This window comes from Biomphalaria glabrata, chromosome 6, assembly GCF_947242115.1.
Source record: "Biomphalaria glabrata chromosome 6, xgBioGlab47.1, whole genome shotgun sequence".
Lineage (NCBI taxonomy): Eukaryota > Metazoa > Mollusca > Gastropoda > Planorbidae > Biomphalaria > Biomphalaria glabrata.
In genome coordinates this window covers 38,196,513-38,331,512 of record NC_074716.1, presented here as the reverse complement: position 1 = coordinate 38,331,512, position 135,000 = coordinate 38,196,513, and the positions used below count along the sequence as shown (strand labels likewise).

Sequence of the window (135,000 nt, the reverse complement as noted above, 5' to 3'; positions counted from 1 at the left end):
CTGTACTGTTATTGTTACAGCGCTTGAGACGGATGAGCCCGTTAGCGTGATGAGTATACGGTATAGATATAGTCTACCCTTACGGCTAAGGGCCCCGCACTGCTAGGACCGCCCCTGCCTTCAGCTTCCCTTGTCCTTCTATTCCTTCTATCACTCAGCCAGCACGTGCTTCCTTTTTCATTTCTTATCTCTCTCTTATGTTTTCTCTTCTCCTTTTTTCTAATACACCTTCTCTCCTAATCCCTCTTTCTGTCTTGTTTTCCCGGTATGTCTCACTCTCTTATTCATTGCTCTCCCTTCCCCTAGGCCTTGCTCTTCTTTCCCTGTCACTCTCTCTATTATATACACTTTTTAAAAAATTCTCTTTCACTCCATTTTCTCTTTCCCCCTCTTTTTTTTTCTTCCGTTTCTCTTGCCTCCCTTGGTATGTGTGTTCTTAGGGAAGTATTTGAAACAACACAAACATTATCAAGGTAAACATTATCAAGGTAAACATTATCAAGGTAAACATTATCAAGGTAAACATTATCAAGGTAAACATTATCAAGGTAAACATTATCAAGGTAAACATTATCAAGGTAAACATTATCAAGGTAAATATAATCAAGGTAAATATAATCAAGGTAAACATTATCAAGATAAACATTATAAAGGTAAACATTATCAAAGTAAACATTACAACTCTTAAAAGTTGGAGAAACTGACTAAATGGCATAGGTAAAAATTAATATTGATTAGAATGCCATATGGCAATGATCTTACCGTGAGTGTGACTACAAATATCTTCAGTGATTAAAAAAAAAACGCGTATAGTAATTTGAATTAAGAAGTAAAATAATTGTATTGAAGGGTTTTGACATTCTTGAAGGCGGCCGCTGCGTTCAATTTTTACTCATTACATATTCACGCTAAAATCTAATTTAAAACTGCGACTTGGAATGAACCAATATTTTGATGTATGTGACAGGTGTAGTTGTACTAAATCGTACGAGAAGAAAACTAACTTTTGATTGTTCTTGTTTTAAAAGTGATATACACGTTTCTGAATACAAAAAGGCAATTTTTTGTTTATCGAACAAGTCACTCATACAGAACAACAAACGTATGGGCTTCATATATAGACGATACGAAGAGAAGGCGATAGTGTCTTTTTCTTTTTTAACGGAGACTTTTGGAGGTTTAAAAGTGACAGACAACATACGGGTGTACGTGCAGACAGCAAAAGAACAATCGCGGCTTAACTCGTACAGAGGAAGGCAATACCTGCAATTACTAGAGATAAATGACCTTATAATAGATACAGTGGAGATATAACTAATAATTTTTTGTTTTGTAATGAATCGGATTGATTGATATCTTATGTTGATTGTTAACAGACCTGACCACATAAATATCTAGGCTTTAAATAACAACACAAGAATACCTTTCAAAAGTCTATCTTTGTCAAATGTATGTAGTGTGTATGCGTATGTGATTGTATACATGTATTGTGTGTGTTTGTAAACATGTATGCATTTGTAAGTTTCAATGTTTTATATATAGGGCCGCACTCAAAGGTGGCCCTAGCAGTGTGCAGGGCCCTGGGCGAATGTCATATGCGGGGCCCTGAGCTAAGGGTAGACAATATATATATATATATATATATATATATATATTGTACCACATTACGCTAACGGGATTGTCTGCCTCTAATGCTGCAGGCCATACTTTTGTTACAAAACATACTGCCGTACTTAAGTACTGGTCTTTTAACTACACAAACTCTACACCACAACTCCTGGATCTGATACGTCCCCAAAACACTAAGTAGAAAGACATCAGCGTGTAGTCAAGGAGAACGGGACAGAACTCTAATAAGTCTGTAATCTCGTTTTGAATCCTATTTCCGAGGTAATGGTCGAGAGCCGAGTCTAAAACCTGACCGTTGTTCTGTGCTCTCTGTTCTCCTACGAAGTGCGCTTTTTTTTTTTTAAAGGTACTGAACAATCGCTACAGGTCTTTCTAAGACTGCGCGCGAATGCAGTTTTTCTTTTGTAATTTGTTCTAGCATCAAGTTATCCATTGCCAGTGGCGTAGCATCCATGGCGCGAAGGGGTTCAATGAACCAGGGCCCACGACCATTTAGGGGCCCACACCCGATGGTGAAACAACCATGGTGCCAGGGCCCATAATCTCTACCTTAGGGCCTCCAAGAAATATTTAAAAGTTACATACAATTTCTTGACTTATATGGGTTTCATATCTCAAATAGCTTGAGACCTCCTTAACTCTAAATACTGCATGATGCACAGAGACGGCCTTAGCAGTGCGCGGGGCCCTGGGAGAATGTCATATGAGGGGCCCTGAGCTCATGAGCTGTAAGGGGCGACTATATTTATATCGAACCGCGTCACGCTTACGGGATCTGATACGCCCATAATACGTTATGTAAAAGATATGTGTTCTTTGTTGCTAATATCAAGCGTGCAGTTAAGGATGACTGGAAAATATGCCATCAGGCCTTTGAGCTCGTTTTGAATCCTATATCCGAGGTACTGGTCGTGAGCCTCGGTCTTCTTTATTCGCCCAAGATGTTCTTGCATCATGTTACATGGTTGAGTCGAATTTGTTAAGCAGCTCAACCAAGCCTAAAAACTGATCGTTGTTTGGAGCATAATGTTACTCTGTTCTCCCACGAACTGCGCTGTTTTTTTATTTTTTTAATTTTTATTTGGTAAGGTCCTGAAGGATTACTCAAATACTCGCTAAGACTGCGTGTCAATGCAGTTTTTCTTTTCTAATTGTTCTTGCATCAAGGCATCCATTGCGCTAGGACAGTCTCAGAGCTTAATCCAACCACGCTGACGCATACTTCAAAGTATGGATGGCTGCAGGGCCGTGCTGTATGCGCGCTGGACTGTTGTTCAGTCGTCTCGATGGTCCCGGACTAATGTAACCTTAACCCTAACCGATGGTCCCGGACTAATGTAACCTTAACTCTAACCGATGGTCACGGACTAATGTAACCTTAACTCTAACCGATGGTCCCGGACTAATATAACCTTAACCCTAACCGATGGTCCCGGGTTCATACCTTGTCTGCTGCCCCCCTCCCGGTCGTCCTGTTGGAGATTTAGACTAGTAAGTAGATTAACTTCAACTCTGAAGGAGCATCTGAAACATTTAAAATATTTTACAAACATTTTAACGTTATTTTTTTGCTGAATTTTATTATCAAGATGTTTCCAGTCGCAGCAGCTTTCGTTTGCTCATTGGCCTCCAGTAGATATCGTGCCAAACAACTTACTAGGAAAAGAAAAAAAACAACAACTTTAGTCTTTGGTACAAGAACAACGTGTACGATAGGAGTCCATTGACTTTCGCAGATCCGACTTTTAAATTATAGACTGAAACACAGGTTTTCACATGGCCAACCGATGTATATGCACACTGCACAGTGGCCTGTTGGGAAAAAATAAATACTTCATCATCAAACTTTCTGGATGTTGATTGGCCAAAATACCTCTACGAGCGAGGTCACACAATACAAAACAAGGAATCTTTCTCACACAACCTAGTCCCTTTTTCTTGTCTATGGCGGACTAAAGTAACAGTATATTTACTGTATACGAACCGATTCTTTTTATACTGTCAAGCGACATAACAGTACTGTATGACTCTTTATTTACGAAACATACGACTTTGATTGGTTGCTTCCGGCTACGTAAACCGTTAAACAGTAATATCTGATTAGAATGTACAGTTTGTAAAATGTTGTCGTTACGGACAATGAAATGTCATTGGTATCATAAAGATGACAGGAAATAGTGAGTAACAGGTCGTAGTCTATGAGAACTGGTCTGGTCTTCGAACCTATCGGTGACAAGGGAATATCCTATCGCGGGGCCCCCTATAGGCGCGGGGCCTGGGGCGGTTGCCCAACTTGCCACCCTCTAAGGCCGCTGCTGGATGGACTAAATAGGCCCTGACATTAGTACATTCCGGCCTATAAATCCTTTACAAGATACGTAGAGTTAAATCATTGATTGTTCAACGTTTTTTAAATGGAACATGTCTGTTGTACACGGTAAAGTCTGTACAATCTTTTATTAAAGTGAATCCGAGGACCCTACGATAATATAAAAATCCTTTATAGCAGGGGTGGGCAAATGCGGCCCGGCGGAGTGTTTTATGCGGCCCGCCGACACCTACAGAAATCAGGTGTGCCCACAGTATATACAGATTAAAAAGCAAATATATTAAAAATAATATCTATATAAATCATTGAAACTGTCTCATTATAAAAAGTTTCAAGTAAACGAAGATTATGCTAATTGGTTAACTTCAATTCACTCAATACAACAATACAAGACAATCTCTGATCAGTATTTATTCAATGCTATGAAGAACTGTGTTGAATGTGGGTATGCTTGAAACAAGATGGCAATATATTTACTGATGGAGGTCGATCTTTGATAAGGAAAAATAGTTTGTTTTTTGTTTTTATATACAAAATATATCCCAACCATAAACTCTAAACAGGAAAGTTTGCAACAAAGCTGCATAAAATTTCAAGTATATCATTATTAATGATGAAGTAGTAATTAACCTTATTAGAGCTAGGGGGTGTTAATCACAGGTATTTCTTATTAATTAACAAAATGATCCAATGTATCCGCTATCTTAGCATGGGCAAGGCAAATGAGGACAATAAAAAATCCCAGTCACAAGGATAACAACTAGTAAGCTAGTTCTACAGTTCTGGAACATTATGCACGAGTGTAAAGAGCAAAATACTGCACATTAAGTGCAACTGTATATTTGTCAGAATATTTTAATGTAAAATGAAAACAGCAATTTGAAAAATAAAATTGTCAAATTAGTTTAAAAAATTGCTAACTCTTGCTGTAATTCCTCAACGTGGAGTGTGAAAAAAAAAAAAGAAACGTGATTATAATACAGTGTAAATATGAATTAAAGACATTCTATACAGTTAGCTAGAGTATCTCTCTAAGTTGTATATACATATGCGGTCCGCCATTCCCAATTTTTTTTTTAATGCGGCCCTCGATACAAAAAGGTTGCCCACCCCTGCTTTATAGTAATTACTATCATTAGAAGCGGTCCATAAGCAGCGGCCCCACAGTTCCATATGATGCCGGCCCACCAAGCCCAAAAGGTACGTTTCGCCAGTATCTATTTATGCTGATATTTTCTTCTATTTTGTAATGGTAAGTGACAAAGTTTATGCTTACATTTCGCTTCATAGATCTAACGGCCTAAGAGTGTAAAATGAACAAACAAACAAAAAGGTAGAGCCCCGCAAGGAAATTGTAAAGTGCAATAAGAACTACACAACAACAAACAACGGACAGACCATGGGAAGGAAGTTATAAGGCTGATAAGAAAAACACACACAAACAAACAAACAGAGTGAACCTTTTAACTAAAACTTAAGTGTCTCCGGTTTCTATTCCACCGACCCCACCCTCTCCCCAACGACACACTCACAGAACCACCTCAAAGATACTCCCCTGCTACTATCACAACTCTCTGAACCGGGATTGAATGTCAGCGCCAGGGGTCGCAGGGTACAACCAGTATGACGCCAGGCAGACGCAAGACTAGTGTCGATGTTTAAAACAGCAGTACGTAACTGTCTGTCAAGTACGACGTGACCTCATGACATCAGGACGTAACACACAAACTGACGTGAGGGAGGAGGGGGGGGGAGGGCGATGGGTATATCTATGTTCACATCAGGGCATTAAGGACGATCTGCACTGAGTCTTGTAATTGTTCCTTGATATATTCATTTTAACAGAACGTAATTCTTAATGGACATCATGATTACATATGACTGAGTATGAAAAAATTGTTTTAAAGTTTTGATTAGACCCAGATCCCATGGAGTATAATTCAATTCAAATCACAAAAAGAACTTGAACATTTTTAAACATTGACTTATACAATATTCTCGTTCATCCCTTCAATCTGTCCATCCAGTCTTCATTACATCTGCACATCCTATTCTTTAATCACTCAATTCATTTCTAAACCAAACCTTCTTTACATACATTTATAGATGTCTGCAGTATCCCACCCAATCTAGCCATTCCATAATTCACACCATCCATTCATTTATCCCAATTTTTTTGTCTATTCCCCGCATTTCCTTTCCCTACCCCATGTGTCACACCTCTTCGATTCATCCACTATATAGCCACATAACATCCACCAACTAGCCACATAACATCCACCAAATAGCCACATAACATCCACTAAATAGCCACATAACATCCACCAAATAGTCACATAACATCCACCAAATAGCCACATAACATCCACCAAATAGCCACATAACATCCACCAAATAGCCACATAACATCCACTAAATAGCCACATAACATCCACCAAATAGCCACATTTCACCAAAGAGCCACATAACATCCACTAAATAGCCACATAACATCCACCAAATAGCCACATAACATCCACTAAATAGCCACATCACATCCACCAAATAGCCACATAACATCCACTAAATAGCCACATAACATCCACCAACTAGCCACATAACATCCACCAAATAGCCACATAACATCCACTAAATAGCCACATAACATCCACCAAATAGTCACATAACATCCACCAAATAGCCACATAACATCCACCAAATAGCCACATAACATCCACCAAATAGCCACATAACATCCACTAAATAGCCACATAACATCCACCAAATAGCCACATTTCACCAAAGAGCCACATAACATCCACTAAATAGCCACATAACATCCACCAAATAGCCACATAACATCCACCAAATAGCCACATAACATCCACTAAATAGCCACATAACATCCACCAAATAGCCACATAACATCCATAAAATAGCCACATAACATCCACCAAATAGCCACATAACATCCACCATATAGCCACATAACATCCACCAAATAGCCACATAACATCCACCAAATAGCCACATAACATCCACCAAATAGCCTCATAACATCCACCAAATAGCCTCATAACATCCACTAAATAGCCACATAACATCCACCAAATAGCCTCATAACATCCACTAAATAGCCACATAACATCCACCAAATAGCCACATAACATCCACCAAATAGCCATAACATCCACCAATTAGCCACATAACATCCACCAAATAGCCACATAACATCCACCAAATAGCCACATAACATCCACCAAATAGCCATATAACATCCACCAAATAGCCATATAACACCAACTAAATAGCCACATAACATCCACCAAATAGCCACATAACATCCACCAAATAGTCACATAACATCCACCAAATAGCCACATAACATCCACCAAATAGCCACATAACATCCACCAAATAGCCACATAACATCCACCAAATAGCTACATAACATCCACCAAATAGCCACATAACATCCACTAAATAGCCACATAACATCCACCAAATAGCCACATAACATCCACCAAATAGCCACATAACATCCACCAAATAGCCACATAACATTCACCAAATAGCCACATAACATCCACTAAATAGCCACATAACATCCACCAAATAGCCTCATAACATCCACTAAATAGCCACATAACATCCACCAAATAGCCACATAACATCCACCAAATAGCCATAACATCCACCAATTAGCCACATAACATCCACCAAATAGCCACATAACATCCACCAAATAGCCACAACAGTCACCAAATAGCCACATAACATTCACTAAATAGCCACATAACATCCACCAACTAGCCACATAACATCCACCAAATAGTCACATAACATCCACCAAATAGCCACATAACATCCACCAAATAGCCACATAACATCCACCAAATAGCCACATAACATCCACCAAATAGTCACATAACATCCACCAAATAGCCACATAACATCCACCAAATAGCCATATAACATCCACCAAATAGCCACATAACATCCACCAAATAGCCACATAACATCCATCAAATAGCCACATAACATCCACCAAATAGTCACATAACATCCACCAAATAGCCACATAACATCCACCAAATAGCCACATAACATCCACCAAATAGTCACATAACATCCACCAAATAGCCACATAACATCCACCAAATAGCCACATAACATCCACCAAATAGCCACATAACATCCACCAAATAGTCACATAACATCCACCAAATAGCCACATAACATCCACCAAATAGCCACATAACATCCACTAAATAGCCACATAACATCCACCAAATAGCCACATAACATCCATCAAATAGCCACATAACATCCACCAAATAGTCACATAACATCCACCAAATAGCCACATAACATCCACCAAATAGCCACATAACATCCACCAAATAGTCACATAACATCCACCAAATAGCCACATAACATCCACCAAATAGCCACATAACATCCACCAAATAGCCACATAACATCCACCAAATAGCCACATAACATCCACCAAATAGCCACATAACATTCACCAAATAGCCACATAACATCCACCAAATAGCCACATAACATCCACCAAATAGTCACATAACATCCACCAAATAGCCACATAACATCCACCAAATAGCCACATAACATCCACCAAATAGCCACATAACATCCACCAAATAGCCTCATAACATTAAACAATTATCGTCCGCCATTTTCAGAGGCGTGGTGGCGGAGTTGTAAAGCTCTTGACTTCCAGACAACTAGCTCAAAGGTATTTCATTTTAGATGTTTATGAAAATTAAAAAAAAAAAAAAAGGCTCCCCGGCGGGGAATCGAATCCCGGTCTCCCGCGTGAGAGGCGGGGATACTTACCACTATACTACCGAGGACACATTGAAATTGTAAAGTTATTTTGAGTCAACAAATCATTTCAACATCATTGTACTTGTAAAGCCAATACATTGTGTACAAACCGGTATAAACTGTACATAACATATATATATATATACACTTTCTTCTCACTCTTTCCTTGTCATCTCTCTCACTCTCTTGTGACTTTCTTTCACTCCATCTTTCACTCTCTTTCCCTCTCTCTTGTTTTCTTTTTAAATAAAAACATTTAAAAATAAAAAAAATATATAAAAAAATCTTATATTAAGTGTTTAAATCAGTTTTTCATTATCTTATCTTATATAATACAGACTTTATTTCAAAAAGAAGATGATTACGTCCTACGCGTCATGCATTTAGTCATGCATATTAACCAATGACTTAAACTCTGCCAAGTCACTGGTTTTCCAGGGTCCCTGGTTCGAATCCTGGTGAGGACTTATTTATTTTTTCGGGATCTTATTGGCGCTTCTGAATCTACCCAGTTCTAATGGGTACCTGACATTAGTTGGGTAAAAGTAAAGCAGGTTGATCGTAGTGCTGGCCACATGACACCCTCCTTAACCGTGGGCCTAGAGAACCCAATGGCTGCTAAAATGTTCAGAGTGTTCTGTGGTCAACACAAACATTCACGCTTGTTCAAGAAATGATGCAATAGATTTGAACTCAATAGGCGGGCCTTAAGGACAGGAATCACGAGAGAAAAAAAATGGCGTCAGAATAAAAAGAAAGCCAGAGAGTATATTACGATGACGTAGTCTATGATTTTAATGGTTTAGTATCTTGTTTGAAATTGTTCTCAAGAGGCTTGTATCGTGTAACTATCGTTCTTTTGGAGGCTTCTCAGCTGTGTGGACAGCAGGGAATAGCTAATGTCCAGTCATTTATCACTATGAGATGTATTAATTCCTTCTGTTGCTGAAGGAGGTGAATAAGATTGTAAAAATGTAAGTCTAAGTGTACCCGAACCATGCATTTGTTTGGTCTTACCAAGAGCAATCGTTATATATAGCTCATTGCCAAGTCACAGGTCTGTACTACGTGGCAACGAGCTATTGGTCTAAACTGCCCACAGGTAGTGACGTTGCAGGTCTGTGTTGAGGCCTTCTGTAACGGATGGTCTCGGTTTGACGCGTTGAGTTCATAACTGCAATCTTTAGTATCGTTAGAAGAACTTAAGGAACTACGCTCCAGATTTGAGTAAAAAGTGTTGTTGTTTTTTTCTCGAAAGACAGACCGATGAAACACTTGATCAATTTCTTTGTTAGACTTCCCTATATCTCTTGATCAAATAGTCCGCTTCTTGTTTCACCGCGCATGGATATCAACACGTAGACTGACCTCGACACGTTCAACAAAATACATCCGCGCACAGTTCATGGAGCCTTGCTCCCCCCAGACACTTTGTGAGGATGTAAAAAACGTGTTCGAGCCTTCACCCGTCCCGTTCCATCCTTAGACTCTCTCGATACTAAATACTTCCATTTCTGTAGTTTGACTTCAAGTATTACTGTCTCCATTATTTCTTTTCAAGTTAATTTTAAAAACATGTAAAATAGAATGTTCAATTGTTCATTTTATTGCCATTAGAATTGAGTTTCATGTCAAGTGATCTCACTGGGAGTAACACCCCCCCCCCACCGAGGCTCCTCCCCTTCCCCTCTCTCTCTTATTATAAAAACACAGGTATTTGTCATTCCTTTGCCTCCCTTTAGAAGAAATCTAGTTGTGTTCTAAGACTATTTGAAGCTTTTCTAGCAGAGGTTTTGTAATGTGTCCACATTATTTGTTTAAAAAAAAGTTTGTCTTTAGAATAAGAATATAAAAAGATCTGGCGGGTCGTTGGGCTGGCTACACTCTCTTTGTTAATCCCATAATCTTCCCCAACTTCTATCATTCTTTCCACGGACATTGTCTAGCATGACTTACCTCAGTTAAAGGTTTTGTCTCAGGATTAGTTCAAGAGTTTTGATTTGTGTTGACACTTGTACTCGAAAGTTGGAGCCTTCTCAAGGTTTCAATATAGGACAAATAAAAAAAAGTAAATAACTGATGTCCCTGAGCTACTAGGACTTACTAGTCAGAGAAGGAGAGAGAATGAGAAAGAAAGAGAGAGAGAAAGAGAATAAGAAATAAGAGAGAGAGAAATGATATATATATATATATATATATATATATATATATATATATATATATATATATAGAGAGAGAGAGAGAGAGAGAGAGAGAGAGAGAATAGAGCCTGAATGAGAGAGAGATAGAGAGAAAAAGAGAGAAAGAAAGAAAGAAAGAGAGAGAAAAGAGAGTGTGAAAAAAAAGAGAGGAGGAGAGATAGAGAGAAAAAGAGAGAGGAAAGAAAGAGAGAGACATGAGAAGATCCGAGTTATGGGAATTGAAATAAAATGCTAGGGATAACAGGAACTGGGTCTCCAGACATGATCTCTACAAAACGCAAACCTTACAATCAAAACCCAGAGCCGAACTCAAGTTCAGATTTAAAAATAAAAAAATCTGAGGGAGAATTCTCAATTCTAAACCTATGCTTGTAGTAGTATATTGAAGCACTTCTTAGGAATTCTGATTGTAGTTTGCTGTTATGATATAGATGGGGCATCTCAACCAAACAGGCCAAGGCCTTACGGCATAAAAAAGCTCCTTATATAATCCGATATATTTCTATTGTATAAACCCCAACACTATATTAACCTACTCGTCAATGTTTGGTTTAGGGCTACACCAAACTGTATAGGGATAACACAGTTCAGAACACAGAGACATAATGTAAAGATTCCCGGTCCGTAGTGAGTTTTACAAAGCTTATACTAACTCATTCCGTTTGTCTGTCCGGGTGTAATCTCTTACGAGTTATTTCTCCCACTTCCCATTCTCGGATCAAGCTGAAACTGTACAATTATTCAATAACTGGATCACATAAGTGAGTTAACCACATCGCACTGAGCATGCTACAAGCGCTAATTAAAAACAATTAATAAAAATATTTCCAATCGCACACATTATTATTGTTGGTTAAAAATTCATGACAATAATAGTTGCTATTTCACTCTTAATATTGTAATAACTGAAGTGAGGCAACTCAACGAGGCACATATATTTTTATTTACACGACATCACAAGTTCACAAAACATCATCTTTCTTAGGCACAGTCTTTTCACTTCGGCTCTCAACTTGGGCGGAAATCGTTCTCCCTTCTCTTCCTAATGTTGACATCCTTTTTAGTCTAGTTTATCACAGTGCGTACCTTCTATCTTAGATGTCGGTGCGCATGGCGGAGTTATAACATTGCCCCCTTCTTAGAGCTTTTCATCCCGAAAAGAAACACTGCAGTGGAGCTTTGACAGTTCAGGTGGAGGTCGATCGGTGGGAACCACAGACGTTAGGGTGTCTGTTGCCCACAAAGCCATCTGCACAGTTTCCCGTGGTCGTCGCTTCCTCTTCTTCCAGTTGGCCAGTCTACGCTTGAGGCGATATCGTGGTCGTCGCTTCCTCTTCTTCCAGTTGGCCAGTCTACGCTTGAGACAATGTCGTGGTCGCTGCTTCGACCTCATGAAGATAGTCGCTGATGCCAGCCAGCTGACACATGGAGAGTTAGTGGAAGTCAGGGTTGCCAGCCACGTAACACAAATGGATGTTGTGGCGATCACCGTAGATTCCAGGGTAGTTGTTCTAAGACGGACTTTTCCATGGACGTGTCGCGACACAGTTGTAGGCCCACAGCTAGCCATGGTTTCAACCACATAGTCTTTCTCAGCTTCATCTGTAAGGTATGCCCATGAAGCATCCTTGTAATGTTCATCCACCACTACATCAGGTTTCGTTGGGATTAATTCACCACCGTTCAAGTCACTCTCACTGATGTGGGCAGAAGTACACATTTCTGTCAAGTTCAGATCTTGTAGCTGGGTTTCTTGGCATGGGCACTGTCCCCTCAGGACGCCGCATATACAGTTCATGTCAATCTCCCTGATGCAGTTGCCAACTATGGAGTTCTCTCTTATGCCGCTGCCAAAGTCTAATTCGTTGTTTCTGCCTCGGCAACTGTTGGGGCCTGTATTCACCCGACGACATCCAAGGCAAGGAATCAGAAACGGTCTTGAGGCTTTCATAGTTTGAGTTCTCATCAAAGGTACTGACAGATAAACAGAGGTCTTTAAGTTCCACAGCAGCCAGCTTGGACGCAGACCCAACGTTGTCTTGATCTGTCCGGCCCGTTGCAGGTATACCAGGAACAAAAGTTTCAGGCTCATAACAGACTTCTCTAGTTTCTTCATTTGTTTCTTTTCTTTCAATTCTGTATATCCCATTGAGATCGCCGCAGCAATCGTTGTCACGTTTCACGTCATGAAAGTCATCCCCGCCAGACTTGCCCACAACACAGTCACAGACAGCGCTCCAATCCCCAGCGCCTCCATCACCACTGTTTGTGCAGCCACAGTCCTGACCAGGCAACTGCTCCTTCCCTAACGAGTTTATTCCTCCTTTTGCTTGCGACACAATTTTATCACTTTGGTCTATTCGGCTTTCCACTTGTAATGAAAGCCTACCTCCTCTCGTTGAGTTGCCTATGATCCCACTTCTGACACCAATTGTAATAACTTAAGTGAGGCAACTAAACGAGGCACATATATCTTTATTTACACGACATCACAAGTTCATAAAACATCATCTTTCTTAGGCACAGTCTTTTCACTTCTGCTCTCAACTTGGGAGGAAATCGTTCTCCTCTCTTCCTAATGTTGACATCCTTTTTAGTCTAGTTTATCACAGTGCGTACCTTCTATCTTAGATGTCGGTGCTCATGACGGAGTTATAACTATATAAACTTTGTTTTTCAAAAAGTATTTTTGTATATTACTTGTTAAACATCTGTCTTGTTAAACAATAAAGTAATTGACTGCTTTAATACAAAGCTAATACAGCTCACCTTGTCTGTCTGATACAGCTCACCTAGTCTGTCTGATACAGATCACCTTGTCTGTCTGATACAGCTCACCTAGTCTGTCTGATATAGCTCACTTTGTCTGTCTGATACAGCTCACTTTGTCTGTCTGATACAGCTCACCTAGTCTGTCTGATACAGATCACCTTGTCTGTCTGATACAGCTCACTTTGTCTGTCTGATACAGCTCACTTTGTCTGTCTGATACAGCTCACCTTGTCTGTCTGATACAGCTCACCTTGTCTGTCTGATACAGCTCACTTTGTCTGTCTGATACAGCTCACCTTGTCTGTCTGATACAGCTCACCTTGTTTTCTGTCTGATACAACTCACCTTGTCTGTCTGATACAGCTCACCTTGTTGTCTGTCTGATACAGCTCACCTTGTTTGTCTGATACAGCTCACCTTGTCTGTCTGATACAGCTCACCATGTTGTCTGTCAGATACAACTCACCTTGTCTGTCTGATACAGCTCACCTTGTCTGTCTGTATGATATAGCTCACCTTGTTGTCTGTCTGATAAAGCTCACCTTGTCTGTCTGTATGATACAGCGCACCTTGTTGTCTGTCTGATACAGCTCACCTTGTTTATCTGATACAGCTCACCTTGTCTGTCTGATACAGCTCACCTTGTCTGTTTGTATGATACAACTCACCTTGTTGTCTGTCTGATACAGCTCACCTTGTCTATCTGATACAGCTCACCTTATCTGTATGTATGATACAGCTCACATTGTTGTCTGTCTGATACAGCTCACCTTGTCTGTCTGATACAGCTTACCTTGTCTGTTTGTATAATACAGCTCACCTTGTCTGTCTGATACAACTCACCTTGTCTATCTGATACAGCTCACCTTGTCTGTCTGTATGATACAGCTCACCTTGTTGTCTGTCTGATACAGCTCACCTTGTCTGTCTGATACAGCTCACCTTGTCTGTTTGTATGATACAGCTCACCTTGTTGTCTGTCTGATACAGCTCACCTTGTCTGTCTGATACAGCTCACCTTTTCTGTCTGATACAGCTCACCTTGTCTGTCTGATACAGCTCACCTTGTCTGTTTGTATGATACAGCTCACCTTGTTGTCTGTCTGATACAGCTCACCTTGTTTTCTGTCTGATACAGCTCACCTTGTCTGTCTGATACAGCTCACCTTGTTTTCTGTCTGATACAGCTCACCTTGTCTGTCTGATACAGCTCACCTTGTTGTCTGTCTGATACAGCTCACCTTGTTTGTCTGATACAGCTCACCTTGTCTGTCTGATACAGCTCACCATGTTGTCTGTCAGATACAACTCACCTTGTTGTCTGTCTGATACAGCTCACCTTGTTGTCTGTCTGATACAGCTCACCTTGTCTATCTGATACAACTCACCTTGTCTGTCTGATACAGCTCACCTTGTCTGTCTGATACAGCTCACCTTGTCTGTCTGATACAGCTCACCTTGTCTGTCTGATACAGCTCACCTTGTCTGTCTGATACAGCTCACCTTGTCTGTCTGATACAGCTCACCTTGTCTGTCTGATACAGCTCACCTTGTCTGTCTGATACAACTCACCTTGTCTGTCTGATACAGCTCACCTTGTCTGTCTGATACAGATCACCTTGTCTGTCTGATACAGCTCACCTTGTCTGTCTGATACAGCTCACCTTGTCTGTCTGATACAGCTCACCTTGTCTGTCTGATACAGCTCACCTTGTCTGTCTGATACAGCTGACCTTGTCTGTCTGATACAGCTCACCTTGTCTGTCTGATACAACTCACCTTGTCTGTCTGATACAGCTCACCTTGTCTGTCTGATACAGATCACCTTGTCTGTCTGATACAGCTCACCTTATCTATCTGATACAGCTCACCTTGTCTGTCTGATACAGCTCACCTTGTCTGTCTGATACAACTCAACTTGTCTGTCTGATACAGCTCACCTTGTTGTCTATCTGATACAGCTCACCTTGTCTGTCTGATACAGCTTACCTTGTCTGTCTGATACAGCTCACCTTGTCTGTCTGATACAGCTCACCTTGTCTGTCTGATACAACTCACCTTGTCTGTCTGATACAGCTCACCTTGTCTGTCTGTATGATACAGCTCACATTGTTGTCTATCTGATACAGCTCACCTTGTCTGTCTGATACAGCTCACCTTGTTGTCTATCTGATACAACTCACATTGTCTGTTTGTATGATACAGCTCACATTGTTGTGTCTGATACAGCTCACCTTGTCTGTTTGTATGATACAGCTCATCTTGTCTGTCTGATACAACTCATCTTGTCTGTCTGATACAGCTCACCTTGTCTGTCTGATACAACTCACCTTGTCTGTCTGATACAGCTCACCTTGTTGTCTATCTGATACAGCTCACCTTGTCTGTCTGATACAGCTTACCTTGTCTGTCTGATACAGCTCACCTTGTCTGTCTGTATGATACAGCTAACCTTGTCTGTCTGATACAGCTCACCTTGTCTGTTTGTATGATACAGCTCACCTTGTTGTCTGATACAGCTCACCTTGTCTGTCTGATACAGCTCAACTTGTCTGTTTGTATGATACAGCTCACCTTGTCTGTCTGTATGATACAGCTAACCTTGTTTGTCTGATACAGCTCACCTTGTCTGTCTGATACAGCTCACCTTGTCTGTTTGTATGATACAGCTCACCTTGTTGTCTGTCTGATACAGCTCACCTTGTCTATCTGATACAGCTCACCTTATCTGTATGTATGATACAGCTCACATTGTTGTCTGTCTGATACAGCTCACCTTGTCTGTCTGATACAGCTTACCTTGTCTGTTTGTATGATACAGCTCACCTTGTCTGTCTGATACAACTCACCTTGTCTATCTGATACAGCTCACCTTGTCTGTCTGTATGATACAGCTCACCTTGTTGTCTGTCTGATACAGCTCACCTTGTCTGTCTGATACAGCTCACCTTGTCTGTTTGTATGATACAGCTCACCTTGTTGTCTGTCTGATACAGCTCACCTTGTCTGTCTGATACAGCTAACCTTGTTTGTCTGATACAGCTCACCTTGTCTGTCTGATACAGCTCACCTTGTCTGTTTGTATGATACAGCTCACCTTGTTGTCTGTCTGATACAGCTCACCTTGTCTATCTGATACAGCTCACCTTATCTGTATGTATGATACAGCTCACATTGTTGTCTGTCTGATACAGCTCACCTTGTCTGTCTGATACAGCTCACCTTGTCTGTTTGTATGATACAGCTCACCTTGTTGTCTGTCTGATACAGCTCACCTTGTCTATCTGATACAGCTCACCTTATCTGTATGTATGATACAGCTCACATTGTTGTCTGTCTGATACAGCTCACCTTGTCTGTCTGATACAGCTTACCTTGTCTGTTTGTATGATACAGCTCACCTTGTCTGTCTGATACAACTCACCTTGTCTATCTGATACAGCTCACCTTGTCTGTCTGTATGATACAGCTCACCTTGTTGTCTGTCTGATACAGCTCACCTTGTCTGTCTGATACAGCTCACCTTGTCTGTTTGTATGATACAGCTCACCTTGTTGTCTGTCTGATACAGCTCACCTTGTCTGTCTGATACAGCTAACCTTGTTTGTCTGATACAGCTCACCTTGTCTGTCTGATACAGCTCACCTTGTCTGTTTGTATGATACAGCTCACCTTGTTGTCTGTCTGATACAGCTCACCTTGTCTATCTGATACAGCTCACCTTATCTGTATGTATGATACAGCTCACATTGTTGTCTGTCTGATACAGCTCACCTTGTCTGTCTGATACAGCTTACCTTGTCTGTTTGTATGATACAGCTCACCTTGTCTGTCTGATACAACTCACCTTGTCTATCTGATACAGCTCACCTTGTCTGTCTGTATGATACAGCTCACCTTGTTGTCTGTCTGATACAGCTCACCTTGTCTGTCTGATACAGCTCACCTTGTCTGTTTGTATGATACAGCTCACCTTGTTGTCTGTCTGATACAGCTCACCTTGTCTGTCTGATACAACTCACCTTGTCTGTCTGATACAGCTCACCTTGTCTGTCTGATACAGCTCACCTTGTCTGTTTGTATGATACAGCTCACCTTGTTGTCTGTCTGATACAGCTCACCTTGTCTGTCTGATACAGCTCACCTTGTCTGTCTGATACAGCTCACCTTGTTTTCTGTCTGATACAGCTCACCTTGTCTGTCTGATACAGCTCACCTTGTTTTCTGTCTGATACAGCTCACCTTGTTGTCTGTCTGATACAGCTCACCTTGTTTGTCTGATACAGCTCACCTTGTCTGTCTGATACAGCTCACCATGTTGTCTGTCAGATACAGCTCACCTTGTTGTCTGTCTGATACAGCTCACCTTGTTGTCTGTCTGATACAGCTCAACTTGTCTGTCTGATACAACTCACCTTGTCTGTCTGATACAGCTCACCTTGTCTGTCTGATACAGCTCACCTTGTCTGTCTGATACAGCTCACCTTGTCTGTCTGATACAACTCACCTTGTCTGTCTGATACAGCTCACCTTGTCTGTCTGATACAGCTCACCTTGTCTGTCTGATACAGCTCACCTTGTCTGTCTGATACAACTCACCTTGTCTGTCTGATACAGCTCACCTTGTCTGTCTGATACAGCTCACCTTGTCTGTCTGATACAACTCACCTTGTCTGTCTGATACAGCTCACCTTGTCTGTCTGATACAGCTCACCTTGTCTGTCTGATACAGCTCACCTTGTCTGTCTGATACAACTCACCTTGTCTGTCTGATACAGCTCACCTTGTCTGTCTGATACAGATCACCTTGTCTGTCTGATACAGCTCACCTTATCTATCTGATACAGCTCACCTTGTCTGTCTGATACAGCTCACCTTGTCTGTCTGATACAACTCACCTTGTCTGTCTGATACAGCTCACCTTGTTGTCTATCTGATACAGCTTACCTTGTCTGTCTGATACAGCTTACCTTGTCTGTCTGATACAGCTCACCTTGTCTGTCTGATACAGCTCACCTTGTTGTCTGTCTTATACAGCTCACCTTGTCTATCTGATACAGCTCACCTTGTCTGTCTGTATGATACAGCTCACATTGTTGTCTGTCTGATACAGCTCACCTTGTCTGTCTGATACAGCTCACCTTGTCTGTCTGATACAGCTCACCTTGTTGTCTATCTGATACAACTCACATTGTCTGTTTGTATGATACAGCTCACATTGTTGTGTCTGATACAGCTCACCTTGTCTATTTGTATGATACAGCTCACCTTGTCTGTCTGATACAACTCACCTTGTCTGTCTGATACAGCTCACCTTGTCTGTCTGATACAACTCACCTTGTCTGTCTGATACAGCTTACCTTGTTGTCTATCTGATACAGCTCACCTTGTCTGTCTGATACAGCTTACCTTGTCTGTCTGATACAGCTCACCTTGTCTGTCTGATACAGCTCACCTTGTTTTCTGTCTGATACAGCTCACCTTGTCTGTCTGATACAGCTTACCTTGTCTGTCTGATACAGCTCACCTTGTCTGTCTGATACAGCTCACCTTGTTTTCTGTCTAATACAGCTCACCTTGTCTGTCTGATACAGCTCACCTTGTTGTCTGTCTGATACAGCTCACTTTGTTTGTCTGATACAGCTCACCTTGTCTGTCTGATACAGCTCACCATGTTGTCTGTCAGATACAACTCACCTTGTTGTCTGTCTGATACAGCTCACCTTGTTGTCTGTCTGATAAAGCTCAACTTGTCTGTCTGATACAACTCACCTTGTCTGTCTGATACAGCTCACCTTGTCTGTCTGATACAGCTCACCTTGTCTGTCTGATACAGCTCACCTTGTCTGTCTGATACAACTCACCTTGTCTGTCTGATACAGCTCACCTTGTCTGTCTGATACAGCTCACCTTGTCTGTCTGATACAGCTCACCTTGTCTGTCTGATACAACTCACCTTGTCTGTCTGATACAGCTCACCTTGTCTGTCTGATACAGCTCACCTTGTCTGTCTGATACAACTCACCTTGTCTGTCTGATACAGCTCACCTTGTCTGTCTGATACAGCTCACCTTGTCTGTCTGATACAGCTCACCTTGTCTGTCTGATACAACTCACCTTGTCTGTCTGATACAGCTCACCTTGTCTGTCTGATACAGATCACCTTGTCTGTCTGATACAGCTCACCTTATTTATCTGATACAGCTCACCTTGTCTGTCTGATACAGCTCACCTTGTCTGTCTGATACAACTCACCTTGTCTGTCTGATACAGCTCACCTTGTCTGTCTGATACAACTCACCTTGTCTGTCTGATACAGCTCACCTTGTTGTCTATCTGATACAGCTCACCTTGTCTGTCTGATACAGCTTACCTTGTCTGTCTGATACAGCTCACCTTGTCTGTCTGATACAGCTCACCTTGTCTGTCTGTATGATACAGCTCACATTGTTGTCTGTCTGATACAGCTCACCTTGTCTGTCTGATACAGCTCACCTTGTTGTCTATCTGATACAACTCACATTGTCTGTTTGTATGATACAGCTCACATTGTTGTGTCTGATACAGCTCACCTTGTCTGTTTGTATGATACAGCTCACCTTGTCTGTCTGATACAACTCACCTTGTCTGTCTGATACAGCTCACCTTGTCTGTCTGATACAACTCACCTTGTCTGTCTGATACAGCTCACCTTGTTGTCTATCTGATACAGCTCACCTTGTCTGTCTGATACAGCTTACCTTGTCTGTCTGATACAGCTCACCTTGTCTGTCTGATACAGCTCACCTTGTTGTCTGTCAGATACAACTCACCTTGTTGTCTGTCTGATACAGCTCACCTTGTTGTCTGTCTGATACAGCTCAACTTGTCTGTCTGATACAACTCACCTTGTCTGTCTGATACAGCTCACCTTGTCTGTCTGATACAACTCACCTTGTCTGTCTGATACAGCTCACCTTGTTGTCTATCTGATACAGCTCACCTTGTCTGTCTGATACAGCTTACCTTGTCTGTCTGATACAGCTCACCTTGTCTGTCTGATACAGCTCACCTTGTTGTCTGTCTGATACAGCTCACCTTGTCTGTCTGTATGATACAGCTCACATTGTTGTCTGTCTGATACAGCTCACCTTGTCTGTCTGATACAGCTCACCTTGTTGTCTATCTGATACAACTCACATTGTCTGTTTGTATGATACAGCTCACATTGTTGTGTCTGATACAGCTCACCTTGTCTGTTTGTATGATACAGCTCACCTTGTCTGTCTGATACAACTCACCTTGTCTGTCTGATACAGCGCACCTTGTCTGTCTGATACAACTCACCTTGTCTGTCTGATACAGCTCACCTTGTTGTCTATCTGATACAGCTCACCTTGTCTGTCTGATACAGCTTACCTTGTCTGTCTGATACAGCTCACCTTGTCTGTCTGATACAGCTCACCTTGTTTTCTGTCTGATACAGCTCACCCCTTCTGTCTGATACAGCTTACCTTGTCTGTCTGATACAGCTCACCTTGTCTGTCTGATACAGCTCACCTTGTTTTCTGTCTGATACAGCTCACCTTGTCTGTCTGATACAGCTCACCTTGTTGTCTGTCTAATACAGCTCACCTTGTTTGTCTGATACAGCTCACCTTGTCTGTCTGATACAGCTCACCATGTTGTCTGTCAGATACAACTCAACTTGTTGTCTGTCTGATACAGCTCACCTTGTTGTCTGTCTGATACAGCTCAACTTGTCTGTCTGATACAACTCACCTTGTCTGTCTGATACAGCTCACCTTGTCTGTCTGATACAGCTCACCTTGTCTGTCTGATACAGCTCACCTTGTCTGTCTGATACAACTCACCTTGTCTGTCTGATACAGCTCACCTTGTCTGTCTGATACAGCTCACCTTGTCTGTCTGATACAGCTCACCTTGTCTGTCTGATACAACTCACCTTGTCTGTCTGATACAGCTCACCTTGTCTGTCTGATACAGCTCACCTTGTCTGTCTGATACAACTCACCTTGTCTGTCTGATACAGCTCACCTTGTCTGTCTGATACAGCTCACCTTGTCTGTCTGATACAGCTCACCTTGTCTGTCTGATACAACTCACCTTGTCTGTCTGATACAGCTCACCTTGTCTGTCTGATACAGATCACCTTGTCTGTCTGATACAGCTCACCTTATCTATCTGATACAGCTCACCTTGTCTGTCTGATACAGCTCACCTTGTCTGTCTGATACAACTCACCTTGTCTGTCTGATACAGCTCACCTTGTCTGTCTGATACAGCTCACCTTGTCTGTCTGATACAACTCACCTTGTCTGTCTGATACAGCTCACCTTGTCTGTCTGATACAGCTCACCTTGTCTGTCTGATACAACTCACCTTGTCTGTCTGATACAGCTCACCTTGTCTGTCTGATACAGCTCACCTTGTCTGTCTGATACAGCTCACCTTGTCTGTCTGATACAACTCACCTTGTCTGTCTGATACAGCTCACCTTGTCTGTCTGATACAGATCACCTTGTCTGTCTGATACAGCTCACCTTATTTATCTGATACAGCTCACCTTGTCTGTCTGATACAGCTCACCTTGTCTGTCTGATACAACTCACCTTGTCTGTCTGATACAGCTCACCTTGTCTGTCTGATACAACTCACCTTGTCTGTCTGATACAGCTCACCTTGTTGTCTATCTGATACAGCTCACCTTGTCTGTCTGATACAGCTTACATGGCTGTCTGATACAGCTCACCTTGTCTGTCTGATACAGCTCACCTTGTCTGTCTGTATGATACAGCTCACATTGTTGTCTGTCTGATACAGCTCACCTTGTCTGTCTGATACAGCTCACCTTGTTGTCTATCTGATACAACTCACATTGTCTGTTTGTATGATACAGCTCACATTGTTGTGTCTGATACAGCTCACCTTGTCTGTTTGTATGATACAGCTCACCTTGTCTGTCTGATACAACTCACCTTGTCTGTCTGATACAGCTCACCTTGTCTGTCTGATACAACTCACCTTGTCTGTCTGATACAGCTCACCTTGTTGTCTATCTGATACAGCTCACCTTGTCTGTCTGATACAGCTTACCTTGTCTGTCTGATACAGCTCACCTTGTCTGTCTGATACAGCTCACTTTGTTGTCTGTCAGATACAACTCACCTTGTTGTCTGTCTGATACAGCTCACCTTGTTGTCTGTCTGATACAGCTCAACTTGTCTGTCTGATACAACTCACCTTGTCTGTCTGATACAGCTCACCTTGTCTGTCTGATACAACTCACCTTGTCTGTCTGATACAGCTCACCTTGTTGTCTATCTGATACAGCTCACCTTGTCTGTCTGATACAGCTTACCTTGTCTGTCTGATACAGCTCACCTTGTCTGTCTGATACAGCTCACCTTGTCTGTCTGATACAATTCACTTTGTCTGTCTGATACAGCTCACCTTGTTGTTTGTCTGATACAGCTCACCTTGTCTATCTGATACAGCTCACCTTGTCTGTCTGTATGATACAGCTCACATTGTTGTCTGTCTGATACAGCTCACCTTGTCTGTCTGATACAGCTCACCTTGTTGTCTATCTGATACAACTCACCTTGTCTGTTTGTATGATACAGCTCACATTGTTGTCTGTCTGATACAGCTCACCTTGTCTGTTTGTATGATACAGCTCACTTTGTCTGTCTGATACAACTCACCTTGTCTGTCTGATACAGCTCACCTTGTCTGTCTGATACAACTCACCTTGTCTGTCTGATACAGCTCACCTTGTCTATCTGATACAGCTAACCTTGTCTGTCTGATACAACTCACCTTGTCTGTCTGATACAGCTCACCTTGTCTGTCTGATACAACTCACCTTGTCTGTCTGATACAGCTCACCTTGTTGTCTGTCTGATACAGCTCACCTTGTCTGTATGATACAGCTCACCTTGTTGTCTGTCTGATACAGCTCACCTTGTCTGTCTGATACAGCTCACCTTGTTGTCTGTCTGATACAGCTCACCTTGTTGTCTGTCTGATACAGCTCACCTTGTCAGTCTGATACAGCTCACCTTGTCTGTCTGATACAGCTTACCTTGTCTGTCTGATACAGCTCACCTTGTTGTGTGTCTGAAACAAACATTGCACACGTTATTTATCCCGCTTCCCATTCTCAGATCAAGTTGAAACTTTGCACAATTATTCATCGCCGATGACAACACACGAATCAATGTAAAAATTAACCAATTAGTAAATTACTTAGTGGCGATTAATAAATTAATTTTGTTTCATATCGAAAAAGGAACTAAATCTTACAATATTTACAGATACACCGCAGTAATTTTTTTTTTACTTTGTATTTTAGCTTTTTTTAAAAGTATTTTTTTATTTTATTTTTTCTGTATTTCTGTGCTTAGAATAAAAGCCATCAATTTTATTTCAAAAGTTTAAATGTCCAGGTATCATTAAACTCTCCCCCCCCCCCACTCCGGGCAATATTTACCTTCTGCTCAGGTCAATGACCCAGAAACTTTAATCCCCTCCCCCTTCCAACGTTTATTCGTATTACTTCACTTCTTCATTTTGTAGATGTCACGGTCACCCCGACCTGACCTCTTTCTTATCCTCTCTTTCTCTCCCAGCACATCACATTCTCATCCCTAACTCTCTCCTTGCCTCTTATCAAATCTGTCACCCTCCCTCTGTCTATCCTGACTCCCTTCCTACTCTCTCTTTCTAGTTTCTTTCTTTCCCTAACTACCACTCTCAGTCAATCTTTCCTTCTTTCTTTCTTTCTATGCCTTTTCTCTTACTCCCTTTAATCTCTTTTTACTTACTCCCTCTCTCTCTCTCTCTCTCTCTCTCAACAATAAAACAGTAGCTTAGGAGTTCCTTTACATCTTTGTTTATAATGATTTGAAAAACAACTTTGTTTTGATTGAATTCTTACTACAATCACCTGAACTTTTTTTTTTGTCTAATGCCTTGTTTCACTTACACACAGACTTTATTGTCTAGTTTGATCAACATTAAATCTCAAGCTCCACCCAGACTTCTAGATGACATTTATTTTTTGGAAATTGAAGTCCATGATTGACAAGCAGCTAGGATCGTGTTTCTTTCGGTGTAGTTCTGCTTGCAATGAAGGAAAGTGATTCACTTGGAATGTAGAAGAGGGACATTGTTGTGAATACAGGAATGAGGCTCATCTTGGAGTGCATGACTATTTCTCTACTCTGAGAATGTTGCTTGGGCCCTAAGTCTATTGGAGTGCATGACTATTTCTCTAATGTGAGAATGTTGCTTGGGCCCAGAGTCTAAGCTAAGGTAAAGAGGTTTATGAACATTTTGATATTCCTTCACCGCAGTGTTGTTACCTGAAGCTCATCCAAAGGAGTTACGATGCTTTAAATAGTTCCCTCACAAAAGTGAATGCCTAGTAACGAATGTGACGAGATTGTAGTCTGCTGACACTGTATGGCGACATGAGAAATTAAACAACAAATATTTGTGCAAGTTTGAGAACCGAGTAGCAGGGAAAAGAATGGCAGGCTAAAAGAAAGTCACGATAATTGAAATGAGAAACAGCAGACGGAGATAGGTGGAGCTAATAAAGACACGTGAATGTTGATCAACATCCGGTCGAATAAAAACCTTCGTTACATTTCTATAGTTCTAGTGAATCTCAAATCTCAACAAATTGTCTTATAATTTTCAAATCTTTTTTTCTTTCGAAATTTCAATAAAGTTTGAGATGTATTGTAATCGTGTAAATCTTTAAGCTGTCAGTGATGGTGATTGGTTGGACGCTTCATTTCCAAACCGAATAACCCACTTGAATACCGATGTTTTTCTAAAAAAATATTTTAACAAAAAGGAAAAACAGTTGGTAGCTCTAGGTTTGCAAGGAACAGAACTATATGAGGTAGATCTAGGTGTGCAAGGAACAGAACTATGTGAGGTAGCTCTAGGTGTGCAAGGAACAGAACTATGCGAGGTAGCTCTAGGTGTGCACGAAACAGAACTATGCGAGGTAGCTCTAGGTGTGCACGGAACAGAACTATGTGAGGTAGTTCTAGGTTTGCAAGGATCAGAACTATGTGAGGTAGATCTAAGTGTGCAAGGAACAGAACTATGTGAGGTAGATCTAGGTGTGCAAGGAACAAAACTATGTGAGGTAGATCTAGGTGTGCAAGGAACAGAACTATGCGAGGTAGATCTAGGTGTGACTATTACACTATAACCCTCTAGAAACCTAACTGGAAATAACTAAGTGAATGTCAATTCAGTCAAAGGCATGATGGCTAGATTTAGATCTAATCTAGATTTTTAAAACTAGATCTAATTTTTTTTTACACAATATCTAGATTTTTTAAACTAGATCTGAATTTATATTCTAATTAAAATCGTTGTAGAGTCTAGATCTAGAATTTCTAGGTCTAGTTTAGACTGATATAGACGGAACTGGAACAGACACAAAATAGAGCAGTGAGATTCATAACAAACGAATATTCACATTTGACTAGAGTAACACCTTTAGTAAAATCACTAAATTTAGAAAGCCTTCAGGACAGAAGGCTCAAAAGTAAAGTAGCAATCATACATAAAACACTGAACCATAATCTTCAAATACAAAAACAAAATTTAATAAAATACTCTGAAAGACACAAAGATAAAGGCACATTCCTCATCCCATATGCTAGGACAAATTTGTACAAATACTCCTTCTTCCCTAGTGCTATTAGAGCATGGAATGGGTTGCCTGAGCTAGCCAGGAAAACCAGTGACTTGGCAGAATTTAAGTCATTGGTTAATATGCATGACTAAATGCATGACGCGTAGGACGTAATCATCTTCTTTTTTGAAGTAACGTCTGTATTATATAAGATAAGAAATCAAGATGTAGAATTTCAATTTCTAGTTTTAAAGTGTAGATTTTATATCCAAACGTCTAGATCAATATTGCAATGTTATAATATACTAAAATAAATCTACTATTTATAAATTTAATGTTGCATTCAGTCTATTGATAGATTATCTAGGATTTTTTTGGGGCATAAATCTAATATAAATTATATCTAAATTATTCCAAATTTACATTACAGATCTAGAAGATATAGATCTTACGAATGCTTAGTTTAGTTTATGTAGAGCTAAATCCTTATTCTAGTTCCGTTTAAATAGCTCTGTTGATAATTGTGCTGAGCATGGGCGTAGCCAGGGGGGGGGTTGGGAATCGGAATTTAGTGATTGATTTTTTGCTTTGGCGGGGGGTTTGAGTTTAAACCCCCCGCCAGGGGGGTCTGAGGCTAAAAAATACATCTTCAGTGTAAGAAAAAAAGCAAATTACGTACTCAAAATGCTATGAGCGTTGCCAAAAGGGGTTTTGAGTTTAAACCCCCATTCAGAGGGGTTTGATGTTAAAAATACCCCTTCAATATAAAAAAAAAGCAAATTACACGCTAAAATTATTTGAGCGTAGCCAATCCAATCGGGGGTTTTGAGTTTATACCCCTCTTCTACAGATGGCTTTTTTTTAAAGTTTCAAACCCCTCCAGATGGTTTTGAGTTTAAGATCCCCCTACAGAGCATTTTGAGGTGGAAAACCCCCAACAGATTATTTTGACGATAAAACTCTCTTTTCGATATAAAATCTAAAGCAAACTACAGTCACTTAATTCCAAGAGCGTATTCAAGAGAGGTTACACATTTTAACCAGTGGCAGGGCTCCATTAATAAACAGTGAATAGTCATCTGCCGAAATTGAAAAACACTAAATGTGGCTCAACAAAGATGGCTAAGACATATTTTAGGAGTCAGTTATAGAGATCAAGTCTAAATCAAGGAAATCCTATGCCGAACTGGGAGTCGACCCCTTAGTAAGATTGTGAGAGAGCGACGCATGAGGTTTGCGGGACATGTTCTCCGACAAAATGAATTACGCATAAGAAGAATTGTAATGACGCCACTCATTCATGGAGGTCCTCATGGCAGAAGGGAAGAGGCTTCAGACATTACCAGTGACAGATTTTTATGGAAACAGCTTGACGGCAAATGCGCCGAACGGCGCGCGAGCATCTAAGTCACTAAGAATAGCACATTAGGATTTTAAAATATAAATTTTCAATAGCAGGAAAATGCACTGTAGATACCTCAGAATATGCATATTGTTGGCTTTCAATATCAGAAATAGTGCTTGGCGGCGGGGCTTCGCCCCGCGCTGAGGGAGCTCCTAGCGCTCCCCCAGACCCCATTGCTAGTAATGGCGGGGAATTTACAATTTTTCCACTAACTCATGGAAGAACCTATTCTAGGGTACATTAATCGCCTTCCGAAAGAATGAAGGGTCAGAATGTAATAAAGATTATGTAGGCACACACACATAAATACATATTAAAAAAAAAATTCGCGGGGGGGGGGGAAGAAAAAAAATCCACCACCCCCAAAACCCCCCCGAAAAAAAATCTCATCGAAGTACAAGCGCGATATATCTGTTATTTTCTTTTTTTGTTGTTCAATTACAAATGAATGCTGAAAGATGATCTCAAGTCTGACATAGCATGAACATTGCCAGGATTTGTATTAGAATTCAAACCCTTCCCATCAGAAACGAAATCTCCCCTGCGGAGGGGGGGGGGTCAGAATTTAGTGACTGATTTTTTGCTTTGCTTTTGTCTATTTTAGGTGAGATTTAATACTAAACCATCAATTGCCCCAGCAAAGCCAAGGGGGTTTTGAGTTTGAAACCCCCTACCAGGGGTTTTTGCAGTTAAATCCCCCTCTTATATAAAAGAAAAAAAATGCAAACGACAATCCCCAAATTCCAAGAGCACAATTAAGGAAGATTTTGATTTTAAAACCCCCTCCAAAATTTACGATAAACCCCCTCTTCAATATAAAAAAGCAAATTACACACTCAAAATGCTATGAGCATAGCCAAATGGGTTTTGAATTTAAACCCCCCTTCAGCGGGGTTTGAAGCTAAAAAATACATCTTCAATATAAAAATATAAGCAAATAAGCACTCAAAATGCTATGAGCGTTGCCAAAGGGGTTTTAAGTTTAAACCCCCTTTCAGAGGTGTTTGATGCTAAAATACCTCTTCAGTATAAAAAAAAGCAAATTACACACTAAAATTATTTGAGCGTAGCCAAGCCTATGGGGGGTTTTGAGTTTAAACCCCTCTCCTCCAGATGGCTTTTTTAAAAGCTTAAAACCCCTCCACAAGGTTTAAAATCCCCCTTACAGAGCGTTTTGAGGCGGAAAACCTTCAATATTATTCTAAATCAAACTACAGTCACCAAATTCTATAACCCTATTTAAATGGGGTTTAGAATTTAAAAAACAAAAAATAACTCAGAGGTTTTTTAGTTTAAAACCCCCAACAGATTATTTTGACGAAAAAAATTCCCTTTTCGATATAAAATCTAAAGCAAACTACAGTCACCTAATTCCAAGATCGTAGTCATGAGAGGTTACACATTTCTACCAGTGGCGGGGCTCCATTAATAAAGTGCTGTGAATAGTCAGCTGCCAAAATTGAAAAACATTAAATGTGGCTCAACATAGACAGATTTTAGGAGTCAGTTATAGAGATTGGGTCTCAATCAGGAAATCCTATGCCAAACTGGGAGTTGACCCCTTAGTAAGATTGTGAGAGAACGACGCATGAGGTTTGCGGGACATGTTCTCCGACAAAATGAATTACTTATAATAAGAGTTGCGATAACATCCTAGTACAACTTGGCGCCACACATTCATAGAGGTCCTCAGAGCAGGTGGGAAGAGGCTTCAGACATTACCTGTGACAGATTTTTGTGGAAACAGCTTGCCGGTAAATGCGCCGAACGGCGCGGGAAGGTAGTAAGAATAGCACATAAGGTTTTTGAAATAAAACTTTTAAATACCAGGAAAATGCAGTGTAAATACCTCAGAAAATGCATTTTGTTCGCTTTCAATACCAGAAATAGTGATTGGCTCCGCCCCGCGCTGTTGAAGCTCCTAGCGCTCCCCTAGACGCCTTTGCTGACAATGGCGGGGAGTCTACAATTTTTCAACAAACTCTAGGAAGAATAAACGTTTTCCGAAAGAATGAAGGGTCAGAATGTAATAAAGATTAATCATGTACACACACACATACATACATATAAATATATTTTTTTTTTGCGGGAGGGCGGAGAAAAATCGACCCCCCCGAAAAAATTCTGGCTACGCCCATGTGACATATTGTACATATCCGGTGGATGCCATGCCGTAATGTGCGCTTTATCAATAATAGGCTATTAGTTGGTAAGAAGTTTGTTATTAAATTAAGAGCAATGCCTGGTCGTGCGGTAAGCGTGCTGGACTGATTATCTCGACGGTCCCGGGTTGTTTGTTTGTTGTACATGTTTCGGATGTTCCTTCAGAGTTGAAGATAGTTTACTTCCTAGTCCAAACCTCCCGCAGGACGACAGGGGATGGGAACGGGAAGAATTTGAACCAGGGACCATCGATAAATCCGAACGACAGTCCAGCGCGCAAACAGCACATTTTTTTTATAACGGCAAATTAATCTTTGAATCATTATTACTTTTGACCATCAAAATTAAATTACTTTTTGAATATTCCTTGCAAATAGGCGGATTCGACAGAGGGCTGCCTCTTTGTAATCTCGTTACCAATTGTTTTCGTTTAGCGCTAATTCATGCTTTTAGCTTTCTCAATACGCTAAGTCTAAACACTTTGCCAGCGAATCGCTTACGAAAATAGAATGTTCTATAGTAATCTATTGTTAGCTTCAAACTTTAAAGCAGCGACCTTCAAAGTGTAAAGTGGGCTAATTCAATTTATACCAGCACATAAGCCAAGTATAATTTGTTTACCTTGTTCGATATCGATATTTTTTTAAAAATTGATTCCGTTATTGTCAGGTAAAAGAAATAGACATTGAAAAACTGTCAAACGCCTTTTGAACTCAAGGGAACTAAGAATTTTATTACAAAGCTTGAATTGACTCATTCTGTCTGTCTGTCTGGTACACTTTTTGTACACGTTATTTCTCCCATATCCAATCTCAGGTCAATTTGAAATTTCGCACAATTGTTTCTTGTACCTAAAAGCAAAGAATTAGTTAATTATTTTTTTTTGTAATTAATGCTTTTATTTGTAATCGAATAAGGGAAAGAAATTGTGCTTGACACATGTGGTGGTATACTTTGTGTAGAGCATTAGGTCGTCGCTAACAATTTTGATACTAACAAAAGACAGCTATGAAACGATCTATTTCCTTAAGCACTTCGCTGGTACAGTGGTTAGTGTATTGTCTGTAGCATGCATAAGCCCTCAAGTTAAAATTAAAGTCGTAAAACTTTTTTATATAAATACATTTTAAAAGTGATCACGATCACCTTTACACAGATACACAGGATCATAACGCATTGAGAAATCTACACGCATGAAATTGCGCTGAACAAAAATAATTGGTAAAAAAAATTGAATCACACAGATTTATTATTGTTAGTCTAGATCTAGAACAAATTTAATTAAATGACTGATTCAGACTAATTGATACAATTACACCTTATAGAAGCATTGTTAAAAAAATGTAAAATTTCTTTTTGTATTTTTCTAATGACTGTGGCTGGGAGTGGTGGTGGCTGAGTTGTACAACTCTTGGCTTCCTAACCGAGAGCCAATTTTAAGATAAGGGATCTTTAGTACGCCTCTGATTCCACCCAACTCTTAAGGGTACCTGACATTACTTGGAGAAAGTAAAGGCGGCTATGCTGGTTAGATGACTTATTTGTATGTTCCTTGCACCACTATATCTACCAACTGAATTACTGTTTAATGACACCTTCGTGAACCGTCGGCCACAGTTGGCCTTTTAGATCGAAAGGGGAACTTTATTCTTTTCTTAATGCTGAGTATTAGTAATGTCTCTTTGCATATGTCCGCCCCACAAACAAAGCTAAGATAAAATCTAAAATAAAAAAACAAGACTATAAAAGTTTAGTTTACTCTATTATTTGAACATAAAAAGAAGTGCATTTTTACAGAAACATAAATAATTTGATTCTTATTTTATAATAGCAAACATTTTAGTAGAACGAAAGGCGTTTTATACTGCGCAACCACCCAGAACTAAAAGACTAACCAGGAAGTGCATAACCACCAAGATCTAAAAGTACACCCACCAGAAAGTGCATAACCACATGATATAAAAGTACACCCACCAGAAAGTGCATAACCACATGATCTAAAAGTACACCCACCAGAAAGTGCATAACCACCAGGATCTAAAAGTACACCCACCAGAAAGTGCATAACCACATGATCTAAAAGTACACCCACCAGAAAGTGCATAACCACCAGGATCTAAAAGTACACCCACCAGAAAGTGCATAACCACATGATCTAAAAGTACACCCACCAGGATGTTCACGAAATCAAAACAATGTATTGTGGGTAAATTTTGGGTCATCGTTTTGGTCAAACGTAGGTCACACGAGCAGACACCCACGTGACTATACAGCCCCGATTTGATTGGACAACTTTCGGGCATGCGCTGAAATGTTGATGCGGTCATAAAAGTTCGCTTGAGCTTCTGTGTTTAAAAGAAACGGAGATTGTGAGTTCGTGTGTGAGTGAGAGTCAAAGAAAGGCGAAAGGCTCGGTGGGTGGTATCGCTTGGTGCGGCAGCTAAAACCTATATCTTTGTTTATCAACAGAGAATAAAACCCAGCCAGGGGCAGAGACAGAAGTAGGGCGAGAGAGGAGAGTGCATCAGGAACTGAAGCTCACCCCCCCCCCCAAGAAAACAAAAAGTTGAACCTTTGTTCCTACTAGAGAATTTGACAACAAAACAAAACAATACTCTTCAGGTCTAGGTCTCGGCCTCTTTTGAGAAACGCCTAAATATTGGTCACTGTATTCCTTTCATACCTTGCAACAACATATATTGCTTAGTTGTTACTTCGGGTTCGTGATAAATGTGTGGTTCTGTGCACTGTAGAATGAGAAGTTTGAGTTGTAGGTAATATGACAACAAAGATGAAATGTACTAAGTAAGACAACATTCCTTGAAACAATGAACTTGATAGTCCAGCCATAAGCTCGTAGAAATACAGTGTCAATAATTAAATTTGGCATTAAGCATGTTACTACAGTTCCATAGTCCAAACAATCTAGTAGTAAATATCCAGTACTTGATAACAACAAACTTCACTAGAAATATACGCCAAACAATCTAGTAGTAAATATCCAGTACTTGATAACAACAAACTTCACTAGAAATATACGCCAAACAATCTAGTAGTAAATATCCAGTACTTGATAACAACAAACTTCACTAGAAATATACGCCAAACAATCTAGTAGTAAATATCCAGTACTTGATAACAACAAACTTCACTAGAAATATACGCCAAACAATCTAGTAGTAAATATCCAGTACTTGATAACAACAAACTTCACTAGAAATATACGCCAAACAATCTAGTAGTAAATATCCAGTACTTGATAACAACAAACTTCACTAGAAATATACGCCAAACAATCTAGTAGTAAATATCCAGTACTTGATAACAACAAACTTCACTAGAAATATACGCCAAACAATCTAGTAGTAAATATCCAGTACTTGATAACAACAAACTTCACTAGAAATATACGCCAAACAATCTAGTAGTAAATATCCAGTACTTGATAACAACAAACTTCACTAGAAATATACGCCAAACAATCTAGTAGTAAATATCCAGTACTTGATAACAACAAACTTCACTAGAAATATACGCCAAACAATCTAGTAGTAAATATCCAGTACTTGATAACAACAAACTTCACTAGAAATATACGCCAAACAATCTAGTAGTAAATATCCAGTACTTGATAACAACAAACTTCACTAGAAATATAGTCCAAACAATCTAGTAGTAAATATCCAGTACTTGATAACAACAAACTTCACTAGAAACATAGTCCAAACAATCTAGTAGTAAATATCCAGTACTTGATAACAACAAACTTCACTAGAAATATAGTCCAAACAATCTAGTAGTAAATATCCAGTACTTGATAACAACAAACTTCACTAGAAACATAGTCCAAACAATCTAGTAGTAAATATCCAGTACTTGATAACAACAAACTTCACTAGAAATATAGTCCAAACAATCTAGTAGTAAATATCCAGTACTTGATAACAACAAACTTCACTAGAAATATAGTCCAAACAATCTAGTAGTAAATATCCAGTACTTGATAACAACAAACTTCACTAGAAACATAGTCCAAACAATCTAGTAGTAAATATCCAGTACTTGATAACAACAAACTTCACTAGAAATATACGCCAAACAATCTAGTAGTAAATATCCAGTACTTGATAACAACAAACTTCACTAGAAATATACGCCAAACAATCTAGTAGTAAATATCCAGTACTTGATAACAACAAACTTCACTAGAAATATACGCCAAACAATCTAGTAGTAAATATCCAGTACTTGATAACAACAAACTTCACTAGAAATATACGCCAAACAATCTAGTAGTAAATATCCAGTACTTGATAACAACAAACTTCACTAGAAATATACGCCAAACAATCTAGTAGTAAATATCCAGTACTTGATAACAACAAACTTCACTAGAAATATACGCCAAACAATCTAGTAGTAAATATCCAGTACTTGATAACAACAAACTTCACTAGAAATATACGCCAAACAATCTAGTAGTAAATATCCAGTACTTGATAACAACAAACTTCACTAGAAATATACGCCAAACAATCTAGTAGTAAATATCCAGTACTTGATAACAACAAACTTCACTAGAAATATACGCCAAACAATCTAGTAGTAAATATCCAGTACTTGATAACAACAAACTTCACTAGAAATATACGCCAAACAATCTAGTAGTAAATATCCAGTACTTGATAACAACAAACTTCACTAGAAATATACGCCAAACAATCTAGTAGTAAATATCCAGTACTTGATAACAACAAACTTCACTAGAAATATACGCCAAACAATCTAGTAGTAAATATCCAGTACTTGATAACAACAAACTTCACTAGAAATATACGCCAAACAATCTAGTAGTAAGTATCCAGTACTTGATAACAACAAACTTCACTAGAAATATAGTCCAAACAATCTAGTAGTAAATATCCAGTACTTGATAACAACAAACTTCACTAGAAACATAGTCCAAACAATCTAGTAGTAAATATCCAGTACTTGATAACAACAAACTTCACTAGAAATATAGTCCAAACAATCTAGTAGTAAATATCCAGTACTTGATAACAACAAACTTCACTAGAAACATAGTCCAAACAATCTAGTAGTAAATATCCAGTACTTGATAACAACAAACTTCACTAGAAATATAGTCCAAACAATCTAGTAGTAAATATCCAGTACTTGATAACAACAAACTTCACTAGAAATATAGTCCAAACAATCTAGTAGTAAATATCCAGTACTTGATAACAACAAACTTCACTAGAAACATAGTCCAAACAATCTAGTAGTAAATATCCAGTACTTGATAACAACAAACTTCACTAGAAATATACGCCAAACAATCTAGTAGTAAATATCCAGTACTTGATAACAACAAACTTCACTAGAAATATACGCCAAACAATCTAGTAGTAAATATCCAGTACTTGATAACAACAAACTTCACTAGAAATATAGTCCAAACAATCTAGTAGTAAATATCCAGTACTTGATAACAACAAACTTCACTAGAAACATAGTCCAAACAATCTAGTAGTAAATATCCAGTACTTGATAACAACAAACTTCACTAGAAATATAGTCCAAACAATCTAGTAGTAAATATCCAGTACTTGATAACAACAAACTTCACTAGAAATATACGCCCTTCCCTTCTCAGGACTAAATTACACCTCTCTCCAATATCGCGCTATCTCCCCTAGAGATTTTCCTTGTGCATTCAGTACGACATTGGTAGGAGCTATAACATGTCACATTGAGGTCCAAGCGAGGCTAGGACAGACCTTGCGATCTAAGGCTCATCTATTTCTATGGTCATCGTTTAGCCAGGTTGATATGTGGCCTGTCAGAGGTGGCTGGACTAAGAATGCCGGGGTTCCAAATGCCAGTCTTCACCTGGATTCGAACTCGAGAGTCATCTGTTCGGAAGCCAGACATTTTATTAATTCAACCACCATGACCATGCCTAGTATTTAAATTTAACGCAAACTCAGATATATAGACTTGTGTTTGTACCTATTACGCAAGTGCAAAGAAGGATTTAGTCTTTTTCTGTAACTGGATTAAAAATAGCTCCATCTCACTCAACCACACTCATCTCCAAACACACACTCACATTGGTCTTGAATTAAATAATATGTGCTTTAATAATTTTTTTTTTAAATCAACTTTCAAAATATCAATGTGCAAATCAATCATTAAATAAGCCCTTGGGTGCAGTGGAAGAAAGTACATCATTAGTACAGTGAAATGTGTACAGCAACCAACTATATAAAACGAACTTTAAAATGGCGGCAGTCCTATTGTTGACTGATCTATGTGATGTCACCTCTTTAATTAAAATCACACAAAGCGTTTAATCACTGAAAAGAATGTAAGGCAAGAGATGCAACATAGGGACAAGGTTCTTACATTTCTAGCACTAAGAATAAATAACAGAAATCTACAATATAGCAAAATCACTTTCATGACAGTGAAGTGACAGAAAAAGTGATGTATCTCTACAACTACATCGTATCTGTAAGTAGAGTAGAATGTGATCGTTGTCCATTCATATTTATCTAAACTATTTCAACTAAGAATCTGTAGCTTGTCACGGATCTCAGAATGCTGTTTTTTTTTTATTTTTATATCTCACTCCTTTGCATAAAAAATATTAATGTATGTATGAATGTATGTCTCTACGGCGTACTCGACAGAGCCAAATAAAACACCAACGTTACATTGAGCATTAAAACAATAGACAGTGCATTTTGTTACCACATAAAGGGAGGTTGCTGTGAATTATCTGTAAGTGAATACATGATTGCTGTTGGGCTGGATGCTGGTGTACAATATATTTGAAAGTAATGACCTGGACGAGATGAGCTAATTGCCATCACTCAATTTCCTAACCTCCAACATTGTGTAGTCTTATAGCTGCTAGCCATGCTTTCAGCTATAACTTGACGTTAAATAAGAGTGGGGGGGGCATAGAGATACAGCGAGATAGAGAGCAAGACAAATTGGAAGAGAGCGCGACATAAAGAAATAAAAAGAAGAGACATTAACACAAGTGTCAAGACAGAAGACATAAGTGAATGAGAGTGAAGAAAAGAGATAGATAGGACAACAAAAGAGATGGTGAGAGTTGAAAAAGAGAGAGAGAGAGAGAAAGATATATTAGTGATTGATTGTGAGAAGGAAAAAGAAAGACATGAAAGAGAAACAGAGAAATGAGAGAGTCAGGCAGGAGAAAGGAGATATATAAAATAAAGATTAAAAATTAAAGATAAAGAGAACTGATAGAGAGAAGAGAACTGATGGAGAGAAGATAATTGATGGAGAGATGAGAACTGATGGAGAGAAGATAATTGATGGAGAGATGAGAAATGATGGAGAGAAGAGAACTGATGGAGAGAACTGATGGAGAGAAGAGAACTGATGGAGAGAAGAGAATTGATGGAGAGAAGAGAACTGATGGAGAGAAGAGAATTGAAAGTTGAATTGAAAGAAAGACAAAGTGATACAGAGAGATATGGAGACCATGAAGTGATAGTTGAAAGGATGAACATGTTAGAGATGGAAAGAGAACATACAAATGGAAGTTAGGAAGAGATGCACTCTGGGAAAAGAGAAAGACAATGCGAGAAAAATCAATAGAGAAATAGAAAAGGGTGAGTGTCGGGAGCAGGGGCGGTCTTATGCCGAAGTGGGCTACGCACTTTCATAGGCCACGCGCTAAATCTATGTGTATATTATTAAATTAAACTATTATAACTTATAACAGATTTTTCGCGGCCTCTTGTCGATTTAACAGGAGGTCCTGGAAATCTCCTGAAATTGCAAAATATACGAAAAATTCCTGGAAATATCCGGAAATTATTACAATCTTTTGAAAACGCATACAAATCTCCTGAACTATATGGACGAAAATTGTCATTTTGGGGTGTCATTTAATATGGAAAACGCCTATCATACGCGCGATAAAAAAAACGGCATTATGCAATACCCGCAATTGTGGAATCTAGTGAAAGAAGCTTCTCGCGCCTCAAACTAATGAAGAATTACCCTAGATCAATAATTCTCGTAGATAGATTGAAACACTTGGTAATTGAGTGTGATCTGTGTAGGAAATATATGATATACTGTATGACTTCGCTACACGCAAGGCTCGTAAAGTAATTCTGTACGTAGTAAAGAATGAACAAGGTTACAAAAGACAGTTTGTGTGGAAACACAAACTCAAAATCGGCCCCCGAAGTAAAATGTTTTACATAATTCGGATAATCCTTCAGAGTTGAAAATAGTTTACTTCCTAGTCCAAACCTCCCGCAGGACGACGGGGGATGGGAGCAGGCAGGGTTTGAACCTTCGATCGTCGATAAATCCAAACGACAGTCCAGCGCGCAAAACGCAAGACCAGTGGTCCACCCAGGTAGGCTTCAATATTTTCAGAAAGAACATCCGAATGAAATTATAACTAAGACAAATGAGAGATAAGAATGGAGAAAGAAGGTTAACAGATCTTGTGTAGTGCCCCAACCGTCAGGCAGATCAAAGGATACGTGAAAGTGAATGCAAAGTTAGATGTGAACCTGGCTTAACTAGTTTGTGGTCTATAGGGCAGATGATGTAAAGTTCATCTGTTTTTGTGGCCTACGGTTAACGAGGGTGTCATGTAGCCAGCACAACGACCAACCGGCCTTTGCTTTTCCCCAACTAATGTCAGCAGGTACCCATTAGAGCTGGGTAGACTCAGAAGTTAAAAATCCCAGTCTTCACCAGGATTCGAACCCGGGACCCTCGGTTCGAACTAAATAAGTTAATTGTTTTGAAAAGGCTCAATCTCATATTCGAATCCTCAAAAAAAAAAAAAAAGTCCGCTATATAGAAAAATTTTTACGAAAATGATGTTTATAAGATTACTATTTGTCTTAAATTAGGTCTAACACGTAATGCATACTAATTAGCTTTTTCTTATAAAAAACTGCTTGCATAATTGATTTTAAAAATTAGAATTTTCGCTTTCGGGAAAAAAAAAGTAGCCGTTGCATCAGAACTTTGAATGGTCTAAAATATTGTGAAGTCGGATTTTCAATATCTCTTCTAGTTTACGAGATCTAAACGGGACGGACGGACAGACGGACAGACGGACAGACATTTCGCACAAAACTAATAGCGTCTTTTCCCCTTTCGGGGGCCGCTAATAAAATGCAAAGACAAATTTATTTTCTAATACAAACTCTTAATTTTCACTTATTATCCGCTTCTCGACCCAAACTTGGACCCACGAAATCCTTTTCTCATAGGGCTCTACAATGGTTAAGTCCGGTTCTGCTATTTAGTTACGGATGAATATCACTCCCCCCCCCCTCTTTTTTTCCGCCTCTTAAATTACCTAGGATAACTCCCTCCGTCCGAGTTGCAAAACTCTTGGGCGTGCTCTGTCGCCTTGATAGTTACAACAGTGTAGATTACTCCCCCTTCCCTTTTTAATGTGAGGTGGAAATTTTAAAAAAGGGTGATATTTCTTGGCTGCAACGGTCCGGCCCTGCTATTTTGTGACTACGTGTTCTCCCCCCCCCCCTTGTTTTCTCGTGGACTATCCGCAGAAATAAAAGAGTGATCTTTCCTTTACTTCTTGTTTAAACTGTTGAGGGAAGAAGAGAATTATATATATATAAGGGCTCATGGAAATCTCCTGAAAAATAGACACAATTTTCATATTGGGGTGTCATTCCATTACTTGAGGTCAACAATTCAAGAAGATAGATTGAACAATTTGGCAATACTTGCTATTGTTTTGAGCGTGATCTATGCAGGAAACAGAATGTTGATGCTATACTGTATGACTTCGCTACACACAAGGCTCGTAAAGTTAATTTGACCGTGATATTGTACTTAGTAAAGAATGAATAAAATGCAAAGACGAATTTATTTTCTAATAAAAAATTCTTAATTTTCACTTGCACCCCGTACAATCCGTTTCGCATAGGGCCCCGCAATTGTTAGGACCGGCCCTGGTCGGGAGGAATGGAAGATCGACTGTGACATGGTGCTGAGAGTAGAGTACTCAGGTTAAAACCAGACCATTCTAGACACAAGTTTCCTCTCCCCTAACTTCACTCTAAACGTTGTGTTCATACAATAAGAATATGTTCAGAGGAAGACTAGGATGGGGAGGGGGGGGTGATAGCAAGGGAAGTAACTCTTAAACAATACACAAACGTTTATTTTTAACTTTATTGCAAGAGAATCCCCCATTGAGGTTATCAGGTAAGGCACAACATGGCCTGAGGCCTGGGTACGATCATGTCATTGGTGACTCATTAGGACAGACAAGTGTTAGGTCATGGAGTCCTTTGTATTCTTTTTTAAACTTCGACATTTTCAAATTTCATCTTTTACGTGCTAGTGTGTCTTTGTTGTTTGAGCGTGTGTCTGTGTGTTTGTGGATGTGTTTGTGTAATATCAGCATAATCTGCTAGTGGCCACCAAATAGTACTGCAATGACTGTTTGTTATTTGGTCCAGTAATAATCAAAATGAGTGAATTCGCACTGCAGAATGTTTATCAACAATCAGAATAGCAAATAATAAGGTTACCAAGACAGTTTGTGTGGAGACACAAACTCAAAATCGGCCCCCCGAAGTGTTCCACACAGGCAGGTAAAAAGGCAGGTTTCAATACTTTCAGAAAGAACATTAGAATGGAATTCTATCAAAGATAAATGACAGAGAAGAATGGAGTAAGAAGGTTGAAAGATCTTGTGTGGTGCCCCAGCGGTCCATTGACCAAAGGATAGGTGAAAGTTAATGTGAAGTTAGATGTGAATCTGGCCTTACTAATGTCTTAAAATGATTATATAATTCCTCTAATTGTTTTGTAAAGGGACAATCTCTTATTCCTAAAAAAATGTTTTTGGCAAACTGGCAAACAATTTAAAACCCTTTTTATAAATGTGTTAAAAATATGGTGAATGCTACTCTCCCTTACTAAAAAGCCTCCAGTGTTTGTTACTATTGTTAGTCAATAGTTGTAGAAGTGGTGTATTTTTATGAAAAAACTGCTTGCATAACTGATTGAAAAAATTAAGATTTTTCGAATTCAGAAAAGAGAAACGTAACCGTTGCATCAGAACTTTGAAGGGTCTAAGTAATTATGATGTCGGATTTTCACTATCTTTTCTAGTTTACGAGATCTAAACGGGGGCCGCTAAAAAACAAACAACAAAACAAAACAAGGTGTTTAAGGCGTGGGTCTGTCATAATCATTTCATCACATTCAAAATCACAACACAAAGATATTTACCACAGTATCCTAAGATTTACCAATATGGATATGCCTGCTCTTGTGGTATGCGCTTTGGACTGTCGTCTAGATAGTTTCGGGTTCGAAACCTGCACATTTGCTGGGATGTAATAAATTTCAATTTTAAAGGATCATTCAAAACATATAAAACAAAACGATGTCTTGATGACGTTCGTTCTATAAATTTGGCAGACGTAAGGATCACTTCCTGTTTTTGTTGAGCTTGTCAAGGGTTGTCTGGAAGAGATGTCTGCAAGCAGGACCTCAAGAGTTCTGCTATTGGACAGCTTGGAGACAGACTCTCCGTGCTGCTACAACACTTGCAGAGAGCTAAAGGTCTGACGTCGCCTTAGACTTTTTAGGGCTTTTATAAGGAAAGAGCTACACATTTACATGCCACATCTCAATACTGTAAGATTTATTTCCCTTTTCTATAAAAACAAAAATTAATTAATTACCACTGATTTTTTTTTTTTAATTGATACATGCTTAGTTAGGTACAGCGAGTGCAAAGTTTCAACTTGATCTGAGAAAGGGAAGTGCCAGAAATAACGTGTACTAAGTCTGAGCACTGACGGAATGATTGGATAGAAGCTTTGTACAAAGGAGGGAAGACCACCAACGTGATAGTCCTTGTCGTTCACCAGGAGTGGGGTCATATTTGTTGCTCTAGAATCGATTTGATTAAGGATAGAGAGTCTGCTCCGAGTCAAGGGAAAGAAATAAACACCAACATTTGGGTGCATCCATTGTCTTTCGAGAACCGAGTGTTCTCTCTCTCTCTCTTTTCTCCTCTTTTTCTATCCCTCTCTCCTTCTATCTCTCTCTTTCTCTCTCTCTCTTTGTTTCTCCCATCACATCTCTTGCTCTCCTATCCTCTCTTTCTCCTCCTCCGCAAACACACATATATTGGCCAAGCCCAGAGGCGGCCTTAAGGGGTTGGCGAGTGGGGAAACCGCCACTGACCCCGCGCCTGAGGGGGTTTGTTAGCAGATAGCAGAAATTATTATTATCTGGTTCGTTGATTTTTCATGCAAATGTTTTTGACTCATAGTTATGTTGATTAAAACCACTGAATCAGTACTAGAGGACACACTCTTACAAGCAAAACCTTTACCTGCAGAACAATTACAATAGAGTAACAGCCAACAGTACAGTAATAAGCCATATAGCAATAAGGGCGGTAGGGCCCATTAGTGTGATGTGGTGCGCAATATATAGTCTAAGCTTACGACTCACGAAAAGTGCTGTGGCTGAGCGGTAAAGTACTTGGCTACTGAACTGGGGTTCCCGTGTTCTAATCCTGGTGAAAACTGAGATTTTTAATGTCAGGATCTTTGGGTAAAAGTAAAGCCGCTTTATCGTTGTGCTGGCCACATGACACTCTCGTTTACCATGGGCCACAGAAAATGATGCCCTATGGTCTGAAAGGGGAGCTTTACTTTTACGACTCACTGGCCCGCATTTGACATCTCGGACCCCGAGTACTGCTAAGGCCGCATCTGGGACCCAAGCCTACGTATGTTCTCAGAACGAGGCTGATATGTACGACATCAAGTCCTGACAGCCAATGAACCTCCTTCACCAATCGTAAATAAACAACATTTAACCACGTGATTCTCTAGTTCTTCTATACAAATTACGTAATACACACAGGCTGTCACGTGACAGTTTTTTTTTCTTTGTTTTATCAATAATATCACGTGACTAAATGTTGTTTGTTTACGATTGGTGAATGAGGTCCATTGTTTCGAAAGAGAGCAGCGGCACAATTAGGACCAACATTTATTTGATTCCTAGTTCACCTCTTGCGACACTTTAAGGACCACACTCTCTGACATTGACAATAAAAAGTTGTTTTTTGTTCGTTGAACTCAGCGAGATTTCACCTAACAGTGAGAACACAGCATGAGACTTCTTTTTTTTTAATTCTCAACTCCACAGGAAGCTGCTGAGATATAAGGTGTCAGTTTTAACAGCTGAAATTTTATAATTCAACTATTTAACGTCGTGGAAAAAGAAAGCCTGAAAACATGATTTATGATCTGCATGGGGTGCCATACTTTTTTTTTTTTTGAGGTAGTATAAGTGGTTCGAAGCCGGTTTAGAGAATTTGGTCTTTTTTTTTTTAAACTAAACTTATATCGACTCTTGTCTTTCTGGGTGGAGAGGCGGCCTTAACGCCCCCCACCTCCCACTCGTCACATCCTAAGACCGCCTCTGTTGGGTAGAATCTTGTATAAATTATTTCTCCCCTTTCCCATTCTCGGTTCCAGTTGACGCTAAGGGAAGATAAACCTTGTGTAGACACTCGGGTAGTTTGCTAAACATTTGAAACTATAGACTTTTTTAGACCAAAAATATTCCATTTTTCTAAAGTACTTGCATGACTCAGACATTCTAAAATAGATTTTAAAAAAGCAGCAAGGAAACCTTCTGCCAGATACCTAAGGCAGACATACTACCCACTGTTCTAGTGAGGTGCCTAGGACAATAGAAAAATGTATAGTTATTTATTGCTTGTTTACTTTAAAGCGGCGACCTATTCAGCTCATACCACCACTTCAGTCAAGTACAATATCTTTCCCTTGTTCGAGATACCAAACAAAATAATTACCATTAGCTAATTAAGTAATCGATTGATTTTTTTAAAATTGATTCTTGTGTTGTCAGGTAAAAGAAATAATTGTGCAAAATTTCAGCTTAAACCGAGATGTCGGAGACCTAACGTGTACAAACTTTTGACCAGACAGACAGACAGACAGAGTGAGTTGATAAAAGCGTTGTAAAAATATTTCCGATCGCACAAACTTAGTATGAATTACATGATTGACTTAAAATAATTTATGCAAGTTCAATCGATATTAAATTCATATTACATCTTTTTTAAATTATTTGTGTATATTTTACTTTTTTTTTCAAGGCCCAAAAAAAAAGTATGTTCTATTTTCTTAGTACTTTTATAACGGTATGTTTCAGTACTAGATCTACTTACGTAAAAAAGACGTTAGCACTAATGTTAAAAATAGTAGTAGGCCCTTTTTTGTGGCTACATGACTAGGAGAGTATGCATTTCTATAAGATCGATTCAAAACGTTCTTTTAAAGAAGTCTTGTCAATACGTCTTTGCTAATGCATTTCTAGAGTCTTTCTTGCGTCCAAACACTGAAACTACTTCCAAGTGAAGTATCGCTTCCGTTTTGAAGGGCACAAACCAGGCCCGCCCTGCTGAACACGAGGAAACTGATTACAAAGGTACATGTTCTGTCGTCTTGAATATCTCTCAAACTTAGGTAGAGGCCCACCCCATCCCTTCTTAATTAGTCTTTTTTTTTTTTTTTGACCTCCGCTCTTCTTACAAGGAGACAATGTGTGCTTGCAGACTTCATAAGATTTCATTTCTGTAGCTGCCGAATGAAGGAAAATACTCAAACTCAAATCTCGCTGGGGTAGTTTACAGCCCTTCCCCAGACTCCATATCTGGTCTGAACGTAAATTGTGTTTTATCCATTGAGGCATCACTAGTTTAAGGTGTGAGAAATACTGTCCTAAAAGTCTCCATCTATCTGCTCCAGTCTACTAAGTCTCTCAAACAATGGGATCAGTGAAACTGGACAGAAAGTTTTTAAAAAAGGTCCTCAAATTGTTGAAAAGTTTTTTGTTACTTGGGTAAAAAGTTGATTCCGTCTTAGTCTCCCTCAGGAAGGGGAGAGCATCTGGCAGGGTTCAAACTCAGGACCATTGGGACGACAATCCGAAGCGCATAGCACACAAACAATGTCTCCTCTCTTAACGTATACAAATAGTCTAGATAGCTCTAGGCCACAGACTTATAGTAGACTACACTGGACATGGAAATCTCTAACATTAAATAAAAATGTCGTGAAAAAAAAATTTCAACAAAAAAAAAAAAAAAAAAATATATAGGTCTGTGATCTGATCAATATCGGATACGAGTTTGTTTCCGTTCTCCAGTCTAGGTATAATATATATAGGTCTGTGCTATTGACCTATCTCTTAAACCAGATTTGTTCAGAATTGGTTTTGAATTAAAAAAAAAAACACACACAAAATCAAACAATGTTATACAGTCAATACACATATTTCCATGGACTCCATGTCAAGTGTTAAAATACTTTTGTAAATCTGTCCAAAGGCTATGGGAAGCGTCTAGTGTGGTAGCTTAACTCTTTCTCTCCTAATTGACGAAACCATCGTTGATTTGGCCTCATTAAATTCATTCTTGATTTATAAACACTAATTTATGTTAAATAAAAAAAAAGAACATGCATTCCCTTTTAACTCTAGACCAAATAAAAAAGTGAACAACTTATGAGCAAAATGAATAATTCCATTGGTTCATGGAAAACAATTACGGAGAGAAAGAGTTAACTTGTTGCCACCGCTGGCTAACATCTGTGAAAGGGGAGCAATTTTGTAAGTCTCTCTTGCCAGTACATAGCCTCTCCACAGCAAGTCCTATGCAGTACCTTCTCGTGGTGACTGATAAATACTGAGGCTGCGAAGCAAGGGTCTAGGAGGAGGTTAGGCCTCAAGATGTGAGGCAGTTATGGCCCGTCGGCGCGCGGACATGCCCTGCTGCCCACAGACCAAACCCCTAGTTATAGGTCAATAGCCGCACTGTGTGTGTCACTGTAAGGTCTAAGGCTAAGGGAGTAAACCCTAACAAAAAATCCGGTCCTGAAGAAGTTGCAAAGGGAAAAGATCGTCTCTCGAGACGTAAACTGTCAGACTTGTGTAAGAGCGCTGCTCCGTTCTATATTTTGAGACGCACCCACTCAGAGGCTATAAAATGAGGGCGGACACGGACAAAAAGAATGGGGGGTGGGAGGTTTTGAGTGACAAAATGCGGTTACATGAAGTGTCTAGGAAATACACAATTTGTACGCTGTTAATGGACCGTGCACAAAATATGATGTTTAAATAGGAAAGAGGGGGTGCTGGGGGAGGACTGGGTGAAGGAAAGTTAGATTAAGTGTCTCCTTACCAAACCCGTGTCGGGCAGACTTATGACACGTGACTGCTTTGCGGTTTGGCCTGCTTGCCGGGGCCGTCCAGAACTCCGGCCCACTTTTTTTCCCGCCAAAAAGAGAAACATGTCAAAACTTGTTGTACTATCTCTTTAATTGTGTATGTGTGGCTCTGTATATGTGTGTGTGTTTACATGTATGCGTGAGAAAGACTGACAGAACCGTGCGTGTGTGAGAGACTGACAATACGTGTGTGTGTGTGTGTGTCGATGGAGAGCTTGTTTAGAAAGCTGCTGTCCTAGTTGATGAACTAATGCTCTTGTCTCTGCCTCCAAGTGTTATGACGCCAGGGAATGTTCTGGCACTGGCTTGTTTTGACTGTCTCATGTCTAACACCCCCCACCCTTACGTTTTTTGTTTGTTTGTTGGGGAACGGAACTTAATTGTTTGTTGGGGAACGGAACTTAATTGTTTGTTCTGAAGGTGATGACTTTAAGTGTGTGTGTAAGTAGGTGTGTGTGTGGGTGTGTGTGTAGGTACGTGTAATGTGTGGAGCGTGGATTTAAAATGGTTAATGTTTATGAACTGCTCAAGAGCATTGAATACTTGTGGACATAGACTGCTGTCCAGATCTTCCTAATGGACCTCATTCACCAATCGTAAACAAACAACATTTAGCCACGTGGCGCTCTATATCTTCTATATAATTTACGATCTCATGTTTAATTCATGATGGTTGTCACGTGACAGTTTTTTCCATTGTTTAATCAATAAGATCACGTGACTAAATGTTGTTTGTTTACGATTGGTGAATGAGGTCCATTATGGATCACCATGAAATCTGATTGTCGTCCGAAATACATAGAGCTCTGTGAAATCACAATGTCCTATATGTTGCATATACTTAAAAAGAAAAAAAGTCAAATATTTATCATTAAAAATACATAACAAGGTTACAAAGACAGTTTGTTTGGAGACACAAACTCAAAATCGGCCCCCGAAAGGGTCCACCTAGGCAGGTAAAAAGGCAGGTTTCAATATTTTCAGAAAGAATATCAGAATGATATTCTATCAAAGACAAATGACAGAGAAGAATGGAGTAAGAAGATTGAGGGATCTTGTGTGGTGCCCCAGTGGTCCACAGACCAAAGGATAGGTGAAAGTGAATGTGAAGTTAGATGTGAACCTGGCCTAATTAATGTCTTATAATGAATAAATAATTGCTATAATTGTTTTGTAAAGGGACAATCTCTTATTCCTCAAGAAAAAAACATTTCCTTAATTCCTTTATTTCATTGTTCTATTGAGGTGTACCACGCCTGCACTTCACGCGATAATATGAAATACTACTTATTAATTGTTGTTTTAAATTATGTCCAATTTATATGCATACTAAATAGATTTTTTCTCTTTAAAAAAGTAAAAATTTTTTTTTGTGTGTAAATGTAGTAGTTAATATAACAGAACTTACTTAACTTAGCAATACAAATGTAAAAAAAAAAAAAAAAAATTTGACCAAAATTCTAAAAGCTTTTGCATAAATGTGTAAAAAATATAGTAAATATATATCTCCCCTACTAAGGAGCCTCCCATGTTTGTTACTATTAATAGTGAATAGTTGTAAAAGTGGTTTATTTTTATGAAAAAACTGCTTATATAAGTGATTTTAAAAAATAGATTTTTAGCTTTCAGAGAAAAAAATAGCCGTTGCACCAGAACTTTGAAGGGTCTAAAATATTATGATGTCGGATTTTCACTATCTTTTCTAGTTTAGGAGATCTAAACGTGACGGACGGACAGATGGACAGACATTCCACACAAAACTAATAGCGTCTTTTCCCCTTTCGGGGGCCGCTAAAAAATCATAAATCAAAGCAACAAAATTTAGTAAAATTAGTGAAACCGCTAGCTTTTCAATAGTTGTTCTTTAGCTGTAGCTCATCTCTAACTGTCACATAGCTGTTCGCTCTTTAAATGTAGCTCGTCACTAGCTGTCACCTATCTGTTCTTCAGGTGTTATCTAGCTTTTAAATAGCTAGTATCTAGCATTTCTCTAGCTTTTATCTTAAGTGCTGAAACAAATTATGAATAAACATGTCAAGAAACATTTAATAATAGCAGCACTAAGTAACCATGGTTACTGAGAGAACATTGGGAAGAAAATATAGATCAGCTGTGTGGGGGACTGGAACCACAGACCTTTCAAATCGATCCCGTCGCCAAGAAGCCATCAGGTACCAGTTAAACTTCAATATAGTAGATATCTAGCTGTTACAGCCTTGATTTGTGACTGATTTTGTTGTGTAGATGTTATCTAGCAGTTATATATGTTATCTAATTTTTTTGCTGTTACCTAGCTGTTACCAAGCTGTTATATTGCTGTTATATTGCTGTTATATTGCTGTTATATTGCTGTTTTATTGCTGTTACTTAGCTTTAAGCACTTGTTCTCTCAACATTAACTCTCTTTTTGGTTTCATATTTTAAAGCTGTTCTGTAGCTGTTCTGTAGCTGTTCTGTAGCTGTTCTGTAGTTGTCAAGCAGTTTCAATCTAGTTGTTTTGTAGCTGAATGGATATATTTGTTTAATTGTCATATTTTATAATGCAATTATTGAAATATTCGCTACAATGAATTATTTAGTTGACTACTTGTCATTCAGATTGAAGCATTAAGAGTGTCAGAGGAAACCATCAAGGATCGCTGAAGTTTATCAGATACAGATGTCAATGGACTTGCACAGGGCACAAGAGGACATAATGTTGTCAAAGAATCAACGGTGGTACCACCAACAACCTCCGTTTCTTCGACATGGATGACTACATAGATAAGGAAATGAACCCGAAGTGTTCCACAGAGCTAATTAATCGTGAACTTTCAGCTGACCTCTGAGTGACTGCTGGATGACAGAGCCATGTCAAAGTATCAAGTAAGTGAGCTGACCTAACGAAATCTCCCTCATCACCTACAGAACTGGAGGTATCATTAACTGGGCAATATTGAGTCATTCATTGGTGAAAGATGTCTGGAGTGATGACAGGCCGTTGAGTTCAACGTGTGACATGATTTGTTGGCACATCCGTTTAGTGGGGAGCTAAGTGCAATGAAACTACTGACTGACGATACATTTCTGTTTTAAAACCGATGACTGGGTTAGTGAATTAAATAACTGACTTTAATAAATTATTTTCTTCCTGACTAAAGCTCCATCCAAGGAAAATTTCTTTTATATTGCATCAACTACAACAAACAGAATAAAAAAAAAACGACTAAGCTTAAACTTTGTATATGGCAGTATCAATGAATACCATCAACTACTTAATGCATTCAATATCCTCTCGAATACAATGTTGTTAACCTTTGGCTTCGAACACAATGTCTACCTTCCTGTTCAATGGTTAAGTTAACAGTTACAGAGTGTTTAGTTACACTGTCAATTTAGACAGATGATACGAGCATTTACGAAAATTATCCTGAAACTATCACACTATCAAGGAAACTATCATAAGTATACACGAAAACTATCAAGAGTATGAATATGGACTATCATGAGTATCTATGTGAACTATCATGAGTATCCATGGAAACTGTCATAAGGATCCACGGAAACTATCATGAGTATCCACGGAAACTATCATAAGTATCCACGGAAACTATCATAAGTATCCACGGAAACTATCATGAGTATCCACGAAAACTATCATGAGTATCCATGGAAACTGTCATAAGGATCCATGGAAACTGTCATAAGGATCCACGGAAACTATCATGAGTATCCATGGAAACTATCATGAGTATCCATGGAAACTATCAGGAGTATCCATGGAAACTATCAGGAGTATCCATGGTAACTATCAATTCTAAACTTAACCCTTAAGTAGACCTTCATGTCAATATAGTTGTACCTCTAACACAGAAGAGATGCAGCGAATCCCTGTCGTATGCCTTGCAAGTATGTTTTAATTATTGGACAATTCTATACAATACTTTAAAGAAGATACATTACTCAACAGCTGGGGCATTTTATCAATATTTTGTTTTCTTAGTTTGTTGTTAATGTTTCTAAATTTAGATGAATATACACACCAGAAATACACACACATGTTTTATTGACACATATTATTTCCCCATTTCTTTCTGTCCTGGAAACTCAACAACGAAAAAAATGTGAAGAATCTTGTCCAGAGTGGCTGCAGCTGACAGCAGACAGATGAGTTCATAAGTTATAAGCGTTGGTCAGTTTATTGGTCAGTTTATTCAAACTAAAAAATAGTTGGCTCAGTCTATTTTGTCCAAAGTTATTGATTGGGAGGTGATCAGGTCACTCCATTAGTATGATTTCGGTGCAAATTATGAGTTGGGACTAGGGACACTGAAAACAAAAACTACCCACTTAATTCTTGATCAACTAAATAACCTAATGCGCATTAAAAGAGTGATGTAAAGCTCACATTTTTCTATTGAAGGGTGTCATGTGACCAGCACAAGGATTAATCCTCATCCTTTCCCAAACGCATGTCCAGTAGCCATTAGAGTTTGTTGGACTCAGTGACGTCCTTAAAATCCCTAAATTAAAAATACTCGTCTCACCTAGATTGGAACTCGAGACCACTCATTTAGGAAATTAATCGCTTGCCACTTGGCCACAACGCCTACAAGACTGAAAAAGCCAAAACACAAATAGACCAGAGGGGCAGGGGCGTTGCTAGGAATTTTCCATCATTTGGTGGTCCGAGGGGCTTGACCACTTTGTGGGCCCCTGCATTATGCGCGGTATTTAATATTTAATGTAAAAATACTCATTTGGGGGCCCACTTCAAGTGGGGGCCGGGGGGATTTTAAATTTCTCCCACCCTCCCCCACCCTAGCTACGCCATTGCAGAGGGGCGTTTAATGGAAGAAAAAAATGGGGGAGGGGTGTCAAAATGACAAGTTTTATACTTGAGACTCCCCAACTGGTGAGTACAACGGAAGACAAGTGAACTCTGTTTAGTGAGAAGTCAACATTCACCACAATGGAAGTAGTCTTATTTAAGTAGTGTCCTTGACTTATTAACATACTTTTGAGGTACAATACAAAACTTGGATCGGAAGTTAAAGACAGAGACAAACACAAAACATGTCCGACATGACTGGTTAACTGTTGTGTTCACGTTGTTCCTATGTCATGTTTGTTGGTGCAGCCATGGCGCTAAGACCTGCATTTCATGTTACCAATTACGACATTGCAACAAACAAGAACACGGGCCCGACTGTCGTCCAAAAACTTGTGTGCCTTGTGTCAGCAGTAGAGAGAGTTACACAGCAACTTTGTGCTAACAACTGTCAGATCAGGTTTAGGGATCATACTATTAGGACGTTCAAAGCAACAGGGAATACAAAATGTTTACTTTTTTTAAGAGAAAAAATCTATTTTGTATATAAGTTGGACATAATTTAAAACAGCAATTATTAAGTAGCTGTTAATTGCAATGCTGTACCATAGCCATAGGACACTTAACTAAAGAAATGTTTTCTTTTTTTTTTAGGATTTGAATAAGAGATTAACCCTTTACAAAACAATTAGATCAATTGATATTCGTTTTAAGACATCAGTTTGGCCAGGTTCACATTCAACTACACATTCACTTTCACCCATCCTTTGGTCTGCTGCACCACTGGGGCACCACACACGATCTGTCAACTTGTTTCTCCATTCTTCTGTCATTTGTCTTTGATAGAATTTCATTCTGATGTTCTTTCTGAAAATATGGATACTTGCCTTTTTACCTGACTGGGTGGATCACTTCGGGGGCCGATTTTGAGTTTGTTTCAACACAAACTGTCTTTGTAACCTTGTTTTTAATATATACCTCTATCAACTCATAACCTAGTGGAACCTGGAACCTTCTGGATGGATGGAACCTGGACTAGGATATCGAAAATGGTTCTAACGATTTTCTAGAAATTTTACAGTTGGACTATATCGTTAGGGAAAGAATTACTCGCTCGTTGGCTACACACGGGGGGAGGGGGGGGGAACTCGAGTTGGACCGTTATCATTTTTAAAAGAAAAAAAGGCTAGAGAGCGAGAAAATATTTATCTTGAACGGACTTCAACGTCTTCGGGTATGCCTCGTCTTGTAACACTAGATCTAAAGGTCTATCATTGGAATACAAAATACAAGATCTATACATTCGCTTAACCAGGATACTTTATAGAGTGGGAGGAAAGTGCCTGGTGAAAAAATGTTCTATTCCTATATCGTACTGCAACTTTTCTTATCAACTTTGTCACTGTAAAAATCTGACCAGAACATTCTGTGTGTCAACTCCGTAACAAAGTGTCAGCTGGACATAGGGAAACGGAAAAGGAGAGAAGATTGAGCTACACTGAAATGTCTACTTTCATTTTGTTGAGGCCTGCTAAGCACATTTGAACTTAGACCTGTATCTTCATCAAATCTCAGCATACAAAACAGAACTGCCGTCAAAAACCCTCATAAAAAAAGAAAGTTTTAGCTTATGTAGGAGCAGGCCTAATTGACATTTCCATCCGACGCTGCAAATGATTTTAAAACATTGACAAATAAAATGTGATAAATCAAACGCTTAAAGGTTGTGTTTTTTAGCTGCTGCACTTTCAAACATATTTCTTCCAGACGCTCATCTCTGCGTTTCCTGTTCCGTTTAATTTTGAATTTTCGGCAGTTCATTGGATCATGGGATTTTTCGAGCTTTAGACTGGACTATATTAAAACGTGTATCTGTGGTCGTCACGTTTTAATTCATACATTTGGCTATAATAAAGGCTTTACATTTTGTAGTGATCTTGCCCACTCTCTGTGAATGTTTCATAAAATGTATGTTGATCTGTTGTTACTGTACGCTATATAAATAGGTTCATTATAATCAAGCTTTGCTTTAAGTGTATAGTTTTAAAAGTAGTTTTAAAGGAAATCTTACTAAACAAAATCTATTTCTCTCACTGTCTGTCCAAAGCTTGTGAACTGTGTTTTCTAGCATAGCTTCAACAATCACATGTTTACAGTTGAACACTGTCTGTTCCAACAATTTAAGCTTGAAAATCTTTTGAAATGGTTTTAAAAAACGATGATCCTTTATTCTAAATCTACTGTCGCGGAATGTGAAACGTTTCATGTAGTGTCAATGATTTGAAGTCAGCACAGGGGGGGGGGGGGGAAAGTCTGCTCTTAACTTCAAACACGGAAACCAAACGAAAAAACAAAAGGCGGGTTTAAATCGCGGTGTTTAGGCTACAAATTGTAGCCCCTGAACTGGCAAACGCCAAGTACTGAAGAGTGGGGGAGGGGGGGGGGAGCTCGTGAACATGTTTGAATGCGTTTGTTTTGCTCCGACCTCGACGTGGGAACCACTGCAGGGTGATTGACCAGCGGGGACAACAGTTTCTCTGTCCGATGAGATGACCCTTTGCCGTTAAAAAAGTGCAACATGCGGAGATGTTGACACTGATGTCTGATGTCTCTCTGATCAGTAGAGTTGTCTGTTTGTTGTCTGTTTGCCTGTTTGTTTGTGACCTCACAATGACGCAGTGTTTTAAGAATTATTTTTCCCACGTTGTTGATTGGTTTACACAATGTTCTGATCATTGAGGGCTGCTGCTCTAGGAAGAATTAAGTAGTTGGGTATTGTATCGAATAATAGCCCAGCACAAAGAAATTATGGGATGGCTGAAATGATAAATTAACTGTTCATACAACCTACATAATTAAGTTATCTTGTACAACCCAAACCCCTATTAAATCAACATGTACAACCAACATACCTATATCAGTCAACATGTACAACCCCTATACCTATATCAATCAACATATACAACCAACATACCTATATCAATCAACATGTACAACCCCTATACCTATATCAGTCAACATGTACAACCAACATACCTATATCAGTCAACATGTACAACCCACATACCTATATCAATCAACATGTACAACCCACATACCTATATCAGTCAACATGTGCAACCAACATACCTATATCAGTCAACATGTACAACCCACATACCTATATCAATCAACATGTACAACCCACATACCTATATCAATCAACATATACAACCCACATACCTATATCAATCAACGTGTACAACCCACATACCTATATCAGTCAACTTGTACAACCCACATACCTATATCAGTCAACATGTACAACTTACTTACCTATATCAGTCAACTTGTACAACTTACTTACCTATATCAGTCAACTTGTATTAGAAGAAATGTTAAATTTATCATTTGTGGCGGACTAGTTATCGCCCCCGTTGAAGACCACTGCCCTATACCTATATCAGTCAACATGTACAACCCCTATACCTATATCAATCAACATGTACAACCCCTATACCTATATCATTCAACATGTACAACCCCTATACCTATATCAGTCAACATGTACAACCCCTATACCTATATCAGTCAACATGTACAACCCCTATACCTATATCAGTCAACATGTACAACCCCTATACCTATATCAGTCAACATGTACAGCCCCTATACCTATATCAGTCAACATGTACAACCAACATACCTATATCAGTCAACATGTACAACCCACATACCTATATCAATCAACATGTACAACCCACATACCTATATCAGTTAACTTGTACAACCAACATACCTATATCAGTCAACATGTACAACCCACATACCTATATCAGTTAACTTGTACAACCAACATACCTATATCAGTCAACATGTACAACCCCTATACCTATATCAATCAACGTGTACAACCCACATACCTATATCAGTTAACTTGTACAACCCCTATACCTATATCAGTCAACATGTACAACCCCTATACCTATATCAGTCAACATGTACAACCCCCATACCTATATCAGTCAACATGTACAACTTACATACCTATATCAGTCAACATGTACAACCCCTATACCTATATCTGTCAACATGTACAACCCCTATACCTATATCTGTCAACATGTACAACCCCTATACCTATATCAGTCAACTTGTACAACCCCCATACCTATATCAGTCAACATGTACAACCCACATACCTATATCAATCAACATGTACAACCCACATACCTATATCAATCAACATATACAACCCACATACCTATATCAATCAACGTGTACAACCCACATACCTATATCAGTCAACTTGTACAACCCACATACCTATATCAGTCAACATGTACAACTTACTTACCTATATCAGTCAACTTGTACAACTTACTTACCTATATCAGTCAACTTGTATTAGAAGAAATGTTAAATTTATCATTTGCGTCGGACTAGTTATCGCCCCCGTTGAAGACCACTGCCCTATACCTATATCAGTCAACATGTACAACCCCTATACCTATATCAATCAACATGTACAACCCCTATACCTATATCAGTCAACATGTACAACCCCTATACCTATATCAGTCAACATGTACAGCCCCTATACCTATATCAGTCAACATGTACAACCCCTATACCTATATCAGTCAACATGTACAACCCCTATACCTATATCAGTCAACATGTACAACCCCTATACCTATATCAGTCAACATGTACAACCAACATACCTATATCAGTCAACATGTACAACCCACATACCTATATCAATCAACATGTACAACCCACATACCTATATCAGTTAACTTGTACAACCAACATACCTATATCAGTCAACATGTACAACCCACATACCTATATCAGTTAACTTGTACAACCAACATACCTATATCAGTCAACATGTACAACCCCTATACCTATATCAATCAACGTGTACAACCCACATACCTATATCAGTTAACTTGTACAACCCCTATACCTATATCAGTCAACATGTACAACCCCTATACCTATATCAGTCAACATGTACAACCCCTATACCTATATCAGTCAACATGTACAACCCCCATACCTATATCAGTCAACATGTACAACTTACATACCTATATCAGTCAACATGTACAACCCCTATACCTATATCTGTCAACATGTACAACCCCTATACCTATATCAGTCAACTTGTACAACCCCCATACCTATATCAGTCAACTTTTACAACCCCCATACCTATATCAGTCAACTTGTACAACCCCCCATACCTATATCAGTCAACTTGTACAACCCCACATACCTATATCAGTCAACGTGTACAACCCCCATACCTATATCAGTCAACCTGTACAACCCACATACCTATATCAGTCAACTTGTACAACCCAAATACCTATATCAATCAACATGTACAACCCCCATACCTATATCAGTCAACCTGTACAACCCACATACCTATATCAGTCAACTTGTACAACCCCCATACCTATATCAGTCAACCTGTACAACCCCCATACCTATATCAGTCAACCTGTACAACCCCCATACCTATATCAGTCAACATGTACAACCCATATACCTATATCAGTCAACTTGTACAACTTACTTACCTATATCAGTCAACTTGTATTAGAAGAAATGTTACATTTGTGGCGGACTAGTTTTAATATAAAAAAACTAATTTTGAAAAAAAAACCATTATGCTAAATGTAAGGAACTCAGACCAGAGGTCATGCTGACATTGAGTGATGTAAATCATGTATGTCTGCACTTATCACTGATCAGATTCTGTAATGGTTGGTCTGACGAGACACATCACATGCAGTGATGTCCTTTTGTTGTTGTTGATTGTCACTACCCTATAGGATTACGGTGTAATTACTAACTCAAGTTCAATGATTGGAGTGTCACAGAGAATCCTTTTAGATGATTAACTTTTTGTTTGTTTTGAATTGAACTCTTTTATTTAGAGTTTTGTTTTGTACGAGTTTGTTTTTTGTTCTTAAACAGCAGAGAAAACTTTAGCCGTTTGAACAGTTTCACCATTCTGACCAAAACATTTCTGTCCAACTCTTTCAGTCCAATCTAAACTCACTGGGTAACTCTAATCAAAGGGTTAAGTTTTATATGCTCTTTGAACTCTACATTTTCATTAGTATATTATTCCTTCAAGTATCTATCAGGCATGTTTACAAAATAAATCATTCTCAACAAGGGTCTCTCTCCTGCAGGCACAACGACCTAACCCTTTTTATATTTTGTTGACTTTCATTCTGTTCCTTCAAAGTCCCCTAGAGATGAACTCATCGCTCTATTTGTTTGGTTGTTTCTGTTTCTAGTGTACACAAGTTCAATGTACACACGAAAAATGTAAAAAAAAAAGGTGTAATTGTAAGTGTTATGTGTATCAATCAGTTTGTATCAGTCATGTCATTACATTTGTAATAGATAGAGACCAACAATAATAAATCTGTGCAATTAGAAATATATTTACCAATTGTTTTAGTTTAGCGGAATTTCATGATTTTAGCTTTTTCAATACGCTATGGTCATGTCGCTTATCGGGGCCAGTTGGGAAAAGGTAGGCTACAAAGAATAGATTCTGTGTGAATAGTAAAATGATCGCTTTTCTAATAATAAATAAGTTGATGACCAGGATTGGAACTCGAGGGCTCAAACCTACTTAAGCCTCCTCCGAGTATTAGATCAACCACTGTACTAGAAAAGTGCTTATGAAAATAGAAGGTTTTACAGTTATCTATTCTTAGTTTCTAACTTGAAAGTAAAGTATAAGGGGAACTAATTCAACCAATACCACCACATCAGTATAGTACAATTTTTTTCACTTGTACGAAATACCAAACAAAATAATTATTACCAATAGTTGATTTAGTAATCAGTGAATTTGTTTTATTGATTTTTGTGTTGTCAGGTCAAAGAAATAATTGTGCAACATTTCAACTTGATCCGGGATTGGGTTTCGGAGAGATAACGAGTTCAAACGTTTGACCAGACAGACAGACAGAGTGAGTTGACATAAACTTTGTAAAAATACTTTTAAAAACAACAACTTGCTTATCTTGAGTGAACTGTGCGTGATTATTGTCGCGGGTCGCAGACTGTGGTTGATGGTAGAACTTCGCTTTGGGGGAAGTGCATAGTTTAATAGCTGCCGTATCTCTCATTATTATAATAATTCTCTCCCCTTGGCTTAGTCTATTGTCTATACAAAACAAAATGAATTAATTAAGACTAACTGATTAACTAATTGGTTAATTTTTTAAATTGATTCACATGTTTTGTCATCGCCACTAGATGACTGTGAAACGTTTGATCTTGATCCGAGAACGGGAAGGAGGAGGAGGGGGCGGGAAATAAAGTGTCAAAGATTGTTCCGACGGACAGAAGAGCTATTATAAGCTTGGTCAATACAATTATTCTCATTCACCCATCTTTTAGTCTGTTGGGCGTTGGGGCACAACACAAGATTTGCCAACCGTCTTTCTCTGTTCCTCTTTTTCCTTGGATAGAACCTCTTTCAATGAAAATTCCATAATCGTAGCCAACGTGGGTTTCAAACAAAAGGAAAAAGCAAAGCTACAATTACTTAATTTCATAAGCGTAGCCCATTTGGGTTTTGCGGTTTCCCTCCCCCCTCCAATAAAAGCATTTAAGAAAAACTATAGCTACCAGTCGCTGGCCTCCAGTAATAAAGTATAGTGAATAGCAGATTTGGTATTGACCTACAATTTCTTAATAGAATATGCATTGTTTTGAGTTTCAAATACCGGAAATTATGACCCCCAAGCTGGGAAGGGCGGGGTGACTATTGCCATCCTACTAACTAAAGGAAGAGCTAATTCTAGGCTACCAAAAAAGTTCGAAAGAATGAAGGATCAGAATATAATGAAGATGAATTACGTATACACACGCACTAATATAAATATTTATGTATAGGCACACACACACACACAAAATTCCTTAAAACCCCCCTCCCCCCGAAAAAATCCTTGCTGGCTACGCCCATGCACTGACCAATTGCATCAGAACTAATATAATAACAAACAATTCACGTCTCAAACGAATACCTTACGTAGAAATGGACAATTAAAATTAAAAACAAATTTGTAAAAATTACATTAGAAACTATTCGATCCATGACATACCATGACATACCATGACATACCACAACTTGTTTTTTTATGCATTGAGTTTGTTTTTAAAGCATAGAAAACAAATTGTTTGGCTCTTCGTTGTCTGCCTGTTTTCCTGTCTGCTTGGGAACTAGGAACTATTTTTGATAAGCTTTTTTTTTTTCTTTCCAGTAACTTCTATAATCGATTCGTTTTTAATGTTCATTTGATAAATTCTGTCAAATCTTCTTTGGTCTTCAGTAACCAAACAAGTTAATTCTAAATTACTCAAGAGCTTGTAGGAACTGTTTGCGTCAATGGTTTTAAGACTTCTGGTTTATTCGGGTTTTACTGGTTGCCTGTTTATGTATTTGTTGAGTTGGTTGAATGTTGTTGGTAGTATCTCAGTCTTGTAGTGCTGGCTTGTTGTCTGTCTGGATGACCCAGTCACTCTCTCCTAGTCATTTTGATTTTTCATTGCACTTTAAGAGATGGCATATTGTATGTAGGAGCCCAGCAGCTTTCTCAACGACTTCCTGGCCGATACCATCAAAAAAAAAAATAAATTTCAAGAAACAACATGATAAAAAACCTGGCTATAAAATTGTTCCTTTGATGCTCCTATTATCTTGTTGATTCTTGTGTATTGTTGTGTTTAAAAGGAATGTTCATGGATTGAATCCAGGTTCTCAGGGTGTTTCCTAACCTCACAAACAAAAAGATCAAAGGTCCAATTGTTGTGATTTCATTCAGGAATTCTAATCGATTTTTTGGTCACATTTCGTTTCATTGCTTGCCAGTGACAAATGTCACCAAACAACTAAGCCGACGTGACTTGGACAGCTGACTCAGCCATTGCAGCAGACACAAATATATTATACAACCATCTGGAGGTCAAAGACATTTGAAGTGCTAGTGTTTGTATTGTTGGTTTGAGTGTATCGGAAGGTTCCTGGATCTACGTCAGATCAATGGGCATGTGATTGGATGGGCTGTAGTGGATCAACAGGAAATCAGAATGAAGTTATTTTTTATTTTATTACTATTTATTATTTAGTGACTTGTCCGTTGGTTACAAAATTTAAACTAAGAGAACCTATTTATTTTTTCTTCATTCTAATAAAATAGTCACAACATCACGATGGATATGAAAATAGCACCGGATATGAACATCCTAGTAGATATGAACATTATGCCAGATATGAACATTATGCCAGATATGAACATTGTGCCAGATATGAACATTATGCCAGATATAAACATCCCTTTTTGTGAAAACGTTTCAACTTGAAAGATGCCCTGCATTTTGTTGTTCACTCTCCAAATAGACAGCAATGAAAACATTTGTGCAAGACAGAATCTCTCTCTCTCTCTCTCTCTCTTTTCTTTCTCTCTCTCTCTCTCTCTCTCCCTCTAGTATTCAGTATAGAACTTTTTTAAATAAGTGGGTGCCTAACACTAGTGCCCCATTGACCATGTTTTAGCTATTTAAAAAAATGCTGTTCTACCAATGGAACAGGTGTTTCAAAACCTATTGGCCAGTCTGGAGGGAAATATTTCACTGTCATTGTTGCTGGCCCGCATACCAGGAGGACAGACTAATTATAGAAAAACAATTACTGTTCATTATATGGAGTGTTATTAATGTGTTTGTGTTTGAGTGTCTGATCAATGTACAGTGAGAAAGAGTACATTGTTTGGACACACATCTGGGATAAGTTCTGCTGGTCTGTTGATAGTCTTCTACTTCCTCTTAGTCATGCATCGGTTCACTCTCAGTGTAGCTTTCTTTTAGTTCTCTCTTAGTGGAGTTTTGATGTCTTTTTCTGATAGCATCTCTTATTCCCACATTCTCTCTCATTCTTTCACTTTGTCTCTCTCTCTCACTCACTCTCTCTTTTACCCTTTCTCTCTTTCTCTCTGTCAATCTCTTTTTTTTCTTTCACTTTTTCACTCTCTCTCTCTCTCTCAGTGTCTCCCCGTCTCTTCTTCTCATTTGCTGTTGTATTCCTTTTTTCTCTCCCTCTCCCGTCCCTACCTCCCCCTCTCCTCTCTTTATCCTGAATTTCTAACCGCTTTTGTTTTCGTGCAGTCTGTCTGTCCGCCTGTTATGTTTAGATCTCAAAGCTTTATATCACTCTATAAAGTGTTCCGTATCTATTGTCCATCCAATATACCATTGTATGCATTAGGAGATGAATGTGTACGAGTAAACCCACAGGGGCGACCCACGAGTTTAAGTGTAACGTTGTGTGTGAGACAGATGTTTTATTTTCTTTCATCTGTTTTTACTTATTTATTTAGTTTTGCTTCTATATTTTCATCGTATTTATTTTTTCTCTTCATTTTGATTCGTTTTTTCTTCTTTCTTTTTTGTTTCAACCCCGCCACATTTGTATACCTGCACTTTTAGGAGTCTTTAATTGTCGATTAAAAAATGACGGTTTTATGTAACACATCTCAAAGCCTTATAATTCCTAAGATCTTATTTTCCAATTGGAGATTTTTACGATTAACTAAACAATGTCAGTGTCGAGTATGCTTAACTGAAAGTCATAGTTGCCAACTAAATACAGATGAAAGAAAATTAAACATCTTTCTCACACACAAGGTTATACTCAAACTCGTGGGTCGCCCCTGTGGGTTTACTCGTACACATTCATGCCCTAATGCATACAATGGTATATTGGGTGGTCAATAGATACGGAACACTTTATAGAGTGATATAAAGCTTTGAGATCTAAACATAACAGGCGGACATACAGACTGCACTAGGCACATTCCTCATCCCATATGCTAGGACAAATTTGTACAAATGCTCCTTCTTCTCTAGTGCTATAAGAGCATGGAATGGATTGCCTGAGCTAGCCAGAAAACCAGTGACTTGTCAGAATTTAAGTCATTGGTTAATATGCATGACTGAATGCATGACGCGTAGGACGTAATCATCTTCTTTTTTGAAGTAACGTCTGTATTATATAAGAAGAAGCAATAAAGAAGAAATGACTCATACTTTGAACAATGTCTCAATACACAGTTGTTGTTTTTTTTTGTATCAAATCCTATAATCTAATCCGAGCAATCTTTGTATGTATGTATTTTAAAGAAAATCGTTAGAGACGTGTTGTAACTAATATATATATATATATATACATATGTATAGATAATTTCGAAAACGACTCTAACGATTTTCTTTACAATTTCAAGGTATATGATGTACATAATAGAGAACAAATCTTCGCCACATGGGTAAAACTCGAGATACTTGAATATCTATTCAAACGGTGACTACTTTTTAAAAACAAAGTTTGTAAGTCACAGAATGAAAGTGTAATCTTTCCTTCCTATTGAAAGTAGTTTGTGCTGTAACCGGAAGTGCTAAGAACATTGGATTCTGCGGTGCTAATAAGTGCTAACAAATTATCAAATGTCTTTTAAACTAAATAAACCGGATACACCAATAATCTATCTATTTACAGTTTCTTCCTCATGTAGGAACATCTCATCATACACATAATCCCGTGCATTTTCTTTGTCATCTGTCAAGTAGTTACCATTGAAAGAGGTTCTAACTAAGGCAAAAGACAGAGAGGAATGGAGAAGGACGATCGACGAGTCTTGCATGGTGCCCCAACGGTCCTACAGACTAAGGGATAGGTCAAGGTAATCAACTAGTCTCTTTCTTCTCAACATACTGGCCATAGTTCTATTTCAGAAACAGGTTTAAAGTCCTATTAGTATATCTTGTTCTCGTGGTTACAGTCACTACTCAATACTTTAGTTCTCGTGGTTACAGTCACTACTAAATACTTTAGTTCTCGTGGTTACAGTCACTACTAAATACTTTAGTTCTCGTGGTTACAGTCACTACTAAATACTTTAGTTCTCGTGGTTACAGTCACTACTAAATACTTTAGTTCTCGTGGTTACAGTCACTACTAAATACTTTAGTTCTCGTGGTTACAGTCACTACTCAATACTTTAGTTCTCGTGGTTACAGTCACTACTCAATACTTTAGTTCTCGTGGTTACAGTCACTACTCAATACTTTAGTTCACGTGGTTACAGTCACTACTCAATACTTTAGTTCACGTGGTTACAGTCACTACTAAATACTTTAGTTCTCGTGGTTACAGTCACTACTAAATACTTTAGTTCTCGTGGTTATAGTCACTACTAAATACTTTAGTTCTCGTGGTTACAGTCACTACTCAATACTTTAGTTCACGTGGTTACAGTCACTACTAAATACTTTAGTTCACGTGGTTACAGTCACTACTAAATACTTTAGTTCTCGTGGTTACAGTCACTACTCAATACTTTAGTTCACGTGGTTACAGTAACTACTCAATACTTTAGTTCTCGTGGTTACAGTCACTACTAAATACTTTAGTTCACGTGGTTACAGTCACTACTAAATACTTTAGTTCTCGTGGTTACAGTCACTACTAAATACTTTAGTTCTCGTGGTTACAGTCACTACTCAATACTTTAGTTCTCGTGGTTACAGTCACTACTAAATACTTTAGTTCTCGTGGTTACAGTCACTACTCAATACTTTAGTTCTCGTGGTTACAGTCACTACTCAATACTTTAGTTCTCGTGGTTACAGTCACTACTCAATACTTTAGTTCACGTGGTTACAGTCACTACTCAATACTTTAGTTCACGTGGTTACAGTCACTACTAAATACTTTAGTTCTCGTGGTTACAGTCACTACTAAATACTTTAGTTCTCGTGGTTATAGTCACTACTAAATACTTTAGTTCTCGTGGTTACAGTCACTACTCAATACTTTAGTTCACGTGGTTACAGTCACTACTAAATACTTTAGTTCACGTGGTTACAGTCACTACTAAATACTTTAGTTCTCGTGGTTACAGTCACTACTCAATACTTTAGTTCACGTGGTTACAGTAACTACTCAATACTTTAGTTCTCGTGGTTACAGTCACTACTAAATACTTTAGTTCACGTGGTTACAGTCACTACTAAATACTTTAGTTCTCGTGGTTACAGTCACTACTAAATACTTTAGTTCTCGTGGTTACAGTCACTACTCAATACTTTAGTTCTCGTGGTTACAGTCACTACTAAATACTTTAGTTCTCGTGGTTACAGTCACTACTCAATACTTTAGTTCTCGTGGTTACAGTCACTACTAAATACTTTAGTTCTCGTGGTTACAGTCACTACTCAATACTTTAGTTCTCGTGGTTACAGTCACTACTCAATACTTTAGTTCTCGTGGTTACAGTCACTACTCAATACTTTAGTTCTCGTGGTTACAGTCACTACTCAATACTTTAGTTCACGTGGTTACAGTCACTACTCAATACTTTAGTTCACGTGGTTACAGTCACTACTAAATACTTTAGTTCACGTGGTTACAGTCACTACTAAATACTTTAGTTCACGTGCTTTCGGCAAAACACTTCAATCAAGCAAATGAAAATCGAGATTTGGAGCCCCCCTGCTCAATCGGCTTTGGTTTCAACTCACCAGGGCGCCCCACTCGACTCCATCGTCACTTATCACATGACAGTTGCGGCGCGTGAAATGCCATCTTAATTCTTGCCACCCCTTCCCCCGATCTCTTCAACGCGAATTCGAGGCCAACCTGATTTAGGAAAGCGTTACCTCCTGCCTCGCCCGTGTCGTCTGCTAGGGATGACCAGATTACTTTGTGGACACGACCCCGTCAGGTCAAATTTACAGCCAGGTCCAAATCCGGGAGAAAAACTCCCCGGACGGCTTCAGAGTCAGCTTTTATTTACCAGGGAGCCGGGGCGCGTGTCGGTAAGAAGTTTGCCTTGTCCGATGTGGCATCTGACACTGGGAGGATAGTGGTGAGTCACTGACTAGCTGTGTGGCTCAAAGGCCAAATGAACAACACTCCATACTTTCAATAAATACATCAATTGTAGGGTTAGCTGACATTCAACATGTTCATAATGACGTCATCTTGTGTCTACTCAATTTCGATCGAAGGAATTTGTGAAAACATTTCGATTTGTAAAAAGTATAAACAGTCAGCAGACGTCAGCGATTTCTGTCAGGCGCATTTCTCTCAGTATTGACCCAGTCCACGTCAACCCTAGGCAAGTCTTTTGTTCACACTTAACCAGTAGTCAGTGATCCACAAACATTTTCCACCTAGGGACCAATCAAATTACTATGTTATGGACCACATGACATAAAGATGGCCGCCTCCAATTACGTCGAGCCACTGTGGTCTCTAGGGGCCGGGTGGGGCCCGCGGTTCGAGGGTTGAACATCACTGCTCCAGATTACCATTGTTTGTCTCTATCGTTTATTTCCATAATAGAGTTTCGAGATTTACAGAACTATCTATTCACCGAACAGGTTTACAGCCAGCCATGAAGAATGACTGTTACAGCAAGACCTCGGTCCTAATTTAGACGAAACAAAGAACAACTAAGTTTAAGGAAAGAGGGGACGGCTCAGTGCGCCGAGATTTGGATGCAGATAGCCAGCAGTTGGGCAAGACAAGGAGATACTCGCCCAGAACCGTGACGCCTGGAGGAAGCTGGTTTGAAGGCATAGATGAGATTTAAAGACCATCCCCCTTTATAAAGGCTATGACTATTTGGAAGAAAATTACATTGACTTTAGTGACTTATGAATATGATAGATATCAAATAAAATGACAGACTAAAAAGACGGTGCGCAAAATGTATTTAATTATTAACTTTTAATCAATCTATATGCGGAAATACCCCCTGACGTACAAGTCTTTAAGATATAGAATTTTAAGACTTCGAGACCAAGTTTAATTATAACCACAGACCTATATAGACTGGAACACGGAAACGGATTCTTATCCGCAACGGAAGAACCCAAACCTTTATATATATATATATAGTAGACAGATATTACCAGCTGCCCGCGGGTCCTAACATGCGTATTGCTGATGTAGAAGAATGACTGTTACAGCAAGACCTCTGATGTAGAAACAATTAAAGAAAATAATAATGTTATAAATAAAGCGAATGCATAAATTCATGAATAAAAAAAATATTATGAATGGAGCCAAAAATAGCGAATTGACCTGAATTCACGCGTTATTAAGAATAGAGTTGCACTCGTGTACAAATGCTGTAGAAAAACAAAATTTGAATGTTAATTTGAGTCAAATATGAAATGAATGGACTATAAATAGTATGTTCATGTGTTTAAGTATAAAACTATCTTTGCGAAGAGAAGTTCTATCATCTCAGAGTTGAAATAATGTTTTAGACCTAGGAATAGAGAGATTTGTAACATTTCGCGTAATGTCTAGTGAAAGAATGTTCGTCAGGAATTCTAAATTTGCAGATATAAGGAACGAATTTATCTAAGAAACACAAATTTGAAGTTTAGTTTTCTTAAATAATGAAATCAATAGACTATATTTTGTATTTTCATGTGTCGAAGTCAAAAAACTATCTGCCGAAAGTGTACTTCTTACATTTTTAAAACCTTTTTTTTTAATGAAAGTGGGATTTTCTACACTTTGTGCAGGCGTTTCGGCGGGCCCGCGGGTCGTATGTAGGGCATCATTGGATTAGCATAAAATACTTGATTACACCGTACATGACATTATTTACTTTATTTCAGAATCTCCATCATTTAATTTTCTTATGTATTTAGATTTTTTAAATATCGCTTCCATATCTTTTTAATCCATTTTTATTTGACTATTTTATTGCCCAGAGACTGAAAAAATCCGAATGTGAACAAGTTGCAGATTAATGTTTTCACTTGTAATAGGAAAATCTCCAACACTAACTTGACCAAAGACTTGACAAAAGACTGATCTAAGCTAGTCATCTGCTAATTGTTTACATTTTGACTTTGAAGATCTGGTTTAGATCTAACAAATGAACAATAACATACTGCAAAGAAAAGAAAGTTAAAATAGACTATTTATTTTATTTACGTATAGATAATAAATGTTACATCAAAATTTTATTGCCTATTTTGTTTTTCCAAAACGAGTGGACATTTCTGTAAGCTGATGTGGACATCTCCTAAATGTAGATGTGGACATTTTCTAAATGTAGATGCATATTCAACTTGTATATTTCTATGTAAACATGTGACCAATATACTGGACTTTGATGACTTAATCTCTTGACAAAGCCAAAGAAAATCAAGATATTTACAAAATACAATTATATCGATGGAAAAAAAAACACTTTCAATATAAAATAATCGACGTTTGAACATTTTTTTGAAAAAGGTAAATGCATAGAGACCTTTTGGTGGTAATTTTATCAACACAGAATTCTCTTTGCTGCTTATGTATGTAACCATACATTTGTAAAACATTCAAAGTTGCATTTCGCAGCCAAAAGTTCCATTTCATCAGGAGCGTCTGGTAATCAGGAATCAAACATAAAAAAAAAATTGAACTGCCTTTTACAATACAAATATATTTATAGTTTTCTATCAGATGAACTTTGGCCAAAGAAAATGACTTTTAAGATGCTTGAGAGGACGGGGCGAGAAAAGATTTGGTTCATTCTATAGTTGGTGTCGAGGCTAGACTTGAACTTATATGTTTCAATAAAGACAACAGGATGTAACTTAATTCTGTCCCATAATTACCCAGAGCACCCCCCACCCACCCCCCAACATTTAGGCCGTTTCCTCCTCCTCTTCTTCCTCTGCCTCTCCTGCTTCCTCCGCCGTGGCGTCCTGATACTGCTGATACTCCGAGACTAGGTCGTTCATGTTGGACTCAGCCTCAGTGAACTCCATCTCGTCCATGCCCTCCCCTGTGTACCAGTGCAAGAAGGCTTTGCGTCGGAACATGGCTGCAAAGAGCAGAAAAATAAATATATTTGTACAAAATTCCTTCTTTATGAAGCTGATGAATTTATGTATGGCCTGCTTTACTCATGATAACTTACGAACCATAGATTTTTTTTAATGTAACATTTTTACGCTCCCCCCCCCCCAACCCAAAAAAAAATCATGTTTACGCCCATGTATTCAATCTACTTCAGACATTAAAAGACAGTAGTCTATAGACTAGAGTAACTTGTGTATGGATCTGAGTAAGAGACTTCTTCACTGACAAGTCCCACCTCTTATCACTCTCATAGTATTTCATTACCTGGTCAGAAACATAGCTATATTTATGAGCAATTAACTATACCCCTCCCCCCCACACACACTTTCTTGTTCTCTCTTTAGTGTAGTTCAGGAAAGTGAGTTTCAGCAACACGCTGAAGTTCTGCTGAGAGCCTCCATGCAAGGGGAATGATGGGAACTGCCTATAAAGACAAACATTCTATAAAGACAACCATCCTATAAAGACAGACATTAAAAATTCTAAGGCTATACAAGGTAACAAAACAATATGTCACATTTGCTATTCATAATGTGTTTTTTCCTGCCCTCTATCTCATCCCATTTACACTCCATGGCAACCACGTTTCCAAATTCTTAATTCCTAGACATTTCCTAGCAACCATGACATTTAAACATAAAAAAAACTAAACTAACCTGTAAATTGTTCGGCTACTCTTTTGAAGAGTTCCTGAATGGCGGTTGTGTTACCAACGAATGTAGATGCGAGCTTCAAACCTCTGGGAGGGATGTCACAAACAGCAGTTTTCACATTGCTTGGGATCCATTCCACAAAATAGGAAGAGTTTTTGTTCTGGACATTCAGCATTTGTTCATCCACCTCTGAAGAGGAAACATTGGCCCTAAACTAAAGTAGGTCAAAGCAGCCAAACATTGGCCCTAAACTAAAGTAGGTCAAAACAGCCAAACATTGGTCCTAAACTAACGTAGGTCAAAACAGCCAAACATTGGCCCTAAACTAAAGTAGGTCAAAGCAGCCAAACATTGGCCCTAAACTAAAGTAGGTCAAAACAGCCAAATATTGGCCCTAAACTAACGTAGGTCAAAACAGCCAAATATTGGCCCTAAACTAAAGTAGGTCAAAACAGCCAAACATTGGCCTTAAACTAAAGTAGGTCATTAGAGCAAAACATTGGCCTTAAACTAAAGTAGGTAATTAGAGCAAAACATTGGCCTTAAATTAAGGTCAAGTCAGCAAAATATTGGTCCTAAAGGAAAGTAAGTCCTAAACGATAATCAATAGTCTCAACTACAATCGGCCAAGAGAGCCAAAGATTGACCCTTTATTAAAGTAGGTCAAGACGGCTGTAATCAAGCAAAAAATATTAGATGTAGAGATTTAAGGTTTCATGAGATGGGCCGAGACTTGATCAACATGTCTGGATGAAAAACTATCGTTTGAGATAGGAAGACAAAATATTTTGAGACGCCGTTCCCTAGCAACACTACTAGTGGCAACAATGCAAAACAAATAATGTTCACCTTTCATGGACATACGTCCTCTAAAGATACACGCAACTGTCAGGTAGCGGCCGTGTCTTGGATCACAGGCGGCCATCATGTTCTTGGCGTCAAACATTTGCTGGGTCAGTTCTGGCACTGTGATGGCTCGGTACTGTGGAACAGATAGGTCTACAATTTGAGGAGGAGGTTGAAAAGTACAGAGTCTTAACGTGTTGTTCTATTTTTAACGATTTAAAAAATGACTTCAAAAACAGCGTACTTTCTATGTCCACATACTTTCTGGTCTATTTTATCTTAGTTCACTGTAGAATTAGTGTCAGTTAGAGTTTATTGCTAATGGCGCTTATTTATTTGTTTTCTTAAAAAAAAATAATTAAAAACTTTACATTATAATTATCAAGAACTAAAATCATTGAAAATAAAAACAATAAATAAATTGAGACTATTTCTTACTAAAATTATATATATATATATATACAGATTCTATTTTTGAATGTCTTAGTAAATGTAATATTAATTTCTCTAGCCACCAATAACATACTTTAAAAAGCACTGAACTCTTTTAGGAGAGTTGCCTTCTAAGATCTCAAGGGATCTATATAGAAGCTTATGTCTCAACTTAAGAAACGTCTGTTCCAAATGTTTATTAATTTGCACTCTATGTAGTTTCCAATTTTAATGGACTAAGTAACAAGCGTGTAAATATTCTTGATGTTTTATGTTCTGTCTGTCTGGTTACAAACTTTTGTCTTCGTCCAAAACTAAGTTGCATCAAAGGTTTCGATTAAAAGGTCATGTTGCTATTTTATTGTAGAATATACTGACTTCAGACGTCATTAATAGAACATGACTATGTCACAATGCTGTTAATAGAACATGACTATGTCACAATGGTATTAATAGAACATGACGTCACAATGGTGTGAAACAACCTTTACACCTCTTACCTGCTGAGACCCACGTGATGTTAGAGGCGCGAATCCTGGAATAAAGAAGTGCAGACGTGGAAACGGCACCATGTTGACGCACAGTTTCCTGAGGTCAGAGTTCAGTTGACCAGGGAACCGGAGACATGTTGTAGTGCCGGACAAGGTGGCCGAGATCAGGTGATTTAAATCGCCATAGGTGGGCGTGGTTAGCTTCAGAGTTCGAAAGCAAATGTCGTAGAGAGCCTCGTTGTCGATAGTATACGTCATATCCGTATTCTCAACGAGCTAAGGACGAGAACAGATTGAAGACGTAAGCAAAGTCTGGTCGATAGCCTTTTATATTTAAATGATACAAGTCCAGGTGTGTGTGTGTCTACATGACAGAAAACTGTATGGCGCATCTTTTACTAAAACTAATGTATTGTTCAATTGTGGTAGTTAAGTTGGGGGTCAGGTCTAGAAAAGGATGAGGACCCAAGTACACAGAAAGCATTTATATAGAAGATTGCGTCAAGATTGCAAATCTACTTTAACTGTGCCAGTTTAGTAAAGTAATAATGGAACTATTAAAACAAGTTGCCTAAATTGTTTGAAAGAGCAATTTATAATTACTTTACATAAAAGTCATCATTTTGCATGACTTAAACTCTACCCTGTTTATAATTACTTAAATTAATAAAAGTAATCATTTTTTTATGACTTAAACTCTACCCTTGTTCCATTGCACGCGCCGCAGTTGATTACAATTTAAAATCAAGTATCCGACAAACTTTTAGCTCTAAGAAGCATTCACTTAAAAGTCAATTAGAGAAAAAAATTGTCACCTTTTTGAGACGGGGCGGGGAAGGACTGTGGTGGTGTGATCTTCGGGAGAGGAGTGGTAAGGGGGCAGCTAAACGAGCTGCTAATTAGCATATTTTCTAACACACCACTTGCCAAATTATTTTTTTTACAATTTAAACATTACCCGATACATAAACATTTCGTCCAAACAAGCAAACTTCCATGTAATAACATTTCCACTGGCATGATTTAGCAGACTGTTGAAGACTTAAGCAACTAAGCTTTCATTGTTATGAAGAGCATAATTAAAAAGGTATTGTTATATCTGGTTTATATGTCACCCTCAAAGCTTCTCTGAAGGCGTTCAGCACCTGGGAGGCACATGACAGAGCATCATGGCGTCGCCCTGTGAAAACTGGAGCACAGGTTGCTGAGGAAAAGAGAACAATGCTGGCAGAAGAAAAACGCCAGAGAAGAAAAGCAAGGCCAATGACACTAGCTCCAGCTGGAATAACCTGCCGAGTGTGCGGCCGAACATTCCGGGCTCACATAGGCAGCCAAATGAGGAGGCATAAAACCTCATTGCAAAGCCCTCAGCCCCCTGGATGACAAAGTGGTCATCATCGAACCACGATGGACGAACTATATATGTCAGTGTAACTTATGCTATAAGACCCTAACATTATATTCACTAGCAATGCTCAGTGGTCAGATTTTTGTATTGCACAAACATTAGTCTCAAAGAATCAAATTATCGAATGAAAACAACAACAACAAAGTTTGGACCGTTTGGTGTGATGGAGATAAAAACATATCTCGGTATCATACTATCTATATTCAAAGTCTCGCACTAATGATGCACAGTTTTATAAACGTATCCACTAACACTGTAATAGTTATAGCGTCACATTCATCTCATGCATAAACTATGATAATGACATCGTTAAAAAGACTTCATGCACATGTTAGCTGACTGTATCCATTGGTTGTTAGCTGACTTAATGCTCTAGTTGTTAGCTGACTTAATGCTCTGGTTGTTAGCTGACTTAATGCTCTGGTTGTTAGCTGACTGCATCCATTGGTTGTTAGCTGACTGCATCCATTGGTTGTTAGCTGACTTAATGCTCTGGTTGTTAGCTGACTTAATGCTCTAGTTGTTAGCTGACTTAATGCTCTGGTTGTTAGCTGACTTAATGCTCTGGTTGTTAGCTGACTGCATCCATTGGTTGTTAGCTGACTGCATCCATTGGTTGTTAGCTGACTTAATGCTCTGGTTGTTAGCTGACTTAATGCTCTAGTTGTTAGCTGACTTAATGCTCTGGTTGTTAGCTGACTTAATGCTCTGGTTGTTAGCTGACTTAATGCTCTGGTTGTTAGCTGACTTAATGCTCTGGTTGTTAGCTGACTGCATCCATTGGTTGTTAGCTGACTGCATCCATTGGTTGTTAGCTGACTTAATGCTCTAGTTGTTAGCTGACTTAATGCTCTGGTTGTTAGCTGACTGCATCCATTGGTTGTTAGCTGACTTAATGCTCTAGTTGTTAGCTGACTTAATGCTCTGGTTGTTAGCTGACTGCATCCATTGGTTGTTAGCTGACTTAATGCTCTAGTTGTTAGCTGACTTAATGCTCTGGTTGTTAGCTGACTGCATCCATTGGTTGTTAGCTGACTTAATGCTCTAGTTGTTAGCTGACTTAATGCTCTGGTTGTTAGCTGACTTAATGCTCTGGTTGTTAGCTGACTTAATGCTCTGGTTGTTAGCTGACTTAATGCTCTGGTTGTTAGCTGACTTAATGCTCTGGTTGTTAGCTGACTTAATGCTCTGGTTGTTAGCTGACTTAATGCTCTGGTTGTTAGCTGACTTAATGCTCTGGTTGTTAGCTAACTGCATCCATTGGTTGTTAGCTGACTTTATGCTCTAGTTGTTAGCTGACTTAATGCACTGGTTGTTAGCTGACTGCATCCATTGGTTGTTAGCTGACTTAATGCTCTGGTTGTTAGCTGACTGCATCTATTGGTTGTTAGCTTACTTCATGCACTGGTTGTTACCTTACTTCATGCACTGGTTGTTACCTGACTTCATGCACTGGTTGTTACCTGACTTCATGCACTGGTTGTTACCTTACTTCATGCACTGGTTGCTAGCTGACTTCATGCATTGTTTGTAAGCTGAATGTATGCACTTAATCAAAAACTGAGCTTCTTGTCTGTGTACATAACTTCATACAAATGGTTACAGTGACCTCATACATATGGTCAAAGTGACCACATACACATTGTCAAAGTGACCTTTAATGTTGTTTACCAAACTGAACTCGTCCATTGTGTCAAAATCACCAAGTACACACACAGACACACACACACAGACACACACAAAATTCAGCACGTGTCTCTACGTGTCCAGTCAAAACACTGACATGACCAAGCACTTAAAACGTTTAGCTAGACACCAAGTGACACAAACAGCGTGCCACCAGTGGCGAGCAGTCCACCAAAAAGTCTGACCTGATGCACTGACAAGGTCGCGTTGTATGGCTCCACTACGACGTCAGAGACTTTTGGCGAGGGTACGATGGAGTAAGTGCTCATGATACGATCTGGATATTCCTCTCTGACTTTGCTAATAACAAGCGTCCCCATACCTGTAGAACATACAAAGAACTGTAGGGACATACAAACATGGGCGTAGCCAGGATTTTTTTTTCGGGAGGGGTTTTGGGGGGGATGCCCCCCCCCCCCCCCGCGGAAAAAAATTATATGTGTGTGTGTGTGTACATAATTAATCTTTATTACATTCTGACCCTTTCGGAAGACGTTTATTGTTTATTGTAGACTGCCCGCCCTTGCTAGCAAGGGGGTCTGGTGGAGCTCGCAGCGCTCCCCCAGCGCGGGGCGAAGCCCCGCCGCCGAGCACTATTTCTGGTATTGAAAGCCAACAAAATGCATATTCTGAGGTATCTACAGTGCATTATCTTGCTATTAAAAAGTTTTATTTCAAAAAGCTAATGTGCTATTCTTACTGACTTAGACCCTCTCGCGCCGTTCGGCGCATTTTCCGGAAAGCTGTTTCCGCAACTCTTATTTTGCGTAATTCATTTTGTCGGAGAACATGTCCCGCAAAACCTCATGCGACGCTCTGTCACAACCTTACTAAGGATTCGACTCCCAGTTCGGCATATGATTTCTTTGATTTAGACCCGATCTCTATGACTGACTCCTAAAATCTGTCTTAGCCATCTTTGTTGAGCCACATTTAATGTTTTTCAATTTCGGCAGAAGACTATTCACACTTTATTAATGGAGCCCAAGCCACTGGTAGAAATGTGTAACCTTTCTTGACTACGCTTTTGGAATTACAATTATTACATGCCTGTATTTTGCTTTAGATTTTATATCGAAAAGGAAAGTTTTTTCGTCAAATCATCTGTTGAGGGGTTAAACTAAAAAATCTCTCTGGAGTTTTTTTTTTTAATTCAAAACCCCATTTAGCTACGATCATAGAATTTGGTGACTGTTTTTTGCTTTAAAATAATATTGAAGAGAGAGGTTTTCAACTCTAAACGCTCTGTAGGGGAATTTTAAACTCAAAACCATCTGGAGGGGTTTTTAACTTTAAAGAAAAAGCCATCTGGAGGAGGGGATTTAAACTCAAAACCCCTTTGACTACGCTCATAGATTTTATAGTGTGTAATTTGCTTTTTTTTTTTTTATATTGAAGAGGTACTTTTTAGCTTCAAACCCCAACTGGAGGGGGGGGGGGGTTAAACTCAAAACCCTTTGGCTACTCTCATAAAATTTTGAATGAGTAATTTGCTTTTTTATATTGAAGAGGGGTTTATCGTAAATTTTGGAGAGGGTTTTAACCCTAACTCTTCCTTAATTGTGCTGTTGGAATTTGGGGATTGCTGTTTGCATTTTTTTTTGTTTTGTTTTATAGAAGAGGGGGATTTAACTGCAAAAACCTCTGGTAGGGGGTTTAAAACTCAAAACCCCCTGTAGGGGGTTTTAAACTCAAAGCCCCTGGTAGGGGGTTTTAAACTCAAAACCCCCCTGGTAGAGGGATTTGTATCTCAAAACCCCCTGATAGAGTTTTTTAAAATCTCAAAACCCCCTGGTAGGGGGGTTTAAACTCAAAACCCCCTGGTACAGGGTTTTTAACTCAAAACCCCCTCGGCTGTGCTGTGGTAAGTGATGATTTAGTATTAAAATCTCACCTAAAATGAACAAAATGAAAGCAAAAATCGGTCACTTAATTCCGTTCCCCCCCCCCTGCGGGGGGGGATTTCATTTCGGGGGGGGTTTGAACCCCAAGAACCCCCCCTGGCTACGCCCATGCATACAAATAACTGTAGGGACATACAAATAACTGTAGCGACATACAAATAACTGTAGGGACATACAAAGAACTGTAGGGACATACAAAGAACTGTAGGGACATACAAATAACTGTAGGGACATACAAAGAACTGTAGGGACATACAAATAACTGTAGGGACATACAAAGAACTGTAGGGACATACAAATAACTGTAGGGACATACAAAGAACTGTAGGGACATACAAAGAACTGTAGGGACCAGTAGCGTCACTAGAGGTTTGCAATAATATTTAAATAAATGTCATAAACAGTGGGATTTTACATTAGAGTAAAAATCAATAAAAGCGAGTAATTTGCTCACAATGCTGGTTCAACAAAAATAGCTAGCATTTAAGTTTATTGGAACATATTTGAAGAATGTTGATGGCGGAAAGGGGGGGGGGGGAGATTCTGTACTCACAGACTTGAAAGACAGAAACAAACATACAAACAAACAAATGCTAGATCATAAAACTCCATATGTCACTAGTTGCACACCCTAGAAATGATGTCGTGATATACTTTTTGGACCTGACCCCAGACTGTATAGCATCACAATGTGTCCTACGCATTGAGTAAACACGTGGTGTGGTGAGGCCCTAACTTTAACCCATTGAAACCAATCAAATTGATTGTAGCTCCAAATCTTTCACAAATTTCTTTAATTTCATTATAGATTTTTGTCTTTATCCATGAGAGCAATAGCTAACTAGATGCTTCAATGTGGCTGCATAAAAACAGACAGTATATTTTATACTAGTTGGGTTAATTGATCCAATGCTAAACAGCAGTATTTCAAGAGTTAATACCAAAACATGCACAAACTGTTATATATTTATATATATAGTTTACTGGACCTATGTACACATCAAAATGCGATATCATACGGATATTTCCGAAGCTAATTTTACCCCATACAAAAACCAAAGTTTAGAGTTAAATTATTGCAAAATAAAGAGTATAAAAACTTACCGGAACCAGAGCCCCCTCCTAAAGACTGAGTGAGTTGGAATCCTTGCAGACAGTCGCAGCTCTCGGCTTCTTTTCTGATGATGTCTAAAACTGAATCACACAGTTCCGCTCCTTCTGTGTAATGACCCTTGGCCCAGTTGTTGCCGGCTCCAGATTGACCAAAGACGAAGTTGTCCGGGCGATAGATCTGTAGACGTAATGGCAATAGATTCAGTTCAATACCAGTTTGAGCAATACAGTTTGAGCAATACAGTTTGAGCAATACAGTTTGAGCAATACAGTTTGACCATTACAGTTTGAGCAATACAGTTTGAGCAATACAGTTTGACCAATACAGCTTGACCAATACAGTTTGACCAATACAGTTTGACCAATACAGTTTGACCAATACAGTTTGACCACTTGGAGACAAAAATGCCGGACTTCAAACCGCGACAGTTATCATTCTATAAAGTCATGTAGGAGATTTTGTCAAGGCCGCTAGGACGTAATAATCATCTCTGAAAGAATGTCCACATGTCTCAGTCTAGAAATGTCCACATGTCACTGTCTAGAAATGTCGACATTTAATGGAGAACACATTGAAACAAATCAGACAATGTTAAGGACCTAGGACTCCTGTTCCCTTATCACACTACTCACTCAGTGTTTGAGTTTACACCATCACGTGGTGTCTCTTCAAACGTTTCACTTTAAAGGAATTTCTCAGCTGGGAGAAGATTGTTTTTAATGGAATTTCTCAGCTGGGAGAAGAGTGTTTGCAGAAATAAAGGCAATACAGATATAATGTGACCACTTATTTTGTACTATTCTATTCTAAAAAGAACTATCTAAAAGAAAAAATTATATACAATTAAAAAAAAAAAACGTTTGTTAATGTCAAAGGCATGAGCATATAATAGCTAGTCCAAAACTTTAATTTCACTTTTTCATTGGAAATATTGGAGATGAAAATTTCGAGCTCAAGTCCTAACTAAAAATGTTGAAAAAATAAAGTCAGAGTTCAGTTTTCTTTATCCCTTTGGAAATGTGAACACATTGAGAAGGAGATGAAAGGTTCATAGTGGATTTGTACACAGTGTGGCTTCGCTCTGTTGTCACTTCATTTTCAACATAATCGATCGCTACTTTTACATTACAAATATATGTTTGCTATTGAATTACGCTTTAGAAAAAAGAACACCAGCCACTTGAGGAGGCACAAAACCCTAGTTCAAAGCCCTATGCCCACTGGATGACAAATGTTGCCATCATCGAACCACGATGGACGAACTATAGAGAGAGAAAAGATATCATTGATGGACTGCCACTCTTTTTCGTGGCTAGTTAACCTAGAAGTTGTTTGTGGCTAGTTAACCTAGAAGTTGTTTGTGGCTAGTTAACCTAGAAGTTGTTTATGGCTAGTTAATCTAGAAGTTGTTGGTGGCTAGTTAACCTAGAAGTTGTTTGTGGCTAGTTAACCTAGAAGTTGTTTGTGGCTAGTTAATCTAGAAGTTGTTGGTGGCTAGTTCTAGTTAACCTAGAAGTTCCTATCTTGAGAAAAGGGAAGAGTCACTAAATCTTGTCTTTTATAAAGCGGGGCATTATACTTTTAAAAGATGACTACTTTCCCTAATTGTTACATTTTAATTAGGATCATATGTGCCACGAAGACTATCCTTCCAAAACAACTCTAGCTGAAGAGCTCTACCTGTCCGAAAGGTCCTGATCTGACACTGTCCATTGTACCAGGCTCGAGGTCCACCAGCACTGCCCTGGGGACGTATTTGCCTCCAGTAGCCTCATTGAAGTAGACATTGATTCGCTCAAGTTGCAGGTCTGAATCCCCATGATATGTGCCTGTTGGGTCAATGCCATGTTCGTCTGACAGAACCTCCCAAAATTTGGCACCTATCTGAAAAGAAAACAATACAAGCCTGTCGATCTCATAAACATACAGACTGGGCAAGCGGAAAATAAAGTTATTCTTTACTCAGACACGCACGCCCGAACAACCCAGACTGTAAACTTAAGTCCCTATCAGAATATTAATAATTTCTGACACAAAAAATCATTTAGGATGACTTCTATTTTAATTTAATTTTTTTTTAAAAATTGTTCTTTAGTCCATCTGAACTTCAACTGAAAAGAATCAAAAAGTTTAACAAAATGTTCCATGTCAATAGGAAGCAATATTAACATGGGGCAAAATAAAGAAAAGTTTTGCAGCATGTTAACAAATAATAATGTTGGAAGTAAAATTAGTTTAAAAAATACAGCACATTAAAATATGCAATCAGCTTTAGAAGAAACAATATCACCCCTATTCACCACCCCTATGACCACTTCTTGTACGTGATTTGTTTCTGTCTTATTCCTATTTTCAAGTGCTGCAATAGCGGGCAAAATGCAGTTATACACCTATACATTGTTTTTATCTTGCTTCCACGTTGAACTATATTTATGAGTGTGCTATAGATACAGTGAGAGTATTGTTACCTCATATTAAGTCGATATGGTGGAAGCGTGCTTAAATTCAAGAGACGTGGGGAGGGGGGGGGTACGACACGTCAATGTCGCCCGTGTACGAGCAACAATAATTTATCAGCCAGCAAGATACAAGGCAAAGATTCACTGGCAATTAAAGACTAATTTGATAAGTAATGACCGTTAGAAATGTCAGCAAGGGAGTCAACATATCTTGAGAGGCCATTTCTATCTTTAGCACAAAAACTGCAGATAAGGGGGAATCGCTATAGAGAGTGGGTGAGCGAGGGTATTTAAATTGATTACAATCAGCTGACTATCTGGACCAATCACAGCCATTTGTCAAGACGAGGTTAAGGACAGGACAATGAGTGGAGATAACGTCTGCAAGACTCATTCATCATTTCACAGATTGCTACGACTTCTCCATGAAACCAGGGTGAGTGATGGAGGGGGAGGAAGCCATTGCCCTACTTTGACTTATGTACTACTAAACAGTGTTCAAATTGTTGTTGTTTTTGTTTGTTTTTTTTTTTTTGGCCCTGGTTCAAAATTATTGGAATGAACAAAAATTACTTCTTGCTTTGTGTCCATAAAAACTAAACTCTAGTAAAAAGAAAATAGGTAAAGAGATACGCTGTAGATTGAACCACTAATAATGCATGTTAATAGGATTAAACCGGAAAAGGAAGCGGGTGACAATAATTTGACAAGTGAGGAAACGCCTCGTGTTGTTTCCCAAATTCCTATGCACACCATATTCACCAGAGTGAGTGTTAAATAGACACTGAACTATTTCCAATGAGATGATGATAATCTCACACAATCTCAGAGCACACATAGCATTTGCAGCTTAGTCAAAAAGAGTTCCTCTAGATTTAAACTAATTGACTATTCAATGCTTATTCTTTTACTTACGGTACAATACAAATATACCTTATTGTAGATCTATATTGACTTAATATAGTATAAGAAAGGTCACATTAAGATCTAGATCTAGACTCTAAATCTAGATCTGGGGCCTAGGCCTATGTGATATGTGACCTACGTCCAGATTAGAAATCTAGACCTAGGTCTAATTTTACTAATATAATAGACATGTTTTTATATTTAGACTAGATTATAGATTTGTAGGTCAAGTATTAATCTAAATAATTCTAGATCTAAGGCTATGTAATCTAAATAATTCTAGATCTAAGGCTATGTTAAATAATGTGAATAATCTAGATTCAAGATCAACTTTCTAGATCTAGTTTTCCCACGTTACAAGACTTGATCGTCACTTCCGTAGACCGCACCGCTTGGTTTTATGCGTGCTATTCAAACACAGGCAAACCCAAAAATGTTATGAACATAAGTCGTGAATAGGTTTCTCAATCTAAAGCAATTCATTAGATGTAGATTCTAGTGTATATAAGAATAGAATATAGTTATTGATCTATAAAGATCTCCATAAAACTTTCTTTAAAATCTAAATCTAATATTTCATTATGAACAGGAGTTTTATTCTAGATTAGATCTATTTAGAGTCGTAGATCTAGAGTCTTATCTTTAGAGTAGCAAACGTCTATAATCTAGAATAGATCTAGATCTATATCTATTATAGATTTTGAATAGAATGTAGATCTAAATCTTGGTGAGAATAGATCTAGAATTAGAATCTACACAATTTTAACGTTTTCAGATCTTATAGATCTAGATAAGAATAAAGGAATGGACGGGCCTGCCATTGAAAGACTTTTTATAGGTTCTAGAGTAGATCTAACTAACGCTAAAGACAGAAAGAAAAAGATGGAGAAAGACGGTCGACAAATTTTACATGATGCCCCAACGATCCAACAGACTAAGGGATAAGTAAAGGTAATAAATCTAAAAGTGTTCACTAAATTCTAGCTAACTCTAGATTCTACATGGTTGCTAGATGATGTAGATCTACTTGGTTTTAGTTATACATCCAGACTAGAGCTACCAACACGTAAATCTAGTGTCTAGATCAAGATCTAGATTGGGTTGGCCTATTGTTAGATCTAGATCTAGTCTACAATTAGTACAATCGACATAGTTTCTTTGACCTAGATCATCTAGGTCTAATCTAGATCTGGACTATCCACCATTTTAACCCACCCATTCTTTCTTCAAGATGGACATTTTTTACCCTTAAAAACACCTTTTTATCTACTGCTTTTGGTACGTACCTGGTTCCCGCACTGCCCGCACTGAATATGTACGATCTCTCTCATACTTTAGCCGTTCAGGAGCGGCGGAGAATGGTTTTTTTTTCGGGACGACAACCCTTCTTCATGTAATGTTGCGGTATCCAGGGTGTACCGTATCCAAGGTCGTCAACAGAATACGTCATGGCGTTCAATGTCTTGATTGAAACTACACGTCCTGTGGCGCCGCACCATCGGGTTTTCCCAGACATCATCTGATAGATTCGATAGTATCATTAGGAAAATGCTTCAAAAGACAACAAAAAATTCATTCCTTTTTCAGGAAACAATTATTCTGTTCGGAAGTTACTTTTTTAGAAGATAAACACAAAGTGTAGACAAGGTCCGGATATTAGCAAGTGATCATAAACAAATAACTATGGAAAAAAATATTTAGGTTTACTCTAGATCTAGATCTAATTGTTAAAAAAAAAAACAACCTAGAACTAAATCAAGATCTAGATCTAATTATAGCAGGTCTGTTTCTATCTATATAGTAGATGTAACTTTTATATGACATAAGTACTCTATCTATCCCAGAGCGTTTGGTTTTAGAGTAATTTAGACTCAGTCAGCGATTCCTAACTTTTGGCCCGCTGGCCATATCTGCAAATGATGACGCGATTCCTACTAGCAGTGTAGATCGTAGTCCATATCGAAGGAAACCGGCATGTAATTGTCAAAAACTACGAAAACAAAAATGAGTTGAATTTTTTATGGTATCCAGTCCAGCCTGGCAGAAAATGTTTGACCATAATTGCTTTAGAGAATGGAAAGTGTTTGCTTTCCATCGGTGATTGTTAACATTAAGATCTAGATCTAGTAAGGCTGTTACTAGTGTTACTAAAGATTGCGAGTCGGAAGTGTATACAGCCCTCTGTACGAAAAGGGATATAAATGGATTTATTGCCTTTTTAAACTCTTTATTTTGTGCAGATCACGTTTCTTTTTAGTTTTGGGCCCATCACATTTTTTTTTTTGCTGAAACTAATACTTTGAGAAAAACTAATTTGAGACCTAAAGTCACCGCTACTAAGATGCTACTTAGAAGAACATGTCTGAGAACAACCCATTGAGCGTCCAATTTTTTTTAGGTTCACATAACGACCAACACTGAGCGTCGAATTAGTTTAGGTCCAGGGTAAGTCCAAATAGAACAATACTGTCTCCTCAAAGAATTATGTCAAGAAACTGTTTTCAAACAGTTCATAGGCAGCTTGTTTTAGCATGCCGAGGCAGGGGCCACTCTCAAAAGGTTACATCATATTTGGATAACCCGAGCTTTTGGTATTGGTATTGAGACGAAAATACACGAATTCGACTCATTCTTCCTTCCTTATGGCGACGTACGCATGCGAGACATGGAAGTCATCTTCAAAAATCGAGAGTGGCAGAGTGGTTAAATGGTCAAGTGGTTGAGTGGTCAAGTGGTTGAGTGGTCAAGTGGTTGAGTGGTCAAGTGGTTGAGAGACCAATGGGTTGAACGCTAATTGATTGAGTCCGAGTAGTTGAGAGACCAGTGGTTGAGAGGCAATGTGGTTGAGTGGCCAAATGGTTGAGAGACCAATGGGATGAATGGTTAAGCGATTGAATGCGAGTGGTTGAGAGACCGGTGGTTGAGTAGCCAAATGGTTGAGTCTGCTAGTGATTGAGTTGCTGAGTGTTTGAGAGGCAAGTGGTAGAGTGGCCAAGTGGTTGGCCGAATGTTTGACCAAGTGGTTGAGGTGCTTGACAGTTTGATAACTAATAGCTTGAGTAGCTCAAAGGCCGAGTGGTTCATATGCCTATAGGTTAGGCTACCGAGTGGTGCAGTAGCCCAGTGGTTGAAGTTTTGCATTTATTTAGCTTTAGTAAAAGGTTGAAACTTTTTTGGGGCTGGTAAAGTGCAGACGACTGACCACATTATCGTCTCATTCCTCCTGTACCACATACACACCAACACTTGACCTGCCTCATAAATCTTTTTTCAATCGAAACTTTTTGTGTGTGCAGATAGGTTAGAAAAAAAAAGTACTCCTGTCAGTTGTGTCACTTCACGTCTATATTTTGTCTCTCGAGTAATGTCCACTGAAGTAATGCCCATTAAAGTAATGCCCACTGAGGTAATGCCCACTACCATTAGTTGCCTGTTAAAGGTACACGAGTTGAACGTAACACTTTTAAGCTTGAAAGTAAATCTCTCTAGTTAACACTTTCAGCCTTGACAATTAATTACAAGGTGTTAATAGAGAAGCGAGGGTTCTCAAGCTATCAATACATCTAGGTAACTTTGATCTCTGTCTCGTAACGTTGGTACTAGATTCGAGTTCGAGAGGCGTTGTGGTGAAGAGAAAAGTGTGTCACACCAACACCCTGGGAGATACATCCTTCATGTCACTGGCATACTTAATCCTGGCATAAGTCCATTGAGCTTTCCCCCCTCCCTCTCTCTCTCCCTCCCCCTCTCCCTCCCCCTCTCTCTCCCTCTCTGTCTCTCTCTCCCTCCCTCTCTCTCTCCCTCTCTGTCTCTCTCTCCCTCCCTCTCTCTCTCCCTCTCTCCCTCCCCTCTCTTTTCAAAGATCAAACTTCATCAATTCTCTGCGCTGCTTTACCAATTTATTCCCTGTGGCGCAGGCCCCTAGCGCCTTAGTCTCACATGCCTCCTTCCTACCTTGCTAGCCCCCTCTACCTTGTGTCTCGCCTATCGGCTGCTCAGCTTCACTCAGAAACAGTCTCGTCTGGCGCCAGTTCGAATCTACCCCGCGGTCTGTGTGACCCTCTTCTCCCACTGAAGCTCTCATCTAGTTGTTGGTTGTTTTTTTTTACCTTCTTTTATGTAAGAAAGAAAGTTGTCTACATTTAAATGCCTCCCCCCCCCCATCCTCCAGCCTTACATTTCACGCATCCCATCCCCAGCACCCCCTATGGCGTCACAAGACTAAATCGTTTAGATGCCGCCTTCTAATCGCGCAGGACAGTTTCATAGAGTCACCCCATGGCATTCTGTAGCGACACGACTGACTTAGGGGCGACCAAGACCCGTCCGCCATGGCGACAGTCGCCTTCATTTCTTTAAAAAAAAAAAGTTTTAGCCTTGAATTAACCAAAGAGTGGATTAAATAGGGAGGGGGGGAAGGAGTAGAAGAGAGCAACATTCACACATACACACGAGAGTTACACACGCACACATCAAGATGACACACACACACAAACAGAGGTAACATGTGTGGGACATTAGAAAGCTGAGAAAGACAAAAACTTGCTTCTATTAATTAAAGTTTCACATAGTTGACCAGTAGCAAATATAACGTGCGTCACAAACATTTGAAATATTGAAATAAATAAATGGAAAATAAATTAAAAAATAGCGAATATTTTATTTAATTCTCTTATAATTTCTCATGTCAGTAGAACAAGAAATACTTTTAGGTAGATCATGGGCGTAGCCATGATTTTTTTCGGGGAGGGTTTTAGGAGATTTTCGTTTGCATTATTTTATTTTTTGTTTTATATAAGTGGTGGGTTTAATCGCAAAACCCCATGAAAAGGGGATTTTAAGCTCAAAACCTTGGCTGCACTGGGGCAAGTGATGGCTTAATATTAAAATCTCATCAACAATAAACAAAATCAAAGCGAAAAATCAGTCACAAAGTTCCACTCCCCGCCCTGCGGGGAGATTTCATTTCTGAAAAAGGGGGGGGGGGTTTGAACCCCCCCAAAAAGCCCACACCTAGCTACACCCATGATGTAGATCTTTATATCAGAAATATATAAAAAGTTTTCCTTTTGTCTCTAATAAACTCCATCACTAATAAAACACATTAGATGTCCCGTATATAATAGCATTCAAATTGAGTGCTATAAGTAGGTTTACAATACATTTGCTTATTAAGGAGACAGGTAGAAATTAAGAATATAAAAAGATATAAAGGCCTCAGTAATCAAACAATAACTTCTATCTCTGGGTGTTGTCTCTTTGGATCATTATCATCAATATTCACTTCTCCTCTAGTGAAGTTCATGATCACTGTCACACCACGGTCACATTATCAAGCCAATTGCCTCCCTAAATGTCTGCTGCCAGATGACAATGAAGCCTCACTAAATGTCTGCCTAGGCTCTCAGTGTTTGCCTTCAGATCCTAATGAAGCCTCGGTTCCATTGGAGTCGACCATTGCCCAGGTAGAAAATTGAGCACATTGTAGGACAGGAAACATGCAGTGTGAAGGGCAACACGTGAGGCGTGGTGGTCGCATGGTAAAACACTTGGATTCCAAACCGAGGAATCTCGAGTTCGAATTCATGTTAAACCTTGGATTTGGGTCCATATTATTAGGACGCCCTCCTGAGTCCACACAGATCTATTAGGTACCTGACTTGAATAAGCAAAGTCTATTGGTCGTTGCACTGGCTACGTGACACCCTCGTTAACCGTTGCCCATAGAAATACATTTTAGCTTTACATCATTGGCCCCCACACGGGGAAATTGTGTTTTTGTTTAACTTTTAAATAACGATCCTTATGAGATCATTGAAATCATCCGATCAACTCGGATTAAGAAATGCTCTTGGATTGGGAGCTGTGGACGTATTGCTTTCTTGTCCTAGCAAGATGTTATGCGAGCGTCTTCTATCTAGAAAAATCTTCACCTCCTCTTCACCTTTCCTTTAGACTGTTGAACCGTCGGGCACCACACATGATTTGTCGACCATCTCTCTCCATTCGTCTTTCTTTTGGAGTGCAATCTCTTTCAATGACAGATCGTGTCCATTCTTCGATGCTGTCTTACGAATCTTATTCATTGCGAATGTCGTGTAATTGTAAAACATATTTCATTTCCCCCAAGATTGCATTGACTACACACCTCGGATTGAGATAGTACAATTAATTCCTTTACAAACATCAACAAATCCTTTTTTTTTAAAGCTTATTTTGTTTTTCTCAAAATGATTTTACATCAGGCCGACATCAAACAGAGAACGATTTATTAGCGCTTAGACTGAAGAAGTGAGCGTGGCGCCCTCTGGTGTCTGCCTTGTTACGTTCAGCTTGTTAGGTGAGTCCAGATAGCGTAGACATAGGTACAAACCTGAGTCTTGTAAAGTCAGCCTTATCTCAGGGCTTTATCTCTTCGCACGCGCCGTGCTACGGGGATTCCCGCTCAAGCACGAGACTAGAATGACAGAAGATAAAAGTTTCTGATGCTAAGGTGAAAGGTTAGGTTGTTATTTCAAAATCATTAGAAAATTTACAAATAAAAGACTCGACAATAAAAACCAGAGAATCTACACAGAACTGTAGTGATACGTGAGACAATTTAAACGGAAAAAAAATGTCAGAAAGGTAAATTAAATTTAGACCTAGAGAAATTTTAATGGCCATTGGGCCGATGGCCCATTCAAGCATTAATAAATTCAATTGGGCTTTGATCATTGACTTTTTCAAATTTTTGTACCAAAGGTACAATTGAGTCATCAGACTGACCGTGGTAATTAATGGTGGCAGATGTAGTTAAATTAATACAAATTGGCAACAGATTCAGATCTATTTTTATACATTCTAGAGAAGGGCCAGTGTGATAGCTATTTCTAAAAAAAAAATAATTAAATAATAATTTTATTAGACCTAGATCTAGAAACACATGTAAAATTAATTTCTTTCAAAATCTAGATTTAAAAAAAAAATAAAAAATAAAAAAACTGAGTTCTAAGACTCATCCTGACACTAAGTGAGGACATTTTGGTGCACCAAACCAAGTGAACAATGCTTACTATAAAAACTTGTAGTTCCGCTGTCCTCTATGTACCAACCATTGTGAACACTACACCAATGTGTAGACCATAAGATTATGCTATAGAAACCCATCGACGGAGGAAAATCGGAATGAAAATAGTTTTTCATAATTTTTTTTACCCAAAGACTAAAATATCAAACTTGCAATACGAAACAAAACACCATTTAAATTGAAACGATTTGTCTGCGTTACTTGATGAATTCTTTTTCATTTAATTTGAAAATGTGTCATTCAGAAATGTATTCATTTATGTGATCTTAGTTACAGCACCTCTATGAGGTCACTCCCTAAGTCCAATGATTGTTAGGATTAAAAAGTACCAAAAACATGACATTGAAAGTTAACTACTTTAAAGGTATTTTTAGGTTTGAACGTGATCGCCGAATTTAAACATGACCAACTATTACACATTCTGATGTTACGACAGAAGCCGAAATTCGTCTGAAACGGGAAGTCGCTCGCAAATTGGGAATATGGTAAAGAAGGCTGTAAACGGGCAGTTCAATATCCACAATTTCTTTGATTATGATTGTTTTATTTTATTGTAATTGTAGGCTCATGTCGTGATGTTTCATTGGGGGACTCGCAAAAGCCAGAATTAAAAACCCTTCCCCGAGCTGCCTAGCATGTCTGTATGGCTCTGTCTGTCTAAAGTGTTAATCTGTACTAACTTTTTACTGAAAACTAAAATTTGGTGACATTTCCAACAGCGTGGAAGTCTTTTACTTTATTCTGAATTTTCCAAAGATGTGTTGAGTTATTAACGACTACATCTGGTGTGTAGCCTTGCTGATGTTTGATCGCGTTGATGCGACAGTTCGTAGTGAGTTTTTTTTTCAGCTCACGAGCATCGGTACATCATGCTTACCAGGGAATCGCGGTCGTTTTGCGAAATGGCCGACTAAAGTACAATATACTCTGGTCAGAGAGTGACCAAGTGGTGCCCCTTAACCTTAACTCCCCCACTCACACATAAAACGTTTTCTTTACCTAAATGCTTCCCCCTCTTTCTCTTTTTTTTTCTCTCTCTCTCTTTCTCTCTTTTTCTCTTTCTCTCTCTTTATCTCTCTTAATCTCTCTCTTTCTTTTCTCTATCTCTTTAATAAAATCCTCTTCATCCTTATCCTTATCCTTTTTTTTTATTTGAAGAGAACTAACCATTGTATTTGGTAATACGAGTATACCACGAGTATTGATATTTCAGACTCTTGGATTAGATACCCCTTCCCACACACACACCACAAAAGAAAATGCTGTTTAAAAACAATAAACACACCTCTACCTGTTAGTACAAACACCTAATGATACCTTGTGGCCTGAAGTAACCTGGGAGGGGGGCGGGGAGTTAGAGAAAACAAGGCTTCAAAAGGTCGACACGAGCCATCTGTGAACTCCAGGGATAAGTGAGTGCTTTATTGGTTCGTGCAGTGGGTGGGGAAGAAGATTCGGTGTCCCTGTTACTTACCAGTACCCAGTGCTGTGTGGGTAAACAGTGCCATGGGCGTCGTAACTGGTAGGGTTTCTTGTTCCTACATTGTTTTACTAAGAAGCCTGCCGCGGCGCTGATGGGTAGCTGGCTGGAGCAAGGGTACTGGGGAGAAAAACAGAGCCCCGGGGATGTTCCGGAAAACCTGAGCGTACCTAGAAGGTCAGGAAGTCAATCATAAGGGTCAAGAATAAGGTCAGGATGTTAAACTTGAAGTCTAACTATTTATACTGGCATTTGAACATCCCAATGTTCTTTTCACCAGCTTTTGAATAGACTGTCGGTTTAGTTGATCTCATTAGGGCGGATCATGAAGTGTAGCATATTTGTATATTCTGTTTTGAAGAAACGTGTGTATTATATAAGAAGATAAATATTGGGTCTAAACTTGCTTCCGCCATGTTGACAGAAATCGTGCATTCTACCAATTAATAGCACAAAGTGAATGAATCTGACAATCTTTTCATTTTTTTTTGTTCTTTCTCAAAATACGGGACAAGATTTTAAATTCCCCCGTTATGACGTAAGTAGTATGCGCACGCCTCCGACAAAGAGGCTTACTCAAATTTAATTACGCCAATGGAGTTATATTGTATTTTACTTTGAAAAAAATGTAACGGTTAAACTAGAGTGTCCCCCTTTGCCCACTCTGTTTAGTGACATTGAAATAAAGTTAGGGATACAATTTTTTGTCGAATATTCTTTGTTTGACATTTAGAAAGAGTTTTCATAAGTTGGGAATAAAACCTGAGATTGTTTAACTCCCATTGAGTCTTTACGCTGTTATACACAGTTGAAACAAAAGATTGTTAACACTTAACAGAGTCAGCTGATTGGGAAACTCTAGTTTGACTGTTATAATTTTTAAAAGTTATAAAATAAATGCATATAAATTCGGCTTGAGTACTAGACGTAGATCTAGAGATAAAATGGGTTTTGAAAGAACTATCGCGTGCGGGAATTTCCGAATGTAAGGCTTTCTTGATTCATTGAATTAATGCTGAGGAAAATTTTGCGCATCGTCTTTTCAGTCTAGATTTAAATGCTTAAATCTATCATCCAATTAAAAATAATAGAAAAATGGCGTAATCAGCCGTAGTGTACCGATAGTGTGCGATAACTGCTTAAATTTTATTGAAGTTTATACGCTTTGTTTCTTATTGTACGTCAATCTACTATAGATTACATCGAGATTCTAACGTCATTCTACTATAGATTACATCGAGGTTCTAACGTCAGTCTACTATAGATTACATCGAGTTTCTAACGTCAGTCTACTATAGATTACATCGAGGTTCTAACGTCAATCTACTATAGATTACATCGAGTTTCTAACGTCAGTCTACTATAGATTACATCGAGTTTCTAACGTCAGTCTACTATAGATTACATCGAGGTTCTAACGTCAATCTACTATAGATTACATCGAGTTTCTAACGTCAGTCTACTATAGATTACATCGAGTTTCTAACGTCAGTCTACTATAGATTACATCGAGGTTCTAACGTCAATCTACTATAGATTACATCGAGTTTCTAACGTCAGTCTACTATAGATTACATAGAGTTTCTAACGTCAGTCTACTATAGATTACATCGAGGTTCTAACGTCAATCTACTATAGATTACATCGAGATTCTAACGTCAGTCTACTATAGATTACATCGAGATTCTAGACAGTTCTGTGTCAACAGAACTTTCAGATTCGTTAGGCAAAAAAGGGGGTGGGGTAAAGGTGGCTCGCGTCTGGAATTTTGGTCATTTCAGGTCTAGCACAAAAAGAAAAAAAAAGATAATCGTCATGGTGGCGTATCGGGAGGTCAACAAAATCTGTGACTGAGAATCTCCTCCCAAACATTGAATGACGTTTATTCCTTCTTCTGTCTCTTTAGTTCCTCTTTTACTAACTTCCTTTACACACACACACACGCACACTCTTCTTTTTCTTTTTTCAGACTTTCTGACCATCTTGTCATTTCTATCAACGAATATAATGATCTAGATAATGAGACCTCACGGAGGAAACCCAGAAACTTAAACTTTGGTTTCTCTTCACTATTAACTTGCAGCCCTCGGGGCAAGAGGAGCTGCATGTGGCGGCTCGCATGTCATAACAAATCAAGATGTTATATTATCACACTCATACTCACACACTCATACTCACACACTCACACACACACACAGTCTTACGTTCTTAGAAAGAAAGACGTCAATATTTGTAATAGACAGTTGTGTTAAATGTTAAATCTGGCAGGTAAATGTTTAGATAATATCTCCCCCTCCCGTCACTTCCCTCACAGACTCACTCAGACATACCTCTTACCTACTGGCCCACAGCATTTCCTAGTTCAACTTCTTTTTGACACATTTTCCTTCAGACATTTTTGTGTTTTGTTCGGTGCCTTGCTCCCAGTAGTAGATCAATACACAGATCTAGAACTAAGTGGGTAGCTCTGCAAGTCGACAACCTAGTGGACGCTCTCGACCACGTGATCTTGAAGAGGTTTGTCGTCGTACTCTAGTTCTACGGTGGCATGGGGTGAACTGGAAAGCTTCTTTAACCAGTGTTTCCAAGTTCGAATTCTAGTGAAAGTGATCTACCAGAAAAAGACGCCAAAATTTAGACACAAAGGCTCTTGTCTTTAAAAAAAAAGTTAAAGGTAGGCAGCCCCTGCGGGTCAATCTTATTAAATCAGATTTGCAACTGTTTTTTTGTTTTTTTTATGTGTTCGTCCTAACCCAATGTATTCACTCCTTCACATTTCTTCACCTTGCCCTTGAACCGTTGGGGCACCACGAAAGATCTGTGGGCCGTCTTTCTCCATTTCTCTGTCTTTCCTAGTGGATAGAATTACTTTCAATGACAGGACTGGCCCTTCTTTTAAGTTGCCTTCCCATCGCTTTCTCTGTCTGCCTCTTTTTCTTCCTGGTACTGTTCCTGAAGGAAGGTCTTTGCGCGTCTTGTTGTTGTTTTTTTTTTACAGTAGTTGGTCCTCGAGGGATCTAATGGCTGTGTTAATCCTGTGTCTAATCTCTTCATTTGTGATGCGGCAAAATAATTAATTTTAACATATTATATCTAACGATGCATCAATAGCCAAACTTTTTTGGACCAATTGTTGATGCTAACAAACGGCCTTTGAGTAGACGTCATTGTGGTTATCGTAGAACAAACGGAAAAGCTTACAAATAAACAGTGACCTTTGTGGCTTGTATTTAGTGTCTAAAATATAATCTATTTTATCTATATCTATTTAGACTAGGTTCCGCAAAATTGTCATAGCTTGAAATGGTAATGGATGTAAGCATTCCACTGCCTATACAATGTTTCCTAATGGCATGCGTCTCAAAAAGCCTCTGACAACCAGTCCAACTCCTGGCCTTCACGTGTGGCTCAGATATTAAGTCCGGCGGAACTGTTTTCACTAACAGGAAAAGGGGCGCAGACGAGTAACTGGCGCCTAAACCAGTAAGCTTCGGACAGGATGGGCTCGTTAGCAATGGCCGGCTACCCATCTAGGAGAAGGAAAACTCTGAATTCAAACGTCTGCTGCCTTTCAGCTACACCAAATCGTTAAAAGGCTTCGGGGGTCAACCCTGAGGATAGATCAGGAGCCGGCGACCCTTGGTAAGTTTGCAGTACCCAGTGCTTCACCCTGGCATCGTTCCGACCACATAAAATGCCCATAGCGACTGAAGGCCATAATAATAATGTAGACTAGATCTATTTAACCTGGATCTATTTCAGCTGGATCTATTTAACCTGGATCTATTTAACCTGGATCTATTTAACCTGGATCTATTTAACCTGGATCTATTTCATCTGGATCTATTTCATCTGGATCTATTTTACCTGGATCTATTTAACCTGGATCTATTTAACCTGGATCTATTTCATCTGGATCTATTTCATCTGGATCTATTTAACCGGGATCTATTTAACCTGGATCTTTTTCATCTGGATCTATTTTACCTGGATCTATTTAACCTGGATCTATTTAACCTGGATCTATTTAACCTGGATCTATTTCATCTGGATCTATTTCATCTGGATCTATTTAACCGGGATCTATTTAACCTGGATCTTTTTCATCTGGATCTATTTTACCTGGATCTATTTAACCTGGATCTATTTCATCTGGATCTATTTTATCTGGATCAATTTTACGAAATTCTATTAAGTCAAAATCTCTAAGTCTTGTTGTTTTAGTCTAGAACTGTTCAGACTAGCGCTATTTAAACTAGATCTACTTAGGTCTATTTAGTCTAGATCTACTTAGGTCTATTTAGTCTAGATCTACTTAGGTCTATTTAGTCTAGATCTACTTAGGTCTATTTAGTCTAGATCTACTTAGGTCTATTTAGTCTAGATCACTTATCAAACCGAGATGTATTTTTTTTCTATTTCAAAGAACAAGTTGGGATAGTAGAAACAAGTTGGGATAGTAGAAACAAGTTGGGATAGTAGAAACAAGTTGGGATAGTAGAAACAAGTTGTGATAGTAGAAACAAGTTGGGCTAGTAGTGGCTAGATTAGAACAACAACAAAAAAGAAAAACAGAAAATACAATTTAAAAAAGGAAAAAAAAAAAAACTAATTTTAATAGAATTAAGGTTTATAGGCGGTACGTGCCTGTGTACGTCTCATGTCAAGTACCTACTGTTATCTCGTGAGTAGTTAGTGATATCTAATGACACTGGTGAGTACACGGTGTCATGGGGCGCCAATCAAGTGCCGCTTAGGTCCCAGGGTGCAGGCGAAAGGGGGAGATGATTTTATGGTGCCCCCACTTAACCTGGAAGGAACCTGCCAAGATGGCTGGCCCTCAGACTACTTAATGATAAAGTCGGATTGACCTCACACGATGGACGTTCTACAGAAGTAATATGACAAGTCTTGGGGGAGGGGAGGGGGGTGACTATAATGAGATCTGTACAGGTAGGTAGTCGCCTTCCCCCTTCATCTGGGAGAACCGACATGTGTCAGAAACTTAATTAGTCTGTCAGGACCTTAGGATCACGACCCACAAACATTATCTACCCAGTGAAAACGCTTTCTATCACCAAGAACACGGAGCGCTCTTCTATCCATCCATCAAGGTCTACTCTAAGTGTATAGACCTAGAGTCTGTCTAAGTGTATAGACCTAAAGTCTGTCTAAGTGTATAGACCTAGAGTCTGTCTAAGTGTATAGACCTAGAGTCTGTCTAAGTGTATAGACCTAGAGTCTGTCTAAGTGTATAGACCTAGAGTTAAGACTTATTTTCAAACCAATAACAAATCACATACGTTTAAAATAATATCAACTTATTAGTTGACAATGATATAAATCATACATTGTAGTATGAAGTAAGCCAATAAAGGTTTCTAAGTGGAAGTAGATTGTTTTTTTGTTTTTTCTTACCTTGCAATAACAATTAGAAGGTCTTGTATTATCATGATTACGGCGAATTCAACTATAACAACCATAACAATATAATAGATCTATGTTTATGTGTAACTTTAAATGATAATATCTAGATCTAGATGTATGTTTTTTTTGTTGTTTTTTTCTGTTTGTAACTTTAAATGATACCAAAGACATAGATCTTTGTTTATTTGTAACTTTAAATGATAACATAGAGGTTTGTAAGAAAATATCGATATAAATATACAAACATGTTTGGGGAGTACTTAACAACTTGTTATGGAAGACGATGTGTGTGGGGGGGGGGGGGAGAGGGTCCAATCTCACACCTACCTCACACCTACCTCACACCTACATTCTATTCCACCACCAGCCATCTTTCAGATTTCGTTTTATCTCCCCCCCCTCCCCCCCCCCCCCCTAATCTAGAGGTACGTGACTTGAAGTGTGACACCAAGTGCTATGGCTGACAGTGACATGGTTGTCAGAGCAGGACCGTAGATACCTCGCTTCCCGCTCTTTTCAAACCAGGTAAGTTCAAGGCAAGCCATTAGGTAGAACCACTCTTCATTAGCTAGAAGCAATGATTTCGTTTCAACATCTGACCAAGTGTCATGACTTCAATAAAATTGTGTTGGTAATCACGTTTAAGGTTTTATTTGTTAAAAAGACTTAAGGAAAGGTACATTGGTTGCTTCTAATTGAGATCACAAATCCGCCTCGAGGGTCCGTGCAGCAGACATCTGTGTCCGAGTCTTCCTTCAACACGCACTGGCGGATCCGGGGGGAGGGGGCGGTAGGGGCGATCGCCCCCCCCCCCACTCGGCCGCCCCCCCCCCTCCCAAACGGGGGGCGGACGAATTTTAGATTAGAATTCACACAATTTGTATACGAATTTATTACTTATGTTAATAATATATACTAAATATTTATATTTTTAAAGATATTTTTATATTATTTCGCCCCCCTCTATTATGTTGGCCGATTTGGTGGGGTCGGGAGGGGGCGATGGCATCAATCCGCCCCCCCCCCAATAAACTTTTATGTGGGGGGGGGCGGTCCAATTTATTTGTAGAAATCCCAGCTTGCTAACAGAATCGATTAAATATCTTTATGATTAAAACTTGTTATTGATATTTTAACCGATCTTTATATTATGTCGTTCCCCTGTTGACCGATTGGGAGGGGGGGGGGGGCGAATACCTCTACTGCCCTTCCCACCTAAACCCTTTGAGTGGGGGGGGGGGCGGTCCTACTTTTATGGACAAATCATAGTTTGTGAATAAAATGAGTTGAATTAATATATACATTTTATATTATGTCGCTCCCCTTCTGGTATTTTGGCCGATTCGGTGGGGTAGGGGGGTATACGATTGCCTGTACTGCCCTCCCCACTCTTAGTTGGGGGGGGGTCCTATTTTTATGGAGAAATCTTTGTTTGTGAACACAAATAGTTGAATATCTATATAATATAAACTACGTATTGATATGTGAATCCATTGTATATTATGTCGCACCACACACTGATCTCAAATTTTATGATTATTAAATAAAAAATAAAAAAGGGTTGTACCAGGTGGGAGGGGCAATACATGCAATCGCCTTCCCCCCATCGGACAAACAAATACTTTTTCTTTTTGTATTATAGTTAAGAAATTACAAAATAAAAAATCTGTCACTGACATAATTTATATATGCTATAAATTAAATTCCTATATCGAGTCGCCCCACCCCTATTCTTTAATGCCAAATGCAATCATTAGCAGAAATTATAAAAAGGAGCGAGGATTTATCGTTTTCACTCTATCGCCCCTCCCCTTTCCAGACAGAGTTTATGTAATTTCACATGATTTTATCATAATTATATTAAGAAAAACTTTGCTTTGGGAAAGTTATAATTCAAACGAAATTTTTCAGTACAAGAGTCACGATTGAGATGAGTTCTAAACCAAAATAATTGTTTCCTAGTCGCCTTTTCCAACCTTTACTCAATCTGATATCTTCTAGTTACATAAATTTGGGACTATATCTCACAATTTACGCTTGAATTGTTATTGAATAATTTTTTCTTCGGCCGCTCTCCTCAAAGCTTTAATCTAAATATGTGGGGTATCTTATCTTTTCAAGGAACAAATCGGTTTTAATTGCAATGTATTAAGGGCCTATAAATTCATATTAGAATAGTTTACAACATTATTCAAAAGGTCCTTTTTTAATAAGGAGCTTTAGGTCAGGAGAATGCGTTTCTACAGTGAAGAATGCAAGAAAACACTTATGTCGTCGGGGCTTCGCCCCGAACTCCACTGATGAGTAATGAGCTGTAGATATCAGGAAAATGCGTTTCTGCAGTGAAGATTGCAAGAAAACGCTTTAAGCGTCGGGGCTTCTCCCGAATTCGATTGATTAATAATGAGCAGAAGATGTCAGGAGAATACTTTTCTTCAGTGAAGAATGCAAGAAAACACTTTTGGCGTCGGGGCTTCGGCCCGAACTCCACTGATAAATAATGAGCTGTAGATATCAGAGAATGCGTTTCTGCAGTGAAGATTGCAAGAAAACGCTTTTTGAGTCTGGGCTTCTCCCCGAACTCCATTGATTAATTATGTGCTGTAGATGTCAGGAGAATACTTTTCTTCAGTGAAGAATGCAAGAAAACGATTTTGGCGTCGGCTCACTGCAAGAGAAGGGCCTCATATGACTGTTTTTTTTTTCGCCGAAGGTTGAGAAACACTGCTTTTTTTTTATATTCTTATATATATATATATATATATATCTTCTGTCTTTATGCATAGGGTTAGGGTTTACTGGGCGCTAGGGTTAGGGTTTGGAAAAAAATCGCCCCGCCCCCCACTCCAAAGTTCTGGATCCGCCAGTGTTAACACGACATGCATATTTCTCTTTTTAAAACCGACACTACAACCCACTTCGCAGACTAATTTTAACAGTGAATCGTCTTATTGTTGTTGGCACGTATGAAACTCAATACCATCTTGTCGTTAACAAAAATTCCCTCACGTGAAATCTGGGATTAGGTTCACGTCTGAAGTGGTGATCATATGAGATATCCCTTCTTAAGACATTTATAGATCTACATTGTAGATGTTTGTATAGTTTACATAGGTTAGCATTACTCGTTAAGTACGAATTTATACTGACTGTGTTTTTTAATTAGGCAAATGACTGTACTCTTTATCTGGGCAAATGACTGTACTCTTTATTTGGGCAACTGGCTGTGTTCTTTATCTGGGCAACTGACTGTGTTCTTTATCTGGGCAACTGGCTGTGTTCTTTATCTGGGCAACTGACTGTGTTCTTTATCTGGGCAACTGGCTGTGCTCTTTATCTGGGCAACTGACTGTACTCTTTATCTGGGCAACTGGCTGTGTTCTTTATCTGGGCAACTGGCTGTGTTCTTTATCTGGGCAACTGACTGTACTCTTTATCTGGGCAACTGGCTGTGTTCTTTATCTGGGCAACTGACTGTGTTCTTTATCTGGGCAACTGGCTGTGTTCTTTATCTGGGCAACTTGCTGTGCTTTTTATCTGGGCAACTGGCTGTGCTCTTTATCTGGGCAACTGGCTGTGTTCTTTATTTGGGCAACTGACTGTGTTCTTTATCTGGGCAACTGGCTGTGTTCTTTATTTGGGCAACTGACTGTGTTCTTTATCTGGGCAACTGGCTGTGTTCTTTATCTGGGCAACTGGCTGTGTTCTTTATTTGGGTAACTGACTGTGTTCTTTATCTGGGCAACTGGCTGTGTTCTTTATCTGGGCAACTGGCTGTGTTCTTTATTTGGGCAACTGGCTGTGTTCTTTATCTGGGCAACTGACTGTGTTCTTTATTTGGGCAACTGGCTGTGTTCTTTATCTGGGCAACTGACTGTGTTCTTTATCTGGGCAACTGGCTGTGCTCTTTATCTGGGCAACTGGCTGTGTTCTTTATCTGGGCAACTGACTGTGCTCTTTATCTGGGCAACTGGCTGTGTTCTTTATCTGGGCAACTGACTGTGTTCTTTATCTGGGCAACTGGCTGTGTTCTTTATCTGGGCAACTGACTGTGTTCTTTATCTGGGCAACTGGCTGTGCTCTTTATCTGGGCAACTGACTGTACTCTTTATCTGGGCAACTGGCTGTGTTCTTTATCTGGGCAACTGGCTGTGTTCTTTATCTGGGCAACTGACTGTACTCTTTATCTGGGCAACTGGCTGTGTTCTTTATCTGGGCAACTGACTGTGTTCTTTATCTGGGCAACTGGCTGTGTTCTTTATCTGGGCAACTTGCTGTGCTTTTTATCTGGGCAACTGGCTGTGCTCTTTATCTGGGCAACTGGCTGTGTTCTTTATTTGGGCAACTGACTGTGTTCTTTATCTGGGCAACTGGCTGTGTTCTTTATTTGGGCAACTGACTGTGTTCTTTATCTGGGCAACTGGCTGTGTTCTTTATCTGGGCAACTGGCTGTGTTCTTTATTTGGGTAACTGACTGTGTTCTTTATCTGGGCAACTGGCTGTGTTCTTTATCTGGGCAACTGGCTGTGTTCTTTATTTGGGCAACTGGCTGTGTTCTTTATCTGGGCAACTGACTGTGTTCTTTATTTGGGCAACTGGCTGTGTTCTTTATCTGGGCAACTGACTGTGTTCTTTATCTGGGCAACTGGCTGTGCTCTTTATCTGGGCAACTGGCTGTGTTCTTTATCTGGGCAACTGACTGTGCTCTTTATCTGGGCAACTGGCTGTGTTCTTTATCTGGGCAACTGACTGTGTTCTTTATCTGGGCAACTGGCTGTGTTCTTTGTCTGGGCAACTGGCTGTGTTCTTTATCTGGGCAACTGACTGTGTTCTTTATCTGGGCAACTGGCTGTGCTCTTTATCTGGGCAACTGGCTGTGATCTTTATCTGGGCAACTGGCTGTGCTCTTTATCTGGGCAACTGGCTGTGCTCTTTATCTGGGCAACTGGCTGTGCTCTTTATCTGGGCAACTGGCTGTGCTCTTTATCTGGGCAACTGGCTGTGCTCTTTATCTGGGCAACTGGCTGTGCTCTTTATCTGGGCAACTGACTGTACTCTTTATCTGGGCAACTGGCTGTGCTCTTTATCTGGGCAACTGACTGTACTCTTTATCTGGGCAACTGACTGTACTCTTTATCTGGGCAACTGACTGTACTCTTTATCTGGGCAACTGGCTGTGTTCTTTATCTGGGCAACTGGCTGTGTTCTTTATCTGGGCAACTGGCTGTGTTCTTTATCTGGGCAAATGGCTGTGTTCTTTATCTGGGCAACTGGCTGTGTTCTTTATCTGGGCAACTGGCTGTGCTCTTTATCTGGGCAACTGGCTGTGTTCTTTATTTGGGCAACTGGCTGTGTTCTTTATCTGGGCAAATGGCTGTGTTCTTTATCTGGGCAAATGGCTGTGTTCTTTATCTGGGCAACTGGCTGTGTTCTTTATCTGGGCAACTGGCTGTGTTCTTTATCTGGGCAACTGGCTGTGTTCTTTATCTGGGCAAATGGCTGTGTTCTTTATCTGGGCAACTTTCTGTGTTCTTTATCTGGGCAACTGATTGTTTTGCATGTTTTGAATGTTCCTTAAGAGTCGAATAAGCTCTGAATGAAGACCAAGGTCAGTGAGCTGCTCAAGGAGCTCGTCTGCCAAGTTGACAGAGATACTCCTCCTTCAGAACCTTTTACACAACATGGCCAAATACTCACACATCTGTGTATCTGACTTCTCATTGTTTCATCAAGGGAGAAAACCCTATCACGATCCGATACCTCAGACCCAGTGGAACCAAAAGATCCCTGAACGTGACCATAGTCTGAATGTTTGGTGATTGAAATTAGTCCAATGTCCTCTCAACTTTCCCACTCAGACAAAAACCTATCCGGTAGAAGATTTGAGGATATTATCGTAATACAAACAAGTCATTGTGAGGAGTTCAGTCAGGTTTGCGTATATCAAGTCACGTGTTTGGATTCTCCATTCATTCACTTGTGTCGGCACCACGAGCCATGCTCTACTACATCACTTATGTCACTTGTCACACTGAGGACTGTGACAAGTCAGTGACACCACGTCACAGGCATCAACGTCTTGAACTGCCAGTCTGTCATCCATCAAGGAACGTGCAATTGAGTAATCTTCTTGTTTGACCTTCTTGTATGTGCGTGTGTTTGTGTGTGTATTTTGTGTCCTAAAATGTTAATGTGTGAGCCTATCAACTGTGTGAGTGTATATATAAAATGTTTGCACCTGGAGAACACACACCTCTCCCCTCAGATTTAGTCTCCAGCTTGTAAATGGGATGTATCATGAGATGTATCATGGGATGTATCATGGGATGTATCATGAGATGTATCAGGGGATGTATCATGAGATGTATCAGGGGATGTATCATGGGATGTATCATGGGATGTATCATGGGATTTATCAGGGGATGTATCATGGGATGTATCATGGGATGTATCATGGGATGTATCAGGGGATGTATCATGGGATGTATCATGGGATGTATCATGGGATGTATCAGGGGATGTATCAGGGGATATATCATGGGATGTATCATGAGATGTATCAGGGGATGTATCATGGGATGTATCATGAGATGTATCATGGGATGTATCAGGGGATGTATCAGGGGATGTATCATGGGATGTATCTTGAAATGTATCAGGGGCTGTATCAGGGGCTGTATCAGGGGCTGTATCAGGGGATGTATCATGGGATGTATCATGGGATGTATCATGAGATGTATCATGAGATGTATCATGAGATGTATCAGGGGATGTATCAGGGGATGTATCAGGGGATGTATCATGGGATGTATCATGAGATGTATCAGGGGATGTATCAGGGGATTTATCAGGGGATTTATCAGGGGATGTATCATGGGATGTATCATGGGATGTATCATGAGATGTATCAGGGGATGTATCATGGGATGTATCATGGGATGTATCAGGGATGTATCATGAGATGTATCATGAGATGTATCAGGGGATGTATCATGAGATGTATCATGGGATGTATCAGGGGATGTATTATGAGATGTATCAGGGGATGTATCAGGGGATGTATCAGGGGATGTATCATGAGATGTATCATGAGATGTATCAGGGGATGTATCAGGGGATGTATCAGAGAATGTATCATGGGATGTATCATGGGATGTATCATGAAATGTATCATGGAATGTATCATATGATGTATCAGGGGATGTATCATGAGATGTATTAGGGGATGTATTATTGGATGTATCAGGGGATGTATCATTGGATGTATCATTGGATGTATCAGGGGATGTATCATAGGATGTATTATGGAATGTTTCAGGGGATGTTTCAAAGGAATTTTTCATGGGATGTATCAGGGAATGTATCATTGCTGCCATCTCTCACGTCAATTCCCCTTTCCAATAGTCATTGAAGTAGCCATTAAATGGGTCAAGACAAAGGCGGAACTTCTCAAGAGTGCGTGGAGAGGCTGAAGTGTTATATGGAAATTGTCAACTCGTGATTTTTTTTTCCTCATTACCATCCCCTTCTGTTTCAAATGTGTGCCCCCCATTAATAAATGCCCGCCACAGTAATGGCACTTACTCTCTGCAACGTTCGTCATTACCCCTTTGATAACTTAGACTTATCACCGCCGCAAAGAAATGAAAGTGACTTAAAAAAATAAAGACGGCCTATAATTAGAACCAAAAGTAGTAACGACAACCAACTAAAGAAAAAGAAGTAATGGAACGAAGGTTAATGGGCCCCCCTCCCCCATTCCGACTGCCGCCTCTGCCTAATAGCGTGGCCACTGTCAGACTTGTGCCTTGAAAGTTGCGATGGAAAGTAATGGCCAGTCTACGGCTGGTATGTGACCTCATTAGTCCTACAGACATGACATTAATTAGACAAAAAGACACGACCCACCCAGCCTCGCCCCCTCCCCTTTTTATTTTTCGAAATCTTACACAAAAAAAAAAGGTATTAGTTAAAAGTCTCGTGTTGAACGTAGTGCAAGCAGTCAGGATGTAGCACTAGATCACGTGCTCTCCAAGACACACACACACACTCGTACACAGCAGTCAGGATGTAGCACTAGATCACGTGCTCTCCAAGACACACACACACACTCGTACACAGCAGTCAGGATGTAGCACTAGATCACGTGCTCTCCAAGACACATACACACACTCGTACACAGCAGTCAGGATGTAGCACTAGATCACGTGCTCTCCAAGACACACACACACACTCGTACACAGCAGTCAGGATGTAGCACTAGATCACGTGCTCTCCAAGACACACACACACACACTCGTACACAGCAGTCAGGATGTAGCACTAGATCACGTGCTCTCCAAGACACACACACACTCTCGTACACAGCAGTCAGGATGTAGCACTAGATCACGTGCTCTCCAAGACACACACACACACTCGTACACAGCAGCTATCATTTCGACCCATCTTCCAGGTGTTTTGACAAGGGACTGCAACTCTGTAAGGCACGTAGGCAGTGACTGTAATTTTAGATCTATTACAGATGTTCTTTTGTTTGTCTTTTGTTTCTTTCTTTTTGAGTGTTTGATTGAAAACAACAGTCTCAGTGTGTAATGATCTACCTGGTCCTACACTAGACTTTGTTACTTATACATCTTCATCACAACAGTCGCAGTGTGTAATGATCTACCTGGTCCTACACTAGACTTTGTTACTTATACATCTTCAATTGAAGATTACAAACATTTATTTTTTTATTCTTATTTTATTTCATTTTAGAATCCCTACTATTAGCCTACAGTGTTAATGGATGGACATGTGAAAAAAACAAAAACGATGAACGCCAGATAGTGTGTCAAAGACACAAATATTGAGTTATTTATTTCAAGGTAAAATTTCGCATTTAGTAGGAGTTATGGCTATCGAAACAACTTGGTGCTAATAAAGCGAATGTCGAGGGTTCGATCTCAATACTGGCCATTTTTTTATTTATTTTTTCAACGCCAAATGAAATCTGAATATTTTGTTCATTATATTTTTTGAACATAAAGTAGAAATTGATTTATAAAAACATTACATTACCACGTCTGTACATTTAGTTCCCATGACCTCCTAGACAGAAATAAGGAAAGAATCTTCATACTTGTAAACGACAGTGCAATGAGAGACTTCAATTAGCCCAGAGGCTAAATCAAAACATTAACCAGGCTCACTGCGGACTGTCTAGCATTGAACTTACTAACCAATAGGGACATCCCAGGATTTTGTTTCAGTTCAGAGAAGTGCCTACCACGAAGGTACTTGCTAGTCACACGACGACGTCTGTCTAGCTAGAGAGTTGATCCTAAAGTAGAAAGTACTGATGTATAATAACAGGCTCATTTCTTTGAGCTTCATTACGCGGCGTGTGTTGGCCAGTAGACAGAAAAACATGTCCTCCCCCCCCCTCTTCCTCATTAGAATGCATTCATTTATAGAACACTAAAGTACCCCTCCCCTCCCCGTTTTAGCCACTCTTTTCTCTTTATTCAGCTCCCCCCTTAGAAAAAAAAAATAAAACGGAAAACGTGTCCTTACTCAAACTCGTAAGTGGCCCTTTTGAGTCCGTCGTCTTGTAAGGATCTGGTTTAAAAAAATGTTATTGCATTTATTAAAAGCGCGAAACAAACATTGTGACAGACTGCACAAAACCAATAGCGGCTTTTCCTGGAGGCTAAAGAACCTTTCCTCGTCTCAAATATCAATGGCAACTTAGGTTCAAAGATGAAACTGCACTACCTAGAGTTAAAAATAGTAAGTTCCACTTTCAGACCTTACGATCTATAGAGCAGATGATGTAAAGGTCATCTGTTTTGTGGCCCACTGTTTACGAGGGTGTCATGTGGCAAGCACAACGGCCAAACGCTTAGTGTCAGGTCCCATTATAGATGGGTGGACCCAGAGGCGCCCAAAGAACCCGACATTAAAAATCCCAGTCTTCCCCAAGATTCCAACCTGAGCGCTTTATCGCTCAGCCACCGCGCCCCCCACCCTACCTATAATATGCAAATAAAACAGTCTGTTATGTCGTCTAGAAACAAATATCTGTTGATAGATTTTCATTTTACGAAATAACAAAAGTTTCACCAAGGAATTGAATCTAAATTAGATGAGTAAAAGTTTCACCAAGGAATCGAGGAGGGGGGGGGGTGCAATTTTTAGAAACCTATTCTCTTGACACTTCCCCAGACTGTACAACACCAACTGTGGCTTGGGGCGCCTTGTCATTCACAGGGGCATCCTTTCATCCAATGAATAATTATAAGACTAAAAAAAAGTTGATATTGAATGTCAAGAACTTATGATTGTCAAAAACAAAACATCGTCAATAACATAAGATTACTAGTAACATTGTAAGACAAATTTCCTTATGAATAATAAAGATTATTATTTTTTTTTTATTTTTATTATTGTTAGTAACATTTAACTTTACGACACAAACGTGAAATAGAAATCCATAATTTTGATTTAGAGTGTGGCTAGACATGTATAACACAAATATCACAATCTTTAATAACAAAGAATTACAAAAAGAACGCGCCAAAATGTTCCACTGTGTAGCAGACAACTTTCCCACGGTTCCCCCTCTGGTTGTGGACACAAAGGTGAGCACCATCACGGTCTGATCTGGTCACAATTGCTCACATAATATTTTTAAGAGCCACATTTCTCTTTGAAAAGCCTCCCTTTCATCCGCTCACGTCTGCTAGTACTCGCTCTTGCCACAAGGTGAAGGGAAAGGGGCGTAAACAAGTGTTGATGATTGTGACGATACGAAACTTGCATACATAAGTTCATTTTAGTTTTTCCCAGCAAACCGTGAGAAACTTTAATTTTTAACTTAAACAATTATTTTCTTGTCCACCCATAACTAATTTCTTGTAGGATTTATCCCCCCTCGCACGTTTCTCACGGGACGAATCTCGACATAAAACATTAACTAGCTTCTCTAGGGCTAACTTTTAATTATTGACCGCTGGACAGGTGACACTATGAAGTCGCTGCACCCGCGCTACACGCCGCGCCCTAATAACTTCTCACACCTACCCCCCCCCCCCCCCCGCAGGATACACATCGCTCTAAGAATAGCATTGCACTCGGGCTGGACAGATACATATTCGCTTAAGACTTTACTCTCACGGTAGGCAACGAATATTGACCATAAATCTGACCTGACGCCTGACATCTCCGGTACATCGATACATGTGAGAAAATCAGCTAGCTTTCTTCCCCACCCGTTAAACGAAAAGTCCCATCTATATATATAGAGAGACCAAAGCATTCCAAATTAGGCCCGCTAGGATTCATACAGTCTCCTCTGTTAGGAAGTTTAGTTGTGAGATTTCATTAGGGACAAACGGCCTGGTTGCTACCCCTGGTTGCTACCCCTGATTGCTACCCCTGATTGCTACCCCAGGTTACTACACACGATTGCTACAACTACCAGATCTCCATAGAAAGCTGTAACCGAGGCAGACCACACCAGATACACCCCCCCCCAATTACATACCTGTTAGCAAGAAGGCATTGCCTACTGTCCTTGGCCCTAACATATTGCCCAGTGTCCACAGTGCCCTATACTGCCCAGTATCATCTGCCCAGTACCCGGCCCAAACTGTCCACTGCCCAATAGTTATTGCCTAATGCCGACAGACTAGAGCACCCTTCGCAGCAGAAGATAAACTGGTGTTGAGTTAGCACGGCTCTCTACGAGCTAGAGATCACAGCTGAGAGATCGTCCCACTACAACTTAGTTTGCAGCACCAACCATCTCTATTGCTAAACAGGCAGCGGCCTCGCCTATAGAGCCAGTTTGCCTACAGCATAGGGATATCCCGAGCCGACGTCCTAAGACAGAGCCGGATGACTCATCCTTCTGAGGGCCAGTCCTACGACCGCCAGAAGACGACCCAGGAGCTAGCAGCTAAGAAAAATAAGTAGCAGACATAGGAACATTCTTCTCCTCCAATCACTCAATAATTAGCAATCCATGATGAACAGTTATTTTAGATATTAGCATCTTTACTTCTTTTATTTTCTTAATTATAATTTTATTTAATCATTTATTTCCTGTAAACTTTCATTTATTAAATTATTTTATTTTTAAACGTATAATATTGGTCTGTTCTTACTGTTAGTTGCGGTGTGCCTGTACAAAATCTTATATGTGAGCGGGATAAAATTAATAAAATTTCCCCTAGACATAAATAAACAAGCCAAATATTAACTAATTAACATCTCGTCACATATAAATGTGGTCCCGTCCGGGTATCTGAAACTAGAATCCTATATTAGACAGGCACAGGCATACAGCAGTAGAACTTTCCTAAATTTAACATACTTTCATTATCTTAAAGTAACGGATTGCAAACGGAGTGAAGAGTGTTACTAGAGTCTTTATATTATATCTATCTTACTTTAGATGTTATCACATATCAACTTTGTATAATATTATTATTTGTGGTTATTTTAAGTAGCATTACTGTGCTTAATATTATATTATTATTACGGGCAACGTGGTTGTTTCATACGGGCATCATCTATTTCTTTTTCTCAAGTACTATCCATCCTTTCAGTCTTATTAGTCCCCCATTCATTTCTCTCATAAATAATGGCCAGCAATACTAGATCCAAGACTGACTCTGACAGAAAACTTAAAATACAGGAACTGACAGAGACAGCGGCATTGTTAGAGTTAGAGGGTCCAAGTCGCTCTGACTACATCCGACAAAAGTTGGATGAGTGGGAGAGACGAGAATTCGAGTTAGCAATAGAGAGGGAGAAAAATGAGCACGAGCTAGCCAAAGATAAAGAAAAACATGAGCACGAGTTAGCCATGGAGCGGGAGAGACAGGCAACCGAAAGAGCTAGAATAGCTCAAGAGAATGAGACGGCTCGCACAGTAGCCGATTCTCAGCCTGCTAGCCCAGCTTCCAGCCAAGGGTCCTCAAGTAGCTCACCAAACATCCCCTTCGAGCCCTTCGATGAGAAGAGCGAAAGTGTTGAGGTTTACTTAACACGATTCGAAGAGGTGGCACGCTATTATAGCTTGCCCAAGGATAGGTGGTGTTTTAGACTAGCGCAATGCCTTCGAGGCAAAGCTTACGAGGCTTACACAAAGCTCCCCTCATACCAACGGGAGGACTTTGAAGCCCTAAAAGAGGCACTATTGGTTCAATTTGAGCTAACCTCTGATTCATACCATAAGAAGTTTCGAGGGTCCCGCCTTGAGCGCAAAGAAACTTATGTCAATCTTTGCGACAGGCTGGACAAATACCTCGGAAAATGGCTAGCCCTCAGCAAAATGCCCGAAACATTTGAAGGTCTTAGAAACCTTATTCTGGCTGAGCAGCTTCGAGACTGCCTAACGCAGGAAACTCGAATATATGTCAATGAGCAACAGGCGACTGACCCTTCTGACATTGCAATTGCTGCAGACCGATACATAGCTGCCAGACGAGACCAGAAAGCTAAGACACCCGTAACAGAACCACAATCTAGCGAAACCTCCCCTGCCCAGCCCACACCTCACAACCAAAATCAAAACAACCAGGCACGTGTCCCTTCACAACACCCATCCAACCAGTCGAACCGCCCTCCCCATCAATCACGCCAGAATAATTCCTACCACCCCCCTCACCGTGACTCACATAACACGCGTGACGACAGGAGGACTCAACAACAACATGCCCCACACGTCGTATCGGCCCTGACGACCGTTCGACGGCTCAAGACTGGTAACCCTGTAGACCCTCAAATCCCATGTGTACCGCCACACCCCTCTACATCACCCCCAGGTGTAGAGCAGGCCCTAATAAACGGCGTTCAAACTTATATCATGTTTGATACAGCCTGCTCTTTTACTTCCATAATAAGGGAAGCGCTGATTGATTCGGCAGATCTCACCGGTGAAACGGTAGAGATCCAAACCGTCGACAAAACTACACCTCCAATGGTCTTGCCCATAGCGAGGGTTCATGTAGAATGTCGATACGTGCACGGGACCATAAACGCCGCTGTTATGGAGTCACCCGTGTACGACTTTATTCTTGGCTCCCAATACGTACCATTAGGAAATGTCAAGAAGCCATATTTTTCCCTGCCAGTCGGTAGAACGACTAGACAGAAGGATGGCCCTAATCAGTCAAACACTGGGCGCCATCACTCAACACCTCAGTTCAACCGAACTAAGGAAATTAAACCCCTAATTCCTGACATTGACAGTGTCAGACGGCGTTGGTATGGTCAACAATCTTGGCCCCCACGTATAAATATGATACCTGCATGGAATCACAAGGGTGGTAGTCGCCACCGATTCCCGCCCAGTCCATCATGTTGCAACTATACCCCATCGCCCCTCACTGCTTCAGGTAGGACGCACAGGTACCAAAACAAACCTGACCTCAACCACAGGTCACGTTATTCTCCACCCAAACACAACAGTCCACGGTGGGATCGAAATTAGACTTAAAACGGATACCTAGAGGCCCAATCTCCCTTACGAACCGGTCCTCGAATTCAGATTCATTTTTTTTTTCCCTTAGGACAATTAGACTGGACAACGACAAAGCTCAAATGAAACTTATATGCAAGTACTAATAGTATTCTGCGAATACTTTTTAAGTGGGTGGGTATGTGACGATACGAAACTTGCATACATAAGTTCATTTTAGTTTTTCCCAGCAAACCGTGAGAAACTTTAATTTTTAACTTAAACAATTATTTTCTTGTCCACCCATAACTAATTTCTTGTAGGATTTATCCCCCCTCGCACGTTTCTCACGGGACGAATCTCGACATAAAACATTAACTAGCTTCTCTAGGGCTAACTTTTAATTATTGACCGCTGGACAGGTGACACTATGAAGTCGCTGCACCCGCGCTACACGCCGCGCCCTAATAACTTCTCACACCTACCCCCCCCCCCCCGCAGGATACACATCGCTCTAAGAATAGCATTGCACTCGGGCTGGACAGATACATATTCGCTTAAGACTTTACTCTCACGGTAGGCAACGAATATTGACCATAAATCTGACCTGACGCCTGACATCTCCGGTACATCGATACATGTGAGAAAATCAGCTAGCTTTCTTCCCCACCCGTTAAACGAAAAGTCCCATCTATATATATAGAGAGACCAAAGCATTCCAAATTAGGCCCGCTAGGATTCATACAGTCTCCTCTGTTAGGAAGTTTAGTTGTGAGATTTCATTAGGGACAAACGGCCTGGTTGCTACCCCTGGTTGCTACCCCTGATTGCTACCCCTGATTGCTACCCCAGGTTACTACACACGATTGCTACAACTACCAGATCTCCATAGAAAGCTGTAACCGAGGCAGACCACACCAGATACACCCCCCCCCAATTACATACCTGTTAGCAAGAAGGCATTGCCTACTGTCCTTGGCCCTAACATATTGCCCAGTGTCCACAGTGCCCTATACTGCCCAGTATCATCTGCCCAGTACCCGGCCCAAACTGTCCACTGCCCAATGGTTATTGCCTAATGCCGACAGACTAGAGCACCCTTCGCAGCAGAAGATAAACTGGTGTTGAGTTAGCACGGCTCTCTACGAGCTAGAGATCACAGCTGAGAGATCGTCCCACTACAACTTAGTTTGCAGCACCAACCATCTCTATTGCTAAACAGGCAGCGGCCTCGCCTATAGAGCCAGTTTGCCTACAGCATAGGGATATCCCGAGCCGACGTCCTAAGACAGAGCCGGATGACTCATCCTTCTGAGGGCCAGTCCTACGACCGCCAGAAGACGACCCAGGAGCTAGCAGCTAAGAAAAATAAGTAGCAGACATAGGAACATTCTTCTCCTCCAATCACTCAATAATTAGCAATCCATGATGAACAGTTATTTTAGATATTAGCATCTTTACTTCTTTTATTTTCTTAATTATAATTTTATTTAATCATTTATTTCCTGTAAACTTTCATTTATTAAATTATTTTATTTTTAAACGTATAATATTGGTCTGTTCTTACTGTTAGTTGCGGTGTGCCTGTACAAAATCTTATATGTGAGCGGGATAAAATTAATAAAATTTCCCCTAGACATAAATAAACAAGCCAAATATTAACTAATTAACATCTCGTCACAATGATCAGCATCCTCTTCTCTTTTTTTATTTTTTTATCCTAAATTGTTTATAATTGTTTAAATAATACAACTCAGAAATTGGTAATCATTCTCATTATCAATCTTTCATGTGAATGACACAGTGAGTGAGGGCTTGAGAGGTTCATATCCTCAGTTTCAAAAGCCCATAAATAAGTAATTTTTATCTGTTTTATTTTTATTTTATTTTTAAAAAAAATTAAAGTTCATCTTTCAGACCTTGCGGTCAATGGGGCAGATGATGTAAAGGTCATCTGTTTCTGTGGTCCACGGTTAACGAGGGTGTCATGTAGCCAGCACAACGACCAGTCGCCTTTACTGTTCCCCAACTAATTTCAGATACACATAAGATTTGGCTGGACTCAAGGGTGCCTAATGATCCCGAAATTAAAATCTCAGTCTTTACCATGATTCGAACCCGGGACACCCGGTTCGGAAGCCAAGCGCTTTACCGCTCAGCTTACTTATAATAATTAACATTTTCTTAGGTGGAAGGAAGACCTATGAATGTGTGTGTGTATGTATAATCTACGTTCACTTCTACAGATCAATTGGAAGAAATGAAAGAAGGAGCGGAAATGTCTAAGTCTTAAATCAGATACAGTGCAATCATCTGAAGTAGTCTGAAAAAACTTGTTTATTCTGTACTAATTCAGTTACATAGATCCTTTATGTAAACTAGAAACAGTCGAGGACCCAACCAATACCAGGTCCTTGAGCTACATCGGTGTTGATTTGAAGTCATTTCTTATCGCCCTATCAGGAAATCCTCTATTGATTTTTGTTATTTTTTAGCCAGCTATGATAAAATGCACTTTTTACTTTTTAATACACAATTTATACACAATTTATACACAATTTATACACAATGTATACACAATGTATACACAATTTATACTTGGAGCACCAAGTCATTGTATTCTCTTGTTGGCAGCAACCATCTTTTGTAATTACCTCCTCAGCATTGTTTATTTGTCTGTTTATTTGTCTGTTTATTTGTCTGTTTATTTGTCTGTTTATTTGTCTGTTTATTTGTCTGTTTATTTGTCTGTTTATTTGTCTGTTTATTTGTCTGTTTATTTGTCTGTTTATTTGTCTGTTTATTTGTCTGTTTATTTGTCTGTTTATTTGTCTGTTTATTTCAAAATTCCCATGCATTTTCTCTATTCGATTTTTTCTCGATTTTCTTTCCATTTCGTTGCCACCACATTTCGATCTGAGAATACTTTCCAAAACTTGAAGTCTGAGAACATTGTCATAAACTTCACGTCTGAGAATACTTTCCAAAACTTCAAGTCTGAGAACACTGTCCAAAACTTCATGTCTGAGAATACTTTCCAAAATGTCACTTTTGAGAATACTTTCCAAAACTTCACGTCTGAGAATATTGTCCAAAACTTCACGTCTGAGAATATTGTTCAAGACTTACAGACACGTCTGAGAATATTGTCCAAAACTTCACGTCTGAGAATATTGTTCAAGACTTACAGACACGTCTGAGAATATTGTCCAAAACTTCACGTCTGAGAATATTGTTCAAGACTTACAGACACGTCTGAGAATATTGTCCAAGACTTCACGTCTGAGAATATTGTTCAAGACTTACAGACACGTCTGAGAATATTGTTCAAGACTTACAGACACGTCTGAGAATATTGTCCAAGACTTCACGTCTGAGAATATTGTTCAAGACTTACAGACACGTCTGAGAATATTGTCCAAGACTTCACGTCTGAGAATATTGTTCAAGACTTACAGACACGTCTGAGAATATTGTCCAAGACTTCACGTCTGAGAATATTGTTCAAGACTTACAGACACGTCTGAGAATATTGTCTAAGACTTGTGTCTGAGAATATTGTCTAAGACTTGTGTCTGAGAATATTGTCTAAGCCGGGTTCCGACTAGACTGGTATAACTGTGTTTGAAGTTTCCACAAAACGCTATGCTAAGCAGAAAGCCCAAAGAGAAATGTTCTGGTTTCACGGGGTCCATATGTCATTAAGAAGAAGAACACTCAAGTCAAGAATCAAAGAAGAAGAACACACACAAAAAAGTTTATTGAAGATATAAAAGAAAACTTTGAAGATGAAATGAAATAAGATCAAACACATGCACGAGCTTTGACTGCTGTCATAGTGGGACTCTTAGTCAAGGCGCTACTGTTGGTTATCTCTCTCTTTCTCATATATATTTATATATATATATATATTCAATGTTAACCTTAGTGACATAAAAATGTGTTATGTTGACCTCTAAATCAACTTCAACTAAAGCAAGTAGCCAGGGCTTTGATATCAACAAAAAGAAGGAACTGATATGAGAGCCCATACAGGTACATTGTGATGTGTGTGTGTCTGTGTGTGTGTCTGGCTATTGTTGACGAAGGGCTCGCAGCCCAAACAATTCTTGTTTTAATGTGGTCAAGCGAACGTAGGGTCTTCGTAGTAACGTAAACACTGACATTATCGTCTTTTAAGACAAAGAACAAGTTTATTGCCCTCCTTCCAGTGGTAGAGCTCTGTAGACTCTGCAGCAACTTTCCTTTCTTTCTCCCAATAAACTTATCATGTTTGTTACTGTTTCATATATATCTATGTCTATTTGTCAAGTTCCTATTGAGGATGGTTATGTTCAATTGAACAGGATGTATGACGGGTGTTGAGAAGACAGTGTACAGAGGTCAATCTTGCGGTCAGCTGACTTCAGTCTTGTCCTCTTTTCTTTTTCAGTCAATCAAACGGAAGAAATCAACAGATGGCTTCAAATGACCTCTTCGTCCACCCCCACCCCTCTCCTATTTAGTTTTCAGTGTCTGGTCCCTCTCTCTCCCCTTCACGTTGTTGCTGTGGTGGCCAAGAGAAGGAAGGATGGGGTAGGCTCTGGACTTGGGACACGGCAACAATAGATGACCCCATCGTGACATGGCAAGAGGTGCAAACAAAGGTCCCCCCTCCCCCTGGTGTCTCCCACCTGCGCTGTCCACACGTTCCTGTCTATCAAGGTTCTTCAGGGTTTTTTTTCTGGCGGAATGGTGAAAGAAAAGTTTTTTTTTGTTTTGGCAACCTGTAGCACGCGCAAGATTATGTGTCTTTTTTTTTTTTTTCTTGTCGTCTTCATCTCCTCTCTCTCTCCCTCTCTGTCTGTCTGTCTCTCTCTCTCTCCATGGTACGAAGGCGCCAATGTTTCCAAACTAGTCTCTTTGTTCAACCCCAAATGGTATGTATGACATGGAGACGGCAGGGGTGGGGGTGCTGTATAAGTTTGAGGTAAAAGAGGACAAAAGCCCCCCCCCCCGGCCTCCAACCTGAGGGGAAGTAAGGGCACTGACTACGCGTGCTACATTCCCCTTCCTCCTCCCATTTTTCTGGTCTAGTATCCCCCCACCGCCATTTCTCATTCGCTCTTTAAACATTAACAATAGACAATAGTCATGGGGTAAAGGGTAGATATAGTAAGTGACTTCAGTAATTTCCGTTGGACATTGTCAGGATACAATTAAGTCTATCCATAGTGTTACACGGATACACATCTAGAGTAAGGTTTTTTACTAGTTTACAGCAAGACTTGGCATCATTAAATCATTCGTACTGAACAACTTCTTGTGAAGTTTGTCTTGAATCAAAACAGTCTATCAGATTCGTCTTGAATCAAAACAGTATATCAGATTCGTCTTGAATCAAAACAGTATATCAGATGTGTCTTCCATCAAAACAGTCTATCAGATGTGTCTTCCATCAAAACAGTCTATCAGATGTGTCTTCCATCAAAACAGTCTATCAGATGTGTCTTCCATCAAAACAGTCTATCAGACGTGTCTTCCATCAAAACAGTCTATCAGATGTGTCTTCCATCAAAACAGTCTATCAGATGTGTCTTCCATCAAAACAGTCTATCAGATGTGTCTTCCATCAAAACAGTCTATCAGATGTGTCTTCCATCAAAACAGTCTATCAGATGTGTCTTCAAAAGAAACTTTTCAATTCCAGTTTCTTTCAGTGCTAGTTTTGTTTATCTTTCAAATTTACCTCTAAGATCTTTTACTTGTTCTTATGATTTATAGCCCTTAAGATCTAATCATCAGTCAAACAGACCCAACCAGACACATGCCTTTCGCTTGCTTCAGTTTGGTACACGTCTTGAACTAAATTACATCTTGATGACATAACACTCACATTCTATTGGTTCAGAGAGAGTTCCAATAGTTATGTACTATCTGTGTTGTATTTGTGTACTGTTTGTGTTGTATTTGTGTACTGTTTGTGTTGTATTTGTGTATTTGTTTACTATTTGTGTTGTTTTTTGTGCTGTATTTGTGTACCGTTTGTGTTGTATTTGTGTACTGTTTGTGTTGTATTTGTGTACTGTTTGTGTTGTATTTGTGTACTGTTTGTGTTGTATTTGTGTATTTGTTTACTATTTGTGGTGTTTTTGTGTTGTATTTGTGTACTATTTGCATATTTGTGTGTACTATTCACTTCCTAGTCAAATCTTGTAAGGAACAAAAAAAAAAGAGAATTGTAGAACCAGTCTGTAGCCACCGATCACGCCCCTGTATTTGGAATCAAGAGAGCTCTCTAATAAAGACCTAAATATAACACACATTTTTTTAATAGGGGCATTTTTAAAAAATGCCTTTAGAATGTTATGGAAGAAAAAAGAATCTTTTTCTGTTGGGTTCCTGAGGAGGACGAAACTATATTCAGACTTATTGGTTAGTGAAGATGTTAGGATTAGTGAAGATGTTAGGTTTAGTGAAGATGTTAGGGTTAGTGAAGATGTTAGGATTAGTGAAGATGTTAGGATTAGTGAAGATGTTAGGGTTAGTGAAGATGTTAGGGTTAGTGAAGATGTTAAATCTAAAATGAAAGTTTATGTTCGTTTGTTTTTAATCTTCCTTTAGATGATGACGTCTTAGCAGGTTCAAACTCGGGACTATTGTGATGAAAGCTGGAAACGCCTACCACACCACCTGGAAGTCATCTGGTTAATGGAATACTCTGGTCAGGTGTGGAACCAGTGTTTGTTTTCCGCGTCATTGACGCAAGTAAGAGCTTATAATCACTTCTAACAAATTGTTTTACTGAAGTCACGCACCGCTTTCCACTCCAATATTTGAACCAACTATTTGATACGGTCATCTTATCAATCCCTCTTGATTCAGTGCACTAGTCAGAGAAAAGGAAGTGAATCGTCTGTTGCTATCTTAAGTTACCGACCTTTAAACTCTTCTAAACAAACCTTAATACATGCACGATGAATTAGAATGAGTACAGTCCTCATTATAAACCAGCCCGGGCTTATTCAAAGGGCGGCCAACCTGTTGACTTATTCAAAAATTTAAAAACAAAATGGCGGGAATTCTCACGCTCTAAAGTCATTCAGAAACAAGGAAAATGTCCGCGCGCATGTGAGTTCTTGTATGAGGTTTGAATGATCCATCGCTCTCACCTTTCCGCCATTTTTTTCCTCACAGTCACAGTGTCTGCTCCCCCTCCCAAACCAACCTCTCCCTCTATCTAGTGTGGAACCCCTTCCCCCTCCCTCCAGATTTGAATTGCTACCTTCAACAGGTGCGCGTGATTAGACTGATGAAAGGAGGATAGTTTACCTGCGTGTCACCCTCGTTTTGGAAGAGAGGCCAGGTGGGGGGGGGGAGAGGAAGGCCGTGAGCTTGAGGTGCCCTTAGTGTGAGCCAGCAGGTGTTTAGTGGCACCTGAGGAATGGGACACCGAGATACGCATGCGTGTGTGTGATTGGTGTGTGTGTGTAGAGAGAGAGTTGACAGAATGGGACAAACATGTCTGATTGATAGAGCGAGAGATAGAACACTTCAATGATCTAAGAACTCACTCTGCTAACTAACTCACTCTGCTAACTAACTCAATGACGTCATAGGATGACGAGTAGGAAGACGATAAAAAGGGGAGGGGGGGGGGAGGAGAATATAAAAAAAGTGTTGCACTGAAAGTGCCATTAATTTAGGTCAGTTTGAATTATGTCAGTGACGTCATGAATCTGATTGACAGAAACGTCTGGCGAGTCCAGGGCGCCAAATTTTAAATACTCCCCTCCCCATTTTAAAACGTGTTCTCAATGGACGACAACACTGTTGGAATGTCTGCTTGTGCGCGCGCGCTTGTCACGTGAAAAGGTGAGCAGTTTTTTTTTTCAAAAGGAGACTTTCTCACGACGTTTGACACGACCTTGACAATAAAGAAGGAGTGGAGCGGGAAAGTGCAGACGTGAGTGAGTTGGCGGGAAACAAAAAAACATGAAATCTGACTCTTAAGAGATTCGCTGAGTTATTGTGTTCAGGAATGCACGACCGGACGGCACTCACCTTCGTGTCAAATTACAACCTGTTTGCACGTGAGGGGGTCGTGGGAACTCTGTCTGGTGAGCTATTTGGCGCGCTTTTTGCCATCATGACAGTTTTAGCCCCGCATTTAACCGAAATTTAAAAGGTTGTAAATGTGTGTGTCTGTATGTGTGTGTGTGTTTCTAGCTATTTGGTTGCAATATTGACAGATAGATCTATAAAGTGATTAAATAAATCTAAACGCTCGCTTTATGTTACTACTTTTATAGTCAAAGTAAAACACAACACACCTTATTATTTATTTTGAAATCTTTATTTGTTTTTATTGATAATATCAAAAAAACATTTTTATTGTTTTATTTCTTGAGTTGACCATCACAGACAATCAATACCACACAGGATGTAAACATTGAATACAGTCCAACTTCCGGATGTAAACTTCACATGCTGGATTGAAACTGTGGCTCAGAACGTTTGGCTATAGCTCTTGTTAGAATGTTGTGTATTTTATGTGTGCTGGCACAGTTGTAAGACAAATGTCATCAAAGATAATAAAGATATTATCATTATTATTGTTATTATCATCATTATCTTCATCGATTGTTTTAAATTCCTTCATTAAATAGAAGCTGAGTCATACTTGACTGCATTAAACACTTAACTATATTAAACACTTGACTGCATTAAACACTTGACTGCATTAAACACTTGACTTCATTATACACTTGACAGTATAGCAATACGCAACAATCTACCAATATTTAATTCTGTTTCTATTAGGGCAAGAAAACAACGAATAAAAAAACAAGCCTTTTTTTATTTCTAAATATCTGAATGGAAAGAGAAGGAGAGAGAGGAAAGAGAGAGGGGGGGGGGGTATCTAAGAGAAACTATAGAAAGAACAAGTTTGTCTAAAATCTATACAGATAGATGGATACATTAAGAGACAGAGAGACGGGGAAGAATATAAATAATCCACTTCCTTTGTTTTTAAACTTCCTGTCAATATTCACAGAAAACAAACAAGGAAATGTAAAGTGTGCAATTCATTTGGGCGCCACTTTCTGGTCCAAATGACTCCGGAAAGGGTGGAGGCAGAGATCATTGGAGAATAAAAACTCGCTTTTGTAAAAAAAAAAAAAAAAAAAAGGTTCTAAAGGATGAAAACTGACCAGTCTTTCCATTTTCTTCTTTCTTCCCTCACCTTTGTCGTCCACGGTGACCTTGTGAGCTCGCGCTCTGACCGCTGGCTAGGACGTGCAGACATCACAAAGAAACCACCGCCACCATGAGAGCAGGGGCAGGCAAGGACAGACAGGTAGATCCAAACAGGTGTTAGTGGCCGTGAGAGGGGTGTAAGGTGGACAGGGAATACACACACACACACAGAAGGTGAAGAGCAACACACCCCCCCCCCACCCAAAAAAAAAGGGGGGACGAGGGTATTGTGTAAAGAAGTAGTACGTTTAAAAAATTGCTCATAGAAATTAGATTTTTTATTTAAGATTTAAAAAAAAAACAAGGTTACAAAAGACAGTTTGTGTGGAAACACAAACTCAAAATCGGCCCCCGAAGTAAAATGTTTTACATAATTCGGATAATCCTTCAGAGTTGAAGATAGTTTACTTCCTAGTCCAAACCTCCCGCAGGACGACGGGGGATGGGAGCAGGCGGTTTGAACCTTCGATCGTCGATAAGTCCAAATGACAGTCCAGCGGGCAAACCGCACGACCAGGTAGGCTTTAATATTTTCAGAAAGAAAATCCGAATGAAATTATATCAAAGACAAATGAGAGATAAGAATGGAGAAAGAAGGTTAACAGATCTTGTGTAGTGCCCCAACCGTCCCGCAGATCAAAGGATAAGTGAAAGTGAATGTAAAGTTAGATGTGAACCTGGCCTAACTAGTTTGTGGTCTATAGGGCAGATGATGTAAAGTGCATCTGTTTTTTTGGCCTACGGTTAACGAGGGTGTCATGTAGCCAGCACAACGACCAACCGCCTTTGCTTTTCCCCAACTAATGTCAGGTACCCATTAGAGCTGGGTAGACTCAGAAGTTGAAAATCCCAGTCTTCACCAGGATTCGAACCCGGGACACTCGGTTCGAACTAAATAAGTTAATTGTTTTGAAAAGGCTCAATCTCATATTCGAATCCTCAAAAAAAAAAAAAAAAAAAAAAATTAATCTCCGCTACATAGAAAAAGTTCACGAAAATGATAGTTATAAGATTACTATTCGTCATAAATTAGGTCTAACATATAATGCATACTAATTAGCTTTTTCTTACAAAAAACTGCTTGCATAATTAATTTTAAAAATTAGAGATCTAAACGGGACAGACGGACAGACATTTCGCACAAAACTAATAGCGTCTTTTCCCCTTTCGGGGGCCGCTAAAAATGGGCATATAGTTCAAGAGAGCGAGAGACAATCACTTTAAATAGAAATTGTTTATTTTTTTTTCTTCAATGAATTACACTTGTGCAAAATCAAATAAATGTTAAACATTGACAAGACAAACATTGATTAAATGGTCTACAATGCAGGACATGTAATATAGACATTAGGAAGTCGTCTGCTTAAAACTAGGACACCACACTGTCAACTTTTTGTTCAACAGCCCAGTGATTCTCGTTCTGTGAACAATAGATCTTCAATTGAGAAACGTAACTGTCTTTAGGGGTGACAACTCTAATAGGAAATAATCCTTGAGTAAGTAGTGGAGCCTCAAGTCAGTGGAGCCTCAAGTCAGTGGAGCCTCAAGTCAGTGGAGCCTCAAGTCAGTGGAGCCTCAAGTCAGTGGAGCCTCAAGTCAGTGGAGAGTTTCCCTGTCAACTAAACAATGTCAAGAACTTTTTGACAAAACAGAGATTATTACTTGTTTCCATTGGACATTTTCCTACAGGGCGGAGAACTTTCAATAGCAAGCTTTCTTGGTGTCTCCGGTGTCCAAACTAAAGGACGTGCTGTTTTAGAACATTGGATGGGAGTTCTGGGCACTTTTTAGCACTGCAAATTCATTAATTCTTCAATTTGTATACAAAATAATTTTAATATTTGATGCATATTTTACTTTCACACTCTAGGTCTCACAACTTCTTTAAAACCAATGGGCAACTAACTAGCGGTAATAAAGAACATTGGTTTCGAAGATCGACTTAGCGGCCTTGACATTTTGTTTGTCCAACTTGAAAATCTCTACTGCACAAGATACGCACACATTTCCTTTTTTGATGAAATCCAAAATCTATTTTTATCATCAGTTTTTTTTTTTTGCCTGCATTGTTTGCAAAGATGTTTAACCATGGTTTAACTATAGACTTGTGTGTTGCCTAACTCTGAGACACATGACAATTTGTTCTCAAATCGTTCAACTTTCATCACTTGCAACTATTCACCTTGGACTGAATTTTTCATCTTGAAATTTTGATTTCATATGATGCTTAAGATTTGTATTTGTGGTTAAAAAATAATGCATAATATATTGAATTTTATCAGCAAATGGGACAGATCTAGATTTATTTCAAAGTTTGTTTATTTTAATTTGTATTTTGTTGTAATACCCCACAGTTTGAGAAACGCTGGCATACTTTGTTGATTGCACATTTACTGAGTCTTTTGTCTTGATTACTACGTAGAGCATTGTCTTTACAAGGAGGCAGTGGCGTAGCTGGGGGGGGGGAGGGGGGGTTAAAATTTGCAAATCCCCAGCCGGGCCACCACTTGTCCCCCAAATGTGTATCCAAAAATTGTTTTACATTAAATATTAAGCCACTGCCATGTTATCTTGCTATTCATGTTGTTATGTAAATTAGTGACCAAGTTGAATGTATTCCACACATTAGACATATATATTTGTTAAGTACATTATCTCATGTCATGATGTCGAATGTCAAAATGTAGGGACCCTAAAGAGGCCAAGCCCCCCTGGTCCCTAAATCCCTTGCAACGCCACTGCAAGGAGGAAGTTAGTTTGTTATTAATTTTTAGCAGCCCCAGTAAGGAGAAAAGCCACTATTAGGTTTGTGCAAAATGTCCGTCTGACCGTCTGTCACACTCAGATCTCGAAAACTAGAAGAGATATGAAAAATATTATTTCACCATGCGATGCGGCTGGAAAAGTTTAGGTGCAACGGCTACTTTTGGTTTTCTAAAAGGAAACTGTTTCATTTATAAAATTAATTATGCATGCGATTTTTTCATAAAAATACACCAATTCTAAAACAATTACGTAAATGTAAGGGAGTCAATGTTACAATATGCTAACAAAGATGGACACATTCTATATATTTTCAGTATCACTAAGTCAAATATATTTATAAAATGTACAAGAAATGTTTACAACAAATATAAATAATGGTTAAAGGTGTTTTTTCTGGTCAACTAGCTGCTAAAATTAAAAGAAAACATTTATGTTTGTTTATAAAGGCTAATAATAATATCACGCACATTTTTTTTTAAATGGATTTTTTATGCAGCGACTTTCGTGCAGTAGCGTAACGTCGCAACATGATACGGTGCTAAACTAATTCCTTAAATTTTTTTAAATAAACCGATTTTATTTATTTTTTGTTTTGTGCCCCATCAGGATAAAAGCCTCTTATTTTTGTGCATTTTGTCTGTTGGTCGGTCTGTCCGTCACGTTTAGATTAAAAAAAACAACAACACTAAAAGCAATTGAAAATCTGATTTAACCTTTAATGTTCCTTAAGAAATATCTCTATAGTTTAAACTATCTATAATAGATTGTTCCGGATGGTTTTGTGAAAACAAATCAATGTCAACGAATGTCTGTTTGCTCTTCTAATTTATAATATATTTAATTTCCATGCTTAAAGGTTGCAAACCACTTGATCAATCATTAGTTGTTCCGGTTTTTTGATGTAAATAGAATATAAAAGCTAGATGAAAATCTCCATACAGGCTTATATTTCATTAACTATAAAGTTGTTCCTCAAATTGTTATATAAAAAATAAATTATGTGAAATGATTGTTTGAAATCGCATAATTGACTAATATTACACTTATATTCTCGGACAATACGTCACTATAGTTTAATTATCGATATCAAATCGTTCCGTATTTTCAACTTAAAACAAATGTATGTCAAATGACTTTTTTTTTCAAAAGTATCGACAATAGGTTGTTCAGGATTTTAAAATAAGAAAGTAATTTACTAGAGACGATTAATGAAAATCACTTTTAGTGGACCCCGTAAGGGGAAAGCCGATATTAGGTTTGTTAGACTTAGTTTACATTTAATTTTCTTGCTGAAACATAGAAAAAAGTTTTTAATCGGTAAAGAATGTTCCGGATTTAGTTTTGAAAAAGAAATTGACCTACATAACATTAATAATCGTCGCCAAAATTGTTCCGAATTTTATTAGAAAAATCCACAAACGCCAAATAACTGTTTGAAATTACTGTCTAATAAATATAACAAATAATCTTCTTCTCATTTACAAAAATTTGCTGTTCCGGATTTTTTATGAAAAACATTTTAACTCTATTTATTTAAAATCGCACTTCTATCTTACACTAAATTTAATTTTCTTGCTTAAACGTTACAAAATCTACCTTTATCTTAATATTGTGTTCCGGATTTTTAAGGAAAACAACTTCCTAACACCAAAGTATGGTATGAACATCTCCCCATAAGGCTATGGTAGATATAATTTTTATACTTGATCATCCCAAAAATTCAATTAACGGTATTTTATTTATCTGAGATTCTCTCTATTTCTCTCTCTCTCTCTCTCTTTCTCTCTCTCTGTCTCTCTGTCTCTCTCTTTCTCGCTCTCTCTCTCTCTCTCTCTCTATATATATATATATATATTGTTATGACATGATTAAGATTTAGTATTTGTTTCGGGAATAAGGGGAAAGTTTTACTTAGTGACAAGTGACGTGACAGATAGCTAAAAACAAGAACGCTGTAAGTTACGCTACAAACAAGACGCTTTGTGTAGAACAGTAGGAATAACAAGTAATAGATATATGGCTTTACTGAAAGACATTGGACGGATCCCTTCTTAAGTATTAAAGTGTTTATTACTGTTTTATACTAGCGTCGACTACTTATATTGATTGTTTAATACTAGTGTCGACTACTTATATTGATTGTTTTATACTAGTGTCGACTACTTATATTGATTGTTTAATACTAGTGTCGACTACTTATATTGATTGTTTTGGCATTTCGCCGGTGTTCCTGAATTAGTTTGAAGGTTACCTCCTGCTTATTTCATTGATTGGATTTGACACCGCGGAAGAGCCATAACAATACGGATAAAAAAAATTATTATTATTATTATTATTATTATTATTATTATTATATATATATATATATATATATATATATATATATATATATATATATATATATATATATATATATAGTATAAGGTTAACCAGATTTCAATAGCTTTTAGTCTTTTTTTTTCGATTTAAACATGACGGACAGACAAACTGACAGAGAAATGCACAATATATATATATATATATATATATATATATATATATATATATATATATATATATATATATATATATATATATATAGGTCACACATCTTTAAATGAAATACTTTAAGAACTCAGTTTCCTCCATATCTATGTACCCTCGTTAGCTATCTCTCTCGTGTTAATAAAGACATTTTTAGTCTAACTAGGCCGTGTGACGTAAAGGATTTTTTTTTCCTTTGTCGCCATATGGAATAAATTCTTTAAATGAAATGTTAATAAGAAATCGGTTCACTAATGTTTTTTAAAGCTCGCCAACGTTCTCGTATAGAAAAAAACACATTTTAGTCTAACTAGGCCGTGTGACGTTAAGAATTTTTTTACTCTAGATTTTTTACACTAGATCTAAATTTTTTTTACACTTAATCTAGATTTTTAACACTAAATCTATAATTTTTTTTACAATAAATCTAGATTTATATTCTAATTAAAATCATTGTAGATTCTAGATCTAAAATTTCTAGGTCTAGTTAAGAATTATATAGACTAGATCAAGATCTAGAATTTCAATTTCTAGATCTAAATCTAGACTTAAAGTGTACAAGATAAGAGATTTTGATCTCCATATGTCTAGATCTATTTTGCAATTTTATAATATACTAAAACTAATCTCTTTTTAAATTTAACGTTGCATTCAGTGTATTGATAGATTATCTAGGCTTTTTTTTATTTTACGTAAATCTTATCTAAATTACATCCAAATTATTCAAAATTTAGAAATTAGATCTACGATATATATATATATATATATATATATATATATATATATATATATATATATATATATATATATATATATATATATATATATATATATATATATATCTTAAGAGTGCTAAATCAGAAGTTTAGTTTATGTAGATCTACATCCCTACAAATCAATGCTGAAAGATTATCTAAAATCGTCAGGCTATTAGTTTGTAACCAGTTTGTTATTACCTAAGTTAAGAGCAATGCCTGGTCGTGCGGTAAGCGTGCTGAACTGATTATCTCGACGGTCCGGGGTTGTTTGTTTGTTTGTTTTACATGTTTCGGATGTTCCTTCAGAGTTGAAGATACTTTACTTCCTAGTCAAAACCTCCCGAAGGACGACGGGGGATGGGAATGGGCAGGGTTTGAACCAGAGACCATCGATAAATCGGAACGACTGTCTAGCACACAAATATCACGACCAGGCAGGGTTCATACACTGCTCGCTACCATCCTCCGTCGTCCAGCGAGAAGTTAATTATTTTCAACTTAGAAGAACATCCGAAACATGTAAAACATAAAATAAACAACATTTTTTTACAACGGCAAATGAATCTTTGAAACATTATTACTTTTGAACATCAAAATTAAATCACGTCTTGACTATTCTTGCGAATAGGTGAATCCGACAGGGATCCGACTCTGACGGGGCCGCCTCTGAGTTTGATAACACAAACTCTCTTTGTAATCTTGTTTTGAATATATCCCCCGAAAAGCTTTTCTTTAAAGAAAAAGGGATGTTAATATAATATTTTATCTTATAGATTACAAATGTTAGAGATGACAATTACGTCCAACGCATGTCATGTGTCAATCTAGCCATGTATGGTAATCAGTGACTGCTTAGTCGTTGGTTTTCCTGGCTGATTCATTTACGCAAACGATTTTAGATTTTTTGTCAAAATTTTTTTTTTTTTACATTTGTATTGCTAAGTTAAGTAAGTTCTGTCATACTAATTTCTACAATTACACAAAAAATGTTTACTTTAAGAGAAAAAATCTATTTAGTATGCATATAAGTTGGACATAATTTAAAACAACAAACAATAAGTAATTTTTCATATTATCGCGTGAACTGCAGTGCACTACAACCTCTAAAGTACACGTAACTAAAGGATTTTTTATCTTGAGGCTTTAAATAAGAGATTGACCCTTTACAAAATAATTAGAGCAATTAGATATTCATTTTAAGAAAACAGTTAGGCCAGGTTCACATCTAATTTCACATTCACTTTCACCTATCCTTTGGTCTGCTGGACCGCTGGGGCACCACACCAGATCTGTCAACTTTCTTTCTCCATTCTTCTGTCTTTTGTCTTTGTTAGAATTTCATTCTGATGTTCTTTCTGAAAATATTGAAACCTGCCTTTTTACCTGCTTGTGTGGAACACTTCGGGGGCCGATTTTGAGTTTGTGTTTGTGTTTCCACATAAACTGTCTTTGTCACCTTGTTTTAAATATTAATAACACACGCTGACGACAAAACAATCTAACTAATGATATCAGACACATATAGAGTCCATAAAAACATATCAAAAAGATTTAAATTGAACGAATAGTCTCCCTTTGCATTAAAATAAAATACATTTTACTGTCATACTTATGCGGACATCTATACTATAAAGTAGAAAGTAAGGCGTATGTATGTATGTATAATGCATGTGTGTATGTATGTTCCGCATAGAAATCAAAACAGTTTGACCAATCTTGATAAAACTTGGCAGAAATGTTCCTTGGGTACTGACTGGAACCGTAACGTAAAACAAACTTAAGACCCTAAAAAAAAAAAAAAAAAAAAAAAAGTCGCCAAACTCTATAAAAGTAGGCCTATTGTTATTTCATGGATCTATGCCATGTTTACTATGTTAAGATCAAAAGGATCTAGATCTAGATCTAATTTTTAAAACTACACTTTGCACAGATAGTTTTTTACTTTGACACATGAAAATACAAATTTAGTCTATTGATTTCATTATTTAATAAATTAACCTTCAAATTTGTGTTTCAAAATCATTTTTACATTTATTCGACCCTTATATCTGCGAATTTAGACGTCCTGACGTACTTTATAATCCCCTTTAATTCACAAATCGGGTAAACCCGTTTTGATTGTACTTTATATCCCATTCATCTCGCGCTGCTTTCATTTTAAAGCTAAATTTATCTCTGTTCGCTATTAACAAATCGGGTAAATCCGTTTCAATTGTATTTTATATTTGATATGGATGTAAACCCATTTTCACAAAACAACTTTGATTTTCGTGGCGAAAGAGAAAAACTTGAAAAAGAACATTAGCTAAGTTTGACATAGATATAAATCCAATTCACTAGATTAGTAAGACACAAACTAAGGCCCGCAGGCCGCGGGTAATGTCCGGCTAGTATTTTCTATGCGAAAACCACAAGAAACTGTGTCTTTAGTTTGAAACACAATAAAGAAGACAATGAAATATGTAAATTTTATGTTTATTTTCCATGATATCAAAGAACAAGACAAACTTGACAGACACAAGTGTCTGCTCCAGAAAAGTGCTTTATGTTTGATAAATACAATACATATACCAATTCCTAGTGTTTTCTCCGAGATAGACTAGGTGTTTGTGACTATCAGAAATGTACTAGTTAATCCTATCTTTTTCTGTAGACTACGTGTCAATGATTCAGTTCATATTATCATTACTGCGATACATTTGGTTATCTGCAAGTGCTTACAAATATTGTTGATGTTTATGTTTATAAAATTATAATAAAATAGAACCAATATCCAAAAAAAAAAAAAAAAATTTTGTCAAGATCTCCAATGAGACATTTAGATATACGCAGTTGGAGTTTAACAGTTATAATTACAAAAGTGTGTTTAAGACACGGCCCCCAAAGTTTCAACAGCAGTGACCCCTACATTTTAGAAAGCACTACACTATATATGTACTAGTATTTTAAGTATGTATTTCAAACTGAAATTGTTGGGCCGGTGACGTAGATAGACCGTCAAAGTTTGTCTAGTATGTTTGCTCTACAGGTCCTGCCAACTAAATTTAGATGATATTATTTGTGTGACACACCCCTTCCACAGGTGTTCTATCCAGGTCGTTGATAAACCGCGGGGCGGGTATTGACGGGGTGGGAACGTGAGACAAAAACGAGGTCATTGAATGTTGGGATGGGTGAGGAAATGGTTGCCTCTGCCTGGGCGAGTACAAGAGACTAATTAAGCGATCACCAAATGTTTGAACTATCTCCTATCTCCTATCTCCCCTTCACTTCAGTTCCTCTTGTTTGTTTGCTAGTAGAAGGTGTTTGTCTATCTATACGGGAACATGTTTGTATTAGTTTGTACAGCAAAGAAAAAAAAACACTTTTTACCACTGGAGTTCCGTAACGCTCTACATTTCATGGAATCCTCGGCTGTCGTATGAATGAGAAGGGGGGGGGGGACGAGATTCCGACCTCTCCCCGCCACTTCTCGCCTTGGTTGTAGTTGTTGTTGTTCCCTAACAACTAAGATTTTGTTTCTCTGCTTGAAGTCTGTAAAGAAATTAGCTCCCTTTTCATGTATCAGATAAGGAGATATTAGTCTAGGTTTACAATATAAGGGAATGCTATGCCCTTCCAATAGACGGAGAATATAAATGTTGACATTCTTTAGGAGTCAAAATTTAAAAAAAAAGACATTTCGTTTTGAAATAAGGTTAGCGTGTGTAGCGTAAACCAAACAAATGTTGTCATTTTAGAAACTTGATTTCCTGTTTGTATTGCACACGTTAGGTCTAATGTGAACAGATCGCTCACAGTGTCAAGGGGAGAAACTGTTGTTACCTTTAACCTGTTGATACCTTTAACAAACTCATTCATACCTTTAAAAACTGTTCTTACCTTTAACAGACTGTTCTTACCTTTAACAGACTGTTCTTACCTTTAACAAACTGTTCATACCTTTAACAAACTGTTCATACCTTTAACAAACTGTTCTTACCTTAAACAAACTGTTCATACCCTTAACAAACCCATTGATACCTTTAACAAACTGTTCCTACCTAAGTGACGTCACCAATACTCTGATGCACATTCAAACAGTTTGTTATCACTGATAGTTGATTGTTGGTCCAGATACACTCTGACGAAGTAGCGACAAACGTGAATTAGACTTTCAGATGGTACATTGATTTGGACTTTTCAATTTGGTCAAAAGTCCAATGTTAATTAACGCAGTCAATAAGTGATCGTTTAAGGGAGAGTCTTAGCACCCTGTACGGCAGTGCTGAACAACTGAAGAAAACAGCACACTTTTTTTCCTTGGCACAGTCTGCAAAAGAGCTGGCAGCTCAGCAGCAAAATAAAGCTGGCTAGAAGAAGAAGAAGGGAGAGTTTTATGTAATGATAAAAACTGAAGGATTAAAAAAAAATATGATTAAAATTTTTATTAATTAATGAATAGTCGTAGATATATTTAGTATTTATTGTCGTTCCCGTTTCTTTAATTTTGTTGTTTCTTGTTTCGTTGCCTATTCTTCCTGTCTGCCCTACTTCCTGAGTGACCTGCACTAGTTGTTGTCACACGCCTTTCTATGCTGGCTAAAGTAAAGTTTCTCTTTCAGGACCTTGCGATGTAGGATACATGATGTTAAGGCCCTTTCTTTCTTTGGTCAACGGTTAAAGAGCAGGGTGTCATGTGGCCAGCACAACGACCTTTACTTTCTCCAACTAAAGTCAGGTAACCATTAGAGCTTGGGGGAGGGGGGATTCATTTTCGCACTAAAAATCCCGAAATACAAGTCTTCACCGAGATTCGAACCCAGAACCCCAGGCTGGGAATCAAACGCTTAACCACTGCGCCTTCAACTCTTTCTAGTATTCTATTCTCTTCCTATCTCTAGTATTCGTGTCCAGTTGTTGAGAATTGTATCCAATGACTAATATGGTTCTATTAATAGTCTCTTCCTTTGAACCCTTCATCTCCCTTTTGGAATTATCTTTGTTGTCGGAAGCGATGCCATATCAGTGACAAATAAATTACTTCAAAACTCACGATAGCTGAAGTCAATGTGCAGACAAATAGCGCGTTTGGACCTTGGCCTTCCTACATGGCACATGACCAGGACAACTCCGTCTCTCTCCCAATCTTTTTTTTTTTTCGAAGGAAAACGATTCAAACCCTTCATGTGCACATCCGGGTCAAAACGTTGCTTCCTTTCGGTCAGTAAATCTTGTCCAGTTGGTCAGTGTCTGTTAGGGGAAAAAAAGACACCCGTGACATTGTTTATTTACCTGCCGAACTACAACAGTCACCGTCTTGTACACCCTGGTGGTGGGCTGGAGGGGGTATGCGAGACGTTGATACTGAACACAAGAAAGTCTAACTAGTGGTCTTTTATTCTCCTCCACCTGGAAGGTCTTAACGCACAGATGTAAAGTCAGTTCATGATTTGTCCTTTTCACGGGCCAGCTGACAATGGTTCCATCTAACTGAGTATATTTGACAACAATAATCCCGCTTCGAGGCTTCTAAACCTTGTTTACACTTTCTGTTCAAGTCTTTCTTGATAGGACCAACTGTCAGAGACTTAGAGCTTGACTCACAAGATTACGCAAGCTTTGTCTTGTATCTACATTAAAAAAACCATTACACTTAGAGAGAGAGAGAAAGAGAGAGAGAGAGAGAGAAAGAGAGAGAGAGAGAGGGAGAGAAAGAGAGAGACAGAGAGTGAGAGAGAGGGGGGGAGTGAGAGAAGGGGGAGAGAGAGAGTGGGGAGAGAGAAAGAGAATGATATGCGTAAAGAAAGAACAACGTATAAGTATTTGTATATCTCCCTAACATTCTTTCAACTGTGTTTGAAGCAGAAGAGTCTCCTCCTTTCACTTTGGGCTCTTCTCTAAATACTACCAGTGTGAAGGGAGAAGGGTCCAAACATTGGAGGCGGGGGGGGGGGGGGGTAAATGTCCGTACGTAGGAGAGGGGTGTGTATGGGAAAGGGTACCCCCTCTTCTAAAAAAAAAGCGTGAGAAACTCGTGTCAGTACGCCGCGTCGACCAATCGCACGTCTTCTTTGAGGCCGCACCTGTCGACGTTGTTCGAGTTGAACGGAAGAGAGCCGTTATTACAGCCACCGTCAAACCTGTAATCATAAGTTTGGTAGGTTCCAGGGCGGGAAAGGTTAGGATAGTATTCACTGGATGAGCCCCCCCCCCCACCTTCTCACACTATTAGACCTATGACAGGAGATGTGAAGGGAGGGGGGGTGTTGGCACTTAATTTATTAGCTTAGAAATCGTCAAGCGACTGCCATATCAGGTCAAACAGTAATAATAAACTCCTCCGTGGCGCGGGTCTCCATGTGAAATGGAGCCCCATCAATTACCCAGACAAATGTCTGACTATGAAGACTGAATATACAAACATTTGATAAGTAAAACAAAAGTGAGATGTTTCAATGAACAACAAGACAACATCTGTATGCGTTCATAGCAACAACAAGACAACATCTGTATGCGTTCATAGCAACAACAAGACAACATCTGTATGCGTTCATAGCAACAACAAGACAACATCTGTATGCGTTCATAGCAACAACAAGACAACATCTGTATGCGTTCATAGCAACAACAAGACAACATCTGTATGCGTTCATAGCAACAACAAGACAACATCTGTATGCGTTCATAGCAACAACAAGACAACATCTGTATGCGTTCATAGCAACAACAAGACAACATCTGTATGCGTTCATAGCAACAACAAGACAACATCTGTATGCGTTCATAGCAACAACAAGACATCTGTATGCGTTCATAGCAACAACAACACTTGAGCTATTATAGGCCATTTTCTTGAGGCTGTTCTGTTTTAATTTGACTTTATTGGGAGACTGTTCTGTTTTAATTTGACTTTATTGGGAGACTTCTGTTTTAATTTGTCTTTATTGGGAAACAGTTCTGTTTTAATTTGACTTTATTGGGAGACTGTTCTGTTTTAATTTGACTTTATTGGGAGACTGTTCTGTTTTAATTTGACTTTATTGGGAGACTGTTCTGTTTTAATTTGACTTTATTGGGAGACTGTTCTGTTTTAATTTGACTTTATTGGGAGACTGTTCTGTTTTAATTTGACTTTATTGTGGTGGTCCGTGATATGGGTTGAATAATTAAAAAAAAAGGAATTGGAAGGTAGAGATTGAAAACTTCATTTTAAACAGACGTACGCAAATACACAACGGGAAAAAAAAATTCCAATTGTGTTTCTAAATGAAAAAAAAAAAGCAATTTCAAATCTAAAAGAAATCTGAGATTTAAAAAAAAAAATGAATGTTCCTAATGAATGTTCCTAATGAATGTTCCTAATGAATGTTCCTAATGAATGTTCCTAATAAATGTTCCTAATGAATGTTTGAAACTTTGATGAAAATTCTCGACTTTGTTTTGCCTGTGGTAAAACTTGTAACGACGAAATGAAGTTTTAATTGTTTTGTTTTAATCTCAGAAACGTTTTCTCCTTTTACATGTTATATTTTTACTTTAAGTGTAACCCTCTCTCCCCCCTGTCTATTTATATCTCTCTTGTTTTCCACATTCTCCCCCACCCCCTCTCTCCGTGGTTATTCGGCCACACAGCTCTTGTCTCAGTTTTGATGGAGACAGACTATACTATACTTTTGTATGTCTAATATAATCACAGATACAGTGACAAGGCATTCTGTGTGGTCATCTAACAGAAGGCAGGAGAGCCGCTGGTCGTCCACTTCTAAGATCTACTGATGTATGGAAACGCGACATGAAGCTCTTCAAAATCGACTTTAATAGCTGGGAAACAGTGGCATTGGATGAGCGAGCGAACACGGAATGGTCCCGGATTGCAGATGCCACACACAACAGTAGTAGAAAGAAGGGTGAAAGTACAACGGCGCCAGGTGATTACATATACCCAACCTGTGGCCGCAGCTGTGTATCAAGGATTGGCCTCTTTAGTCACACAAGAAGTTGCAAAGGGAAAAGATCATCTCTCGAGACGTAAAATGCCTCAGAGACAGACAGTGATTGTATAAAACACACACACATACACGCAGCCCACTACCAGTGTTTAAAAAATGTACAGTACCTTTGTGTGTGTGTGTTTGCGTTGTTGCAACTTCTTTGTTTACGACAGTGCATGTGTGGGTACTACTAATGACTGGCGGATTGAGGGGGAGGGGGGGCCACTACTGAGTTTGTATTGCTCGCCTTTTTTTTTTCTTTTCACGTTCAACCCAGTTACATATTTATCAAGCAGAACACGTAAACAGCGTTATCATTCTTATAACTCCCTCCACAAACACGCCCACATCCTCCCTTGCCCCCTCATTGACCAGATCCAACAACATCCTGTTTCTTGTCCTGGACAAAGGTCAAGCCGACAAACTAAACTTACGAGTAACCTTTTCTGACCCCATTTCACCCCGGTATTGAGTTTCAGGATTACGAAAACAATTTTGTTTTCACAAGTCACATCCCTGCCACCACACACGAGATAAGGCACTCACACCTATATTGTACATACAAACACACACACGCACGTTTACGTGTGACAAGTGACAAGAGAAAAAAAAAGAGTAAAAAAAAAATCTTAAATAGACCTGAATTAAAGTAATGAGTGGCTTATTTTTTTTTACATTTATTTTGTTTAATTAGTCGGCTATAAAGTTGAAGTTCTTATGTATTAAATTTGTATATTGAGATTTCCATGCAGCGTTTTTTTTTTTTGTTTATTATTCTTTTTTATTTTAGTCTGTGATTTAGTACACCAGAGAGGCTCAAACTACGGTCTGTGATCATCATGCGGCCAGGCTGAGAACCTTATTTGACTTATTTTCTTCGTTGCTCACAAATTGTCTAAACTTGAATCGGGAGTACTATATTTAAGGGGAGACAAAAAGTGAGGGAGTCAATCGTATTAAAAAGTTCCCTTTTCAGACCTTGTGATCTATAGGGCAGATAATGTAAAGGTCATCTGTATCTGTGGTCAACGGTATACGAGGGTGTCATGTGGCCAGCACAAAGACCAACCGCCTTAACTTTCACCAACTAGTGTTAGGTACCCATTAGAACTGGGTGGACTGAGAGGCGCCCAAAGATCCAGTCCACCAGGATTCGAACCCGGGACCCCGGTTCGGAAACCAAGCGCTGTTTTCGCTCAGCCCCCACGCCTATATATCTTCGTCATTCTCAGTGTGGGTGTAGTTCTTGAATGTATTTTGATAGGGTAAGGCTATTGATGCAATTCATTGTGACAGTTTCATTTACGAATCAAGTTTGTGTCATTCAATTATTTAACATTCCAAATAAAAAAAAAACAACTATATTTGTCATTAGAATTGTATAGAGAATCACTAGGACATAGACAATAGAAGTCACTATATACATGAAATCCACACATGATAGAGAAGAATGTCGGCTACCTCAGATTTCACATTTACTACTATGTACACGAAAGGCATACCTTAAAGCAATGACATATAAACTTAGATTGAATTGAATACACATTGAAAACAAATGCTAGCTGTCCGAAATAATTTTCTACAAATTAATGGGCTATGTTTTACACACTGCTTAAGGATTAAATGACAGAATGGAAGTTAAAATAAATTAACATGCAGCCATAGACATAAATTGAATCCATTTTTTTGTTTTTACGAAACTTTGTCTAAAGATCTACATCGGTCTAGTTGTTATTTTAAAAATACGTCCATTAACAAGCTTAAATATAAAATGCATTTTAAATAATTATTTCTTTGAAATGTATTTTCCGTATTAACAGTTTTAATGCAATTAGATTAGATATAGAAGAAATTAGTCATGATTCTTCTTTAATAACAATATTATATTCACCAGATCTAGGCAAGGTCTTTCGTGGATTTAGAAAAGAGTAACTAAATAATGCCACACTAGAATCTAGATCATAGTATAACGCCCTTGTATTAAAGCGTCTACAGTAATGCCCTACTTACAAATGAGTCTACAATTTCTTATTAGTCTACTAAAGTGCCTAGAAAAATAGCCCATTACCAAAGTGCCTAGACAAATAGCCCATTACCAAAGTGCCTAGACAAATAGCCCATTACCAAAGTGCCTAGACAAATAGCCCATTACCAAAGTGCCTAGACAAATAGCCCATTACCAAAGTGCCTAGACAAATAGCCCATTACCAAAGAGCCTAGACAAATAGCCCATTACCAAAGTGCCTAGACAAATAGCCCATTACCAAAGTGCCTAGACAAATAGCCCATTACCAAAGAGCCTAGACAAATAGCCCATTACCAAAGAACCTAGACAAATAGCCCAGTACTAAAGAACCTAGACAAATAGCCCATTACCAAAGTGCCTAGACAAATAGCCCATTACCAAAGAACCTAGACAAATAGCCCAGTACTAAAGAACCTAGACAAATAGCCCATTACCAAAGTGCCTAGACAAATAGCCCATTACCAAAGTGCCTAGACAAATAGCCCATTACCAAAGAGCCTAGACAAATAGCCCAGTACTAAAGAACCTAGACAAATAGCCAAGTACTAAAGAGCCTAGACAAATAGCCCATTACCAAAGAGCCTAGACAAATAGCCCAGTACTAAAAAACCTAGACAAATAGCCCAGTACTAAAGAACCTAGACAAATAGCCCAGTACTAAAGAACCTAGACAAATAGCCCAGTACTAAAGAGCCTAGACAAATAGCCCATTACCAAAGAGCCTAGACAAATAGCCCAGTACTAAAGAACCTAGACAAACAGCCCATTACCAAAGAGCCTAGACAAATAGCCCAGTACTAAAGAACCTAGACAAATAGCCCAGTACTAAAGAACCTAGACAAATAGCCCAGTACTAAAGAACCTAGACAAATAGCCCAGTACTAAAGAACCTAGACAAATAGCCCATTACCAAAGTGCCTAGACAAATAGCCCATTACCAAAGAGCCTAGACAAATAGCCCAGTACCAAAGTGCCTAGACAAATAGCCCAGTACCAAAGTGCCTAGACAAATAGCCCAGTACCAAAGTGCCTAGACAAATAGCCCATTACCAAAGTGCCTAGACAAATAGCCCAGTACCAAAGTGCCTAGACAAATAGCCCAGTACCAAAGTGCCTAGACAAATAGCCCAGTACCAAAGTGCCTAGACAAATAGCCCAGTACCATAGAACCTAGAACACTGTTTCCCAAACTGTCTCTGGCGAGGCTTAAATAGATGGTCCACAAACTACTGTAGAGTAATTAACGAGTAGGCCGTCGCGTGTCTCTAAGAA

At 38.9% G+C, this 135,000-nt stretch overlaps 1 protein-coding gene, 2 long non-coding RNA genes and 1 other non-coding gene across 6 annotated transcripts; 2 read left to right on the top strand and 2 right to left on the bottom strand.

The window, feature by feature from the left end:
* Positions 1-8,745: 8,745 nt before the first annotated feature.
* On the bottom strand, positions 8,746-8,817 carry Trnae-cuc (transfer RNA glutamic acid (anticodon CUC)). The gene has a single exon. It is a non-coding gene; the product is annotated as a tRNA-Glu (tRNA).
* Positions 8,818-67,170: 58,353 nt separating this feature from the next.
* LOC106079348 (tubulin beta-4B chain-like) lies at positions 67,171-81,462 on the bottom strand. Its single transcript, XM_013240506.2, has 8 exons — positions 81,301-81,462; positions 78,330-78,533; positions 76,640-76,826; positions 73,817-73,953; positions 70,547-70,813; positions 69,618-69,750; positions 68,772-68,957; positions 67,171-68,077 (listed from the first exon to the last, which is right to left on the bottom strand). Exons 1-8 carry the CDS (start codon positions 81,343-81,345, stop codon positions 67,899-67,901), a joined length of 1,338 nt encoding a protein of 445 aa, XP_013095960.1. The 5' UTR covers positions 81,346-81,462; the 3' UTR covers positions 67,171-67,898.
* A 125-nt stretch (positions 81,463-81,587) lies between these two features.
* On the top strand, positions 81,588-117,042 carry LOC106060122 (uncharacterized). Of its 3 annotated transcripts, XR_008778529.1 has the most exons (7): positions 81,588-81,795; positions 86,260-86,354; positions 90,956-91,237; positions 94,414-94,515; positions 102,751-102,860; positions 115,046-115,189; positions 116,833-117,042. It is a non-coding gene; the product is annotated as an uncharacterized LOC106060122 (long non-coding RNA). The 3 variants fall into 3 exon arrangements; XR_008778527.1 differs by lacking the exon at positions 90,956-91,237 and having other exon boundaries at positions 81,596-81,795; XR_008778528.1 differs by lacking the exons at positions 81,588-81,795; positions 86,260-86,354; positions 90,956-91,237 and adding an exon at positions 86,502-86,641.
* A 5,361-nt stretch (positions 117,043-122,403) lies between these two features.
* On the top strand, positions 122,404-132,384 carry LOC129926971 (uncharacterized). Its single transcript, XR_008778679.1, has 3 exons — positions 122,404-122,503; positions 128,334-128,449; positions 131,408-132,384. It is a non-coding gene; the product is annotated as an uncharacterized LOC129926971 (long non-coding RNA).
* Positions 132,385-135,000: the final 2,616 nt, after the last annotated feature.

Bases quoted from the DNA above. Each gene is read 5' to 3' on its own strand.
- LOC106079348 (XM_013240506.2), bottom strand. From the start codon at position 81,345: ATGAGAGAGATCGTACATATTCAGTGCGGGCAGTGCGGGAACCAG. The intron at 70,814-73,816 runs GTCAGACTTTTT...TCTCGTCCTTAG, and splicing joins CGACCTTGTCAGTGCATCAG to CTCGTTGAGAATACGGATAT. The intron at 68,958-69,617 runs GTGAACATTATT...TTTCCTCTTCAG, and splicing joins AGGACGTATGTCCATGAAAG to AGGTGGATGAACAAATGCTG.